The sequence below is a fragment of the Eleginops maclovinus genome, chromosome 18, assembly GCF_036324505.1.
Source record: "Eleginops maclovinus isolate JMC-PN-2008 ecotype Puerto Natales chromosome 18, JC_Emac_rtc_rv5, whole genome shotgun sequence".
Classification (NCBI taxonomy): Eukaryota; Metazoa; Chordata; class Actinopteri; order Perciformes; family Eleginopidae; genus Eleginops; species Eleginops maclovinus.
In genome coordinates, this window is record NC_086366.1 from 11,673,923 (window position 1) to 11,809,240 (window position 135,318).

General features: G+C 41.0%; 4 protein-coding genes across 12 annotated transcripts; 2 read left to right on the top strand and 2 right to left on the bottom strand.

The window, feature by feature from the left end:
- Window positions 1-526: 526 nt before the first annotated feature.
- mettl16 (methyltransferase 16, N6-methyladenosine) lies at window positions 527-21,548 on the top strand. The gene is given in 11 exon segments (XM_063906211.1): window positions 527-683; window positions 962-1,099; window positions 8,884-9,071; window positions 9,987-10,127; window positions 10,604-10,719; window positions 10,941-11,083; window positions 13,198-13,267; window positions 14,866-14,955; window positions 19,364-19,421; window positions 19,424-19,536; window positions 20,515-21,548. Coding segments are annotated over 10 exon segments (1,689 nt in total). The 5' UTR covers window positions 527-683; window positions 962-971; the 3' UTR covers window positions 21,157-21,548.
- Window positions 21,549-24,418: 2,870 nt separating this feature from the next.
- On the top strand, window positions 24,419-43,099 carry mnta (MAX network transcriptional repressor a). Of its 2 annotated transcripts, XM_063907311.1 has the most exons (6): window positions 24,419-24,666; window positions 32,813-33,371; window positions 33,684-33,725; window positions 34,016-34,127; window positions 40,096-40,288; window positions 40,463-43,099. In XM_063907311.1, exons 1-6 carry the CDS (start codon window positions 24,594-24,596, stop codon window positions 41,218-41,220), a joined length of 1,737 nt encoding a protein of 578 aa, XP_063763381.1. In that variant the 5' UTR covers window positions 24,419-24,593; the 3' UTR covers window positions 41,221-43,099. The 2 variants fall into 2 exon arrangements, with proteins under 2 accessions (XP_063763381.1, XP_063763383.1); XM_063907313.1 differs by lacking the exon at window positions 33,684-33,725.
- Window positions 43,100-43,655: 556 nt separating this feature from the next.
- septin4b (septin 4b) lies at window positions 43,656-59,148 on the bottom strand. 4 transcript variants are annotated; one of them, XM_063907183.1, is made up of 14 exons: window positions 54,448-54,530; window positions 53,102-53,230; window positions 51,791-52,114; window positions 51,351-51,447; window positions 51,155-51,241; window positions 50,915-51,038; window positions 50,596-50,730; window positions 49,687-49,804; window positions 49,414-49,515; window positions 48,432-48,528; window positions 48,114-48,276; window positions 47,772-47,816; window positions 46,810-46,906; window positions 43,656-45,383 (listed from the first exon to the last, which is right to left on the bottom strand). In XM_063907183.1, exons 2-14 carry the CDS (start codon window positions 53,198-53,200, stop codon window positions 45,315-45,317), a joined length of 1,557 nt encoding a protein of 518 aa, XP_063763253.1. In that variant the 5' UTR covers window positions 53,201-53,230; window positions 54,448-54,530; the 3' UTR covers window positions 43,656-45,314. The 4 variants fall into 4 exon arrangements, with proteins under 4 accessions (XP_063763253.1, XP_063763252.1, XP_063763254.1 ...); XM_063907182.1 differs by having other exon boundaries at window positions 54,426-54,524; XM_063907184.1 differs by lacking the exon at window positions 47,772-47,816 and having other exon boundaries at window positions 54,426-54,524.
- A 26,907-nt stretch (window positions 59,149-86,055) lies between these two features.
- limk1a (LIM domain kinase 1a) lies at window positions 86,056-131,364 on the bottom strand. 5 transcript variants are annotated; one of them, XM_063907186.1, is made up of 16 exons: window positions 131,165-131,364; window positions 128,880-128,979; window positions 107,417-107,555; window positions 94,999-95,108; window positions 93,686-93,901; window positions 93,293-93,398; window positions 92,946-93,151; window positions 92,313-92,499; window positions 91,996-92,082; window positions 90,536-90,667; window positions 90,254-90,313; window positions 89,745-89,810; window positions 89,156-89,324; window positions 88,936-88,991; window positions 87,996-88,153; window positions 86,056-87,669 (listed from the first exon to the last, which is right to left on the bottom strand). In XM_063907186.1, exons 1-16 carry the CDS (start codon window positions 131,220-131,222, stop codon window positions 87,501-87,503), a joined length of 2,019 nt encoding a protein of 672 aa, XP_063763256.1. In that variant the 5' UTR covers window positions 131,223-131,364; the 3' UTR covers window positions 86,056-87,500. The 5 variants fall into 5 exon arrangements, with proteins under 5 accessions (XP_063763256.1, XP_063763257.1, XP_063763258.1 ...); XM_063907187.1 differs by lacking the exons at window positions 128,880-128,979; window positions 131,165-131,364 and adding an exon at window positions 122,079-122,651; XM_063907188.1 differs by lacking the exons at window positions 128,880-128,979; window positions 131,165-131,364 and adding an exon at window positions 108,717-108,773.
- Between the last annotated feature and the right edge of the window lie 3,954 nt (window positions 131,365-135,318).

Genomic DNA, 135,318 nt, shown 5'->3' on the forward strand with positions numbered 1-135,318 from the left:
ATGTATATATTCAACAAACTCAGAGTTTTTATGAGTTTGAAGGTATAGTAAGTATTTTTTATGAAGTAACGTAAATAAAGAATTCCAAGTTAATCAGGAACTGGTGGTGGCGAAGTCCATAGGGGCTTGGCCTGGGAACTGGAAGGTCACCAGGGCGCCGTACATAATGGCAGCCCACTGCTCCTAACACTAGGATGGGTCAAATGCAGAGACCGCATTTCGTTGTCCTAGTACTTGTACTCTGTGCAATGACAATAAAGTTGAATCTTCATCAACTTCATTAATTGTCCCTGTACTATGGTTCACATAAACAGTAAGATCTATAGGAAAATATATTAAAACAATGACAGGATGAACTAAATAAATTAACAAAATACGTGAGGGGTCAATTTTTTAAAAGTTATTGCTAATACTTAGGTTTTATTATAATTTATTTAAATGTATGAAAGTTAAACTAAAATTGAGACTTAATGTGAAGCTGACGTATTATGGCGTCATGACGTACGGAGTTGACGTCGCAAGCATCCCGGAAGAGAGTCACAGAAAGTGAACATCGTTTGGACAACGTGAGTTTCCAGAGCTGTGAGATCTTTTTCTCTACTGTCGTTTAGTCCAACAAAGTCATCAGCAGTGAAAGTCATAACAGGCTCCATCACAACACGGATAGTACCACAATATAAAAGGTAGGCAGGCACACATTCTGGCTCCACTTTAGCTTAAAATATTAGCATGGTGCTTCAAACTAGCTCCGTTAGTTTTTACTTTAAGAGTTGTTTCCCACCTCGAAGTCCAGTCATTAGAGACACGTTTTCATTTGTTTATGTAATACCCTGTTTCAAAGTCAACCTTGACTAAAAAAAACTTCTGTTTTTTCTCTTATCGGTCTGATCTTATATTTACTTTGTGACTGTTGTGGCTGTTTAGTTCACCCTGGCTCATTTCTCTCTTTCCCTGAAATCAGAGCTCTGATCATGGCTTTGAATAAATCCATGCACCCCCGGAACCGGTACAAAGACAAACCTCCGGACTTCGCTTACCTGGCGGCCAAGTACCCAGACTTCCAGCAGCACGTACACACCAGCCTGGCAGGTCGACCTGTGTAAGTACCTGAGACCAGAGGGAGAAGTACTCAGATTCGGTACTGAAGTAAAATGTACTTTTACTGTAAATCCGTCACTGCCTGAGACGGAGGAGTTGGTGGGTTAGTATGTTTAGAAGTCTGCAGTGTCTCTTATTACAGATTATCCCTGACCTCAAATCTCTCAAAATTGTAATCAATTTAATGTATGGTGAAGGTGAACACTGTCACACAGCAGCTCTGTTTGTTCTTATAATGTAAAGTCCCTGTCCATTTACGTTAGGCCGCCTCAAATTTAAATGTGTATACCAAAGCCTACCAACATTTTATTCTACCAAATGTGCGTCAGCATGTTGGATGTGTTTTTATTCACAGACACATTTATTCAAATTAAACTTTTCTTTATTATTATTATTATAGTTTTGGATTCAAATGTTCAACAATACCGTATGGTTGTAATGCTCAGGTACTATGACTATTAGCCATCTTGTGTATTTATTGAAGCAGTGTTTCCACAGCTTTTCACCAGTATGTCAGAGTCAAGCCCTGGGGAACCCATTCAGCAAGGCTCATGCCCCATCTGACTCAGTCTTTACTGCTCATTCAGCTTTCAGTTTGCTGCCCTCTTTTTTCATTAGAAAGATGCTGCTTGTGTTTCACTTTGCACTGAAACCAGAACCTTGTGAAACCAGAATTGTGTGTGCGTGCGTGCGTGTGTGCAAGCGTGTGTGTGTGTATGTGTGTGTGCGTGTAAGTGTAAGCGTTCCCTGCCCAGCCAGATGTGATGAGGTTAGAAAGTCCAGGCAGGATGAAAAAGGAAGAAAATATCTTGTGGGATTAGATAGCTGCGTCTGTGGGAAACCAACAGGAAGTAAACCTGGTCTGGGTGGATGTAAAATCACAGGCGATAGCTGAGGCCAGAGGCAATATGATAATGTGTTGTCAGTACGTCTGTTGGTCCGCGATTTCTCCAGAACGCCTGGAGGGAGGATGAACTGATTTAGATTTTGATGGTCAAGAGTCAAAGGTCAATATGACCTCACATCCACTCTATTCTGGTGAATACCTCGAGGGACTTTCTTTACATTTGGAAAAAAATGACCTCTTGGAATTGAGGATGAACTGATTAGAATTTAGTGTTCAAATGTCAAAGTCGTGAAATATATCTTTGGCCGTTACTCAAGTAAACATGCCATTATTATGACAATTTGGCAGAGGCATAGTACCGTGAGGTGGTAATTGTAGTTCATTTTGTAAATATGTCCAACAGTTAATTGACATCTTTCTTTGCATGTTTTCTCAGGTGATACTAGCCATTTTTGATTGTGTTTAGCGCTCGAAGCACAGTTGTAAGTAAATAATGCCTGCTGCATTAAGTCCAGGTGTGTTTCCAGCCGTTGTGCTTGTTCACCTGCTTACTGTCACATTGTTAATATAATTGTTTACACCTTAGCTTTACCTGCTGTGGCAAAATGGGGTCTGCAGTTTATTACAATAACAAGTCATCAGTTTTCTTCAATTATCAGAGCTGAATTTAAAGAAGCAAATGAATGAATCACATACCCTTATGCAGAAATATACTTTGTCATCAGTTATATTTAAAGAGTTAAATAGAGATTTATTCAGGCTGGATTAATTTCTCCAGGGGAAGGGATGCAAACATTCCCAGCATTGGTCAGTGAATTTAATCCCATCCAGAGCACATATATGAATACGTTAATTAACACCTTCACCCCAATAGTAATTGCAGCTGAAATTACAAATGATTATTTTATCAAACGTGGTGATGCTCTTGTATTTTAAAATCCTGTCCAGTGAGACATTAATCTCAGTGAGGCATACTTGTATTTAAAGTACATCTCTGAGGTTATTGCACATGTGGGGTGTTTGTCCATTTCATTTATTTTTAAATCAAGTAAGTTAGAAATGGATAATAAAATGTAGGAAAAAACAAAACTTTTAGTATCAGTACTCGAATCAAACGGTACGATAACACCAGTGTTAATCGCAATTATTTGGGCAAAAACACAACAAAATAGCTTATACGGTTTAACTTGGTGAAGCTCTTTGTTTTGAGCGAGACATGTCAGCTTGTCATTTTATAAATCTGTTTTTATTTATTTTGTAATTCTTCTCAATTGAAACAAATGTCTGTGAAAACAAAGCAAACTGTTAATGAATGTAGGCGCTGACAGTTATTGTCTGCTGCTCATCTGTCGGACTCTCCTCCCTTTCAGTTTTTGTTTTATGAAACAGGTACCGCGTCTGCTCAGTGAGGAAATCACTTGTTATGGACTTTGTTATGCAGATGAATGTCGACATGATGTCACAGCAGCAAGTCTGAACATCTGTGTGTAAATGTGAACATGTTGGTGTGGGCCGATCCTTTGTGGTCGAGAGGAGGACAGTCAATCAACTTATGGCGGGCCGAGCATGTGCATGTGTGGGCACGCTGTAAACTCCACTGCATGTCTGTCTGTGACAGGTGTTAATTATCAGTCTGTCAGTCTGTTTGTCTGTTTGTTACGGACACATGACAAACAATGGGCTCTGTAAGAGCATAAAGGCAATTAGAAAGGAGTTAGGTGTGTCATTTCTTGACCAAAACATGTGCAATGAGAAAGAAATATTGCTTTAGTACAAGTACCTTGGTAGGTTGTTTGACCTACTATTAATTAGCAGTGGTCCATTTTCTCTTTTATATTAAAAATCTTTGGAGTCATTTTTTTTGGACTCACATCCATGCTAGCATCTCCGTAAATGCTAACCTGCTGATTAGCTCAGCAGGTTAGCATTTCAGCCCAATCGCTGACTTTTCCCACCAAACATTTTCAGACAATGTCATCCCCTCTATCCCCCTTCATTTTAACTCTGCATCGCCAATAAAACCACTCTCTGGCACAGAAATAATAATAATAATATCCAGATTTTCAAAGATCCTAAAGAAAACCATCCCCTGACTGTATTATACAAAACTAAACAATCATGTTTAGATGAGTGAGGCGTCATCAGCAAGCTCACCTTGCTGTTTAGCTCTTAACATTTACAGCTAAGGCTCGTGGGAATATTATTAGTTTTGCAGGTAGTTATTCATAACTAGAGTTTTTGACTTATTCAAATGATGTTATTGGTGGCACTAGATTTAAAATCAGTTGATCAGCAATGTTAGTACGCCGACATCCCTGCCGCCATGCAGATACCATCACTTGAAAAATGGTTTTTGGCAGTCCGTCAGATGCACATTTTGGCCAGCACCTGAAAATAAGTGTTGTATTCGTTTTTAACACATTTTCAGTACATTGCACGATAATCAGGCACGAGTCAGTTGCCAATTTGTATCTCCCTTCTTCTGGTACCAGCTCCGGTTAGCCGTCTGCTGAAATTTTCTTCCACATCAGCATGTCATTCCATCAGTGGAGGGATTAGTGTGGTTTTGTATTCTCCAATGAATTCATCTTCTGGATTTTTAAGTATTTAAGCGGTGAGTTGGGGATGAGAGTAATCTTGGGGAGACACTCACTCAATCCTCGGGGAGATATGTCTCCCCTAATTTAGGGATCGTCAGTGGGGCGGTCTGATAGCAGTCGGCTCAGACCAGTGGCAGCAGAAGAGGAAATATGGGGGCGGTAATTGGATTTGAAGTTAGGAAGTGATCAAATACAAATAGCTGTGGTTGTTGGTTTTAGTTTTTGGGGAGTGAAAAAGGGGGACTCAGATCAAGCAGTTAGAGAGGCGGGGGGATTAGGATGCATGAATGGGTATTAAAAATGCAACAGCCTGGGTGACATTTAATTTGGTAGGCATATTTTTATGGGCTGAGACGATCATCTGTGGGTGGATTTCCCCTTCCATTAATATTAAAGTGTTAATTTTCACACCAGATTTGTGTTCAGAGATATATTATTAATCATGTGCTTGGCAATAAAGGATAATGGATGAATAATTATGACCTCTTATGCCTCATTTTAAAATTGATAAATGTTGGCCCCGGCCGTGGCGCAACTGGCTGGGGCACCTGCACCGTATGCCGGCGACCCGGGTTCGATTCCCGACCCGTGGTCCTTTCCGGATCCCACCCCGACTCTCTCTCCCACTTTCCTGTCACTCTCCACTGTTTGGGGCGACAGTGGCTTGGGGACCGAAAGGTCGCCAGTTCACGTCCCGATCGGACCAAAAAAAATATGGAGTGAGCTGGTAGCTGGAGAGGTGCCAGTTCTCCTCCGAGGTGCCCTTGAGCAAGGCACCTAACCTCTATCTGCTCCCTTGGCTCTCTGCTCTGCCACCTCTCCTCTGCATGTGGTTGTGTGTGCATGTATTTCCTCTGTGTGTTTAATGTGTGTCAACACAACAGAGTAGAGAAAAGCAATTTCCCTGTAAGGGATTAATAAAGTATGTCTTCTTCTTCTGTCCTATCCGATTAAAGGCAAACCCCCCCCCCCCCCCCCCCAAAAAAATTTTTTATAAATGTTACCCAACAATAATCTGCAGCACTGAAAAGAGAGAGTTATAACCAGGCAGATATGTTTTAATATCTGATGGGAGGGATAGTCTGATTAGTTTTAACTGAATGTTGTGTTTTCAGTGATGCACTCATTCCTGCTCTTGTGAGGGTAAAAAAAAAAAACCTTAACATGAGAGAAGAAGTTGCTGCTAATCAGCACAAAATGTTTCCTAGCACACTCAGAGTGAAGTAGATGTACCTGAAGGTCACCTCTCTGTGGACACAGATTGAAACAGTGCGTGTTACAGTGTGTGTGTGCTTTTATGCTGATCATGTAGCGTGGAGGTGAGAGCGAGCTGTTTGTCTCAGCAATAGCTCCCCTCCGGTCTTATGATATCATCCTCTTCATCCCTCTGAAAAAGGTCTTCCTCTCAATCGGTTCACGTAAGCTGGAGACGAGTTTTGCGCTATTACTGAATCCTGATTTTGTTTAACCCTCCCTTACACACATCTTATCAAAACTGTAGTACATATTCAGTCTTATCAGAACTTCCCCATCCAGGTTTGTCCCACACGGTGTCCCGTCGGCCACGTTTGTGACGTAGGCACGCAGCGCTGCACCTACATCACAGGCGTGAATGGCGGGCACACTCACGCTCTGTCTGGCATCAGCCATTGCTCCAGCGTGGCCGGATTTGCGTTCTCCCCTCATCTGTTCAGTAGGTGGGGTTGCCATGGAGACGTGGCTTCACAGTGCTGCTGATGGAAGTGATCGGCCTGCATTGCAAACACACACCATAGCACACACTCATTCACTCACTCACTCATCGGGGGCTAAAAATAGAGGGCTGGCCTGAGCAGACTCGCTCTCTGAATATTGATCCTTATCTAATGATGCCTCAGAGGAGAAATAGAACAGGGCAGAATATCTGAGAGACGCCAGATTTCAGTTTGGGAAAGAGCGAGTGGGGAGCTAATGAGGGAGAGTTGATACATCAGCATGATTTCCCCTCATCTCTGGCCATTTTTTAAAAGTGCAAATTTCTTCCGTGGTTCTTCTTTTGAAGACGTGTGGTGCATCCTTAGAGCAGAGCCAGGTGTTTCCTCCTGGAGGTCACACTCCTCCAGCCGCTGATTAAACCGGACCATTAACTAATATGTTCATTAGTGAAGAGACACAGGGTAAGATTGATGTTAGACTCTACAGGTAAATCGCTTCTCATTTATATCCGTCTCACACCTGGAGGGTGGATTGGCTGTGTTATCGCTCCTGAATGAAGAGGCACAGTTCAGTCCTCTCAGCAACGAGGGAGTTCCTCCTCTGTTTCTCCAACCAGTGTGTTGCTGCATTCGAATTAATTTGGGCAGGTTGATGGCAAGTCAGTTAACAACAGCAGGAGAGTAAAATTAGGTGAGACCGGCAGAGAATATTGGCAACAGTATTGGTATTGCTGTCCAAAGTTCAAAGGAGCCCTTTCCTGTAGTGTGTTGTATACGTTTTTGTGCAGTGAGTGGTATTCAAAGCTTATATTCCCAAAGTCCCCTTCAGAGGGAGTTTCTCATACAGCATAGGCAGTATGAGAAAAATGAAGCACTTTTTGAACATTAAAGCATGTAAACATGTCACAGTAGAGGTACAACATTTAAATATGTACCTGAAAGTTAGCATAAGATGTCTTTATAACATATGCTTCTTTTGGGGTTCCTGTGACAGTATCCTTTCACCTTTTAATTAAAACAGGTGCAGTTTTTTGGTACAGTCTTTTTCTGTCTCACAGGTACCTGAAGCAACAGAGGACGGCAATCAGTCCATACACTTTTTCAAGTGTTATTGTTGCAGGCATACTGGTCATTAAATTGGCATAGCAAGAAAGCAGAAAAATCTAAATTGGGATGCACTTCTGTGTGTTGTGAAGTATCACCAAAGAGGTACTGAGATATTGAGAGCATAACATTTTGGCTCTTTGTGTAATTGATTTGTGAAAAGAAAGACAAACAAAAACAGAGGTTGGCTTTTTCTTTAGATCTGAGTTATATTTCCATTTCTACCAGCAGTATATGTTTCTTTTTCCCACTCACACCAAACTGGTGAGGTGCCAGACGCTGCCTTCACCAGGATGTGTCTAATTACATCTGCCAAGGTGTGAACGCGCTCAGCGAAGCTTTAATTATACCTATCTCGCCCACTCGTTCTGTCTGCCGCACTCGTGCACGCCTGTGTGACAGCTGAAATCATTAAGCATGTCGAGAGGAAACGAGTGGGACTGAGAACTGGGAGTAAGAAGTGTGAGGCCTCAGCAGTGTGAGAAATGTGAGTTTCATTGTCATTAGCAAGAGATTGTGGACGGCTGCTTATCTCCCTATTGTCCTTCATCTGCCTGCAGTGTGTATTTGTGTGTGTGTGTGCAATGTAAGTAATGGGGTTCAGTGCAGAGAGCTGCAGCAGGCTGGAGGGGCGCAGGGTTAATGAAGTGCAGTATTAAGAGCAGATTGGTAAATTACTGTCAGGCCTCTCATTGAAAAAACAAGAGGATCAGCAATCCAATAAATTAAATCATCCTTAAAGGGGAAATCGGATTCATACCACATGGGTTTTATTCGTGTTGCCTTGGTCACTGTTCTTTCAGTAAAAATAACCTTCAGGTTAATTTAAACAAGAAAACAAGGTGATCAGGTTATTTATTATTACCAAACCGGTCTTTTTTTGACCAAAACAGTATCCAATATCCAGGGTTGGAAATTGTTTCAAGCACTTTTCTCTATGTACCACCTTGCTCTGAGAAATATAAACATGGCATTTTTATTTATTTATTTGAAGGACCAAAAACCCTATCTTCGAATTGGCTGAGAAGCTGGAGGTGTGCAGCCTGTCACCTGTAACTTCTCGCTAGCTGCTCCTGACTTTTTCACGACTTACTGCATTATTTAAAACTGATCTCTGTCAAAAATGCCGTAAATTACCTCCCTGACACACCCATTGCATTTCCTCTGAGTATTTCAATGTCAACTTGTGTTTTGCCACATATAAGCCTTTATGCTGTAGAAAGTGTTCAGTTGCATTTGCAGTAATTGAAGTAAGCATTTTGGTAATATTGCTACAGACACCCAGTGGAAAATACACCCAATATGTAAATATTGAAAAATAACAGACATTTATTGTTTGGACTAGAAATGTGAACTATACTGACTAGTAGTAGGCAAGTTGTTGAAACGATCTTTTCTTTTTTGAGTGAATACAATGCTATCATGAAAAATAAATTAAGGGCTGAAACACAAAAGAAAGAAATATCCATTTGGTCAGGAAATGTTATGTTTCCTCTGTGTTACTGTGGGATTTAAATGCTCAGCCATGTTTCTCCTCTAGCGTGAATTTCAAAGAGCCGGAGGCGGTGCGAGCACTGACCTGCACCCTGCTGAAGGAGGACTTTGGTTTGACCATCGAGATTCCTCTGGAGCGCCTCATCCCCACCGTCCCCCTCCGCCTCAACTACATCCACTGGGTGGAGGACCTCATCGACGGCCAGAAGCAACCGCGCAGAGGCATCGACATCGGTACGGCACAACTCTGTGTCATTTTATTCACATCTTTCAAAGTCTACTTAAACCAACTTACAATATATTTTTCCAATTACCAAACCTACTAGCAAGTGTGCATAACTTTAATATAGGAGAATGCATTTTATTATACATTCAACATGAATTACGTTAACAGCACAAGACAAGAGGTACTGAAGAAAGTGAGGTTGCTCAGCTGTTGGGAGCAAAAAAATGCGAAAAACAACATGTTGAGACTTCCCGATAATTAGCTATGAGACCCCTGCTCTTGTTTATTCTGGATTTGGCTGACAGCAGCTCAGAGCGGCACACAAAATGTCAGTTGGTGCCTCCAGCTGGTTCACATGAGCCCACTGTTTCCAGTGTTCCCAGCACTAAGCAGCTAAAATCCCAATTCGCATGTCACAGCCTGTTTGCCGTTCTGTCTGTCAGAGAAAGAGCGGTCTGTCGCTGTGTGTGTGTGTCTCTGTGTATGTGTGTGTGTGCTCTTAAGGACCTCTGGGCACTGATTGGTGACCCTGAATCTTTCTGTAAGCAGATTGAAGCTGTCTGCTCTCTGATGGATCACCACTGGGCGTTTCCTTTACTAACTGGTGCCACTTTTATCTGAGCCTGCGCTGCCTCATGCAGCTGTGCCCTCTGGTGTCGTCTGTGGATGATTTAATAACAGCTGCTGGAACTGACTTTAATTGTCCATTATATTCCCTTTACCTTTTACTTTAAACAACTTATTTCCATATTGTTCAATGAAACTCATAACCATTTATCATCTTGATGAAGTCACACATCCTTAAGCTGCCAAAACAAGTGTGTGTGTGTGTGTGTGTGTGTGTGTGTGTGTGTGTGTGTGTGTGTGTGTGTGTGTGTGTGTGTGTGTCGTGTGTCGTGTGTGTCGTGTGTCCGTCCCCTCAGGCACTGGGGCGTCCTGTATCTACCCCTTACTGGGAGCCACCATGAACGGCTGGTACTTTCTGGCCACAGAGGTGGACGACATCTGCTTTGACTACGCTACGAAAAACGTGGAGCAGAACAGCCTGTCTGACCTCATTAAAGGTAAATGTGGTTCACTCATCCTGAAAAACGGTGCATCTTCAACTGAAGTAACACTTTATGGGATAATGTTAAATGCGAAAATGAAGAGTAACATAATAACAAGCAAAAAATAAAGAGTTATGTCAGCAATATCTATCTTAATGCTAACATTAGCCACCAAACACTACTGGTTACGACCAACCAAGGAACGCTTTGCAGCTGTCATATTTCATGACAATTTATAGACAGTGTCTTAGTGTATCTTTGTTTTGCAAAGTATTAAATCCCACAGTGTGTCTTTGTGCAATCAAAGGCCATAGTTTTAGACCCACAACCAAATATTAACCTTGTTCTATCAGCCAAAATTGTTGTGAAAAGGCCGAAAATTTGACCGTTTAGAGGCCATTATACTTTATTTGTTTTTCCAAACTGCTGTTATGATTAGCTAAAATATTACATGTTACTAACTTACCTCATCTGTGTTCACCCTTTCCTAGTTGTCAAAGTCCCTCAGAAGACTTTACTGATGGACGCCTTGAAAGAAGAGACAGAAATAGTGTACGACTTCTGCATGTGCAACCCTCCTTTTTTCGCCAATCAGCTTGAAGCAAAGGTGAGTTTACCCTACCTACAACATGGCTTAAACTGCTCTTGCAGCCCAATACCCAGGGACATTAACAACTACTGACTCAAAGATGGCTTTAGCTGGCAGTGGCATGATATTGGAAAAGCTGCTCATGACAGTAAACACTGCTCTGTGTTTGTTTACATGATGGTAACAGTCTTCTAATAGGATTTTATGTTAATCTCTGTCTTACTTGGTGCCCTCTCCAGGGGGTAAACTCCAGGAACTCACGGCGACCTCCTCCAAGTTCAGTGAACACAGGCGGGGTGACGGAGATCATGGCGGAGGGCGGGGAACTGGAGTTTGTCAAAAGGATCATTCATGACAGCCTGCAGCTAAAGAAACGCTTGCGGTGAGACAAAGAGTCGGACTATGACCTGCACAATCAGCGCTGAGACAGACCGGAGTTGCAGGTGTAATTTTTTGGTGTTAAAAAGAAAATAAATTCAAACCAGATTCATTGATCTGAATCACACCGAGAGACTGCAAGTATTCAGGGTTCCACATATCTGAAGAGGCAGATGGATGAACATGAGCACTGCAATTTGGTTCTCTTTGAAGAGCTTTGAGGGGTTTAAATGGCTGCTGAGAGCCCCAGTGAAGGGGAGACTCTTAAGAGGTGAAATGTGCAGATGGGTCTCTGCACATTAATGGAGACGTCACCCACACTTGTTTTAATGATTCTGGCACAAGCCTCCCCCTGTACTGTATCCGGGAGCCAACAGGGAACAGCTGTGTTTGGGTGGAAGAGTCTCCAGCGCCCGTCACTCTACCCTCTTCTGTAACCAGGGCTGTCACCGGGGCAGCAGAGTGAGACATGGATAGAGGGAGCTGCGGAGTGGGGCTATTAAAACTGATTAGACATGCCTCACCTGCTTTGCTTCCTACAGGGGAGTACTGCAAGTGTGTGTGTGTGTGTGTGTGTTTGCGAAATGTGTCATTGGAAACCTGAGCGGCCCTGAGAGGGAGCGCTCTTAATGGTTGCCTGCTGCTCTGCGTTAAAGTCATGTACTGAAGACAGAAAGTGGAACCTGCCATATTTAACATCTCTGCGGCTCGGGTCGAACCAACCGGAGCAGTCTGTCACTCCCATATGCATGCTGGGACACCAGAGCCACCCGGTGTCCATGGAAACACTCCCAGCTCTACCGATAGGTCCTCTGAGACGCTCTGTGTCACCCCGCCCTGATCTTCCCTCCCTCTTTTTTCCACTGTAATTACTGTCAGTTTGGGCCAAGCCACCTTAATTCCCAGTCTGAGACACTCTTCCAAAAACCCTGGTTAGAAATGAGGTAATACTCCTCATTTATCATGCCATTGATATGAAAATGACCATCTGTGCAAATAAGATTGTAATCATGCATGCTTCAACATGTGAATGGAGAACATGGATGCCGATGCAGCTGCACACTTTGGAGGAGGGATGCCGGGGCTGTTCTAGGTGTTTCCTCCCCCCCGCCCCCACCCCCCTACTGTGTCGAAAATTGGGGAACATCTGTGAATATTAGAGCTGTTCAATATTTCATTGTGTCAACCCAGGCTGACATGTTGCCCTCCCCCTCCCCTTTACCCCCTCTGGGGCATGTTCATAACCACCCTAAACTGAATACAAATCACCACCCTTTCTCTCCATCAGTCGCGGAAACTGTATTTTCATCTGCAGTCGTTGGGTGAGACTGTAGCTTTGTGAACTAAGGAATAAATATAGGACTGTTAAGGAATATGGCTGATAACAAGGCCTGAACAGACTGAAACTGACACATGGCTTGAAAGATTAGTGTGAAATGGTCGCTAATTATTTAATCAATTATTTAATCAACTAATTCTTGAAAAAAAAAACATTTACCACAAAACCATGCAGAGAAGGCTTTAGTATATTAATTTAGAGTATATTCTCAGTCTCCCGACAACCAATTTTTTATTTCAGATGAATATATGAAACAGAATGTCAGCTCATCGAAATGTTGACAGCTGGATGTCAGAGGACACGTATGGATATAATTTAGCTTTACATATTTATTCATCATACCTAAAGTGAGATTTATGTTTTTTTTCTCTAAGCTGTGGCGATTAAATAAACCCCAGATAATTAGGTTTGAATACAACCTAATGAAACCTAACAAACCCTGACATGGTTTGTGTTTCCTTTCAGTCTGACTTCCTGATGTATTTATCGCTCCTCCATCTCCCGGGTGGACTCTACTGCTTATTGATCAGACCAGCCGTCCTCTTTATTGCTCAGCAGAGATTATTGATCAGGCTTCCACCGAGGGACGACTTCAAATGAGCTTTTTCTCGACTGTGGCCCGTACACACACATACGGATATTTTTCCCGTCTCATGTTTACTTTTTGCGTTTGTGTTGCTCCCTAAAGCTCGCCTCGGCTCGTTTGATCTCTGCTTGGTAGTTCATGCCCGCTAACTCGGCGACATACAGCTGGTTAATGTGGATTCTTCTTTCTGCAGGTGGTACAGCTGCATGTTGGGGAAGAAATGTAGCTTGGCACCTTTGAAAGAAGAGCTGAGGAAACAAGGGGTGAGTATCAACGCACAAATAAATCTACATCCTGTGAAATCAATGCTCATGCAGGAAGGGGCCCCTTCTGTGCTGGTTTGATAATGGCTCGTTAAAACAATCTTTGCCTTCCCTCTCAAACCACAACACTCTTCTGGGACTTTGCATTGACGTTAGAACAAGACAGTCATCACCGTCAGAGCAACAGCAATCCAGATAAATAAAACCCATCAGCTCTTTCCAATATACTCAGTCAGCACGGTCACAAATGAACCATGAAGGAGCTGATTTCTAAGCTCTGCATGACTGAATCACACGGCTCACATGACTCCTCACTGCTGCAGGCCGCGGATCCTGTGCCAGTCACTCCCCTCACATGCAAAAAAAAAAAAAAAAAAGCTCCACCTGCCATCCCTCAAAGCTCCTCGAATGGTTCTCATCAGAGAGAGTGCAGCGCTGGCTGACGTCCAGAGAGAAGACTGACTCTTTTTTTAAGGTGTGTGTAAACAGAAACCCGGCCTAGTTAATATGCTAATGCTTTTATCACCCATTACTCGTCTTCTCTCCAGTGTCTCCACATCTATCTTGGTGTTTTTTAATTTAGCAAATGCGAATGTCTCAAATACAGAGCTATTTGACCTCTGACCTTTATCACAGCGACCTTCCTCCTTGTATCTACTGATTCAGTCCTGAGAGACAGCTAAAATGCTCTGTCAGCAGAAGGGTTTTCACACCACAAGAGTGAGTGTTTTTCCCATCATGGGTCTTTATTTTCTAACCCACTATTAGAGAAGTGGAGCTCATCAAACCGTAGTTCACGGCAGGAAGAAATGCATTTAAGGAGTGAAGAGTCAGAGTCACAATCTCTGTCTGCCCAAAATCATCTGGTTATGTAAAAAAATGTATCATCATAAACTGTATTTATCATAATCTCAAAATTCAACCAAATTATTGTCCTTTGCTGTTTTATAAATGTAATAAATTTGATATTATGTATCATTTCATAATATGGGTATTCATTTAATCTATTTGTTAATCAGTGTTTGTTTATAAGAAGCAGCACTTTAATTTTCACTGATAGAGGCATCCGTATTTCCTCCAATTACATTTTTCATGCCACTAGAACAACTTGATTTTCAAATTCACTTTTATTTTATTTTTTAATATGTTTTGGGGGCTTTTTGCCTTTAATCGGATAGGACAGTGGAGAGTGACAGGAAAGTGGGAGAGAGAGTCGGGGTGGGATCCGGAAAGGACCACGGGTCTGGAATCGAACCCGGGTCGCCGGCATACGGTGCAGGTGCCCCAGCCAGTTGCGCCACGGCCGGGGCCTCTTTTAGATTTTAAAGAACGGTTGTTGCAAGATATTTACATGGCTTAATAATACATTATTAAATAACTTGGAATACCATGACACAACCAGAAAATAACATAGCTCTATCAGAAGATACATTTTATCAGTTTGTTTGCTCTAATTTTCACAATATTCAATATTTGTCTCACTACATTGCAAACCTGCTAACAGTTGATGAGACTGTTTGTGCATTCTTAACTCATCATCATCTGCATGCAGCTGGAGTTGCAGTGCTAATCATACCGCTGTCTGCTTTTGTTCCCAGGTACCCAAAGTAACACACACAGAGTTCTGCCAGGGCCGGACGATGCGATGGGCGCTGGCCTGGAGCTTCTATGATGATGTGATTGTTCCGGTAAGTCTGAGCAGATTTTATTTTCCTGTGTGCTCTTGAAGGACTCCGGCCTCATTGCAAACTGTATACTTAACAGCTTGTTTTGTGATCATTATGGCTGGGAAATCGAATGATGATAGAACAGCCGAAAATTGCCTCTTATGTCATTTCTTACCACTTTTTGATGGGAAAACCAGAAAATGAGGTGAAGGAAGGATGTTAAGGATAAATCATAGATAGGCATGCTAAGAAAACAGTTGTGCTGCGGGGATCCGACTGTAGTTACACTAGGTTAGAGATGTTTATTAAAGCAACTTTTTAATAAGACAAATAAATTATATTCCTATTTTAAATTTAGTGCATAAATTACTCAATGTTGACCAATGGATGTAAAGAGTCCTGTACATCACACCTCCAAAAAGGGTGTTTACAATTTATCCAGTGCACAATTGAACAGCAATGTCGGATGTTATTGACGGTGAAATTTCATGCCCAGGAAATGCGGTAGGACATTGTGTCCTTCCCGTTGGTAATGTATAGTCCTGTGTCCTATCCTATAGGAGATAAGAAAGGAAATACTTAATCTCCTTTCCTGAGCATTTCGAGAATTCGACTAGCTCTAATCATGGCCGCCTTTTCCGATAACTGTTCTCAGTCAGGAACTTTCCTAAACAAAAAAACACTGTTTGCCAACAACCACAGACAGGACGTATTGTACCATGAACCATTTTCATGTTGGTAATGTTTGAATAATTCTGTGGCTTGAACTGGATATTACCAAAACCCTAAAGCCACCTCCCCAATTCTCCACCACCTCCATCCTCTTGCCCCCCAGCTTCGATCCATTAGGAGCACTTACTCCTTCCTCCTCCTCTCCGGAGATCTTTATGTGATTTTAACATGCTGTATCCAGGCAACAGTTGCCAGGGCAGGACTGTGTGCATTTCATTGTTTTGTCTGGACAGGGAGAGAGCTGGAGATGAATAGAAAGCAGGGGCAGTAAAGTAGCCACAATGGCTAAATCACTAATAATGACGTTGGTGTGACGACAGATGGAAGATAAAAGAAAGTGGAGGTGGTCAGCAGAGGCTCTGTCACGGAGACTATCTTGTTTTCTTCTTCTGGACTCCTCTCTATTTTGGCGTTTCAGCATAAAAGCAGTTAAGCAGAATAATTGGCCTACATTACCTCCTCCTCCTCCTCCTCCTCCTCCTCCTCCTCCTCCACTTTGACGCACATCCACTGTCATTTACACCGGAGGCAACTCGTCATTATCACAGCACAAACCCCTCGTGTGTGTGTGTGTGTGTGTATGACAGACGTTCTGCATGTGTAATTCCTTGCATGGTTCATCACGCTAAACCCTGCATGCGTGTGTTCCTATAGACGGCTGGTATATATGTATGTACATGGGGGTGCTCATTAATGTTACATATAGACTTTAACACATGTGACATGAATGCAGCCGTGACCTACTTCAAGCTCTTATTACCAGGTCAGGCTGCAAACTATTATCACTACAGTGACTTTATATCCATCTTATCTCCATCCCTTTCGTCTGGTTTGTTTAAACTTTATTGAAACACACAGGTTGCAAGTTGCCTTCTACAGGTGTCTTAAAGTGAAGCTCGGGCTGCAAAATGACCGATAAAACCATCTATGGTTTCCAGAGTGACTGTTACATAAAGAATGTCATTTTCAAAACATTTCTTTAGCCATTTAGCCACCTGTTAACCTCTGTTAACAGGTGTTGGCATGTACTACCGCATGTGTGAATACATTTGAGTATGGTCTTTCGTTGCTCCCGAGGGAGCTGTGTGAACTTGGAAGTGCGGGAGTTAGGATCGAAGAGTTGTTTGATATTTTTCACATTTTCAATAAAAGAGTTTGACGTGATTTGATTCAGAGCAGGAAACCTTCATGTTTGGATTACTATTGTTTTACCAGCATAAAAGATTTGAAGGTGTACGTTTTAATTTGTTAATGCTAGACCTCTGTAGCCTGCTAGATGCTACAATAGCCACTACTAGCATAACATACACAATCTTAAACAGTCTGAACTGTCAGTGGTAAATATGTTTTTGTATTTATTTAAACTAGTTCCATGACAGTGAGTATCACAGATCATGGTACAGATAACATATAATACTGTTATATTTAAAAGTAAAAACAATATAAAATAGTCATTGTGTTTTAATGAGGAAGAAGTATGTGGTTCTTCTGCTGCATCAATTGTTGATGTTTCGATTTTCCTATATTGTCCATTGTGAGTTTGACACTATTATAGGAGTTCAATGCTAAATCTATGTAATACTCTTTAATATATATGGGATAATATCAATATCCCATTATAGTTTATATGCTGGTATCTGTCTCTTATTGTATAGCCTTCCCAGTATTTTGTACAAGAAGGCATTACTAGTACTAGCTTTTTGATTTCTTGGTTGTTCAACATTGAATTCTGCTTTTTAAAGGAAGAACAATAGAATATATTCTCATTGCCAAGAGGGAAAGGTGCAGATAATGCTGATCATTTTAATTGGACAAGATGCAGATAAAGAAATCCAGCAGAAACAGACAAAGGGATGGAGAGTGTGGAGAGTGAGATTAGAGCATAAGACTGAGGCAGCCAGGCTTCATCCGAGCCCTCAGGGGTGTTGTTGCTCATACTGGCTGCAGGAAGGTCCAGAGTTCAGGAGTCCAGGCAGGGGGTTGTGGGACTTGACAAAACAGAAATTGGGATTGGGAGACAACTGGTGATCAGAGTATGTTTTACAATGTTTGCCTGAAGGTGTGTGTGTGTGTGTGTGTGTGTGTGTGTGTGTGTGTGTGTGTGTGTGTGTGTGTGTGTGTGTGTGTGTGTGTGTGTGTGTGTGTGTGTGTGTGTGTGTGTGTGTGTGTGTGTGTGTGTGTGTGTGTGTGTGTGTGTGTGTGTGTGTGTGTGTGTGTGTGTGTGTGTGTGTGTGTGTGTGTGTGTGTGTGTGTGTGTGTGTGTGTGTGTGTGTGTGTGTGTGTGTGTGTGTGTGTGTGTGTGTGCCATTATGATGAGATGAGCTCTTATTGGACTTGTAGGCTTTTACTGTGGCTAGTTTTCAGAATTAGGCCAGGCTTTTGTTGAGATGTTATTGTGAGGTCATTTATACATATCATGTGTGTGGGAGAGGGACAGCATGCAGCGAGGTGAGAGTGTGTAAGTGGGATTAATAATGGAGTGAAGGAGCCGAGTCAGTAGAGGATGTCATTCAGTGGAGAGGGGTTCATGTGAAATTGTACAAGTGTGGCTTTCCTGCTCTTTGTCTGTGAGTCTATCCTTGTATCTGTGCCCGCTATCTGGTTGTGTATGTGATTGAGTGTGTGTGTGTTTTCATATACTAATGTATTAGTGAAAGCATCTGTGTCAAGGATGCTGCGTACAAACAGAGAGGTTTGGCTTGATGGATTTTTATTGATTTTCTCTCCTTGTACAAAGAGCTGCAGGGCTTACAGAGCATGGAGGAAAAACGGGAAAGATGTGCCTTTCAGAGAGATAAGAAATGAAAGAAGCTCAAACAGCAAGACAATGCAGAGTTCATTGTCAAGCCAACAATTCATAAATGTGTCCATCTCTTTTAAACATACATCTAAACTGACTGGCATTAGAATAAGTACATCTGTACATGATCAAGATTGAAAAACCCTTAACTGGAAGGGAAGCTATGTCTTTTAAATCAAAACGCTTCAAATGAAGGAAATGTGAATTTATTTCTCTTTATTTCAGAATGTGTGATTCTATTATTCTAGTCCAAAATAAAATGACATGCTGCAAAGTCTTGTGATGCTCAAAATGAGGGAGTATTAAAAAGTTGCCGCTCAGTTGAGTGCAGCAGTGTGAAGGTCACAGTCTGCTCTTTCACCCGGCTGTTTGTAGGTCAGTCGGCCATGCTGTCTGCTCCGTCACAGTGCGGCTGCCGACCCCCCGCTGCCTCCCCACTTTAAATCAGCCTGCAGTGACTCGCAAGTACAGCGTTGAGTTATTTTACTGCAGCAGACATCAAGGGGATGTTCCCCTGCAGAGTGTCTGTTATATTCAGACACGTTTTGATAATAATGACCTCCACCGCCATCACAGCGTGACATGAGGGGATTAGAAATAAGGAATGATGTTTAATTTGTAGCAGGCTCAGGAGTGTGTGGTTTGAGCGCCCTCTAGTGGTGTGTGAGGAAAAATCCATCTTCTGTTTGACCACAGGAACAAATAACAGCTTTAATTATAAGTATCAGCTCATAAGGAGTAATGAGCTCTGTGTTTTACTTAAACAGACAGTTAACAAGGTTCTCTGTCCCTTTTGAGTAAAGACAGTAAATAATTTTAGGAGATATTTAATTTTACAGACACAAAACACTGTGTGGCTGACAGTTTCTTAACCTTCTCCTATCCCTTTTATCTCAGTCTCCTCCCAGTAAGAAGCGTAAACTGGAGAAGGCGAAGAAGCCGCTCTCGTTCACACTCCAGAGGCGGGACTGAAGGAACTGCAGGCCAAAGCCTCGGCTTTATGCGGCGCTGCCGGCGGCCCTGTGGACAGCATCACTGCTCTGCTGGAGAAAACACTCTCTGACCTGCGGGTAAGCTTTAGAGCCGCACCAACACTGAAAAGCTAAACTCTACTAAACTGAACTACAGTTAGAAAAGTTCAACCTAAAGGTTAACTTCTGTATTTTTTTAACCTGGACCACATTTTTACAGGTTTAAGTTAATAAATGATTTCATTGTGATACTTCTTCTTGAGCGAGACTTTTTTTTAGACACACTGACAAACAGCAGATCAAACAAAAGGTTAAAAATCTTGTTTTATTTTTCTATTGGCTCCTTTTCATAATGTTGTGTAACACATAAATGAATGTCCCCATTAATCACTTAGACATAAAACATGGAAAATAGGGTCCATGCTGAAAATATCAAAGCTACCATCCAGTATAAGGTTAGCTTTCACCCTTACTGAAGTTTGAGACATGATGGACTTTGCTATTGCTACCAAATATGCTCTGTAGAGTTGTATATGCTCTTTTAACTCCAGATAATGTTAAACAGATGTATTTTTTCCTTAACCACAACGCCCTTGCTTGCATTTCGCACTTGAATGCTTTTTAGTTATCCAATGAGTGGAGAACAGCAAAGGGGGCTGTAATTACACCCCAAATTTAAATGAGGGTGCAACGGGTTATAGTTAACAATATAATGTTCATTTGGTAACAAAAATGTGGGTTTTTTTAAATACAGGAAACCTGCTGAAAACAGACAATAGACTTAATTTGTATGGCTAGAAAGCATTGTTAGTTAACACCATGGAATAAAGGTTATTTCTCTTTTTTATATATATATTTAGCCTCTTTCAAACTCTCAAACCAGAGCATGTGTACAGACTAACACATTTGGTTTTAATGAGTTTAATTTAGTTTATTTGTACAAGATTCTCTGTGTAATATTAATTTTGTTCAGAGTTCAGCTGATGGGCTCACACTTAAAGCAATTGATCAGTTAAATACATTTGTGTATCTCCATTAAATGTTACCATTACTCAGATTGTCTGTGTGGCTCTGCAGGTGTTACACAAACGAGTCCCATGCAGTAAGCAGGAGCAGAGTCTCCTCCTCACAGCTGTGGAGAACACCTGGATCCACGCACGAGAGAAGAGACGTGAAGGCTCGCGCCAGCTGCGCCAGCTTCCTCGTGCTCCTCACTGCGCTGCAACCAGCTCTCAAACCCCTCTGACCACAGCTGCTCCTGCAACAAAGCCCACATTTCAAAACCAGTGCACTCAGAACAGCCCCCAGGAGGATAGTGCCCAAATCAAAACTGGGTCTGCACAAGAGCCAGAGAGGGTAGGGAATGGCTCCTCTTTAAAGGAAACAAGTCAAGATGTGAAGCAAAATCCTACTGCAGAACAGAAAGACGTCTTTGAAAACGTATCAGGTGAAGGCATGGAGTTGTCTACCTGCTCAGAAGCGGGGCAGGAAGCAGGCCCACAGGAAGCACCGGCCACAACGCAGGAACCGCCCTCCAAGCGACCCAAGAGCCCCGCCGCCCCCGAACACTTCCTGTTTAAATGTCTGCTGAACGTGATGATGGAGGAGTGCGACATGGTGATCGAGATGCACTGGGCCGAGGGTCAGAGTAAAGACCTGATGAACCAACTGTGCACGTACCTGAAGAACACCCTTTTAAGGTGTATTGGGAAGCCGTGAATTAGCAGAATTACTTTTTTTAATTGATTATTGAATTCCTTTGGTTTATTCCGGTATAGCAATCCACATCATTTTATGCTTTTTACTACAGTTTACTTTGTAAGACATACTGTATATTGGTGTGAGCTATAATATGTCTAAACATATGCAATAAATGTGACTTTTTTGTAAACAATGTTTTTTAGTTTTACTTTATAAGAACAAATGATTCCAACTTTCTCCACCCAACCATAACCCTTCCCGATGGCAAAATAGCAAAGTGTTACACTAACAAAACTAAAATAGACATAGATGGATTAAATTAAATATCAATTATTATTTTATGATGCAGTACATTTAAATGGTCAATAGAGGACAGTGTGTTTCTCTCATGATGTTTTCTGTTAATATGAGACCCTTTTAATTCCTTTTTTAGAACTTGTATTTGTGAATGGCTTTGTGGATCCCAATGTGTCTTAACATTAGGCTTTTTTTTAAATGTACACACTGCCTGTTTAACTCAGGATGTTCCTGGTGCCGCTGAGTCCTTCCTGCTCCTGGAGAACCTTTAGTATTGTGGTTCTCTATTATTACTCTGTTGTAGGCCACATACTTCCTGAACCCTTCTGAATAACAGGAAAAGGTTCCTAAATAGCGAGGGTCATATGCATGTGCACATTCACTGTGTGTTGCAAGCAAAAATCCTGTTCCTACTTAAACAACATGTCCGCAGTTATACCAGGACTTTGACTGCATCAGCTTCTGTGTGTGTGAAAGTCAGTAGTCTGGCTATTCTTGTTCCATTTCGGGCTGATGTAATACAATTCATAATATGAACAAATCAACTTGTAATTAAATGATAATTGATTCATCTTTTAAGAAATATATCAAAGTAAAAGGCCAAACATTTGCTGGCTCTCCCTCTCAGATGTTCATTTAAACGATTTACATTTTTAAATAATGGCTTATAAATACACAGTGGTGTGCAAAAGTGTTTGCCCCCTTCCTGATTTCTTATTTTCTTGCATGTTTGTCACACTTAATTGTTTCAGATCATCAAATACATTTCAATATTAGACCAAGATAACACAAGTAAACACAATGCAGTTTTTAAATGAAGGTGTTTATTATTAAGGGGGGGGAATCCAAACCTACATGGCCCTGTGTGAAAAAGTGATTTCCCCCTAAACTTTATAACTGGTTGGGCCACCATTAGCAGCAACAACTGCAATCAAGATAGAACTGGCGATGAGTCTTTTACAGCGCTGTTGAGGAATTTTGTTCCACTCAAATTTGCAGAATTGTTGTAATTCAGACACATTAGAGGGTTTTCGATCATGAACCGCCTTTTTTAAGATCATGCCACAGCATGTCAATCGGATTCAGGTCAGGACTTTGACAAGGCCACTCCAAAGTCTTCATTTTGTTTTTCTTAAGTCATTCAGAGGTTCGACTTGCTGGTGTGTTTTGGATCATTGTCCTGCTGCAGAACCCAAGTGCGCTTCAGCTTGAGGTCATGAACAGATGGCCGGACATTCTCCTTCAGGATTTTTTGGTAGACAGCAGAATTCATGACTTCATTTACCAAAGCAAGTCTTCCACGTCCTGAAGCAGAAAAACAGCACCAGACCATCACACTACCACCACCACATTTTAATGATGTTCCTTTTCTGAAATGCTGTGTTATTTTTACGCCAGATGTAACACACACCTTCCAAAAAGTTCAACTTTTGTCTCGTCAGTCCACAGAGTATTTTCCCAAAAGTCTTGGGGATCATCAAGATGTTTCCTGGCAAAACTGAGACGGCCACTCCTGGGAAGGTTCACCACTGTTCCATGTTTTCGCCATTTGTGGATAATGGCTCTCACTGTGGTTTGCTGGAGTCCCAAAGCTTTAGAAATGGCGTTATAACATTTTCCAGACTGATAGATCTCAATTACTTTGTTTCTCATTTGTTTGAATCGCAGCATGATGTCTAGCTTTTGAGGATCTTTTGTTCTACTTCACTTTGTCAGGCGGGTCCTATTTAAGTGATATCTTGATTGAGAACAGAAAACTTCAAAAATAATAATCATTTAGTTGTAGTTATAGCCTCAATATTTAGGGGTGGAGAAAGTACAAATATATGTTACTTTAGTAAAATTATCAATACCACGATGTAGATACTGTTGAAAGTGAAAATCATGCTTTCAAAAGGGAAAGGAAAACTACAAATTGTGCTTCAAAATATACCTGGGTACCAAAAGTACTTTTTATGCAGAATGCCCCATTGCAAAAGTATCTAATACACTTTTGTTGTAGATATGAGGACAAGCTGCATGTTTAAAAAAGTAATAACGTAATGCGCCATGTTTAATTGTTTTGCGAAACAGCGACAACTTGAGCTGTTTTCTTTTGTTTTTAACCTTAGCTGGGCTGGTTTGGCAGTCGTGTTCACGTATGTCCAGTCTATCATGAATTGAAGCCATGCCACAGCAGAGGCGCAGCACTTGTCTCCATGTGTGCGGACTTTGTTTTCTTAACGCTGATTGGCTGCTGAACAATTCATCAATGAGATGTGAATGTGCTGCAGTCATGGTAACTAGTAAATAACGGAGGCGGACGTCTCTTAACGGTTTAATTTACATACAAAAAAAGATGTTTTAACCCAATTGCTAACACTTTTTCTGAAGGCTGTGATAAGGAAAAATCACACTTGTATCAATCAAACTGTTTGATTATACAAGTATTTATTAACGGGAGCTGGGCAAATTCACACTTTTTAGTTGTGGTCCAAGTGTGTCAACCAACCAAACCCTATTCGGGGACAGCCGTTGGAAGTAGGCTTGCGTTTCCCGAGTAGTCAGAAAACGCAAGTAGTCATGGCAGGATTATAAACACGTTTACACAAGTACAATATTTAGTAACGTATTTTAATGATTATCTAAAAGCCCTTAGTAATAATATAAATCGTGTTTAAACGCGTATGATGTAGGTAAAGATAAAAGCTGCTTCGTTGTCGAGCAATCCGTTGCTAAGCGACATATGACAGACAGTGTAGCGCAATGCCTTTGCGACAGTTTTCTACAGTGTATAGATCAAATACAATTAAAAGTGATCAATGGATGCTTGCGACATGCTGTGTGTGAGTGGAGCTTTATAACACAGTTGTTAATCCAATCCAAACACTGTCCGTGTTTTCTCGGGTCCTGTTATGTGCAATGGGAGGGAGTGTGTCTGTGGGCGGTTACAAACGCTACGTGATTCACAAACCATATTTGTTCCTACTACTTTGAGCGCCATCTTGTTTGTAACTCTTCTACGTAAGTGGTAGAGTTTCTACCGAGGGGGTATCCGATTACCCATCTTCCAGCATTAGATTGGGATCCTCTCCCTGTAGTACTCGGGCGGATATCGCATTTGCTTTATCGCCTTTCTGTTTGAAAGATTAAGCCACAGTGTTTCTAAGTGGACAGAAATGAGCATCGAAACGCTTCTGGAAGCAGCCAAGTTTCTGGAATTGCAAGCCCAGCAACAACAGAAAGCACGTGGTAAGTTGATATATTTTTTTATAAATATAGTTAATGTTTTTACAACATGGGTTACTATGAAATATCACATCGAAATGCTTAACAGCTCAGTTGCATGTGTCTCAAAAAGATGTATTGTTTTAGTTATGGACAAACCCTATCAGCGCCATTCATGTAGTAATAACAGAATCGTCGGTTTGTAGCTTTTTTTTTATGGTAACATGATAAAATACAGAGTGCCATTATGTCTAAGTCAGCCAGTGACAATTTAGTTTTACTTTCGTTTGCAGAAGCATTGCATGACTATGTTTTCTCTTGGTGTAACAGTGTGGTTTTGTCTTAACCTAATTCATAAAGCCAAATACCTTATAAACATATGGGTTGCTGCAGTATTAGGGTTGACTGCATTGAAACCTGCTGCATAGACATAGTTTTTAAAATGCAGCCTCACTGTAAAGTTATCAGATAGTAACCTCTGATTGTCACCATATTTGTGACTGCACTGCTTCGAGACATTTGAAATTAAATCACCAAAACATGCGGGGATAAAGGGCGGTGGCGCAGGGGAGCTCGTTTTACATAATGATGACCTGACATCGTCGCCGGAGATCAAGAGGCTTAAGGCTTCCCCTTCATGCGTATTTGCTTTTTTTTAATCATTCTTGCTTCCTCACAAATGTAAACTGTTGTGGTGCTCAAACAACATGTTCATGCGTCGTTATATTTCGTTGTTTGGCTCTTAAATGAAGAAAAAAAAAAGAAACTCCGTGGCCTTTCAGTCGCTCTTGGCTTTGGGTGTCTGTCGGTGACGTGTATCAAACAACCACGCCTCCATATGTTATCAGCCCTGCCCCTTTCACCACGTGCGCGCCGGGCTACCCCTCCCAGAGATTGCTTATGAGGAGGATGAGTCACTACTAAATGCAGCCTGGAAATAAACTGACCACCTCCTCGAAGAAGATAAGTGTAAATCTGCACTAAAAAGGCAAACAGATGCTGTTGACAGTTAACTGTGAAAAGAGACCACAATGTACAGTAATACAATTAAAGAGTGTGTTGCCAAATTTTATTTTTTCAATATTTGTATAGCTAAAGTTAGAATAGCGTGAAGACTTTTTGCTACAATGACACCATTATACATTTTTTAATGGGGGGTTGGCTTGTTGTCTGCGGCGCACGGCGGCCTATTAAGCTACATAGACTGTATACAGTAATACTATCTAAATTCGCGCCGCGCGGTATCATAATAGATACATTAGGGGCAATAAGCAGCTGGCGCGCGACTGGCTGCAGGACGACTCAACCTCTACGGACATATTTAATGGTTTATCAGACAATAAATACTCAAGATCCTGATTTAGTGTAACTTCGGGACAATTAGGGCTGGATTCGGGACAACAGCTTAGATTTCGGCACTGTCCCGAATTTCTCGGGACGTCTGGTCACCCTATCCACAACAGTTTAGTCCCTTTCATTCACTACCTGCAATCTGTAAACACTGCCATTTTACTTGCCTAAATTGCTCTGTCAATTGCCATACCGTGTCGTTAGTAGCATTTCTATAACATGCTCCTACAATACATTTGAAGCTTGTGGCCCAATAATGAAAAAGTGAACTCTAAATACCACACCTATACGATGGAGATCTTTCTGTAGCTAATTTTGTATGAGGCTTGGTGGTTCAACACATAATTTATGGGACTGCTGTTGCTGCATGCTAATGAAAAGATGACAGGACAGCTCAAGCGTGTCGCAGTAAACAAACGTAGGCTTTTTCTCTGAACAGTTTAGATAAAGAATTTCCATGAAGTAGAATTATGTGTAAAAGCCAGAATTGTTATACTTTAGCAAGCAGGTTCATGCATTGTGAAAAGACCTGCTGCAGCTTTATCATTACACATGTATTGAGATATTCAGAAAAGCTCAGAGTGAGAGCTCTTCTTCATCATTCTCCCAGCTCCTCCCGCCATGCTGCATTGGGAGAGCAGAGACCCCCCCCCTCCATCTCTGCTACTGTAGAGCAGGTCACTGTGGAGAAAAGTAGGCCAGTGTTTCTCAATGTGCTGCAGTTATATAATGTCTATAGAAAATCCTCTTGTTCTTTTAAGTGCTTCATACTTGTTCCCTCTGATAAGGCTCTCCTCGTTCTAGTGAGTGTCTGCACCACAACAACACATTATCAGTCTCTCATAACGGCAGAGTCTTATGAAAATTGGCAAGCACAGTAGCCAGAACATCTTGTTCTTTTCTTCTCCCTTTTTCTTTCAAGTCAAGACTTGAAAGTTTAATGCTACATACATATGCAGCAAACAGTGAGACACTGGTTGGTTAAATATGATACAATTACATTGTACTGCAGAATGATTTCGACCTGGGAATGTATCTTTTTTTCATTCATGTGATGTAGGCTAGGACATGTTCAGGAAGCTGTCTTTACAACATTTTTCACATGCACACAAAGGAATGAATGAATATGAATCTATGTGTTGCATTTCATTTGTGGCTTTCCCTGTTATAAGTAAGTCATCCAAGGCTTGTTTGTGAAAGTAGGGCTAGAATGTTCCTGAACTTTATACGCTTAACTGCTGGACAAATACTATTTTGAAAGAATTATACTGACGGTTTGTATTTTGATCCATCTCATTCATAGCACCAAAGGTATCTGCACTTCATAAACGGGCAACTGAGTGTGTATTCTCATATAGAGGTCTAGAATAATGGGACAAACTTGACGTTTTTTTCAAGTCCGTACCATATGATGTGTAGCCCGGGGAATCTCTGTAAACCAAAATGTAAAATGTCTTTTCTGTAGCCCTGGTAATTGACGGCTTCTCGTACACTATATCGACCTCTTAATAGTGAACATCACAGCTGCCATAGCAACTGGACATACAGCCTCTTTCTCCAGCATGCATACATAATGAGGCTGTCTTCAATATGATTGGATAATAATACAAGGCGGATGAAACTCTTTGATTCCTCTCTTTTTTTTGTTATAATACTGCAATATTTCACATATTGTCAATCTTCTCACATTCTCCCATTGTTTGTCACAGTTTTTCAGTACACTCAGCTGTTGGCCCTTTCTCTTTGTTAACAACTAGTTAACACTGCAACAAGTTTATCTTTTAAGTTCTTTGATTGTATTTCCTAAACAAGGTCTAAAGTGAGCAATGTCTATTATTTTTAAGGTATCTGACTTGTGTGTCTTTATAAGTATAATTAAACCTGTGTTTCTACTACACTCTTCACAACATGGTGTTTGTAATGCCTTTTATATTGGTGACATGTTAAGGGTTCCCTCAGTGTGTTTCTTTGTTAGAGATGTAGAGCAGACACTCGCCCACCTTCCAAACACAGCGTAGTCAGCGCACTGGGATTACATTACAGCAAGATGCATCTCTGTTGGAGAAACAACCCTCCTTCAGTGAGGGAGTAAACGGAAAGCTTGCCCGGATTTAAATGTAAATACACATGCAGCTAAAGCTATGATAGGAAATGTATGTTCGAAGCATTGTTTGTCACATTTCTTGATATTCTAGTTATATCCCAACAGCAATGAATGTATCTAAAGCTCTGACTCTGAAAAAGCAAGACAATTATATTTCTTGGTTATTCCAGATATTTAAATGGGGGAAAAAATATTCCTTAAAAACAAATATGTTCCAGTCCATGCCAGTGGGTAATTTATTATTGAATCTATGCATTATTATACGCTAATCTGTGACAGCGCTGCGCTCCTCTCCTCGACGCTCTCGTTGAGTCGTCCTGCAACATTAGTTGGGCAGTTTGTTTTCATGTGATGTGAGGGAGTGACTGGAAGGCAGCCTGAAGGGAGGTGCTGAGATTTCTTAAGTCAAATACTTTCAAAATCTAGCTTACTCTTGCTGGTTGATCCAATGTTTTCTGACCCAGATTTAAGCCTGTTACAGAGATGCACCAACAAAAGGAAAAGAGCTTTGATAAAGAGAAGCCTGGCATCGTGCTACACTGGCTAATGATGTTAAACATGTTCTGTGTGGTGATCAGGGTTGGGTCAGATTACTTTAAAATGTAATCGATTACTGATTTCAAATTACATGGTAATTTTTGTAATCAGTTACGTAATCAGTTGGATTACCAAAAACATGTAACGTAATCTGATTACTTTTAGATTACTTCCACAAGTATGCACCTTTAAAAGACACCGCCACAGAATTGACCAAAGAATTTTCATTTTATTTTTCACTTGATAATTTCATTACATCTATTTTGCTCTTAGTAAAGCTGTCAGTTTGTTAATTAACTACACATTTTATTAACTAAACATATCTTAAAACAGTCAACACATGTTCAACCCATCTGCAAATGAGGGTCAGCAATGAACTGAAGAACTCCCCTTCCCACCCCCTCCCTTCCCACCCCCTCTAGAAACTTTCTGACCTCGTCAGCAACACCACTTCTGACACTGGGATGTTCTGGTCCATAACTGAAGAAATCCTCATCTGACTGCGCAGAATTCCCACTTTCGTTCGCCTCAGGAATTTCATTTGGATCTAGGCGGCTTGCTTCTGATACCAACAGCTGGCGCACATCCTCTCTCTCAGGTTCTGCCAGCCACCACAAACGGAACTGTGGCATTGTTGCTGTTGCAATTTTTGCATCCTGACTGGTGAATGTCTGTGCAAAGCGTTTGTTTTTTTTGCTCTTAGTAAAGCTGTCAGTTTGTTAATTAACTACACATTTTATTAACTAAACATATCTTAAAACAGTCAACACATTTTCAACACATCTGCATATGAATCTTTTTTTTATGAGGGTCAGCACTGAACTGAAGAACTCCCCTTCCCACCCCCTCCCTGCCCCAATCCCCCCTTCCCCAGCCCTCTTCATCCTCCCCCAACCCAAGCCCTCCCATCCCTTACCTCTCACACACAGAATAGATGGAAGAGAGAGAAAAAAAACACCTGCTCATTAATCAAAGGCCACAGAAACAAGTTTCCTATTGTATCTCATCAGTAGCACTTGTTCAAAATGTTCATCTGTCAAGCGGTTCCTCTGGGGTGTAAGGATGTTGCCGCCATGGCTGAAGAGCCGCTCCACAGGTGCACTCGAGGGTAAGATGGTGTTATATTTCAGAAACAGCCTCTTCACCTTTGGAAACTCATTAAGGCAGTCAAGGCTCTTGCTTGTTCCTTCTAGAAACTTTCTGACCTCGTCAGCAACACCACTTCTGACACTGGGATGTTCTGGTCCATAACTGAAGAAATCCTCATCTGACTGCGCAGAATTCCCACTTTCGTTCGCCTCAGGAATTTCATTTGGATCTAGGCGGCTTGCCTCTGATACCAACAGCTGGCGCACATCCTCTCTCTCAGGTTCTGCCAGCCACCACAAACGGAACTGTGGCATTGTTGCTGTTGCAATTTTTGCATCCTGATTGGTGAATGTCTGTGCAAAGCGTTTGTCGATTGCTGCCAGGATGGTGTGAATGGCAGCATTGAAAAAGCGTGTTGAAATTCTCTGTTCACGTAGCTTCTTCTTCAGAGTAAGAAGTGTGGGTATCAGCAGTCCAAAGAAACATTTATGTTCTCCTTGCAGAAGGTCAAGGGCGAAAGAGAGAGGCCTCAGGACCTCTGCATATTCTTTCAAGAAGGCAATCTCATGGGGCAATAACCTGGTAACCTCCAGGCGGTCACAAATTTCCCCTAGCTGTACCTCACTGAAAGACACAACTTTTTGCACTGCATTATATTCGGAGTTCCAGCGTGTGACACATGGAACAATGAATTTCATCTTGCCTATCTCTTCAACTGCTTCAGCAGCCAGTGATGACCTGTGGGTCTTATTCCATAATGCAGAGCATTTGGCCATTGCACTGTTGTAGACTCTACGTGTTGACCCCTGTTTCAAAGCAGTTGTGAGATCCTTTGTTGCGATTAGGTTAAGTGTGTGCGAAGCACACCTTTGATGCGGCGGAAGAAAAAGGTGTACATGCTCATCGGTTTCCTCTGACAGAATGGTGTTAACATCTTCAAAAGTGACTTCTTCTTCTTCTTTATCATCATCATCATTTGCAGAAAATTCTTTGAAGGCTTTAACGAAATTGCTTCCGTTGTCTGTCACTGTTGCTGCTACTTTATGTTCGATGTTGTATGTGGTGTGGATTTCATTTATCTTTGCAGCAATGACATCAAATGTGTGTCTGCCTTTCATTCTGACACAGGCAAGAGCTGCAGATTTCCTGTCCAGCTCACCTTCCTCGATCCAATGGCATGTCATCCCAAAAAAGCTCCTATTAGAAGCTGTCCATATATCAGCAGTTGTGCAGACTGACTGCACTTGTTGTAATTTTGTTTTAAGTTTGTCTTTCATGTTCATGTATTCACTTTGAAGTTTAGCCATCAGTGTCTTTCTGGTCATCACAGTTTTCCCCCCACTTAATCCCTCAATAAGTCCTTTAAATGCTGGTTCTTCCAGTATGCTAAAGGACTGGACATCATCCACGATGAAGGTTAACATAAGTGAGTTAACCTTGGATTGTGAAATGTTGCTCTGAAATTGTGTGAGCCTCGCCTGCTTTTCTTTAGGTGGTCCAGTCTGTTGTTGATCTGTTGTGTCCAGCTCAGGCCTCTTCTCATACTTTCCAGCATGCTTTCTCTGAAATAATCACACAAGGGAAAAAATATTACTATTCTCTATTTATTATTATTATTTTGATCACACAATTATTTTCATTCTTTCATCATGACTCATTAATGTTTGATCAACTTCTGTTTTATCTGAAATACATGTTCTAGTGTGCTGTTTACACAGGCTGTAATGCAAAAGTTGCTGATATGAAACTTGGTGAAATTAATTATGAAACTGTCCCCACCGATTGCATTGACTTCGGGTCAGCCCGCGCATCAATGCTGGCTACCACGTATACCTCAACGTTAGGTTTATAAAAATGATTCGGGACGCCTCTGCGACCATTGTCTTTCCTCGCGGCTAGCACTAACATTAACCAAAACCAGGATACAATTCAATGGCAACCCTCTGCACGCAAATTTTTTTCAGCACGGCTAAATGAATGTTCAGTTTAGCTTGCTAGTTTACTTAGATGGGTTGGAAATCAAATGAGTGGTGGTCACACAGCAAATGACTGAAAATTACACAGCATAACACTGCTATAATATTATCGTACATATCTAACTTCGATACACACTTGCTTGCGTTTCTTCACAAATGCGCCGTCTTAGTTTGAAATAAATATTAAGTGACACATAAGACACATACACGTAAGAGGGTGATAATAGTGTCGTTCCAAGCTAATAACTAGCTGCTAGTGTTAATAATAACGTTCAACTTACCTCGAGGTGTTTCTTCAGATTTGAAGTGGATGTCAACGCCGTTGACAGTACTTGTACTTTTGGTCTACACAACTTGCAAAGTACATATACATTGTTGTTCTCCACGGTCTTTAATTCAAAATTGTTCCGATATTGCCACGTATTAAACACATTTTTCCCAACGGGGGTCTGTCTACAGATGTCGACGGCTCCTCCATCTTGAGTTTTGATTTGAACCGTTTTTTTGTCAAGAAACTACATAGGCAAATGGATGATGGTGCCATCTAGTGGATAAACGAATGAACTGCTTGTCAAATTAATAGATAGTTTGGCTGTCATAAAAAGTTTCATTGTTTGCAAGATAAAATGTAATCAGGTTATCCCCAACAATGTAACTGTAATCTAATTACGCATTTTTGTATTGTAATCTGGGCTGAATACAGTTACTTGATTTTTGTAATCTGATTACGTAATCCAGATTACATGTAATCAGTTACTACCCAACCCTGGTGGTGATATCCCTAGCTTTGCATCTAAAACACTTTACTATAGCTAGGACAATCATATGGAAGGCATGGGTTTGTGTGTGTGAGTGTTTGTTGTGTTGTCTCACCATGACTTCTCAGTGGTTTGCCAAACATGTTGTCAGTTCTTATTTTCAATAGATGCCAGATGCTACTGAATTTGGCCTCATGCATTTCCTCTGACACACCGTTGTTACTTTTCTTGATTTGTTCCCTATCATTTTACAAAACGTAACATATTCAAATTCAGTGGTGTGATGCTGTGTTCATTGTCCCTAAAATGTGTATGGTGTTGTATTCTTCTGTTAACCTGCTTTGTTTCTCCCTCAGAGGATGACCTAAAGGAGAAGCAGCGTCTGGAGCAGTTTTCGCAGCAGAGGCACGCTGCTGTCCTCTTTAACTCAACCATCCACATCAACAATGTTTCTAAAGGGGTGGATCTGCGCTCTGAGGGCCGCCCGGGGCCCATCCCGCCCTCTCTGCCTCCCCCGTCTATGCCCATCGCTGTCATCCCCATCCCTGTGGTCACCCCTAACCCTGCAGGCTCACCCACTCTGCCTGTCGCCACCCTCTCCCCCCCTGCTGCTCCCCCGCCTGCCACCACGTTGCCACGCTCTCCACAACCCAAACCTGACCACTCTGTGCTGACCGCCAACCACAAGCAGCTAATACAGAACCACCACCCGCAGCTCATCGCCCAGACTAACAATGCTAAACTGCAGCAGCAGCTGGTGCAGCGATACCCTGGGTCCATCGTCTCGACCCCGCAGCAACACGCCATACTGCCTCAGTCGGGCCCCGTGCTGCAGCAGGCCCCTCTGCAGAACGGCCCCGACAGCCGGGGTAGTCCTCCTGATGACCGCCTGCTAGACAAGAAGAGACCGGGAGGGTACATAATCTAAATGGGAGAATTGCTTTTCAATAGACCAGTTGATTTTTGTTTATCAAATATATAGGTACATTTGACCTGTAGCATTAAACCAATCAAAGTCTTTTAATGATGTGAAATGCAAAAAATAATAGCTATGTATAGCAATTGTGAAGCTGTTCTATTATTGATATTTCGCCTCTAAAAGACAGAATATTATCGTCACTAAGCTTTTTGCTAGTAAGAAATATTTTTTGGTTGATTTTGATTATTCATGTCACACTGCCCTTTAAACGCCAAATTCTTACTGGGCTCTCATCTGTGCTCTTACAGGGCAGGCACAAGAGAAGTGCATAACAAGCTTGAGAAAAACAGGTGGGTTCAACCTGTCTACCATAGGTCCTTAAAGAGAGCGCGATCTGAGCTTATTTGTGTTGTTACATTTAATAATAGTTTACTAGCTACATAGTTTTTTTTCTCTGAAACTGACTGGTGCCTCTGTTTATTTGTTGCCGTTTAATTTTAATGCTAAGCTTGATAGGTTTTTAGTTTAGAAAACATTTTAAAATGTTGTTTTTGTAATCATCTGTTGCTAAATTAAAGCCAAATGTGGCTCTACCATCCCTGCTGTCTCAAATCCCCTCTCTGTGTTTTGTGTCTGTCAGACGGGCACACTTGAAGGAGTGCTTTGAGACGCTGAAAAAGAACATTCCCAACATCGACGAGAAGAAGACCTCCAATCTGAGCGTGCTGAGGAGTGCGCTGAGATACATTCAGGTAAGGCCAGTCCAGCTTGCTAATACAAAGTGCTGGTCATACATTTTTGCAAAGGCATATTGCTGATCCATTTTACTACGCCAGAGCTTCATTGTGTTAATATGAAACTGACGGCTCCATTGTAATCCGCCTCGTCTTGTGACCTGGAATCATCGGGTGTTTGTGAATTTTGCTAAAGCAGTCAAGATTTTTTCAAAGCATTGCTGACATTTAATAGAATCTTGGGTTCAAGAGCGGCGGCATTTAAAAATGTTATTAAACCATATCATAGCATCCAGTTGGTGTGCAGGTGTTGCCTTTTCTTTATTGATGTTCATACACCTATTCACAATCTTTAAAAGCGGGAATTTTTAAAAGGAACACATTTGCTTGGTATGTTCAGAGCTGAAATTGATTTATAAGGACACAAAGTACACGTTAAGTGGATGTTGGGTTGACTTATCCTAAATGTAATCTTTGTCTGTCCCAAATAAACACTTACTTCTCTCACCAAAGAAGTTTAAAACCTACTTCCTGCTGCATTCATCATCACACAGTGAATTCAAACTTATTCTGTTTTTTTTGGATCCTTCTTCACTGAGAAGTCTTTGACGCTTCCTCTTTTGCCAAATTTTATGTAATTTTTTTGTCTAGTGTCAAGAAAATGTGCCATGTCCACAAATGACTCTCACTGTGAGTATATGGTAGTAAACAGCTGGTGCAAAGGTCCACTAGTGGCCTAGTTTCACTATTTCCGACAAACTGCGCTGTGTCCTGTTTTTTAGTCTCATTTTTTCCCCTGGAGATATAGACTATAGGGCAGACCATTGTACCCATGGGCCCAAGCTGGCATAAGGTGTTTTATTTAAGTGTATTTGTGCTGTAATTGTTGTAATAACACAATCCAGGTGAATAGTGCTTATTCAGATTTCATGTACGCTAGTAGAGCGGTTGTATTGTATTTTCATTGGTCAAGCAATGGTCATGGTTTTTTATTAGGTGTACAGAATATCAGATATTTATTTGGGTATACTGAATAGTATTTGGTGTGCTCTCCTTGGTTATGAGCTATTCAAAGCACCAGCACTGCAGTGTTCATATTTCCTATTGTTGTATAACAGTGGTGCAGGTTTACTAATGTAAACTGCAGAGGACAGGGAGCTGCTGATTTGATTCTCTGATATGCAGCAGTCTGGTTGCTCCTCTCGGCGCGTGGATACTGAAGGAAAGTAGGACAGCGTGGGTGCAGAGCTCGTCACCCAACCTCCCTCCCTCTGCCCCCTCTCTGTGTGATTAAGCAACACCCTGTTACCAGTGTTGTGTTCCACTGACCTGCCTCTCTTTTCCTCCTATCAAAAGCTGCGCTGCACAACCAAGGCAAAAAAATGCCAACTGCTACAACCCCATTAGTTCTGGGTGGACGCAACTTTAATTTAGTCCCCAAAGCACGATATATTTCCGCCAAAATAAAGGTTAATTCTTGTCAGGGACAGGTCTTTCTTAACATGTTATTTCTTGTTTAGAAATATGACCCAGTGCCATAACACTAGATTGTATCTCTTGTAGGTCACAACAGTGTGCCTCTTTATCCCAAGGCAAAGGCTTTTTTTTCAGGCAGCCCCTGTCCTTGCCCTCCATTGGGCGGGCAGCCTGCACACAAAAACACCAAGCTAAGTGCCGTTTCTAGTTTTATGTTCAGCTTTCCACAGAAAACCACCGACTTGGCAAAGATCATGTCTTACTTCCGCATTCCATTTCATGTGCAACTGATTCAGCAGCTAAATAGCCAGAACCCTTACACACAAATAGATTTTGCTTTGCTGTTTCACCTTCACAGGTTTGTGTTTTTACTTTAAATGTATCTTGTTCCTGAAGACTTTCCCCAGAGACTGCTGTGGTGCTGTAAAAGCCGAGGCTGTAAAATCAACCCTGATGCTTTAGAGCTCCTCATCTCTGCTCCCCCTCCCTTCCTCCCTCCATCCTGCATATGTGAGCTTTTAAGGCCACATGAGCAGCAAGCACATGGCTAGCGTGATCCGTGTGACGTCACCCCCCCACACCCTCCCCTCGCATGGCCCCCGCCCAGCTCTGCAACAGGCAGGACTATCCGTACCGCCGAGCTCAGCAGCAGGGAGGGAGTATGGAGCGGTAAACACAGGGCTCGTTTTACTAGCTCGCGCTTCATTTCCCCTTCAAATTTCACTGAACTTGTTCCTACACTGCTTCTCCCAGAATGCCAGTTTGAAATGTGTCATGCCATCTGGTTGGGAAAATCTGAGTGTAGAGGTAGAGAATGTGCATGTGTGTTTCATTATCTGAAGAATTTCATTAGGCAAACGATGGCATATTTCCTTAGAAGCCTTAAAACAAAGCACTGATTGCTTTTACACTTGTTATGAATTCAGCCTTGAAAAATAATCTACGGCAGTCGAGGTCACTGCTGTAATATGTCAAGGTTTTTTGGCTTTGTCTTTGTGTCTTCTGTAGCAAGACTGCAGTCAAATTCAGAAGTTGTTGCATTTGCTATAGAGTGTATCCATCTCAAGGGAAATTCTAATTTTCTGGGTAAAAAAGAGAGAAATATCTCCAGCATGGTCGGGACTTTCCCCCAGCGCCAGGCCACAATGAGGTATTAACGTCAGTTTTGACCAGCAACTGACTGCACAAAAAGAGTGGTGTGCAATATTGGGCCTTTTTTTCTTTTTACCATAGACAAGCTTTTTATTGTTGAAGTCGGGCATCACGTGAAGGTCTCTGTTGCAGCTCGAGGGCACAGTGAGACGAGATTATGGATACCACTTTGTCACAAGACCTCTGATCAGTCATCCAGCAGCATGTCTGCAACGTGGCTTCCTGTGCTCCTGGCCCTTTAAGAAAAACCCAGCCTGGTGCCGTCTGCTGCAAAAGTGAGTCAGTGAGTACAGCTTGTATTGCTCTCTGTGGCCCTCCCTCTCCCATTCTCTGTGGGGCCATGTGCTCAGCACTCGCATTGCTTGTGACAGCGCTCAAGCAGTGTTTACCTTCCAACACACACTCGTATACCGCAGCATTTCCCTGTACTAATCGATATGTTCACATGGCAAACAAGGCAAAGGTGGGGCGTTGTCTCTCTTTTGAAGGAGGACGTTTGTGGCTCAGGGGCGCGGCCATGTGCAGCAAAGAGACAAAAGGAACTCTGCACATTATCAACCTGGTGACGTGATTCACAGGGGGATGAAGTCATGAGGGAGGAATCAGCCGCAGACCTGGTTTCTAAAGAGACAAACACAGTGCATTATATGAGCATTACAGAGTAAAATGTAACTGCCTGTGGTTTGGCCTTGTGATGATGGCTAAAATGTGATGACCATTTTTGTTTCACTTCGTATACCATTGTTCATATGATGAAATGAGTTGTTCTATTTTGCTTTTAGTTTTGTTTAATGTTTGTTTTGTGTGTGTGTGAGGACCCCAGGAAGAATAGCCAACGCTTATGCTAGTGCTAATGGGGATCCTAATAAAGAAAAGAAAAAGGAAAAGTGTTTGCTCTGTGCTTCATCAGCCCTGCCACAGAGAGAGTTCGGTGGGTTTTTGTGGAGTGTTTCTCACCATGACTCATAGTTTGAGGCACGCACAGTGTGGCGCGGCTCACATAAAGCTGCCTGCTAATACATGAGTAAAAGGGTGCCTCCCTTTTTTACTCTCGTTCCACGTGTCACATATTTTGTACGCTCTTCATACCCTAACAGCGCTGTGTGTGTGAGAGAATCTGCTCCCCATGCTCGTGATGATTCACTTTCACTATTCCACTCAGGTGTAAAAACAAATGCTCACACTTTTGGGGGAAAACTAAAATGTACCTTTAGCACATGAAGGTGTGCATAGTTTTTCATGTTACTGATGAAACCTTGTGAGGTTCCCATCTGTTTCCATGGCAACAACAGATGGGGGCATTTCAGTACATCATGTGCTTCCACCGAGGAAACTGTTTACGTGTTCAGACTGAAGCACTGATACCCAAAGATCTGTGGACAGAGAGTGGCCGTTGATATGTACCGGGTTACTAATTCATCTGAGTGTATGGTTTGTCCTGCTCGCCATGCTTATAACTTTACTCTTAGTGTCTGCATGACTGAGAAATGATGCAATACTTGGATTCCTGTGATATTCCAGAAGCACTCGAACACTTTCACAAGAAAAAAGTGAATCAGTGAAAACAATTCTGATTCTAATATGAAGAATTATAACTATGATAATTCTGAATCTAATTTGGACAATTATACAACTAATTTGATGTTTTTAGAAACAATTCTTTAAAGCAGATCCAGACTAGTAAATAGGCCATGTTTATATTAGTTTATTGCAGATCTAACAGTGTATGCATCACCTGAAAATTGAAGTACAGAGTCGCCAAACAAGGTTTGAGGTCATGTAGAAGTGCTATCATAACACACTGATTGAGCTGCAGAATGTGCCACTATAGTTCAAAGTGGTTTTTTATTCTTGTCATGATTATTTTCTGCCAATAAAAATGGGGACAGGACTTCCTCTGAGTTTGTACTTGTTAGTGATTGTAAACAGTCCATGCACAGGCTGCTTGGCCCGTGTGTTTTTAATCCTGGATCAGGACTAGAGACAGGTGCTGAATTACTCAAGGCCCACCTTTTGTCACCCTGTGCTATTTATGTACAAGCATATTGTACTGTACAAACCCCGCTGATAGAAACCCCTCTACATGCAGCCACAACACAACACAACACAACACAACACAACACAACACAACACAACACAACACAACACAACACAACACAACACAACACAACACAACACAACACAACACAACACAACACAACACAACACAACACAACACAACACAACACAACACAACACAACACAACACAACACAACACACGTGTAGATGCCCCTTTGTTCTCAACCTGGCCCTCTCACTCTGGATGACCTGCACATGCTCTGTACCTTCACAGATACACGGTGGCATGAACACCAACAGGAAGTCCACCCTTTGGGGAAATGGCTTTACAATCCTGAGTCATCAGGTTGCTGGTAACAGATTTCAGACAGGGTCATTTGCCCTAGCCTCTCCCTGCAAGGTAGTTTCGGGTACTTGACTGAGTAGGACATGTGATAAATGATATCAGGTGTCATATTTCCAAACCAGAATCCCCTGACAGCGTAACTCGATCCTGCCTGTATCACAAAAGCCAGCACTCCTTTAATCATTCGTTATAAGTTTATATTTTGCTTAACATTTCTTTGTACATATAAATTAGGTGCATTATCCTAACCGGTAGCCTTGTGCAGGGAGGTGCAGCTCAGTTTGTTTTGCGTTGTGTCAGCTGATGGGTTAGGGGAAATTGGGTCACAGAGAGCCACAGCCTGGCAGCACCTCCTACTTTCCACAGCCGCCTCCTCCCTCCTTCCCTCCTCCACTACGCATGCTTATTTAGCTCTGTTATTTTGCTCTGTGCAAACAGTCTCTGGTCGCAAGTTTGTTTTTAAATCTGTATTTTTTGGACATATTCCTTATTAATCAGCTGTAAAGACTGCATGGGCTTTATTGCTGGGTTTTATTGAGGTTAAATGATGCATGACTTTGTTTTGTTACAGTCCTGCTGTCCTCAAGTGGCTAAATGATCTTTGAATTGTTGATTTAAAACTAAAACTAATATAAATGTACAACATTTAGTGAAGCTAAATTATAGAGAAGCAAAGGAAAAAGGTCTGAAAGTTATTGTATTACAAATTAATTTTTAAAAATCTTCAAATACGGCTTCAAACATAAGCATGGAATTAAATGAACATCTCTTTGTTTGCACAAGAGTCAACAAAAGCAAAGCTTCAGCAAGGCGGGATTTATTTTGCTGTGGTTGTATTATATTATTGCATTACTCTGTAGTACTTGTACCCAATCAACTCATGAAGATTCTCTCCATCATTTTAAAATCCAAGGATTTGAGAGTGTGACAGTCGTCTTCTTCTCCTTTTTCAGACGTTGAAGCGGAAAGAGAAGGAGTACGAGCACGACATGGAGCGACTGGCCAGAGAGAAGATCGCCACGCAGCAGCGATTAGCGGAGCTGAAGAACGAGCTGAGTCAGTGGATGGATGTGATGGAGATCGACCGCGTCCTGCGACAGACAGTACAGCCAGAGGAGGACCAGGCCTCCACCTCCACCGCCTCAGGTAGACTGACGTTTACAACCCATACACAAACCATTCAGTAAATGTAGTCTACCTTTTCGTTGCACCAAATCACATTATATTTCTAAATATGTGTGTTAGTAAAATAAACAAGTACACTGAAATACTGCACATGAGGTATTGCTTTTGGGGATGCTAATGTTTCGTCTGTTGCAGAAGGTGAAGACATTATGGATGAGGATCTGGAAGATGAGATTGCGCCAAGAGCACAGACTGCCTTACCCACCGTGCCTCAAACCATGAAACCTGATCTGCACCGGACTGCAGCCCACACTCAGGCCCCCACCCTGGCCCCCAGCACTACGTCCTTCATCACCCAGCACATCTCTATACAGCACAAAGTCCCTCAGCTCCAGCCGCTCACAGTGACTTCTCCACAGCCGACGTCCAAACCTGCACTCCCCCATACACTCACCTCCCCCAGCACTCCCATCAGCCTCACGCAGACCCTCGTCCCCACACATACACAGATGGTGACGGCGTCCAGTCTCCACCCCACAGTCATAGCCCACGCTTCAGTGTCCCACCCCTCAGTCATACAAGCAGTGAACCACGTCATCCATGGAGGGGGTCCCAAACACATCGCCCACCAGTTAGCGCACCAACCCATCGGCCACATCACCGTGCACCCGGTGGCCCACCTGAGCCAGCACCTGCCCACTCTCTACCCCCAACAGGTGGCCGTCACACAGTCGGCCATGGTCGGTCACATCACCCACACTATAAACCATGCGCCCCCTCACATGAACGGCACTGCGACTAGCCAACCCGCTGCCACCATCATGGGCAAGCAGACAGCAGTGAGCACCCAGATGGTGACGCACCACCCTCAGCTGGTGGGTCAGACGGTGCTCAACCCTGTGACTATGGTGACCATGCCCTCCTTCCCCATCAGCACTCTGAAGCTGGCCTGAACCCCGCGTAGAGGACCACCAGGCTGGGAGAAGGGGACGCCCCTGGATATAGGGGAACTACAGGCCTCCGATCAGGCCTCTGAGGAGCCACCGTGAGGGCCGGAGAGCTGCGGGACCCTTTGCTGATCCAGAGTTTCACTATCATTCAAAAGCATTGCAGCCGATAAAAAGCCGGGAACAATCCTACAACAAAACCTCTTTAAAGAGCACTTCCCCGGTGTCCTGAAATCTTGAACCTGAATTTAGGATATGATTGAAATCATCTTGAGCAAGTGTGGCAATATATATGGTGGGCAGATGTTAAGACATCGCTCTCTGCATATAGGGAGGTCTTTTGCTGCCACTACAATGTCAATTCATTTCCCCGGGTGAAAGTCGTCTGTCGGTGACCCCCTTACCAGTCAATGTGCCTACATAGAGTTGAAAAAAGAGGAACAAAAAGTAAAATATTTGAATTAAACAGCCAAATCTGATTTCATTTAAATACATCTGATTTGGGTACAGCAAGCCTAGTGTTCCATGTCTGCTGCATGTTACTGTGTACATGGAGGTACTGGCTGGTGGTTATCACTGTGGATTAACATATATTATGTAGTGGAGAAGATACTTTGTGTTTTGAGGGCTCTGACAGACTGAGTGTAGGATTACTGCTGGACCCGCCATAACCAGCACATTGGGAATGTGATGCAGAGGAGCTCCTCCTCTCAGCAGCAGCACATGCTGCAGGGCTGGAGTCAAATCCTGGACTGAACCGGGTGAGCTGGATCATCAATCTTCAGTGATGCTGCATACAGCTATAGCCCCCCCTGCTGGCTAATTGTGCTCAATTAAATGCTAATATTCCTGTGACTATTAAGAAAACGTCTATTATAGTATAATACTGATGTGTCTCTTTCAAACACCGGCCATTTAAAGTTGGAGTACAAGCCGTTTTTTCAGGGTGTGTATTTTAATGTTGGAAACTGAAATTGTTACTTTATTTAGGATGGAGCTATGTTTTGGTCGCAGCTGCTAATATATTTTTGCCAAACAGAATCAATTCCACATACCCTCTAAAAGTCACAACACAGTGGTGTGTTTAAAAAATATACATGTTAGATCCAAACTCAGACGCTACAAGGTATGGGATTGTTTTTTAATTTTGAATGTGAATACATAAAAAAGGTCCATAAAATGTAGTTAAGTGTGTTTCTGTGCTGTCTTGAAGGGCAAATGGTAGTAGTATGGGTGTTTGCATGCTGTGAATGCATGTCATGACTGTGTGTATTTGTATTAATCTTGAAAGCGAGGAGCAGTAGAGGGACTGTCTGACTCAACATGTTGCAGTAGGAATGTTACATTTCTTTGCTCAGAGTTTTAAGTGATTTCAACACCCGACATCAATTTAACCATTGTGATTTTCAAAACTATTCTTTTCCAAAGCTAGCACTGTGAACATTTCTATTAGCCTCAATGAGCAGCAGTTTAGAGTAGCACTTGTTCTCCTTATTTATTCTGAATGTACTCGTCTGTGAAAGGATGTGGAGAAGTGCACTCATCAGAAGTTAAGCCCGTTTTTTTCTTATTCTTTTTTTTTTAAAGAAATATACTTTGTGAAAGTATCACGTGTATGTAAAGCATAACATTTAAAAATGATTTTGTATTTTAAGATGTACTGTTGCTTGTTTCATGTGGAGATAACTCCTGTTCAATGTAACATTTGATGATAAAGTTGTTTTTTTCTGGGACCATGTATAGTGCTGTTTATCGGGGGTGGCGACTACACAGACCTCTTTTCACGTTGATATCACATTCGGCCACTTTGGAAAGTATTCGCCCCGTAATTGTTTTCTATTTTGTTTTGATGCAATATGATTAAAGCAGGGACACTTAATTTTGATTTTAAGTGATTTTTTTCCTCCAAATGTTATGCAAATCATATTGTATCAAAACTAAATTTGTAAAAATGAACAGGGATTCAGATACTTGAAGAAGCAACAATATACTCGTGTGTTTTCCCTATGGAGAAAGTTTAAGTTGTATATAGCCTGTAAATGTTGGGCTGCATTTAGATCTAACTGTATTATGTAAAATGCTGGGGAAAATGTGTACAATTTAAAATTTATAAAAGCTACTTAATAAATTGTATTATGTTTACAAATGTCTTAATCTGCTTTTTCGTTGACCAATTTATCATTTTATCTTACAAAGACTGTTGAAGGGGACAGTCAGATTTTAAATAACATTTTGAATTACTATAAATTGTTCAGGAAGACTGACATATAACAGTCATATGTGTATCTTAAAAAGTATAGTTTGAAAATCCAAAAACCGTAGAAACTATGAGGAAAGCCTTCATTGCTAATGCTGCACACATTCATTAGTGTGCAGCATTAGACCTACAACAGACAGTTTGTAATGGATGGAAATATTTATAGGAATAGTTAATAAATGTGTTACAGGTTAAATTATTTATTAAAATCAAGCCATATCATTCACTTCTGCTTACATTTTCATAACACAAAAGCAAAACCCAATGTCAGATGGAGACATGAAATTATATTCATATTTTATTACAATATTAGAATTTGTACATATTGTCTTCTCCATCCTCATTTCATTTATAATTTTATTACATAAATATACTCCAAAAAGTAGAATAACAAAAGACAAATTTAATATAAAACAAATTCAGAAACAATAGCAATACCTGACTCTGGGACAGAATTTGAGGAATGTAATTTTTTTTTTTACATAAAGCTCACGCAACATGGTGGAGTTATATCAGTTCCAATAAAGGGGTCACAAAGAAACATATAACAAGAGAATCAAGTTTATCCAATAACTTTGTTCATTACTCTTGGCTTTGACAAGTCAAATTCTTCATGTCAACACAAAATTAAAATGTTGGAAAATGAAGTTGGTCATTGTTGGCTTTGGTTAAAAAGATAAACATTAGGGATAGCACACATCCAACTCATGAGTTCCCTTAAGGACAACATTATACCAAACGGAAAACCACCTCTTTTCAATATATTTTCCCCAACAACTAAGTAGCTACATCTTTTTTCATTGCCCATAAATAACCTTACGATCACTTAATTGATCTGCATCAGAGAAACCTTCACACAACACATGCAAAAATAAATACACTGCATGGCCCTTCCCTTGAACACTCACCTCATGCAAGTCTCATATTCAAAATCCGGACATCAGCTCTCATGTGAACTGGTGGTGGTTTTATCGCGAGAGGACATCACTTTGATACAACTCTTTTTTGGGAGGATTCTCCAAATAATAAAGGACCCATTTGCCATGTAAAAAGTGATATTATTTTAAACATTGATATGGCAATCAGTAAGCGTTGCAGTGCGTTAAGACTGGCCAGCATTGAGCATCCATGATGTCAGGCAGAACCTATGAAAAACATGCAGACACTTAAAACTAAATTAAAACCAAAACAATCCTTAAACCAAATGAATCATCAGGAACCTCAGCTGAAGGGAAATGTACATAAAACAATCAACCATACATACTATCAGGCAGTGAAGTCCAAATAAAACCAGGAACACAGAAGAGAGTTAAAGAAATGGAAGAACAAATCTTTATGAGTTTGATAAAGAAAATTAAATTATTAATAGTATGCATGTTGACCTATAGATAATGAGAAAAACACACTTGCACCAAATCTGAGCAGGTCACCACATGTAAACCTCAAATCAGACTTCATGTAAAAAAAAAAGTAAAATAAAACAACCCTGTGATCATGTGGCTAAAAAAATCTGATGTTTAAAAAGTCTGACCACAACATACGCTGCTATTTAACCATCCTTATCATTTACGAGTATTCTACAAACGGTAGTCAAAATTATTTTTGATAGAACAGCAGAGGGTGGAGTGTTTGGCGGCAGTGATAAGTCAGAGAGGATAAAGGAAAACGCTGATGTGAGAACATCTCACCGCCTCCTCGCAGGTCCCTGATCCGAGAGAATCGTGCCGCTGATGAGGTGGAGGCGGGTGGACAGAGAGGGATGTCAATGTTCTTGAAGAGGGACAAAAGGTTTTGTGTTTTTTTTAATCCTTTAATCCCACCAACAGAGAGACACTGTCCTGTGTTAATAGCCATCTTTCTGAGTTTGAATTTGATCCTGGATCTTCTGCAGCATTTCCTGCATCTGCCGCAACTGTTAGGAGAGAAGAGACAAGAGTTATTGCTGAGTCATCTACTGTTGCATTCATGGCAATGGGAGATCTGGGTATCCAGCCTTTTATACAGGCTCATTATGTACACATGACTGCACAGGCAACACATCAATAACAGCCGGGAAATCAGACAGCTCTTTCTAGATCACATGACCTGAACAACCGCAGTGAACCGCTGACACCTTCAAGTATTTAATAATAAAGAAGAAGCAAAACAAGACTCAGATCTGATTAACTGATCTGACCTTTTTCTGGAATCCAGTGAAACTGTGTCACAAACATAAACAGCTTTATGGTAAGATTGTTTTTTTGTAGTTGACAATGTTTCCAACACAGCACCCAACTACCAAAAATGTCACTTTTCCATTTTCCCAACACAAAGTGAGATTGCAAAGTGTCACAGTTATTTCGATTAAGTGATGCATCTTAAACTAATTGCCCATTTCATTGATACTGAAATCAATGGATTAATGCTCTGCTCAGAAAACAGTAAGAAATTAACCTTCACATTTCCTACAGCCGACACTGATGTGTTCTTATCTGAACAACCAACACATATTAATGTTAATATAATCTAAAACAAGGAAAAGCAAAAACAAAATCTCTCATTTGACGAGTTGGAAACAGGAAGTGTGTAGATTTTGTGCTTGAACAATGACTAACTTTTGAAAAAGTTTCAGATTATTTGATCAATTGTTTGTTGGGGCTCTATTGTTTTTAATGTTTTAAGCACATTTTAGTGTTTGTTGTACAAATAAAATAAAAGCAAATGAGGAAAAACTGTCTCTTTATTTGATAAAATACTGTAAATGGATTTAGTGGGAGGAGGGAAGGAACCGGAAACACAACGTGTGTATTTGATTAAAATGAAAACTAACACCATGTAGATTAATGTCTCTCTGCTCAGGTCATCTTCAGATAACGCAACAGGAAAATATAGGATGAATTTAAATATGAGGAGCCTAAAATTATATAAAAGTATATATTTTTTAACAATAGGTTTTCTAACCAAATGTCAAAAGAAACAATGTAAATCATATTTCAAGCACATTTTATTTTGCTCTTGAGGAATAAAATATGAATGATGAAATATAAGTGCCTAGTTTAACTAATATTTCCGCACTGAGGTAAAAAAGGAGAGGGGAGAAGGGGTTTGAATTTACACTAAACCATGTTTTCGAGGCTGCTCATTGTCAACCTCAGAAAACATGAGCCGAGTGTGCTTCCAATAAATCTTATAGATGAACATTATCTGCAGGCTGAGAACTCTCAGAGGGCTTCATCAGAAATATCTCTGTGCTCTGCATGTGTCTCTGCGTTCGGCTGAGGCTCTGAGTGCTCGCGGCTGTGTTCGGACTCATGCTCGTGTTGGTGTTGCGAGTCCAGTTGGTGGTCAGCATGCCGTACCTCCTCGTCTTTCTCTCGGATGAGCTTTTCTGTCTCATCGTCCACTCCGGGCACTGTGGGGATGGGGAAGTCTGTGCCGCTCTCTCTGGTGAGTTTACTGCAGAGAGAAACACGTCACAGAGAAATTCTACACTTATTGTTTCACAAAGGTGTATCTGGATCTGATATATCATTGGCTAGTTGTACTGACAGAAGGATTTAACTGCTGATCTGTGAAAGACACTGAGCCTGGAAACTGTTTGGTAACTTCATGTGATTCTGTGTAAAGTCTAGCAATCTCATGGTGCCCACAAGTCCAATTCAAAACTATCAAAGCCGACACCAGGTAGAGACCAGCTGTGGCTGATAATATAACAATCAAAATCACAAGCTTATCCAAACAGTACCTCACATGGTTTTATTTAAATCTACCTCTAGTTGCCCTCAAAATGTTGTCGACAGACCTAATTTAAACTATTCAGCAAAAATGTGTTTGTCAAAATGGTTATTACATATACTTATGGATCTTACACAGAAAATAAGGAAGTATCTGGGGAAATTGTTTTTGAATCTCAAGGATTCCAAACTAAGGAATTGTCACTATCTATCACTGAAGGGACTAACCCAATGGTGATTGGGCCTAGGGCCAGCTGATTAAAGTATTGCAGTATTGACATATTTGCAGTGTTACAAACTGGCTGGATATAGCAACATTATCAACATGTATCAACACAAACACTGTAAGTTGGGGGTAAACCAGTTTACCAAATTCATAATTATTCTGCAATTATTTTCTGTGATAATATTTTCTCACTGTTTTCACTGAGTATGTGTTTTAATTCTCTTTGACGACTACATGACTGAGGTGGGGATTCCCGATGCCCTGTTGGTGATGTGTATGTAAGCCTCTCTTTCTCTCTGGGATTAATATGTAACTTGACACAAGACTAACTTCTGATAAAATGTGAGCTGTATTTTATTACCGCTGTTGAAATGTCTGCTCAGTTCTCCTGTTCATTTCTGTTCCACTATAACAAAAAGTACAAAAATAGTGTATTAAAATAAGAGAAAGACATTTAAAGGAATCAGGATGTTAGTTACCTATATACACCTAAGGTTAAAAGGTTAAAGGTTGTGTTAAATACAGGAGCAATCAAAAACAATTAAAAAACAACTTTTACAGATTTGTTTTACAGATTATTTATTGATTTCTCCTGATATTGATCCTGAATTGTCTATTATTCTGATATTAAAATGTCTAATATTTCTTCTTCACTTGATTGCAGTATGTAAATGTGTGTGTGATTGCTTCTGTGTGAGCGTACTTGCGGTTGCGTTCCTTGACCACCATGCGGGTCATGCTCTGGATGCAGTGAGCTCTGTAGTTCTCGTAGTGAGTCTCCCGGGTCACGTCCTTCAGATCTTGCATATGCGTCCTTACAAGCATGTTTCTCAGCTTCACAAAGTCACAGTGGGCCGAGTTCTCCACTGCAAAGCACAGAGGGAGGATCAATTTAAAAAGTATTCTTAAAAAGTCTGCTGATACTGAATCATGCCAGGAATCAAACAGATTCTACAGGCAGTTATACTTTCTGTTACTACAAATCGATTTAATTTGTGGTGGAAAAGGAGAACAGGTTTACCCTCTACGATGCCCCAGGGATAGAGTCGGCCTCGCACCCTCTTTCCTTTGGCCTCCACCACCGTGTTGCTGCCGATCACTGCGAATGGGATGCTTTCCTTGTTGGGAGAACAGAGGAGGATCATGAAATTAAAACAACATTTAAAAAATATCTGTAAGGGGAGGGTGTACATGAGATAATGCTGGACCAGTGAGTGGTGCAGTGCAGAGGTTTTTTATTGTTATGTTTTCACATTTCCACATTAGCCTCCTATATGCCATCTTACATTTATTGCTTACTTCTGCTTACTCTCATTTAAAACTAAACTACATATTTATGTCAATTTAATCATGATTTCATATTCATTATTTGAACTATTTGTAATTTCTCTGCTGCAGTTTTAACACATCAGAGGCTACTCAAGGACAGAGGAAAGAGATAGACACTGCTCCGCTGCCAGCTAATGATGACGGGAGAGCAAAAAACTTGACTCATCGAGAGTGTGTATTCAGCAGTGGTCTGACTGCCAAGGTCTTTTGTTGCATGGTCTGGTTTTTATTTCATTTTGATATCATTACATGATATTAACTGATAATCTTTGAGTTGTAGTACTTGATATCCCTATTGACTGAAAAAACAGACAATATAAAGAAGTATCAAAACTTTCCCAAAGGTTTTCCCAATAAGTTGAATGGTTTTGCTCTCAACTAATAAGCTACGCAATTTTTAGACAAAGCAAACCAGGATTCTCTCGGTTTTAATCATGACAAAAAAAGGTTCTAAAAATTAAAATCCTGTAAGATAAGGACACACATGTATGATGGTTTACTTGCTATAAGTTATGTATGTCGTTTACTGACTGATCCATGTAAGCGTTCATTTTATTTATGGCAACCAAGTGCTCTGCTGACTTAAACAGCCTGTGAATCCCAAACTTTGTAAAATGCGTCGGACTGGGACAGAAAGACCAGAGAGGTAAAACATCTGGCTGCTCAGCTCTTACCTTCAGCTGATGGTCCTGCTGCTTGAAGTCTTCATCCTCATCAGAGTCACAGTCTGGGAACTGGTAAATCTTGATGCCGTATTGCTCAATCTCCTCTCGGATCTAAGGGGGAACAGTCGATGGAGAAAGGACATGTGAAAGAAGTTTCATTCATGGAATAAAATAGATCAACATTTTATCCAGATCAGATCAGATCAGAAAGATCAGATCAGATCAGATCAGAAGATCAGATCAGATCAGAAGATCAGATCACATCAGAAAGATCAGCCTTGCCTTGATTTTCTTTTTCTTGACCTCATTAGGGGTGAGTGTGTCTGCTTTTGCCAGGATGGGGACGATGTTAACCTTCTCATGTAGAGCTTTCATAAACTCCACATCCAAAGGCCGAAGGCTAAAAGAGACACGAAAGAAAGCCACAAGGAAATAAACCCCGTCAATCATCACTGATGACCCAGCAGAAGTGTCTGTCTGTACGTGCAGAGATCTGCCCTCTGCCTGGATATCACTCTCTACTGTGTGATGATCAAGTGGTGTGATCTCCTATACATCAATTCAATAATTAAATGTTTTATCCCGTCTTTAGTTGCTCACTAGAATCATAAAATGTACTGCTAGACATTAGACGATGTCTCTGGTCAATCACTGTGGTAGAGGTTTGCTCCGTATGTGACCTCTTGCTATCTGATCAGTAATGACTGAAGCTCATCAACAGATGGAGCAGTTACTCCATCACAGGGACTTTGAACACGCACTGCAGCATTACTTAGGTTTACAGAACATTTGTTCTTTAATGAGCACACTGATATGGAACAGTGCATGTGAACAGCAGCAGCAAAAAGCACCAAGTCAGCACAAAGGATTGATTAGCGCTAAAGCACTGCACTGGAGGCACTAAATCCACCTCAGTGCAGCTGAGAAGTGCTCTAACTCTGACAGGAGCACACTGCTTTTACAGGAATGGGGCTGAACGCATTGAAGTTAAATACTGGTTCTGTACGATAAATGACTCAGATGGTGTGTTCTGTTGTGTGCAGGGGAAAAAATGCTGTGTCACTGGTGTGCAAATGCTAGCACAGACATTACACACTGCAGTCGAGAGGGGTTAATGTTCCCCATTGTTCGGAGTAATATAGGAGAGAGAGGTTTGACTAATCCTAACTCCTAACTGAGGATTTGTCATACCCATGACCGAAGGGTGAGATAAAGTAGAGGCAGCAGTGTACGCGGTTGTCCTGGATGTTCTTCCGGTTGAGGCCACTCTCGTCCCTGAAGTACTGCTCAAACTGCTGGTCGATGTAGTCAGCCACGGACTTCCAGCTAGAGAATAAAACACAAAGATGTTCAATCTCGAGGCAATGCTGACTGTGCAACAGCCGAGCTACGGCACATGAGTTTTAAACACAGCAGAGTAAATATAAGGCTATCCTGCTGTGCTCTGTGGCTCTTATCCAGTTGGTCCTTTTCTTAGATATCAGATGATTCGTTAATGATTTTTAAGTACCATTCAGTGTTGTTTACAGCATCCCCAAACCCGGGTGTGTCGACGATGGTGAGCTTTAGTTTGACCCCCTTCTCTTCTATATCCACTGTGTGTTTGGTGATTTCTACTGTTTGTGTTATTCGCTCTAGGAAAAGGAGACGAAAAGACACGTTTTGTTATTATTAACCATTACACATTGTAGTGCTTATTCTTAAAAAGGAAGACAGAAAGTGAGTATATCAAAGGCTGTGATTCCATTACCTTCAGCATTGAGCAGCTTCCTATCTTTGTAAAGATCTGTGAGAAAGAGACTGTTGACCAGGGTGGACTTTCCCAGGCCAGACTCCCCTTCAAACAAAGAACAACAAAGACGAAAATAGCGAGGTTTAAGACTTTTCTTCAAACTAAAAGGTGGGTTTAAGATCAAATATCAGCTAATCTGCAAATGAGGATTTACCTGCCACCATGAGCGTGAAGTCGAATCCCTTCTTTACTGACTTACGGTGCACCTGGTTCGGCAGCGTCGCAAAGCCCACGTATTCCTTATCCTGGTCCTAAAAAATATACACACAAACAAATTGAACGACACATCAGGAAGGCCATCACCATGAAACTGTTTTCAGCGCCATTTTAACCTCTCCAAAAATATGATTGTCGGATTAAAAGGATATTTCCAACAAAAGGTGTGAGACCCAAATAAACAACAAATATAAAATCACAGGGCCAATCACAACCTGTTCCACAAGATAATAACGCACAACTCAACCTTTTTTATGACTACATGAAGCAACATTTTAGTTTCAGGCAAAGGATCAGTCAACCTGTCTTCATCAGTCTGAAGTGTTCGACACATTACAGCAAACAAACATCTCTGTGGGATTCCTGTCCTTGTGTTACCTCATTACTGTCGTACGGGTCAAATCGAGCCCAGGGACTCTTGGGTCTGGGGGGGCTGACGGGGCACGGCAAGTCAAACTCCACACTCTTGCTCTGCGGTAAACAGGGTTCTGAACCTGAATCCGACTGAGCCCTGCCTGCCACAGGGGGACGCAAATATGACGGGGTGTGGGGGCGGTCTTCGCCCTCAGCCTCCCTGCCTGCATCGTGAGGCTCATGGCCATGATGGAGGTGGTGCTTGTGGTCATGGTGGTCGTGCCCTCCTTGGTGGTGAGGGTCTTGCATAATGTTCTCCACCTCGGAGTCGTTTGAATGGCCTGAATGCTAGAGGGGTGCCACAGTTGACGGGGGAGGTTTAGGCGGTGAAGAGGAATGAGTGGAAGAAAGTAGAGGGTGGAGGCAAAGATAGGTAGAGGAAAGGTTAAGTGTCGGTGTGGAAGAGAGGAGATCAAGACGGTGGAAAATGTGTTAAACTTTAATAATAATAATAATAATAATTTAAACTTATATAGCGCCTTTCATGGTTCCCAAGGTCGCTTTAGAAAATAGGGAAAACAGATGCAATTTTTTATTGTGAGGGTAAATAATACAAATTGCAATACAGCTGGGAATCACTTTCTATAATCATTTATGAGTAAAATGTGTTAGAGGTGAAATATAATACCAGACCTCAGTGGAAATGTGTTATTTTATCACTAATATTGAATGAGCTGTTATACTTGGGGCGTACATTTAACTCCACATTCCTGAAAGAGGAGAGTGGGTTTTTCCTACATTAAGGATTATAAAACTCCTGACACATCATAACTTTTGCAGAGCTAATGTGAGGCAAGAAAAGGCCTTTTTATGGTTGTTATTAAATGAATAGGGTAATTTCAGGCATTAGGGTTTTCCTTAGATTTTCTTCATCCCTGGATTTCTTGATGTAATACACACTGAGTTTGAAGACAAAATAAGAGTAAGAGGATACACAGCTGAGGTGTAGGCTGCATATTCTGGACTCCTGTTACAGAAAACTAAAGTCTCTAAGCTAGCATAGAGATAAATAATGCAGGGGCCTTATAGAATGATGCCATTTAAATCCAGCTGAAGGCCTATACTGTGACTCTGCACTCGTGTTGTGTTTATGCACTATGCATTAGCTGAGGGGTAGGTCGAATGGGCTGCTGCAACAAGACAGGTGAAGAACATTTGGTCTGTAGAAAAACTCCCTATATTGCTTTTTATCATGGCTAAGCAGTTGACTTTATCACTCAAAGACTGCCATAAGATGTGGAATTTCATTGGCAGTTTAGGAGGTGTCACCGGTACCTGTTTGAGATCATGGTCTGGTATGCTGTGTTTAGGGGAGGCAGGGCAGGAGTTATGCTCATCTGATGAAAAGTGAGCCTCATGGTCACTGTCCTCCATCGCAACTGGAGCTAAAGTGAACTTTGCGATCTCCAACCAGAAGGGGAGCACACATGTAAAAAAGGTTTATCAGGGTCAAGAAGAGGGAGGGTCATGGCAGGAGAGGCCGGAGCAGGAAGACCGCCACCAGATGGAAATCAGGTGCATGAGGTTCAAGAGCCGGGAGCGGTATGACAAAAGGAGTAAATATGTTCAGAAAAGACAAATGAAGGAAAGACAGAGAATGGAAAAAATAGAAACAAAAAGATTAAATGAAGTCAAAGTAACGACATATGAAAGAGCACACCATTGAACAGAACAAATGGTATGATTGCAGAACAGATAAGAGTGACTACAGAGGATTTAGTGATGCAGAGCAACTTTGAGGGCTGCTGTTTCCACAGTCTTCCAACACATTGTTGGCCAAATCTGACTTCTTGCCATAAAAGCACTCCCTAATGTTGTTAGTTAATCTGATATCGCTCTATTCGGTGTTTCAGACCGAGCAGCGGACAGTGTCAGCAGAAAAGAGTCTGCAGTAACATCATGGAGTGAGCCATTTAATTGTTTCATGAACGGCAAAGTTAAACACATAAAATCACACATCGGCCCAAAGATTTCATTCAACTGTCTAAGTCACTCCAACGTCAGCATCCGCTATTTGTTTTTATGTGCTTGCAAGTTGAAAAAATGTCACATTATTTGAAGTTATATTGATATTCCTCTATCAGTTCTGAACCAGAGATTATAAAACGCTTCTCATATAATCCTTTAGGAAAAGTGTCTGTGTCAGGCAGTCATGGTTTATGCCCTCTTTCCGAGGTCTACAGTTTTAATTATTCTGGGATTTAGAGCTTTAGGGCAGAGGAGAATTGATAGTTTTACAGTTTAGGAAATCAGTGACCTGCTTTACTGTGCTACGATTAACAGAGATCAATGACCAACATGGCGGATCCTGTGACCCACATCAAGAGATGCTCAATTGCAAAGCTTTGACAACTTTGGATCAAAAATGCTAAGAAGCTTATCATTCAATTTCCTAAGTGCTTGAATTTCTTTGGTCAAAAAGCTAACAGGTTGATCGAAACAAATATTTGATACACCATTTGTAATCTCTTGCTACGATCCCAATTGCACAAACACAACATTCAAACTCAACATGCCTTCAACCCTTTAGATAAGTAGACACTAAAAGTTGCTTCATCAACTCACAAACCAGCCTCCCTGTATCTGCACACATCCTCACCTCCTCTCCCGCAGAGCCTCACCTGTGGTACCGTCTCTCAGCCTCTTAAAGCCCCGCTAAGCCTCTTCGTCCTGCCTCTGCATACACAGCTCTTCCTGCCCAATCCAGCAGGCAGTGGGAGACCAGAGCTCCAGTATTTATACGCCTCCATCCCAGAGGACGCAGCGCCCTTCATCCTATCGAGCCACTCAGCGCCACGGGGCTGATCAGCAGCATTGACTGGCTACGCATCGGTGTTCACAGGATACACACGAGTACACGCTGTATCGTTGATCTACTTACAAGTTCTAGCAGTGGAGCTTTTCATCAGACAAGACAAAACCAACAGACTATCAGACCTATGATTCTCCATGGCTTAAATTACACTCCAAAATACTTATCGATGAGGACTAAAGGCATGACATGTACAGTGAAAAGGGCAGCACACCATAGGAACTCTATATATATTTACTGGCCAAAAAAAAGGTCACACTAATATTCGTTGGACCGCCTTTAGCTTTGATTGCGGCACGCATTCAATGTGGCATCGTTTCCACAAGCTTCTGCAATGTCACAACATTTATTTCTGTCTTGCATACATTTTTCGCCAAGATCTTGTATTGGTGACGGGAGATTCAGACCACTGCGAAAAGTCTTCTCCAGCACATCCCAAAGATTCTCTATTGGGTTCTGGACTCTGTGGGGGCCAATCCATGTGTGAAAATGAGGTCTCATGCTCCCTGAACCACTCTTTCACAATTTGAGCTCGATGGATCCTGGCATCTTAGAACATACCCGTGCCATCAGGGAAGAAAAAGTCCATTGATTAATAACCTGGTCCTTCAGTATATTCAGGTAGTGAATATGACCTCACTCTTTGGGCACATAATGTTGCTGAACCTAGACCAGACCAACTGCAGCAACCCCAGATCCTAGCACTGCCTCCACAGGCTTGTGCCCTTTTTTTTGGCCGGGCAGTGTATATTTACTGGCATGGCAATGTCAACGAAAAAGACATTGTTAAAGAATGCAATATTTCCCTGAGGGATTCTTTGTAGAAAGAGAGAGAATCTGTGGAGAACTTTATTTTAATTTCCTTTCCTCATTTCTTTTTACAATTTAACAAGCAGTTTCTTCTATATGAGCAGTAAAGTGAATGTGGCAGAAAAGCAGAACTTCACTCACTTCGTCTGATCACGATGCAGCAATGAGAGCCACTTGCTGCTTAACATCACATTATAATAACAAATGATATATTAATCATAAGCTGCCATGCTAATGAGTTCACTAATTAAGATGATTAATTCATTCATTAGGGAACTATTTATATACCTGTCGTCACATAGCACATTTAGCATTAGGAGATTTCCTCATTCATATGCAAATGTAAGCAGCAAGTTGCTCTGAAAAGTAATCTGACTATCGACGCTACAGGGAGTACGAGAAACACAGCGGCATGATGACCACTGAAACAGCTAGGTTATAAGTCCATGAGGTAATTAGTCTTGATATTTAAGTCTTTGGAAAAAACACAGCTGAGAGGGTGTAATGCATTTGAGAAAGGAAGGAGTTTCATTGTGAAGAGCACCTTTCTATTGTTATACATGCCTACAGGCTAAAAAACACACATTTTCCATTTGAGCTCCATGTCTGATATCACGACATGTCAGCCGGAGGAAAAGTAAGAAAGGAGATGTGATGGGACTCAGGAGAAAGTAGATGCCCGAGATGAACAGAGAAAGCTGCACAAACAAGAAAGTGTTTGAAGAGTTATCCATGACCAGAGCTACTTGGCAAAGGATATAGGAGAATCATTACACTTCAACAAACCCTAAAACAGATTTATTCAGATTTTGCTGTGTGCACTTTTTCCACAAGAAAACATTTCCACTTGTTCAGAACCTTATTAAGCTATTTGAGTGTCTCCTGTCAGAGAAGCAGTATCACTCGATCCTTTGCTTGAACCTAATCCCACTGAATTACTCTTTTGCATCACTAACTCAACTTTAGTTTTCCACATATTCACCCCAATCCAGGTGGAAGTCAGACTGTGCAGATATGTGCTGTTTATGTTTTCATATGTGTATCGTCAAACTGAAAAATATGGCCACTACCATCACTGCCAATCTAAAAACAGATTCAGGCTGTCGTGTGTGTAGCAGATACATCAATATACTCATGTAGCATATGATTGACTGCATTACAAACATCAATCCAGATCTAGTGAGCTATAGCAATAGAGAAAAGTCCCAGTCATTATACCTATAAAAATAAAGTTTGGAAGGGTTAACCATTTCCCCAAAAACTTCAGCTCCTTTCAAGGATGTCTTTATGTAAGATAAAGACATCCTTATTCTGCAATATTAATTAGAGGATGTGCAGACAGTCTTCTATAACTAGAATAAACGTAATGGACTCACACATTTCCATCAGGGGGCCACACAGAGCCTCCCAGTGGAACGTGTCACAGCTGAGACCTGAACCAATTATAATTTCCATAACTGGCCGATCTGACATTTCAGTTCCTCTTGAGGGTGACTAAAAATAAGCAACCTTTATCAGCAGTGATGCGTGCAGGGGTGTGTTAGCGATGGAACAGAATAAATAAGCCTCAGACCAGGTGAAGCCACAGGGTGACTGGTTCACGTCCAGAGTGCCATAGAGTAGCCGAAGCGTGGAGCGAGACACATGGCTGGAACGCCTCACACAAAAACAAAGCAGCCTGTGATAAATGAGCTTTCACACAGCGAGACATAATCATGTAACTTTTTCTACCCCAATCACATTAGACATACTTAGACATTAAATAAAGGTATGTCAATGGATGCTTCTTTCAGAATTCTTGCGTGCAGCTCCTTAACAGACCCACATGCTGAACTTCATCTTAATCTATGATCTTAATGGAGATGCTGGCCAGGAATGTCCTGTTTGTCATGTGAACTGAGTAAAGTGGGGCTAAAGCAGCAATTTGACCACCGATCAGTTTATTGTATATACAGTAGCTCCATTGGTTTAATTAAATTTAATAAGCAGTCTACGGGGGAAATGGTAGGTTGCTGCACAACAGAAACAAACACATACCTACTTCAGTTAAAGCTTATCAAGGACACCATTGTAAGCCTCTTCAGCATTAAAGAGATGTGGGATAGATTTAACGATGGGACTAAAGCCCATGCAGTGCCTGAGAAACAATTGAAGGACATGAAACGCAACATAAATAAGCTGTGTGGTTGACTTCGCTGCTTTGTTAGTCTTGGATGGTGGCAGTGGACTTGGCTGCCACGGTGCTGATGGACGATGATTTGTTGCATGAAACATAGCTCTCGGGGGAAAGCCCACTTCATGTGCTCTCTGTATGACATGGTAAATGCAACCAGAAACTGCCATCAGGCATAAAGAAACAATACAGCACGCTGTTATTGACCTTTTATGATGAAAGCATATTTCAGCTCGAGATGAAACGCATTCTACAGAGTCGTTTGTAATCCAGCTACAATAATTACTATGTTATTATTCAATGAATGCTACATCATTTTAGCTTGTCGGACTCTGCCCCTGTTGGCAGGAATGCTTACTTGACTGTATGCTGGTCAAGTGTGCGAGATGCTGCAGCATACAACGGAGATGCAGATACTGATTTGTATACACGGTGGTCTGAAGCTCCTGTTACATTTTTAGACCAGTTCTAAAAAGAAACTGGAATATTAACAAAACTATTCAAAGGCTTTAAAGCACAAACAACATTGTTTCAGAAGTGAATGTTGTGGAATGCACAGGCAGAATACCAGTGAGGTTTCCCCTCGTGGTGAGGCCAGCAGCAGGTGGTGAAGTGAGCCATGTGCGCTCTGTGTGAATGCTGTGGTTGTTTGGCTGGTTATAGCAGGGCTCTGTGTGAAGTTGGCTCAGGACAGAGAGAGGGGGGGGGGGGAGATAGAGAAAGAGAAAGTAAGAGAGAGACAAACAGAAAGAGTTACAGATAGAGAGAGGGAAAGAAATAGGCCCCCTTCACCAAACACTCACAACTATAGAGCTGATGCCCAACTCCATGTGACCAAAAATCAACAGAAAACTCAATTTAGACAAACAGTTTCTCTGTTTAAAAACCTTAAGTAAAATGAATATAATAAAATGCTAGTATGTCAGCCATCATAGGCTCAGACACTCACCACACTCTCAATGCATTAAGCTGTCACAGCTGATCAATACGAATGTGCTTTAACATCTCAGAGGTGGACAGCCGGGAAAAGCTCGACTTCACTGCAGTCATGTGGAAAGCAGATACTCCTCTCAGTACTGTGGCTCAGCTGACAATTGTTTTTAATTATACATGTTCATGCTTGAGCACAATGCCTGGTCACATGCATTCATGTGAACAGTCCAGCTCATGGATGATCTATACTCTGACACACATGTCGTTTGTATGCACAGGGGAAACCTGCAGCCAGGACTATGATGCACAGCAAGAGAGGAAATACACAGAGCAAGCCACAAACACAGAGATGCACTTAACTGCAGGGTCAGCTGGAAGGAAAGCAATGAGCACATACCTCTGTGTCACTGTTTGATTCTAGAAATGCTGCCATATTGTCCCTTCAGAACTCGTAGTATTCCTTTAGTTTCACCAGACCGATGAGACAAAAAAAGTGTCACTTCTTGAGTTTCAGGGCACCCAACGATTCCCTGCCACACCAATCAGATGGCATCAAGTTTTGTTCTCCAGTTCCCCCCACCCCCACACACTTTCACTGGAAAGATCTTTTTTTAAAACAGGTACACATTCAATCTCTGCCACTCTGTCTGGAGCATCTCAATAGCTCCACCCTGCTCTGTTGTGTTGGCCAATCGGAAGCTGAAGATGCAGATGCGCAGCAGCTGAGGTGACGGCAGGTTGTGTCTGAAGAGGCACCCTGACTTCAGAGGAGGTGATGCTCTGTAGGGAGCTCCACAACATCTGCCCTGTCGCCTCGCTACAATCCTGTCGTGCCCTCAATCTTAAAGCAACACATGTTTGATCACAACACACATATGACTGCACACACACACACACACACACACACACACACACACACACACACACACACACACACACACACACACACACACACACACACACACACACACACACACACACACACACACACACACACACACACACACACACACACACACACACACACACACACACACACACACACACACAAAAGCTCTGTCACTATAACATGTGCATGTATGCAGAGTGCAAATGAGTTGAGATATGTCAGGAGCAATAAAGGTGAATGAACATGAATCAATCAAACCAGAGTTATATAAAAAAGCCCAAAACTGGAGTCCGAGCATCAGAGGATTACAAAGGCAGTGAGCACATGACTTCTTACAATGGCCGTCACATCTAACCCAGACCTCCCAGCTGGCAGAGTCAAGGCCAGAGTGGTACAAGTATGTGTATGTGTGTGTGTGTGTGTGTGTGTGTGTGTGTGTGTGTGTGTGTGTGTGTGTGTGTGTGTGTGTGTGTGTGTGTGTGTGTGTCTCTGTTTCAGTGATGTGGAAGAGAGGTGTCTTGTGGCCTATATGCTACAAATAATCTTTTTATCTAAGACACACTCTCTCTGTCTTTCTCTCTCTCACACACACACACACACACACACACACACACACACACACACACACACACACACACACACACACACACACACACACACACACACACACACACACACACACACACACACACACACACACACACACACACACACACACACACACACACACACTTATGTGGGCCACGGCACAAAGCTTTTTCATTAATCTCGAATGGATCTCTGTGCTTTGCAGGTCTTGTTATACTCACTCATTCTTAAGGAATTAGGATTTTGTGATTAAGTGATTGCTTTGGATCTTGTACAAAAGTGAATGAGCTCATTTGGTCTAAGTGATATACTGTATGGCTTGTAAAAAGAGAGGCATAAAAGTGCAACTTGTGTCTGGGACCTAATCTTCACTAATTCAGTTGAGAAAGAAAGGGAGAGAAAAAAGTGCAGGCAGAAATGAGCTGAGAGTTCATTTTCTACTTATGGGAGGAAGAACTGAACGTAACACGATCCCAATCTTAATAACTCGCCCTGCAAAGTGTGCCAACGTATACAACAGTAATAACTACCATAAGTAGCAGAAAGAGAGTAACACAAATAGTATCAGGTCAACAGACATGCCAGTCCAACAAACCACACAGTAGGCAAATCTCACTTAACCCCCCCTCTTAATGTGACACATGCACGGTACTGGCCTGGATGAGAGGGGGCTGAATGTATGCTCACAGACGGAGACGTTACTTCCTGGAAGGAAGATGTTGTCTGGGAAGAAGACTTCAGGTCTGCTGTAATCCTCTCTGGCTGCTCCTCATCATGAGGGTGATTATCATGGACTGTCTGAAAGGCTGACAGGGCCTGAGGGATGGAAGGCTTTAGATGTGCAATCTCAGGCTGCACGCAAACTCTTACATGCATTAAGTCAAACGTTGTCCTGCACACACACAAGGGTCAGACATACATGAAAGAAAAGTGCTGTCTGGTGCTTTGAGGATCACATTGCTGGTCGTAATTAAAATGTTTCTTTGTCCCTGTTTACATTGAGGGGTCGCCTGGCTCGGGTCCAACAGGGCTGGAAAGAGTTTCTTGATAGGAGCCACTGCTCACACACACACACACCAGCATTTTGAAGCCAACAAAGGCTGGTATTCAAAAAAAGAACCCAGCTCACAAACAAGAGGAGTCTGATTGACTAATTGCATCTTCACAAAGCATGACTGTCTGTTTTGTATGTGTATGGAGCTGGTAAGAACAAAATGTAATTTACTTATTGCAGAGGAGGATACCATGCCCTATGGGAGCAGACAGAGGAGGGGGGGCAGTGCCACCTGCTGCTTATGACTGGGAAAAAAACAGCAGGACTGTAGGTGTAGCTGCAGATGTTTAGAAAAGTATGTGTGTCTCATGCATGGTAATATACACTAGTGTGCTTTTCTTACTGTGACATGTCAAAATGTATTTTGCGTAGAAGTCCTAATATTCTTGACTAAGTTAACATAGACATAGAATACAGCAGCTAATGCCCTACTCTTTAGTTTTGAGTGTCCTAAAAAAGGCAGTTAAGAACAAGTGGCAAAACAAGACAACTAAACTGTGTCACGCTGAACTATAGTCTGCATTAGCTTATTGGTGGTCATTTGAAGTCATGGGATTGCGGTGTAGTCGGTTTATAAGCAAACATTAGCCTTTTACTTCTGGGACCAGTGGCTTATTTGTGAAGATTATCTAGCTGAACAAAATGTGTAAGTCTTTGTTTACCACATAGTTTATTTTCTGCAATATACCAAATCTAATGGAAAATTCCATTGGCTTTTCACGAGGAAACCAGTAAGATGCTAACTTCCAAGTTGGCCTCCGAAAATATGCCATGCCCGCAGCACTCTACACCGCTTTAAACCCCGAGCACGCAAAATCCTGTGACTTCATCTACAGCGGGGTGTTTTCTACAAGAGAATAAGGAAAATCCAGGAAAGACTGAATACTTTGTATAGTTTGAATTCAACAGGAAATATGCAGAAAATATGCAGAAACTTTGAATTGGATATACATTTTCTCCTGAGCTGTCTGAGAAACTGGATGAAACATCTTGCAGAGTGAGAGTCAGGAGAGGCTGACGCCCTCTGAAGCAAATATCCACCTTCTCTGCAGGAACATAAATATTATTCAACAATAGCGAGGAACGTTGGATCTGCTGAACTTACACTTCCTCCACTTCCTGCTCCATTCAATTAAGGCTCTTTATCTGACAGAGAGATTCCTGTTGGAAAGCAGCTCAAGTCTTTTCTCACTTTGTTTTTTTCCCCACTTACAAAGGTGGCATGGTGCAACAAAGGCTTATGTGGAGGGGCTTGTTTTCTACTGGATGACTTTAAAACAAAAAGGGGCTTTTCCAGATTACAAGTGAGGAATTCCTTTGTTCATGTTAACTCATTTTAATCCCAGCATGTAATTCAATCAACTTCCATCTGAAGGTTTACAGGTTTAGGAGGCACATAACTGCTTAACAAAGTGTATTGCTTGCCAGATTTATGCGTCATGTACTGTAATACCAGTTGGTATGTCCACTGACCCCACAGGAACCCCCTCTGCCTGCAGAGAGTGTTATTTCATGCTGGCCCAAAATCTGTCTCAAGATCATTTTAGCTACATTTTATTCTATTTTACTCATTACTCTTGAGAGAGCTACTTAATAACACAAAAATAATCAAAGGGAAAAGCAGCAGAAATTAAGGCAATTATGGTTTATCAACTTCGGAATTTTTAGGATGTTTGAAACAATCTGCTTGTGATCTTTTCCAAGAATTTGGGAAGACTGAACTGCACCATTAACAAGACGCATAGATGGTATAATGTAAACTGGCTGAAACTAAGAAGGAATTGTTTAAATACCAGATTTAGACGCTGAAATTACACTTTTAAAACAACAAGGCTACATTTAGACTGCAGGCAGAAGTGGCCAAAATCTGGATACAAAAAAAATTATTTGCGCAATTAATCCAAAACTACAGCTTGTAGTGTTACCGAGGCCAAAAGGTCTGGCACCTCGTGAACACTTTAATTCCACCATCTTTGGCAGAGAGCTAGGCATTTCATTGAGCTGCACTTTTTACTGTTTAGCCATTAATCAAAATGGGAACCAGGAATGATAAAATGTAGCGTTTTCTACTGACTTTCAGTGAGCTGAATCACAACTAGACCGCAGAACAAGCTGACCTGGATCCAGTCTAGTGAAGTGTTATTATTATAGTTAGACTGGTGAGTTGCACCCAAACAGAGCAGAGAAAAACCAACACATCGGAGACAAAAGGCGACCGCCGCAACAACAAGATCAACATCTGCAGGCTGGTGAACTCCGTTTGCCCTGGAGAAAGGAAGTCAATAACTCCCAAATTACATGAACACAAAACCACCTTGTGTGAGTTCTGGCTCATGCTGGCCTTATCACAATGCTTCTGAAGAGGGTGAAGTCTGAAGTCGGAGCCACAGATCTGCTGAAACAGTGTTGGCATTGTGTGTGAACAGATTCAATAAGAAAAATTACATCACTGTCTGGACTGGGTTTTATTTCTTGCTAAAGTGGAAACAAACAGAAAGTTTATAAACTATTCTGGGATTCATTACATTTGCAACAGTAGCTGAAAAAACCGCATCAAGTAGTCCCCAGGGCGAGCCGTGTTGGAGGTTGACTGTTCATTACATCATGTGCAATATCCATTAAAAAGTTAGACTACAGAGTAAGTTTGCACCACAGGCAAAACACATGCCTTGGAGATATCTGTGAAGTTTAACAGCGTGCAGCTTTAACACTACATTAACATTATCAGCCCTGTTTTGCCAAATTTGAGCTTGGCATCGAACTTTTTTGTTAATTGCCTCAAAATGCAAACATGTGTTTTGTTGACACAGACTTACCTTTAGTTGAGCTCAGAGCCCTGTAACAATAAAAATGTAATGTGCAACACAAACCAGCAGCTGTGTGTGCACTATTAGGGATCATTTACCATTTAACACAGCCTTATGGAAAGGTTTTCTAAGGTTTAGCATTTATTTATTTTTTATGTGCGATCTAGTGTCTTAGCCTATTCCCATTACCTAATACTGTGTTTTCTCCTACCACAGGCCTCCTGGCGGCATTATTAACAGACTTAAGTCATTTGAGAGACCAGAGCTTTTTTATAAAACAGACGTGATACAGTATGTGGATGTGTTTATTGAGCGAAGTTTGGATAGACATTGTATTTAAACTTAACTTTAACTTAGTTGAAATGTTTTCTGTTGAATCCAGTTGGATCTTATGAAACAAAAACATCTCAGGAAGGTTGAGAGAATAGTCAGAAACATCAACAGAATGAACGGTTCACAGGCCAGTTGCAGGGTGGTAATGTAATCTGTAGGTAACTCTATCTTCAAAAGTTGAGAGACGGTATCTTGAATAAAACATTTGTCCTGATCAATAGTTAATACAGTGTGTGTGCCTGACAAAAATGTCAAGTCAGCAGAGGATCACACAGCACTAAACACAAGTTCATTCTATGATGTCCTTTCCCAGGAAAACTCTCAACATCTAGAATAAAAGAGGTCGTCTTTTAAGGGCAGATTTCAATGATTGGAGGAAGCCGTTGGAAGGATTGCAAATGATGTATTTGATCATAGAGAAAAGGTAACATACTGCTACAAAAACCAGCTTCAGACTGTTACAGTAAGGAGTAATGTATATTTGAGTGAAGAGGAAAATGTCACACACAACAAGCCTTAAAGCAGATGGTCAGCGTACATGTTCAGTCCTGGTACAGCCATCACACAATAGATCTCACCAACACCATACTGCAAAAGTGTTACTTTGAGTGAGAACAAGTCCGATTTCTGAAAGTGTTAAACTTTTTTAAAGCGGAGAGTACTTGAGTGTTTGAGAGTAAAATCCTCTGTACCAGCTCCTTTCCAAAGTAAGCATCATTTTAGAAATCTATGACAAAGAAATGCGTTGGTCTGTAGGCTTACATAAATAAAGTTAGGGAGATATATAATATACAATAGTTAAACATCTCTTCCCCAAATAAAGAACATAATGATGTTTCACCTGGTTTTGGTTTGTGTCAGCTCCCTGGTGATTGAGCTTTTTATCTCGTATGTCGAAATGGTTAGGATCATCATTGATTGACAAGCACCTAAGCACCCTAACTTCAGCCGAGAGCAGCTTTTCTCAGAGGATGAAGACACCACATGAAGAATCCCTGAGTTATTAGAATATAAAATCCATTAGCATAATATTTGGGTAAGCATTTCAGAAGATCTCTCTTCACACTGAAGCTGGAAAGCTGTTCCATCTGGGCCTCACCTGCGATTGTGAAGGAGCCAACTAGAGCTGATTTCCCACCTCCATCTGGCCTCAACAGTCTCTGCTCTCATGTGGTTCAACACTTTTATTCAGTCTGAGGTGTTTGACAAGTGAACTGTCACATTTAGAGGCCTTTTTTTTTTTACATGACAAGCCCAGAATGGTTTTAATTAAACCATTTCTGCGATTCTTTTATAAGGATATAGAGACATGAGTCAACCTGTGACTTGTAGCCTTAACAGATGGCGTTATGGGCGTTATGGTGACTATTGGGCAGGTGCCTGACTGGCCTGGGCTCCAACATGAAATACACATAATTGTGCCCTTCCTTTTTTCACTTCCCATCTGTTTTCCTCCTCCCGGATGTAATCAGCTTCTTTTATCTTGATGCCCAAACACACCACAAAAAAGCTTGGAAACCTCAACACAAGTAGTACCCACACATGAATGGGATGCCATGCCAAATGACTTATATGTGATGCCAGTGACTTTAGCTGCTCCAATAAATGTTTTGCTAACCCATTTGCAAGCGGCATGCATCCTTATTATTTCGGATGCACACTCCTCTACCACTTCCTTATATATGCCAGGCGAAGTCCCACACTTGCTCACCTCAGTGACACTGCCAACAGGATGAACCATCTCAAGACATACCGAGTCTGTAGATTGAGTGCAGACAGTCTTTAGCATGTTATCAAATATACAGTTTTCCCTATGAATACTGTTAACTGTTTTGAAGGACACCGTTCTGATCAGAGCGCCAGACTGTCAAACAACTAAAGGCAGCTTCATTAAAACATGACCGATGTGCATGCCTCTTCAGATTATAAACCAGGAGAGGTAGCCATGCTTATCTCAATTTTCATCACCATGCAAACGACCCGCTGCGCGTACTATTCTGCAGATGGCCAAGATACACACACACAGAAACACGACCCAGTAGAAGAAGACAGTGACTGCGGGTTGCTCCAGGTTTTTCGTAGCTCCAGCAGAGAGCTACACAGTCTTACAGGCAGACATTAATAACGTAATGCTGCACACGGACACATGCTGCAACCCGGGCTTGACTGGCTGGTGCTCTGCTGCAAAAGCAGCAGCGATGGTGGAAAAGAAGAAAAGGGAGAGAGAGTGCTTGAGTTTGAAAGTCAGATTGATGGACAAAGAAAAAAGCTTACTGACAGACCTTAGGAAAGAGAAAAGGTGAGAGCCGCAGTATCAAACACAAGGCTCTGCTGTGACTTTACTTTCACAGAACTACAATCACCAAACTCTTAATATTAAAGTATCAAACAAAACATCATCATTTTTATAAATCTCAGAACCACAATAATCACTGTTATGGTTATGACGAGCCAAGCATAAAAAGAAAGCCCAGAACTCAAGGCAAGTTAAACCACTGTGGTGCAAAAACTGCAGAGAGGGCTGTCACCTCTGGTTTATTTAGGTAACTGCTACCTAGCCGGAGTGTTTGGGTATATCCTGTGGGGCATGCTAATATTTATTCAGGCTCTGCATAGCCTGCTACCTCACTTACACATGAACATAACAGTAGATACGGTATATTGGACAGCTTAAGGACCACAGAGTCAATGTTAGTCCTTTTAGTATAAAACTTGTCACCAGAGTATGTAAAACACTGTGATGATCAACAATCGGTTGTATTCACTGTCCCTATTTTACAATGGGCTGTCCTGTTTAATGATCTATGAACAAAATAAAAGGTATTACAAGTGCAGTTGTGAGAAAATTATTGCTGCAGATTTTTAGAGTGCTGCACGATTCCCTATCCAACTCAAACAGCATGAAATGATGTACAGCACATGGTGTGCAGTGCCAACACTTACACCTCAGGTGAAGAGGTGTTAGAAGAGCATCAAAAGAAAGTGGCACAGATTCAGAGAGACACGTGGCCTCCTGCAAGGCCTGAGACAGCATGATGAACCCAGAACCCAGCCCCAACTCAAGGAAATGAAGTAGTATTTTTGCTGTAAAATGTGAATATTAGGATATGATTATAGAGTTGATGTATGTTGCTACTATTATTCATTAGTTTTAAAGATAACATATATACTTCATGCTGAATTAAATGCTTATACAAAGATATAAGTTGTTGAACTGGCAACCCATCGAAGCTGAAATATTGTGTTTCATTGTCACTATTTTGGTTGGAAGTAAATGTACAGAGAGTTGGTTAATATTATATTGGCATTTTTGCAGATGTGCAAACACTTGAGTAAATGTCAGACAGAAGTTTGTGTGATATTATGAACTGCTTGCCTGCCAATGGTAGGTCAATAACTGTCATGGCCAGGTTTGACAGGCAGAAAACACTCAAAGTCGTCCGCATTCTTAAAGTGGGTCATTGAATCATCAGAGAGGATCTGTAGATCCAGGATTCAGTAGTGAAATAAAAGGCTAAATGTCTGGAGTGCATCTGATCTGTGCATTTTATCTAATTCCCTAAGTCGCAGGTTTTTTTTCTTTTTCTTTAAATCATTGGATGCTTTTTATTTAGCAGCCAACACAAACACTCAAAGGCTGAATCGTTTGGAGACTGAGTGAATTTCAACTTGCCAATAAATAACTTTTTTTTAAAGAGGCTATGTATAATAGCACAGACCTCTGTGAGAGATATTTTCAACTCATCTGGGACTTTAAAAAGCCTCTTTAAAAGGAGCTGCACTCAGAAACTCTCTGTGAATCAAGTTGGATGCAGTGATGAACTCAACTGTTAAAAAGCCTTGGGGTCTTCTTGGCTGCTGGGAGCAGCAGGGACTGAGCCACCCTGGCAAAATGTGACAGTGATGTGGAGAGAAGGATGTGGGTGAAGGGCAAGTTCCGAATAATTAACAACAGTGACGAAGTGAAGAGAGAGATAAAAAAATGCTATGAGCAACAAAGAGACTGATACAAAAAGATCCAGAGATCAGAGAACAGAATCAAATGACATCTCGTTACTATCCACCAGGGGTTTTATTTTTTCCTTTTGGCTCTGTTCAATCTATCCTTAGCAGGCATGACCCCAAAAGGACAAAAATGATCAGCTTGCCAATGATATTCACATTCCTTCATTTCATTCAAGTTAAATATGGCTATGATACCGTACTTTAGAAAATGCAGATGTTGCTGAAGCACTTCACTGTGGCATTCAAAAAGTAATTCCACAAGATACAAACTCTATATTGCCAAAAACAGCAGACTTATTTTACACAAAGTGACCAAAGCACAAACACTCAAAAAAAGCAGAACATTAAATCCCCAGCCATACACTCAACTCTTCTTTGGACAACCACACATACGACACACACATAATGATGTCAAAGACGTCAACTATTGTCAAACTGACACTCGTGCAGCCCCCAGTAAGTGTAGATTTTGAGTGGATGTAAGCTCTGTGTACAGACATTAATCTGGAAGGGTTATCCTGGGTTCATGCAGGCCATCTGTGACTGAGGACTGTGTTGATATTTGTTTAAATCAGTGTGTGATAGTCGGGCTAGTGAGGCTCTGAGTTAAGCTGTAAACTCCAGATGTGTGTGTTTATGTTACTGACGATCGAGTGTCTATTTATCTATTCTGTGTGCTGACAAAGCTCCCATCGTCTAGCCAGCAGCTGTGGGACGCTAGTAACAATAATCCAGGCCGCCACATCTGTAATGTAAAGAAAACCACAGCTATTTCAGGGGAGAAATAAATGAAACACCATCTAACCACTAATGTCCCCAGTGGCGTGTTTAATTGTAAAGCTGTGACGGATGATTTTTATATGTAATATTAAAAGAAATGGACATTTGCCATATTGTAAGGTAAACGTTCACAGCTGTTCTACAAAGTTGTAGTTTAACACATTGGGCTGACATTACACAGTCACAGAGTAGAAAATGAAACAACTGCACATCATTTAAAGATGTATGTTGTTCACATAATCCTACACCATGTTCCATATCATTAAAGTTTGAATAAACTATAAATTATTATATTCATCCCAACATGTTGAGTTTGCATCTGCCTACAAAAATTCACAGAGGAGTTGACTTGCACCTCCAAAATGTGCAGCTCTGTATATCAGGCAAAATGCTGAATTGTATGAGTTATATCTGACAGCAATTTGCAGTTGGGCTCAGTCTTGGTCATGCTGTCCGTCTACATGCAACAAGAAGAACAGAAATGCTCGTATCTTTTATGCAAAAAAAGCAGAAAAGTCGGTTGGGCGAGGACACAATCCCACGGCTAAAGTGATTTTTCACTCCATATAAAAAGTGAGTAAATGTAGGCAGCGGGACAAACATTTGGCACAGCAGAAGGAGTGGGTACCCCTACCTCAAATTGCACACTGCTTGCATGAGTGAAAGATTACATACGTGAAGAGAAATGTGAAAAATGCATCATTTCAGGGAGGGACTTTTCTTTCTTCTTCCCTTCCACTAGTTGGGAGCAGGAATCTGATTGCTGACCTTAGTCTGTATTCTCAGGCCAGCTCTATTAATATCTCAGACACCAAAAAGCGCAGGACTCCGAAGTCAGCAGCCAGAGCTCGCTCGCCAGACTCTACTTCCGTCTGGCTCTACATGAACCGGCTGTTGATTAGAAGGGAAAACACAGCTCCTAAATCTGCTTCTCAACTCATTCAAGGTGGACATTCAGTAGTGTATAATATCACAATGAAGCTCATACTACACAAAGATGGCAAAGATCTTACATTTCAGCAAATGCCTGTCATGCACATGCTAATCTCATCTAATATCAACATCTGTAACGACACTGGGATGAAACCGGTATCTTCTAAAGTAAAAATGGTAAACATTACAATGCACAAGACCTAAATGATCCCCTTGAATTCTAACACTGTAGAGAAGGGGGCCAGAGACACTGCCATGCCATAACTCAACAAAATCTGAAAAACAGAACGCTATATTTGAGACTTAAGTGTAAAATCCAAAAATAACAAGCCCTGACTGTAAATCAACTTTTAACTTGCCATATTCGAGCAAAAAAACAACAATGCTTGTGTATTACTGTTGAGCTTTTATAAACTGAAAACTTCTGTATGTTATAAACGTACTCTCTGTGTTTTACAGGGACAGAAATGTAACGCTAAAGCTTTTTCGTGTCACACAGGAATTCCTGCAGTTGTGTTTGCTTGAGGTTTGCTTTCTTAAAGCACTGAGGGATTGGTATACATTGTCTTGGGATGTTATGCAATGCCAGTATTTTTTTTCCTGGCCTCTAATGTAGTAGTTTTCCCAGTGAAAACAATGTCATAACTTAAGTGGCTGAGTGCAAAAGGCCACAAGTGTCATTTTAGATAAACACACTCCCAGAGTTATATCTTACTGTCCGCCTACAAAGTTTCTCCCTGTTGTCTTGAAATGAAAAAAAGGAGAAAACTATGCAATATAACTCTATGCCTAAAATAGCCCCTCTTGGCTACTACAGTCACAATGTCCTGCGACACCTCTGAGAGCCATTTTAACAGCTTTAATGAGAAGTTACACTGAGCCAAGGTCACGTATTTTAAACACCATATTCAAGAAGACCTTAGAATGTGTTTTGTAATTTGATCTAGTACATCGTCAAAAGTTAAACAACACGTCCCCCCTCCATCATGGTACTCCTAAAATATGTCACATTCCTCACAATCACAAATATCACAAACAGGCGGCACGAGAGGGCGGCTGGCAGTCTGCTGCGGCGGCGGTGGTTAACAGGTGGAGCGGAAGGGCAAGGACCTTGAGCGTTGAGGGCACTTATTTACTGCCCAGTGGGTTGCTTTGTGGTGGGACACTTGATGAGCCTGAAGAGGTCTTTCAAGATCTTTAAATTCAGGGAATTGCAAATAAAATCTAAATCAATTACTTATACATTCAAAAGCATTCTGTATGGGTGGCAAAATCGATAACACTGCATGGAAAAAAAGGATAATCTGGCCACTGGTTTTTCCAGGCTCGCGAAGGAAACACACGGTTCCAGGTCAGCTTTAAATAATACATGTGCACATAAATAGACTATGGTACACTACGATAATCACGTTATGCATCTATCCATTATAAAAGCCCCCCCCCCCCCCCCCCCCCCAGGAAGAAACCATGTGATAATGAGGAAGCGATCACACCACTTAAACATCAGTCTTTCTATTTTAGTCTGCACCAATTTACACTAATGAGGCCGCCTAAAGTCTCTGTATAACATTGACCTACATTTGCATGACTCTGGACAAAGTCAAACCAGGGGGGTCATGGCCAGCAGGTGTACATGCCCAACAGTTAGCACTATGTGAACTATTCGGGAGCTTGTTTGTGGCTGCAAAAATAGTTTACTTCCATGTGTAAACATAAGTTTGACCTTGGAAGGCTCTACATTTTGTGGGAAAATTATAAGATTAATATTGCTGGAAATAACGCAACAGATATCCCTGCGTCATACTGTGATTCTAAGAGAGAAAACTGTTTTATGGGTCTCTACAGTTTCTGTTTTTACATCATTTCCTCTGAAGTATGTCTGACCCTGTTCTTTACAGACATTTTATGAGTAGTAGAATCCTTGTCTCCTCTTTTGTTTCATTAAAGAGCTATAAAAACAAATACTAGGGGTACCCAGAGAAAGTCTGAATTATCACTTTTAGTTTATGTCAGCCCATAAAGAGTTGCCCGTGGCAACTAGTTAATGTGCTAAAACTACCGGATGTTTTTTTTGTTTCCTTTCAATACCCAAAAGTCTGAAAGAGAGGCTTGAAGAGGTTTTCCAACAATAAGGAAGTCATTAGCTCCTTATGGTGCTTAAATACTAAGACGGTTCCATAAAGCCGGCAGTAATGGCCATGAATGTTCTGTGTCATCTTAACCTTTAAGATCATACATACACAAAAACTCACACAGATACACACATACGATGAGAAAGACACCTGTAATTAAAACTACCTCACACAGAGCAGCAGTAAATGAGTATGTGGTTTCCTGCCAGTCAGAGGTTTTTGAACACTCTATAGTTTAGCAATTTTGGTTAAATCTCAAGTAATATCATTGCACATTTACTGTGTGTTCCCCTAAATTAGGAAACATAAATAGCAGAACAGGTATAAGGGATTCAAGAAGTATTTTGCTTTTTTATTTTACTATAAATAATCATGTTCATTAATCACGTTTATTGGAAACAGTTGATAACTTGATTAAACTTTTGAGCAGTAGTGGTAAAAAGGAAATGTGTATTTTATCTTATAGTCGATTAGACTGTTTTAATCACAGCTTAATTAGTGAACATTTTTAGAGCACCCGCCATTAGGAAGCAGTCACTTAGTATGTTCATAGACCACTTTTAAAAAGGTCCAATACCACAAATACAGACAAAAAGATGCATCAGTGATCATGACAGGTTCAGGATGATAACTCTTTGGAATTACAGGTTGCCTCAATACCATTTTTTTTTAAAGCATTAGGACTTTGGGACTTTCATATTCTGTGACAATCATATGTCATACTGCATGAGAAGTTCTAGAGCAGGCTTTTTCCTTCTATAATATATCTATTTCTTCCCGTTTACTTTTGTTTCAGAGACTTGGCAGAGAGGGTGGAGACAAATGGAGAGAGATGGGTATAAGGAGGGATGGCACTGTGGTTTGGCTCCTGGATTGGGAAGGTCAACATGCCACAGGTATGCGAGTGTGTTTATGTGGAGTTTAAAGAAAGAAAGCCTAAAAGCCAGAGGGAGAGAATCCTGTAAGTGAGACGGACTATTTCAGACAGATGGGGAGCTCCTTCATACAGCGGAAGACAAAAAGGGAGAACTACTTTTAAAAAGAAAGGAGCACATGAAAGGGGAGAGAGGTGAAGGGGAAAAGGGGGAGCAGCAGACTTTAGGGACCAAGGGAGGCAGGAGCCACGTGTCTTCTCTTTGATCCTTCAATGAGACACACATGTTGTAGTATTCACCCAGTTCCTATGATCCCAATTCTCACAGAAGAACATCTCAGTCTCTTCTACAGTCAATATTCAGACAAGTACCCAAACGCAGCATGAGATGATCCAAACATATGCTGGTACTCATCAATACTGGCCACATTAACTCTAGTAGGGTTAGCTGATGATTAGGAATATCAGTATCTCCGACAGTGGTTTAAATAGAATAAAGAGTCTCCATAGAAAAGCTTAACACTATCAGATTTTAAAAAGACTGACATGCCAAGAAAGATAAGAGATTTTAGCACCTAGTAACATCAGTATGCAGAAAGAGCAGCTGATTCTCAGTGGATATTATGGGCTACTCTCTCTGCAAAACGCATGTGGAGTCATCTGCAACCCAACTGGATACCAAAAATGTTTCCAGATCAAGAAAAACATCACGAAAAAGATCACAAAATAGCAGATTTGACTTATGGAACTCCAGAAAGTATCTCCATAACACTGCTCAGAGTAGTGACTATTTGCTGAATGGTGGCGTGCCTGTGCTGTGGTTATGACAGCATCTGTTTTCCAACGGGCTGCAGTGTGGAGTGATATGGATTAGGTTGCACACATGCTTACTCACTCACACAAAAAAGGTTCAGAGGAAGGAAAACTCACACACCGTGCTATGGTCAATAAAAGTGCACCTGGTCTCTGCTTTACCCACATACCATTTCCCTCACAGTTTACCCACACTGCTTCTCTGTGTGTGTTTGTTTGTGTGGTGGCCTATCTATCTGCTGCAGGTGGGTGTCTGCTGCTTTGGTTGGCCGTACGGTCAAGAGGTGTGTGATATTGAGGGAACAGCAGATTTCACTGAAAAACAACATCCATAATTAACCGATTGATTCACTAACAGTGATTTCCCCCTTTTCCCTCTCCTACCTCTTTCGCTGAATCACTTTCTCAATCCCACTTACAGTAACATTCTCTAAATATTGTGGTTTTGTCTTAAGTGTCTTGAACTCCCAGCCTCCTCTCTCCATCTATCATCGTGTCACAGCATGCTAACACATTCCTCGCTCACAGTGCTAACCAGAGTGCTCAAATCTGATACCGCCATCTGTATCTGTTTTGTCTGTGTGTCTGCTGGTTGTGTTGATACTCATGGAGTGGATAGCAGAATACAGTAGGCTTCTTCCATTTAGAATTTTAGACATGCATGATTTTCCTCCCTCCTCACACTTTCCACACATTTATTTTTGGGTCATCACACCACAGAATCTTCCATTTTCCTTTTTTTCAAGATTATCTCATAGTACCCAATATCCGTTTGTTTCTAAAAGCCAGATCCACACGATAAGGGGCTCATTTCCACTGACAAACTGCATCAAGATAGAGGATTTGTGAGGGGCGTTAACCTTCCTTTAATGCATCCCCTGTCCTCTAGAAGATCTCGACCATCTCTGCTGCTCTTCCTTTAGGCTTGCCTGGCATTTCCTCTCACTGTCCTGCAGCACGGCGGGAGCATCTGGAAGTGTTTTCTTAAGAGGAGTGGAGGGCAATGCAGCTGAGGAACACGCTGGCTCTGAACACGCATGACTGTCATCTTTATGCATTAGCGTGCGCACACACACACACACACACACACACACACACACACACACACACACACACACACACACACACACACACACACACACACACACACACACACACACACACACACACACACACACACACACACACACACACACACAGGCTTCAGCACTCATGGCTAGAAGATGTCAAACTTGTGTAATATTTAAATGTTAAGGACAAAAATAACTGAAAGGCTGTAGCCAATGTCTGCTTCTGAATATATCATGGAATAATTATAGAATTAGTTTGCAATGAATAAACATAAATGGTCTTTGGACTCATATCATGAAATGACAAACATTAACAGCCTAAAAAAAACCTAGTGTTGAATCAAAAATAAATAAATGAGAATCTTTTTCTCGTTTCACTTCATTACTCCGCAGGTGGGACAGCCATCTTTTTTTCTTTATCACATTTCAGAGACATGCTTTCCCATCAAACCATTTGTATAGAGCTGTTCTGAAACCAGTATTTCAACGATTGTCTTAATTTGTTATCGGTCTAATAAATAGCTGTGCCTTCTCGAGAGTAGCTGCAGTGAGAGTAAACTCTCTTTGTTCCCGGGAACACAAAGATTAGATCAAGACATCTTGGCTCTCAACCAAGGAGACCGTCCATCCTGAAGAACAGCAGTCTGGTTGATAAAGCGCTTGACTGTGGACCTTCACTTGAAATGTGGGGTTGTTTCAGAAAGACCAAAACTCTGCAAGACATATTAGCCCTTCTAGGGATGAGTGTTGCAAACTAGCATTTGCTATAAACACTATGATACTTGCATCGGATAGCTGTTTTCAGTCTGTCAATGTATATTGTATCTGTCCCTACCAAATAAACGATAAATTTAAAAAAAATGTATGTATTTATTCTTCATCACATTGTTTATTTAAGCAAAAGCATGACAGCAACTTTGGATAAAAAGTCTGTGAATTAAACCTGCTGTGTGTCTTGAGCATATTTTCCCTATATAGTTGGCCCTATAGTCATTCAATATCAACATGTTGCTCAATGACTGCTTAACATAAATAAGCCAAATTAAAAGCACACCACTGGATGTAAATACATTTTCAATAGGCTGATCCCAGAGGGATTAAACAAGGCTGCTCTCCAAACCACGGACAGAAAAACTGGAGGAATAGGAAAGTTGTCCCACAGGGATTAGAGCTTAGCAATGGATGCTGCAAATACTATAACTGTGCAATGTGTACATGGAATCAAAGTATGCAGAAACATTTAAAACAGCCTAGCTTGAGACGTGAATATAACAGACCATGCTGTCAGCTCCACAGCCACATCACTGATTGTCACCATTGCGGAGGACATGCAGTCCTTAGAAGGACAATTCAAGGTCTCAAATAAAAAGAACAGCTGGAGAATAACACAAATGATCTGTAGAGAGAAAGAATCCTCTACTCCCTCTAACCATGGCGGTCAAATGGTTTGATAAGCGCTGTCATGACCTCCACACCTGCCCCACTTCCGACCAGAATGCTACTCATCCCTAGATTTGTATACAGGGTGGTGTCTCCATAGCATTTCGTCTGTGCTAGCTGAGTGCAGGGACCTCGGTGGGGGCCATGGGAACTGGGCTGTGATTATTTATAGCGGGTGGGGGGGCTTGGCAGGGGCCACTTCTTCGAGCCTTTATAGGAATGTCTAAGGTTGCCCTCTGAGCAGAACCTCTGCAGTGGGCCCAGGCTGGAGGTTGGGAGGCTCGCTCAGGCTGACGTGGGACATCTGCAGAGATGAAGACACGAGCCAATTAGCTCGAGGGTCTGGTGAGCAGGCCCAGCAGGGACAGGAAGGAAGCGGTGAGCATAGGAAGTTAGGATGTCAGAGGAGGACCAAATACGGCAATTCAGAAAGGCATTTTGGTGCTTGTTGACGAAAAAAGGGGGCTAAGACTATAACAGCAGCTGATATTCCTGAGAGGTTTGCTAGGGAATGCAGAGAAGGAGAGGGGACGTATAGTTAATAGTCAAAGATCACATCCTTTCTGTAGTAAATCTACAGCTGCACAGATTTGTGTTGACTATGTTTTTAAATTTACTCCTTGTGTTGTGCAACTATCAACTATTTTTTAGAAGACGTAGTTATTGTTGTTATTTAGGGCTTTTTGACACCAGATCCAGTAGGAAATGCAGCAGGTGTTACAAATAAGGTTAACAATGCCTGTGTTCTTCGAATTAGTAAGGACAGGAAGTACGTTCTTATACTGCTTTGACACCTCAAAATGTCCTTGATCTAAAGCACTTATTAAATCGCCTTGATCATACTGTATTGTGTTTAATAATGTTACACCCACATATAGTCAAAAAGGCAACATATTATAAACTAGGAGGGCCCTCAGAAGCGCAGTCTTCAACCAAGGCAAAAATGATGCAGCAGCTCTAAAGTTTATTGAGTTAATTCTTGGAAAATGCTTTACGATTTCACCAAGTTTTATGAAAATTGGTCCTGAAGTTTTTCCACAATCCTGCTGACTAATAAACCAAACCTGGAGCAGAGACATAGTTACTATGCACCTTACTCCAAGTATTATGCTACATTATTCATAAAGACTGCAGGTACATCCTCACAATACATCTTCTCTTCCTGTGGAAAAACTGTCTCACACAAAAGAATAGAACTCCGATAGTGCCGGAGGTTCACAACAAATCTCTTTTTAAGCACTCTTCTTTCACCGTCTCTTCTTTGTTTTCCTACGGCGGCCTCGTATTCAGCAGAGTGTTGCGTGCCTGCTCCTTTACCCTGATTGTTTGCCCTCGCATCAAACTTTAAAATGCCCCGAGGGCCTGCCTGTCAAAGCCGAGCCCACAGGCCAAACCCCAGCGCTGCAGTGTCTGCGTCCGCACTCTGCCGTCAGCTCAGTGGATCTCACTACATGCTCAGAGCGTGAAGCCCACCCAGTGGTTATCCAACATGACTCAAATAGAGCGCCACTATTGCTGTTGTGTATTCACCGAGATAATGTATAGATGCCATGATCAGTGCACAGAGTGTTAACATTTGACACTGTATTGTGGTATATATTTACATGATAACAAATAAGGACATATGTAAAGGAAGAAACAATGTTTTAAAAGGAATCGATTAAAGGAGATGTTTCCGTTCATCCAGCATAACCTGTCAAACCATGACTAGTAAATGTCATCAGACCAACACCCATCATATCCCATTCCTATGGCTTTATCACTCACAATGTTTTGTTCATAATAAAATGTTCTCTATGTCAGTGCACAGACGGGCGTGGTGCAGCATTTCTCCAGATTCTGCCATTCCAGTTTGCAAATGAATGCAGCGGGAGCGAGCACAGCAGCCATGACAGCAGATGAGAAAAACAGACACAGCTACAGGAGAAGCTGAGGAGAGGGGGAAAACCGGCATCAACTGCAGGAGCTAGCAAGCTAATGGGCTAATAAAGTCCAAGTATAGCCTGCCTACACTTTGGCTGCAGCGGCAAGCAGCAATTGAAAGAACAGGAAGCTAATGGCTAGTTGAGTAAAAGCCACAGAGGAATGCACCAGGGTGAATGCATGTGTGTGTGAGAGAGTGAGAGAGTGAGAGAGAGAGAGAGAGAGAGAGAGAGAGAGAGAGAGAGAGAGAGAGAACCATCCCTTCCTCTGCTTCCCTGGCACTGCCCATGCACTATGACGTCATACTGTGTGTGTCCATGTGTGTGAGGTTTGGTGGCATTTTTAGGCTAACAAAAGGAAGCCACAGCCACCCTCTTCTTGCTCCACCACACCCCAGAGCCCTGCATGGTTTAAAGCCACGGGGTGTGGGTGAAGGGGAAAGGCACTTGAGTTATGTCAAACTGGAGTGACGGCTCTCAGAGCAGAGATACATTGTGTTTAATGACAATCGCACAACGGGTGTGGTTTGAACAGCAGGAATTAAGTTTATGTAGCCTTGAACATCTGCTGTTTCAATACCCAGAGAGAGAGAGAGGGGTGGCAAACCCTCCTGAGAGTAAAAAGTGAATGGCGTCGGCAGTAGCAGCAGCCCCTGGGCTGGGGACAGATGTTGAAAGCTTCCTCACAAGGTGTTTTCTCTGTCAGCACACACTACATCTTTGTCACATAGGCTAGGAATGTTGCTGAGGAAGGAACCAGGGTTTGTCACACCCATACAGATCCACTCCTCTCCACCCGTCTGTGAGCTGTATGGGATTGAAAACAAACATACACCCACCCCCCTTTCATCCCTACTCAGCATGGCCAAACACAGCTGCGAGGCGCTGGGATGTAGACAGGGACATGGAGGAGTAGAGTAGAGGGATGGGGGCAGTTTTGACACCGAGGTGGCAAGTCATTGGCTACTGTACAGGCCATGACTGATGATCACATTCACCCTGACTCTGTGATACACTTCAGAAGAGCTGCTGAATCACCAACAAAGCACACCGCAGATTGACACTGCCAGACACAAAACAAGAAAATCTGGGCTTTGAGAACACACCTATTCTCAAGTTGCTAGCCCTCTTTGGTGTCAAATGAAACCCTGAAGCACATAAACTCAGAGAAGTCACTCGAGCTCACAACATAAATCCCATGCTCTGTTTGAACGCTTTGTGAATAGGAACTGCAGGCCTGCACTTCAGCATTGCTTAAAAATATAAAAAAGTCCTACGACTATTCCACTTTAAAACATCAACAAACAGCACAGAACCCGCCAGAAGAATAGCGTTTATCAGGGGTAAAATGGGCTGACATGTCCATGATATACTTATTTAATCAAGATAATCTTCCTTCACCAGTGACCTACTTTGTCTTCTACAGCAGATTTGAGGAAAACTTTGGTTTCTTACCTCATCGTCTGGTTAGAGGAGGAAGATTTATTCCCAGGAGAAATTATTTCGAAATCCACAGCAGGCGATACACATAGGAGAGGAACAGAAACACAATCCTGTCAACACGTTGAAAATACATCATCTGAAAACAACAGTTTTGGTTAACATTCATTATAACATGCTGAGGTAACATATGGGATAGCATTGGACCTTTTTGTGATCATCACATAGTATTGACACCCGGATCATCCAGTTTCACTACCTTCCTGACATTTATTCTTCAGAAAAAGGCAGATCTTCAACTTGTTTGGACATGTCACATGTAACAAGTCATGGGACGGATAGATCTTCACTTTAGTTAGAAATATGATGCAAAAAACAAACCATGTATGCTTTATCAATATATCAGCCAAGAAATGTATTTTAAAGCTAACTTGTGATGAAGATTGACTTGAGTATATGTCTTTCTTGATGAATAGAAGTTCAATAGTTAGAAAACCTACCAATAAATTGAACTTTCGCACATCTCTAGACCCTTAAACTGGAATATTTTACTCATAAAATGACCATTTGTATATTATTACTCACCCGGGGTTTTGATTATTGAAGAAATCTTTTCACTATTTTCCAATCACCGCCTGAACCTTTAGAACACTCCTGCATAATCCTGTCTGTGTGCATTCAGAGTTTTTTACCTCAATCTTTTGATTCTTTGATCACTGCGGAGGCATGAGAGAAAAAACAAGTTTTCTTCAAGACTTCACGGCAACATGGGCTGAGTAATTGATGTACAAAAGGGTCGCTTTGGGGGTGAAGAGGGGTATCATATGTCAGCAATAAAGCTTGAGTGATGATGTCGCAAAAATATTTAAATATAAATCATTCAAAGACAGCATGACATTTCGTTCTCAAAGGCCAAGGAAGCTAGTGTTTCTTGGCCTTTGACAGGGGGCTGAGGCTGCTGGTAGGGTGCAAAGACCTGGGATGTTATTTATTACCTGAACATACATTTGGAAAAGTTTGTTCACACCTTCCTGGTAAAGGTCATGTGTTTTACTTCAGGAAACAAAGCAGGAGTGTGGCATGTTCAGTAATGAAACTGGCACTTATCTCAGAGTCCTTTCAGATCGGTTTCAGTAATTTGTCTGAGGCAGACGCCGCCCAAATTATTCATGATGTTTCCTGATTTTTTCAGTTCTTAAGAGGCAAATTAAATTCCTTTACTTCAGAGATGTCTGTACCAGGACACTTCCTGGCAGTATTACAAATATTGGTGGACTCCTTTAAACTGAATACATTCACTGTCTGTCATCTCACAGAGGAAACGGAGACAAGGGTCAGGGGACTGTAACATCATCATAACCTCTGCCTCCGTTTCCACCACTTCAGGAGCAGCTCAAAGGTTACAGCGGACAGGCAGTGCTTCAGTAGTCCTTGCATATGGACAATATATAATGTATGAACTGCATATTCCGACTGCTGCTGCTCTCTAAAACATACTTAACATCAGTATGCATCACTCCAGATGCACTTTGAGTGATTTTACTTTGAAAGGACGACTCGCAAATAAGGCTCCTGCGCACTGTTGAAAAAGCAATCAGATAAACCACAAGTGCAACTCTCAAAAAAATGGCTGCAAACTTAGAGCTGAAAACATATAGGGTTGCAGAACGTGGGGTTGATGTTGACTTCCTCTGCTGTAATGGCTACTTGCTTGACTTGCTAATTTTTACTTGTGGTTGGTGTCCTGACCTACATGCTGAGGTCCTCCACCAGTGACGCTGTCCGCGCAGCCACAGACAGCGGCTGGGATGGCAGCATCTCTCCACAGGGCTTTTCCTGAGGAATGTTAGCTACTGCTGACTGTGCCTCCCATGATCCACACAGCTCCATATCTTACTGGGTGCCTTTCAAAAACTTCTTCTTTAGGGAGTCTGGGCTCTTGCAGGAAAGGAAAATACTGCTTCGTTTCTTAAATGGGTTATGGGCTCTATATAAAGCAGGCCTAGATTGTAAATCGACCTTCAGTTCATCTAAAGAAAAAGTGGTTAAATGAGAAATGGATGCCTTGTTCCTAGGTTTTTAATTCCATGATTGACATGTCAAAGAAATATCAATGAAGAAATTATGATAGGATTTTCCAGAGAGACACATGAAAGTCAGACATGGAAAAACTAATGTTTGAACTTATCACCAAGATGTCAGATCTGCTAAAGGTGCTAAAGGTGCTAAAGGTGAATTTCAGGGCGTACACTTTTATTTTCTGTGACCAAACAAGTTAACATTGGGAAGCATCTCTCAATAGGGATTTAAAAGGTGTAATAGAAGTAGTAGTTTCATGGTTCCTGGTTAAAACCAATGCAGTAATAAAACAGATTAAGTTGTTTTCATGTATTTCAGTCATGTTTATGAACACAGGACTAGTGTGTGAGCAATTGGACACATACATGGACAAATTGAAAGCGTTTACCTCTCATTTTTAAACATTCAGACTCTCTCTCAGCTTTGCTTTATGTGATAAAACACAATCATCACATCTGACGTGCAACATGATCAACACATGCAAATAAAAGCACATGAGAATCAGCACTACGTCGTTCACTATTTTCAAAGTGAGAGCTGTCATCACCTCCCACCATGTCCTCTCCTCCTTTGTCTCCAACAGAGCAGCAGTATACCGCTGGTCAACAGTTTCAACAAGCCAGATGCTCCAGTGTTCTCCATATCATGACAGTGATGGTCCTGAAAATAAACTGCGTACTTTGAACAGAGAGCTCATGAGATGGGGACAGGCTGGGAGTTTAGACATTGAAGCGATCCGTGTATGACTTAACAGGAAACTTAACTTATTTGACGTCACAAAGACAGGCGTTATAGAGACTTGATACAGATGACATCAGTGTATTGCAGATAGAGGCTGATAAAGAAATGTGCTAAATTGTCCACCAGAATCACTGGCAGCTCATGTTGTGGTTACAACAAACAAACATTGTATGGGTGTGTAAAGATCTGCAACGATTATTTGACTTATTATTTAGTCAATAAACTGAGAAAATGATCCTCAACATGGGGGAAATTGGTCAACATCTTACTTAGGTATAGTAGTTGAGTACATTTTCTTAGTTACTTTCCAGCACTGTGCATAAAACAACAGCAACAGTGTGGTGATGGGGCGAGTCTTTCATGCAGCCCTTGGTTTGTCAGTATGCTATCCAGCTCACATTATTTCTTTGTGGTCCAGAAATAGTTTATGGTGGTGAGTCTTAGTGCCACTCTTGCATAACTGCAGAATTACAGTGTGCTGCTGCCGTGTCCCATGGAGGCTGTTCAGGGATTTTCGTTTAGCAGAACGAAGTGTACCCTCTGCTCCAGTGAGTGTTACCATCTCTCAGCACACATAACGCTAAACATACTCTCATCATCGGCTTGAAAACCATGGATAGCTTTCAGTTGTAGCTCGGATATTAGGACAGTGACGAGTTGATGCGTTTTAACGGTGCATGCTAGCTCCGTGTGCCAAAAACACGATTTTAATGAAAGGTGCAGGATAAATTGTCGGTCAGTGAAATTTACGAAGGTAGAGGAGTATCACCGGAGTGATAACACATTCCCCCATGCAGTGTCAGATGTTAGGAAACTCACCGTGATTGAAGATTGTGGACCGAAACCGGTTGTTGGTGGACGGATTTTCCATCTTTAAAAGTTTTAGTTGGCGCTAAAGGCTGCGACCGTCGTCTTATGTTTCCTCTTTCTCTGTCTCCTTCTTCGGTATTTCCTTAAATTCCACTCTCAATCCCAACACAACTGCGGTGAAATGACAGCCCGTGCGTTGTGTTTGACCGTCCCACTTGAGTTAGTCAGGGTGGTGTGTTTGGTAGCAGCACACACACATTCACACACAGTGGTTCAACCAGCCAGCCAGACCGCTGACGTCACGAGCCTTTGCAGCAGCGGCAGTGTCGGAATGAAAACAATCGCACGTGGATGCGATGGGAGAAGCGTCACATGTACCTGCAGGAAAAAAGGAAAAATATTGAACCGTTCATATCTTTGTAAAAATGAACAATGGCGGTTGCGGTTGTGAAGTCATTGTTAGCTTAGATTTATTTATTAGATTTAGTAATCATATAGTTTACCTATGTGTAAAAGAAGCACTAATCCGCAGTATAAAAAATACTCCACCACAGGCCAGAATCTAGTAAAATAACAACATAATTAGCATCATACTATACCCAAGGTGCCCTTATTTTAAAACATTACATTTTATAATAATCATGCTGAATTAATGTGCAAGTCACATAAATGGTGCAACTATTTTACAGAGCCTTAACATAGCTTCAAAAACCTAGATTTACAAAACTGACATTTTCTGGCCTTTTACTTTTTATATTTGAAGTTAATTTTGCTGGCCATACGTCTGTTCTTTTACTTAAAATAAAACGTATTTTGAGTGCAATACTTTCACTAAGGAATATTGTATGTACATAGTGCCACCAGAGATAAGTAGCTCTATTTAAATTGTATTATACTATTGTACCTGTATTTTTATCCTTAAATCTCACTATACATAAACAAGAAGATAAATAGTGACATCTAGTGGACTATTTGTTACATCATGTCCAAATAATTCATTATTTTGGATAAATAAGAGCAGTTTTTTTTACCACTTTTATTATGTATTGAATAAATGTACTAATGATAATACAGTGATCTTCTCGTGAACTGACTTTGTACACATTATCGGAGCCTCCGACTTTGTTCTCTGTGTTTGCGTCAGTAGTACGTACACATGTAAGGAAGGCTAATGATAGAGTGAACATGAAGAGAATAAAAGTGTGTGAGAAACATCGTCATTAATCAACACGTTGAGACTTTGGCTTGGTTTAGAAGCAACAGTTTTATTTTCAGCTGTGACGAAAGAAAAAAAACCAAAAAAAAACAGTCGCCTCCTCAGAGTCTAAATGTTCAGGTTCAGGATTAAAGTGCAGAATTGTTTTCACAGCTTGTGTAAAAAAAATTAAATAAAGACAAAAAAAGAAATATAATATTAAAATATCAAAACTAACAATGAAGATCTGGAAAATATAAATATGATACACCACAAGATGAAATCTCATACAACATTATCAGCAATGATATTCAATCCACTTGAATCAGGCTTGCACTTAATGATACATATAAAAGGAAATCAGTTCACGTTTTCGAGTCGTTGGCAAGGCTAGCTTACAACAAAGGCACAGCAATGTTCAGAGGTAACGATCCTTTGCAAAGAAGTGCTGCGGCGACATTCTCATTGACCCTAACACGTCCTCACTGACACACCTGACATGCTCGACATGGCTCGGACATGAACGGAGACAGAAACATGGAAAAGCCACTCATGTGCAGCAACATGCCCATGGTTTTGCAGAAGCACGTTTTATGTTATCAGCCTACACATTGAAATAGGATACATGCTATTTAAGTCTCGCTGGTGCTGTTGAATTCTGCTTTTCTACTAAGCTGCTGAATTAACAGAGTTGTGAAGAGAGCTTGAGGAAAAGTACGGCCCTGAGCCAAAAGAGTGTGATGAGGAGGTGAGAGGTGAGAAAGGCCAGCTTAAGTGCTCTATTATCAGAAAGACCAGCAGTGGTTGCAGCCTCTGTGGGCATCACATACGAAACCAAGCAGTCAGAAACAACACAAAACATCATTCACAAAGGACTAGTCTGTAGGCAGCAGGCAGATCTGGGACATCCTCTTGGTAGCAAAGACTTTTAAAAAGGCTTGCAAATTAAAAAATAGTTATAGATATATGACTTTAGCTCACAGAGGGGTCCAGCAGGCTCCTGCCAAAGCCGTATTTAAGAGTCAATCAAAATGCATGCATCTAAATAACTGAGAACTGTTTGCTATCAAGAGGATGAATTTCCCAGATACCATTTTTACAGGTGAAAGGCTCCATCAGTGTCTTGCATTCATATATCAACCTGAACCGAGATAATGTATTTCCTTATCACAAGTAGCCCAAGAGAGGAAATTAACAAACATGGCTTCATCCAGCCATTTGGTAATATAGTGCAAATTAAAGTACTCAACTCTATACAAAAAGATATCAGTGGTTATATATAAAAACAGATTCTTTCCCCATTTCATTTTTAGCTTGTCTTTCTCTGTTAACTTTTTTTTTTCATCCTTCATTCTTTGTTTTCTTATTTAAAATTACAGCATTAGCAAGCTGAACAAACTGAACAGACCTAGCTTGAACATCATGCAGCTTGTGAAAACAACACCAGGAAATAAAACAACATAACAAAGTTCTGATCAGAAACAGAAAACTTGTGTCAGAAGGTGCCAGAGAGAAATCTGACAGTGGAAGAGATTATTTCTGAGAAGTGAGCCTATTTATGCAATGCACGCAGACAGATGCAAGGACAGACGTATATATATATATAGTGATATTTACAGTTTGCTTTTACATGTAAACAAACAGAACAGGAGGAGAGACAAACATGTGGACAGACAGCTGACACGCCGAGGCAGTACCTGGTGATATTATCCCCACACCTGAACTAATGTACAGTACATGATGAGACAAGAGTGAGTAATTAATAGATTGATTGCCTTTAAAGATGTCCAAAGTACATATCATTTTTTTATCATAAAATGCAGATTTAGTTAAGCAACTTTGATGTGATTAGATAATCCAGTGTTACAGTGAAATGTACTGCAGCGCATTAAAAAGATGACCGATCAAATGTTAAGAAACACTTTTTTGATGGAGGGAAACGACAGAATGTAACATACACTGAGCTTGAACTGAGGGTAGGGGATATTTTGTGATAAGATTCTTCTTGTTTCAAAAGCTAAAAACGTCTTACCTGCCACAGGGGTGACAATGTAGATAAAACAAACCATACAACTTTCAGCTGTGCCCTTTTGACTGCAGTCAAACTTTAACTCTCCCTAATTCTCAACTGGTCGGCCAATAAAAATATGGCGATGTAGCGTACGTATATAAAATATGTCTTTACATTTACAATATTTAAAACATTTACAATGTCGGCAGCTATGTACACTTTTATGTGTTTGAATGTGTAAGATGCCATTTGAATGTGGATGAGATACGCTAACAGCTCTTAAAATTAGGGGACAACGTACCTAATGTATGCAAAAGATGTGTACCTCAATGTTAAATCAGTGCTACACATTAAATGATGGAAAGGGGCCGCAGACACATGTAGGTCTCGATGTGTCTTGGGTCATAGGGAAACGATGAAATATGACCTGACAGCATTATTTACACCCATGCACTCTTCAGTGAACTATTTAAAGCTATTGTCTGACTTTTACAAGTTTGACAGCAAGTTGACTTTTGTGTCTTAAGCGACAGAGGCATTTGCGTTTTCCAGAAGCTCAGTTGGAAAAGCAAAATCAAAGTCACACAGAAACCTGGAAACAAAAACCGCACAATGTAGAGGAAGTTTGCCTTTGTCTACCGTAATACATACACTACAGTAAGTCATTTTGAATGTAATGACACCTCATGATTAGATAAACGGATTCAAGATTTGAGTCATGAGTTGAAAGTTGGGTCTGATTGCATATGACATGTTCCACTTTAGCATCAGGTGCAGCAAAATGAAGCTGTCGTAGTAAATGTCTCTTGATTTGAGTTTGAATGTGTGTGTTTGTGCGTCTTGCACAGGTGGCTTTTCAGATCCACCTTTTCCCCGAGTCTACTTGTTCTGCCAGCCTGAGCCAGGCTACGCCCGCAGCTGTAAACAGGGAGGAGTATTTACACCTCCAGCCACTGCTACACCCGAGGCAGGTGATCGCTGCCTGTGTGGAGTTTAATCTTATTTCCCACCCCTCTGGTCGGTTAAAGGACTACTCCGGCTGTTCGGGGTGGGTGTGCAGGCCGTTTTCAGGACGGGGTATGCTGTGGTTCTCCCAGAAGGCCTTGTGCATCTGATCCACTTTAGACACCAGTGGTAGACCAATGTCCAAGTGCATCTTTAGGTTCTCCAGCCACTCCTCCAGTTTAGAGAAAGCGGGCCTAAAGATCAAGAAAGCAGATCTCAGTTTAAAACATATTCTTCATTTGTTTTAAGGCAAGAATTCTAGATATTCATCCTGACAGATTCAGGATGAGTTGCTAAAGATCATAGTTGTATAGCACACAAAACAATGGAGGGCATAATGCTGCTCAGAACCATTAAAAAATACACTTACAATGACTGTTTATAAAATGTTTGGAATGTTTTGAAGAGCTGACACTTATAATTTGTAAGATTGCACCTGAGTTTAAAATGTGCCACTAAATATACTATGTTAGGCAGATTTACATCACAAACAAATGTGAATCTATTGAAGATGTCTGACCGTTTGTCTGCATCAAGGTCACAGCACACAGCAGCTATGGGAAAGAAGGCGGGGGGACAATCCGGGGGACAGAAGTGCTCCAGGAAGCCAGACACGTTCAGTCCGAAGTCCATCGCCCTGGGGAGGTAGTCTGGGTCTGCGTTCACCCTGCCAATTATCTGGAGAGGCCAAGAAAAAACAATAGGAGAGAACAAGAGTAAGACAAGTTAAACTTGGATCCTCCTGTGCTGATCTGCTGAAAACAAGTAAAAACCTGCAAACTGAAGCTGATCGTTACCAGCAGACCACAACCACCGTCTGCCGGCCTCTCAGAAACCACATGAAGACAACTTTGATGTTCTGCTCCCTCTAATCCCTTTAGTATTCCCTGGTTAATGGTGCCCATCTGGGGAAGTCATACTCTGGGGATCTGAGCCGCTGAATTAAACTTTTGAGCCTAAATTATGTGGATGTTGTGTGGCCAGGACAAAGGCTTACCACGCTTTAGGGCTGGATTTTTATTTGGAAAGAAAATATAAGCAAAACATTTCCATCATAAAATGAAATGTTTTATAAATAATTGAGGTCAGATCACTGTCAAAATATGTGAAGTATAAAGTAAGTAGAATTTTGACGAATAAGTGAAATCGAGTGAAGAGCAGTTGTGCATAAATTAAAATGAGTCTTATGGCTGAATGACTGCTGGCAAATTCTAACAAAAAAATGTTTTGTAGGCGCTGAACTTCGGCCAAACTAAATTAGATGTTTTGAAACTGTCAAGAGGATTTAATTTTAAAATTACAAGGAAACCAAATGTAAAAATGACCTGTAAGCAGAATGTGATGCCTTTGGGAAAAAGCTATTTAGGAATTTTAATTTTGCTAATCAAACATTACCTCTTCTAAAAACACCCAAAACCTGGTTTGGCTTTTATTACCACCAACATTGAAAGGTCCCTCACCTCGCAGAGCATGATACCAAAGGAGAAGATGTCCACTCTCTCGTCGTAGCTCTTCCCTGGGAAGAGAAAAGTATCAAATTAGGCTGTTAGCAGGAATGCCACCTTACACAACAAATGTACTGCATTGATTTTAGTTCTCTCTATCTGAGGAAGGTGTGAATGGGTTTAAATGAATAAATAAGTATTCATGTTATTTAAAGAGATTATTCAGAGGTCATACCATGGATCATCTCAGGAGCCATCCAGTAAGGGTTTCCCACCACCGTGTATCTCTTCCTGCGGTCGGGCTTCTTCAGGCCGGGCAGTTTACCCTGCGTCAATTTCTCCTCATGCTTGTCGACGACCATGAGGCGAGACAGCCCGAAGTCTGCCACCACCACCGTGTTGTCCTACACCAAGAAAATTAAACATGTCATTAAATGTTCTAGTTATGCTCTAAGCATAGACACTGCCTGACAGAGGGATGAAAGAGATACAAGCTTCAATGTGGCAGTGTGCAACTAGGTTCAATCTCATTCACAAGCTTAAAATTCAACTCTAAGCTAATTTAACTTTGTGTGGATTTTTCCAGTCATGAGCTTTACGATAGTGACACATGTACCGTCTCTGTTTGGGCAGGGTAAGCTTGAAGTTTCCGCTACCAAGTTACTTCGGAGGAAGGCTTAGTCTGTTAAAGCCACTGCTAACAAAACTCTGCTTTGTTTTTAAATTGACAAGTGACCTGTATTAAATCCTCAAAGAAAACATTGTGCACATACATAGGTATGTCCACGCACACGCACACACACACACGCACACACACGTCTTACCTCTCGAACTAGACAGTTGTGTGAGTTCAGGTCCCGATGGATTATGTTCATGGAATGCAGATATGTCTGAATGACAGATAGATGGACAGATAGGAGAGGACAGAAAGTCAGAAAAAATAAAGGGATAGAGGCTTTTAGTGGTAATCTAAAACCCATGCCAAGAGGAACAATCCTGCCTTGTTTCCTCTCAAGCTCATGTTGAAAATACAATAATCCAGTCATGCATGACAGTCAACATTGTCCCATATCAGGGAAAAACTGACTGTCTAATCCTGCAGGAATTCTTTGAGATCATTTCCATAGAGGGGGATGGAAACTAAAGTGCCCATTATTAACAGAAGGGTTGCAGTTCACTAACAAGACCACTAGAGGGAAGCAGCAGGGAAAATAACAAGAAGCAATACACATCAATGTACTGCTGCATATCAGGGAATATTACTGTCTGTGGTGACTTCACAGAAGTACAGTAGCTATTAAAACCAAAGACACTTTTGGGCCCTTGAACTCACCATTCCAGCAGCTATGTCCTTGGCAAAACTGACCCGCTGGTTCCAGGGATAGTTTATGTCCTGTGAGCAAAAAAGTACAACTAAATGTTATTTTCTTCAGTCACAGATGCTGAGTAATCATGACATAAAACCATCTAAGCACAGAACCATCTGCAAAGGCTTCACCTGAGGCAATATACACAAATAAAATGATCTTCACTATTACTAAGCGGTCTACTGAATGCATTTTGAATACCGAATAGGACGTAGACACATAAGCACGCACACACAGTACCCTCTCACCATTTTCTTGATGAGTTCCCTCAAGGTGCCTCCCTTTATGTACTCTGCGATGAAGTTCAGTCTTTTGTCCTTGTAGAGGACTCCGATGAACTTGAGTACATTTGGATGATCCAGGCAACGCATGACCTTCACCTGATGAAACAACGACACAGTTTTACACACTGAATGCTGCTCGAGGACACAGTACTTGCTTTCATGCCATTGGAAAGTAAAGGCTGATTCCACTCTCATGGACAAATAAATACGAAGCTACAGCCAGCAGCTCGTTAGCGTATCTTGACACGAAACAGCCTCCCTGGTTGTGTCTGAAGGGTTTTGTTCTGGACTATTTCTGGGCCAGGAGCTACTTTGTTCTAAGAAGGGTGATGAGACGTCTGGAAAAATCTGAGACAGTCTTGAATAATGAGCTCTATCCTCTCCGGTTTGTCAGATTTATACTTAGATTTTTTAAAATGCAACAGAGCAACATCCGGCATAGTTAAATGAACTCAGAGTGTACAGTAAGTGTGCGCAGCATGACTGCAGTATGTCTGCAGTATAACACTGCATAAACATTCCCCTCTCCAAGGGTTGAGGTGAGGAGGAAGAGGAGTCAGGCCACTATTACACACACCGATAACCCTGAAATATTATCCTAAAAATGTCTAACATGCCTGGTGCATTCCTTTCTTAAACAAGATCACAAGAGACTCAGTAATGTGAGACCTGGGCCACCTACAAACAAACAACCAGTGGGAGTAATCATCAGGTTTCATTGTGGTCGGGTTTCTTTTATAGCCGTTATACCAATTACAAAGCAAGGACTCTGTGATATCGTAACCTAAAAATAAACTCAATAGTCCACACAGACGGGAACAATTATCAAGAACTTCAAACATCCCAATAGAAGGATTTTAATTGGATGAATGACTCTACAATACTGAACATTAAACAGGAACAGAAGCAATTCAGATCACTCCAGGGGGTCTAAACAGGAGTCTAAACTTCTGAGTCTGAGTCATCCTCTGTTATCTTTTCAGATGAATGGAAGGAGGAAGATGATGCTTTGTGTGGGGGGCAAACTAAGTTTTGCTCATCCATAATTTTTGGGAGAAAGAACTGTTAACACTTTCTTTGATGTCTTTTTTCAGCTGTGATTTCTGTTATTTGGTCGAGAAGACTGATAAAAAAACATTTTAGTTTTACTTCCTCAGCACAGATTTTCCCAGCTAGTCCAGGAATTAAACACCTTCAACAAACTGATTATACTAACTTTAAAAGTTACTGACTGCTCTCAGTTCGGAATAAAACATGGTAGGCTATTCAAGGAAATATTTATTAAAATGTGTTTTTCTATGATCTCAGGTCAGCACCTATTGAGATGTCTGTTGACAGAGTTGATTCAACCTCTGAAAAGATAACTTGAGTAAACCTCACACTCCCTAATGACGTCACATCTGGGATTGTCTGTCTCCACTCACCTCTTTAAGGAATGTTCTCTGTGTCTCGTCATCAAAGCGAATCAACTCCTTCATCACCATCACCTCCCCTGTCTCCTTGTGGGTCACCTATAACATAAACAATGATACAAAAAATTAAGCTGAGCTGGCAGATTGAGGGGAGAGTCTGTCAGCATGGGAGACACATTTTTTTCCAGTATGTCCTCCTGCCTCTCAACACTTCTCTTACTTATCTCAATGCTGCCCCCCTCTGGATAATGTTTGTATGACTACAGTTGTTCTTTAAAACACAACATGTGTTTTACATACAGCTATATGGGTCTCTGCCACAAATCTACCTTGATGGCCTGTCCAAAGCAGCCCTTCCCCAGCACCTCTCCATGAATGAGGTCAGATGGGCGAAAGATGCGGTGCGTCTGATTGGACACGACGCGCAGCGACTCTGATCGATTGATGTCCTTCCTCTGCGAGATGGGGGATGCTGCGTTGCTGGAGCCGGGTGACTTATCAATGCTGCAGCTCCTCCTGGAGGGGTGGACAGGAAGAGGAGAAGAAAGGCATATAAGGATGGAACAGAGGGGAGCAGAGTATTTGATTTGTGTGTGCTGCTGCTTTTTATCATTATTTAGTTGAGGGTTTTTCAGGACATTTATTGACAGTACAACACACTGACCATACAGTGGTAGGCTCATGCCTGAGATTATTGTGCCCACCCCATATACTTGACAAAGCATGACACTAACTCTACCCGCAATATGACATGATTAATCAGAAACAGAGAAAAAAAACAGCCGTTGGTTGCTTTAAATAAACAGATAACATTTCTGCTTTTTATTTTTGTGTTCCTCACTCTTTAACACAGTATGGTATGAAACTACACGTAAGCAATACAGTCTTTTTTGGCCATTAAATATTTAATGGTACAAAGTAGAGCAAATCTGCAATTAGCATAATTAAAATCAGTGTCTTACGTGATGATGCGGGATCTTAGGCTGTCTGGGATGGGGGGCTGTGTGATTGGCCGGATGGGGCTGGGTTCCTCTGACAGAGGGGTGGTCAGGGGGCCGTTCACTTGATCTTCAGCCTCCCAAGAGCCTCCCTCCTGTCCTGGACTGTGAGGGTCGTGCTCGATGGTGAGCTGCAGCAGACGGCTCGTCTCCTGGATCAGCAGGTCGATCTGGAGAGGACGAGTTCAGATTAGAGCCGCTGAGATTGCTTTAAAGCTAGAGAGATGCTCTCATGGAAGAAGTCTGGTGAAATGCTTTATGTAGTGCTACAATGAGATCATTTGCATATTTACAGTGAGGTGAAATCTTACCTCATCCAGAGGGACATTGTGAATGGGTGTCCCGTTGATTTCCAGGATCTTATCTCCAACATGAATGGAGTTTTTCACATCTGGACTGATGCACTCTGTGTCCACCCTGGATGAAGAAGAACAAGCAGAAGAAAAAATCTTAATTCAAGCACCTTCCTGCACACAGACCTGAGATCTGATAAAGTCTCAGCTCATTTGAATTACAGTGACTCATATGTTCTGCTCATTTCCTTTTCCTTCCACTCTATCGTATCATTTAAATGAATCTATCACACTGTCTGGTTTTTTCATCCTGTCTCCTCCAACGTACTGACCTCTCCTTCAGTTAGTTTCTCTTCTCTTCACACAATGACAATCCTCAACAAACACACAGACACAGATGGACAGACTCACTGGGAGACTCTGATGGTGGGTCCATGGTCAGGACTGTAGCCGCTGGTCGGGCTGAGCGGCTGGTCGATGGACACGGAGAAACCTCGCCCTCTGCGTCCGTTGTTTCCCTCAGCGGAGGCTGGGATGGACAGGAGTGTGACCGTGTGAGGGATCCGCGAGCATGGCGTGTCCGGCAAAGACACCGGTGTGACGATGGTCTGGTAGTAACAGTGACCACTGGAGCAAGAGAAGCATTGAAGAAGAGTGAGGGTGTTAGAAAATATTGAGAATTCTGGCACGGCATACATGGCATGGATTTTTAATTACCAGTTTAAATACAAAGATCTGTGGCAGAAAGTGGATCACATTACACAAAAAGTACAGTATGGATGGTGGATGTTGTTGTGGATACCCAGCCCTAATGGGAAGTTATGAGAAAGAGGCAGCTAGAAACCAGAACATGTGAGTGAGGTTTCTCTCTCTTAAGGGTCGATGCGATCATAAGGAAACATTAGGTTCTCATTACAGCATCATATGTTGATGACAAAATGTTTGAGAAAACACTGAGCTCACTATTATACCCCATGAGTAACGCTCAGACTAATAAAATAGCTATGAAAGAATGAAAAACGATTACACCAGAGCTGCAATAATTTACAGAGCACACGTTGACTCAATTTGGTAAACCTCTCAATAAATGTAATGATCACATAGTCATCATCCACTTCCACTTTCTCCCAGAAGAGGACAAAGGCTGTTTTGTTCTTATGTATTTCTGTAAAGTGCAGCTTGTTGCACACTGAACCCTGACTCTCACACTGACACAACCCCGGAGCTACACAAGAAAAGAACAACCTGAACCTGAATCCCAAAAGAAACAGGAGACTTTTTGATTGATTTTCCAAGGTTTATGATTAGAGCCGTCTAAACTGGGACTGTTAGCTGTGCTTGCTGTGAGTTTCCACCATGCATTGACTCATTTATCACCACAGTTGGTCGTTATGTCTCCAAAAAAGCCCTTTGAAGCCCAAAATAAGCTGCATACAGTTAAGATTGTGTCAATCAACTGCAGCTTTGGAAGCGTTGTTGTGGCTATACTGCACTTCAAAGGGATTTAGTGGGTTAGTTTGTTTCAGAAGAGAGAATATTAAAACTAAAAAAAGAAAATAACCGTTTGGTAAATTACGGAGAGACAGAGCTAACATACCACAAACTGAAAAGAGCTTCGATTTATGAGACTGTAGACAAATAAAGTTTCCATCTCAGTCTGAATTGAATCTTGACACTGATATTCTTGTGCTTGCATGTCTTTTGATGTTGTGCTTGTGGCTCACCAGTAGAGTTTGGATCTCTCCACCAAAGCGTAAGTGTCTCCATCACCGATGAACGTCCTGCAGTTCAGACAGGTGAAGCATTCTGGGTGATATTTCTGTTCCCCTGCGACCTGTTGAGAGACAAGACACAGTTAATAGGACATTCTGCTGTGTATTTGAAAAAAGATGTAATTGAATGTCAAAATTATATTTTTCTGATCTCGAGTGGAAAGCACTGTGGGGGGGAATCCACTACAGCGTTTGTGATGTTACTGTAGGCAACAGGCAACATGAGGCTTTAACAGCTGGTGGAAGTAGGGCGAGGCCTGGTCGTTGAGGGTAATACTGAGAGCTGGGAGATTGAATTTGCTGCTTCCAGACCCCCGTCTGAGCTTAGGGCAGTTTTACAAACAAGAGAGGGAATTGAGTTATGGCCAAAAAGCAGAGCAGGCCAAGAGCAGATTAATCACAGTGGCAGATCAGGGGACGATGCTGCCGCTGGAGCTTTCAGATCTAGAAGTTCTACAGACCAACGGGGGGAAACCAAAATGATCAAATAAATCACAAAAAATTAAAACATCAAATCCAGCCATTTCTGTGTGATATCGAGAAAATCATATATAAAGATCTTTCTGATCCAATACTTCAATATCCATATTGAACATTGTAGAGTTGACCTTTGGTGATTTCACACACAAATTACACAATGCAAATGTTGCTAAATATCTACATTATCAGCTAAATATTTCAGAATATTAAATCCATTTACTGTTGTACAGTGTTTAAAACCATCATAAGACTTCAGCGTGTAACAACCTTTGTTTTTTTTGGCTGCTCTTTAAATCTTTTTGTCCTTGCTTGTTACGACTCTGATCGACTGAGACATCGATTAGATGGCCCACACAATCTCATATATCAATATCGACCGCTTTTAACTCCTTCAGGTAATTTTGCGCCGTTCCATGCAAATGACCAACCCACTCAAATGCCTAATGACTTCTATGATTAAACATGAGCAGAGATGTTAAGCACCAAAGGTCGAGTCCGCCAGAGATGTTCGCTCCCTAGAGGCTGCGTTCGTGGTCCAATTTTTTGCTTTGAGTGGCAGAAAAATGGAGTGGGCCCTCTGACAGCACTTCTCAGCTGCGATGATCTGCAATGCTAATTTACCCCACTAAGAGTGGGGGGGGGGGGGGCATTTTACCGAAAGGATGCTGAACAAAGAACAATTAATTAAATGCAAACCATAAAAATCTAATATATTTTGGCATTTCTTTAGGCAAAGTTTAAATATATTACAACACAGAAAATACCTAAATCATAGAAGTTTCACAGTTTTGTATTTTCTGTAAATATCCAACCAACATTACCAAAAAGCTAAATATCAGTTCATGGACAAAGCCATAATTCTGTGCAGCAGCCTTAAAAGTAACTGCAGAACTAACAATCCACCAGAGTACGAAATGCTACTTCTAAACGGTCCATTATGTGGAAACAAAATGGTGTAACAGAGAAAAGGGCAGAAAATGTGAAGATCAAAGAATCAATCAAATCAATTTATAGAGCCATATGTCTGCTGTCCCACCCTCCTTGCAGAGCAGCAGTGAAACCCCGAGCACACAACGACAGATACACACATGCTGACGGCCTTCAGGCTGCAGAAAGGAAGACGCTGTACAAGCAGATTCATTAACTGCTTTTTAAGTAATTAATCAGAGCAGTACCTTCCAGCTAGATATCAGGAGAACATGCCACCACTTGGCTTCACACACAGACAACATCCCGATTTACTGTGATTTCTGAATCAATGGTTTTCCAGCTTCAATGTTCCTGCCTTTGGAGTGAGAACTATGTAGAATGACTGTGCAAAATAAAGGACACAGAACAGGCAACTTGCACTGGAGGGTTATCCTCAAGCTGACAACACAACATCGTAGCAGAGAGCGCCAGAGGAGGAAACAGATGTAATCACGTTGTAATGGACAAGGAAGGAAAACAGCTGCATGGCGTATTGACAGACTTAATTTCTTTATTCCTTCCTCCAAACAGCCTCATAAAATGGATTCATAAACAATTACTGTCGGACATCGCCAGGGAGAATAAACACAATGCATTAGAAAAAACGAAAGAATGAAAGAGAGAGGAGTAAAGACTAAAAGATATCTGAGGATTTAACCAAAGTAAGGAATATTGTGTGTGGAAAGATGATTTAAAAGCAGTACAACAAGTTCAATGTTGTATTCGAGCTGTTAGTAAGAAGCTGCAAATGTGTATATGTTTTCCCTCTGTGAGTTCCTCAGGGGCCGGCCTGCAAATGGTTACGACAGGAAGAGAGGACAGCTGGACGTTGATGAAAAGGATGTGTGGCTCTGCATAACCTGACACTGTGGCTGCCATTTGCTGGCAAGGCAGGCAGGCAGGCATGACACACACATACCCAACCATGTCTCTAAAAACCCATTTGACAGGCGACAGCTGCTGTTTTTAGGACCTGCTTCCTCTCCAAAGTTAAGGTATAAAAACTGACAGGTAATACATGTGATAATAAAGCATGTGATTGCTTGACAGCTTGATTAAATAAACATCACATGTACTAACACAGCGCCTTCAGGCCTCAGAGAGTATTCCCTGATTTGTGTATTAGCAGGAAGAGAGGACAGCATCCTACTCACGAGTGTGTGACTGTGTTTTAGCTGGTCATGTAGCCTCCTTTTCTAGTGACAACAAACCAGACTGTGTACACATGTCTCCCGGGGAAAGGGAAGCAGGTCGGCGGTGTGTTGGTTTATTTTGGTGAAAGGTCATTTCAAATACCCCAGTTTTTATTCAAGGATCAGGACAGCCATGTCTATATTTCATATTATCTCTTTTATCTTTCGCTCTAAATTTGCACGTAGTAGTTTTACCTGGCAACATCGGAGATGTAAAAAAAAATTGTGGTGCAAACTTGAACTTTTGAACTGGAAGATCTAGTACAACCAGCCCTCAAACAAAGAAAAATATATAGTATTTTCCAGAAAAACATAAGAGAAAAGTAAAATAATATATGACTAAACTCTCAGGTGATTGTTTTATGACCCTTTTATTTTCCTCTTTTACCCCCTATGGATTCCTGACTTCCAGTTAAGAAGATAATCTTTTATTTTTTGCCCTCTTTATTTGGTGATCACTCCCAGTGAAGAAAACTAAAGGCGCTGGCTGGGAAGCTTGGCGTGTCAGGGCCCTTAAGCTTTATTTCTTTTAAATGATATATGTGTGACCTTTAGTTAGCTGTGGAATGTGAAAAACCCCTTTTAAGTGATTTAAAGGACTTGATGTCAGTGCTAATGCTCTCAGCGACACTAAACAGCTCAGAAACATGTTGGTAGAAAGTCAGGGATGCTTGACAACTCATTGAGGCCATCAGTCACACGTGTTGACTTTTCCTGAGCTCAGGTCTGCCTAATCACTTCTCTGGATATTTTAATGAGTTAACACGTCTGAGTAAGTGTTAGGATTTGAGGTGATAACTTAAAAGTGATAAGGTCTAAGTAAACAAGTAACACTCGATACCAAGTAAATACATCTTTTTACTTTTCGTTAAGTAAAAAATCTCTCAATCTCTCTGCTATTTTTTTTAGTCACCCTTCATATTTTTCATGTCTCAAACTGAATCATTCAGTTCCTTATTGCCTCATGATGTAATGTTCTACACATTTCAGATTTTCCCCGAGACATTTTTCCTTTTACTCATATAATTTCCCTTGTTTTCAAGAGGCGTGAAACATAAGAAGAGCAGCAATAGATGCCAACTTTTAAATGACAGTAAGAAAAGTTACTTGAAAATGAAGGAGAGGATAAATTCAGTGATTGAGTGAATCAGGGAGCTGAAACATCTGAGACATGTAGGAGTTTACACAGACTGTAGTAGATGTAAATATTTGTCAGACATGATTATTACCCACTGATGCATCGATATCTGGTTTGATAAAAGTATCATAGTCCAGACATTTTAGTCCAATTATCATAAAAGGAAATTGGAAATGCTTAGTTTTTACGTTTTAAATATTTTCACCTCCAGTTTAACTTCTTTAATAATTAAATCATGTGTTAAGTTGACTTTTGACTCGTCAGACATCCTGTTACTGGGCTTATAATGCTCAGGGACTCGTTAGAAAAACATCACTCGGTTGATCTTAAACAATTATTTGATTAACCAATTATTTTAATATGTTAAATTGAAAATGTGATTAAAAAAGTCAACTACTTCCAGTCTCTTTAACATCAATATTTATTGGCGTTTACCTTGCCATCTATGATTTTAAACTACATATCCTTTGTTTTGGACAATTAAGTTACACTTCATAGCCAAATATTGTTCCTTTCAACCAGATTAATAAGCTTCTGTTGAACACAAAGCTTAGAAGTGATAAGGAACAAAATATATCTGACATGACTTATACACATGCTCTATACACGTGTGCAATGTGTTTTTCCTCAGCAGGATCTCATCAGGGATGAGGTCTCCTAACCTCAACAAGTCCCACATAAACATCGGCTTCACCCTCTGACTTCACCTCGCTCCGGCTAAATGTGGAATGATGAGCTCATAACATCACTGCTGAAGGTGCTTCTGAATGGCCTGGCTGAATTATGGGAGATCTGGCTCTGCTTAACCTCATGTTTGATGTAATAAACTTCACCTGAAAAGCCTCCTTCCTTGGCTAAACTCAAAAACACATGTGACTAAGCTCCAGAATCAACACGCAGCTTAGAATTGTGTTTAAAGAAATGACCTCATGTTTCAAAGAAAAAAAGTCAAACACAGCATGTGCAATAGGTACCCGACACTCCCCACAGAGAGCACTACAACTGGGTCAAATCCCAAAAGTGTGTCAAAAGGAATTCCTAAAGCACAAATACACTGATTGAAACAGTAGAAATAAAGTCAAAGAAAGACATAATCCTGGTTCCCTCTTAGGCTTTCTACAGTCACATCATTTCAGCAAATACAATTACAGTGAAGGCCTAAGAGAGAAGACAGTGGGTCACATTGATGCTGTCTGAATGGAATCCCCCCACATACAAACAGTACAGTATCACAGTATACAGCTTCAGAAATGCTCTAATGTATTCAGCTTCTTCTCTGGAAGTCTCACATGCCCTGTGGTTTACAGCGTGGCCTGAATGTAGGTGGTAAATAAAAATACAACTGCCCAGCAACACAGTTATAAGACAAGACAACTGTGGTCCGTCTCTGAATGTGTACACACTTTAAATCCTACTTTTATCTGAGGAAGAATGCTCTCTAAAAATAGCATGCCTGCTCATCAGTTTTTCATGACATGAAAAAAGAGAAAGCTTGTGCGCCACAGAAAAAAGGGACAAATCTGTAATTACTAAGCACTACACAGACCCAGTTGGAAATGGCATACAAACATAAATTCAGTATCATACTTTAGCTACACATTAAAAATGAAAGCGATGGAAAGAGTATCTGCAAGAGCAACCGGCGCACAATTTGCCACTTCAGCAGACTGCCTTCCTGCCGGCTCGTGTACATCACCCATCACAGTCCCGTAACCCAGAGCAGCAGCAGCCTCACCTTCTTATCTCTCTTCCACAGCCTGAGACAGCAGAAGCTCCAGAAAAACAAGTCTCCCACCATGTCAGCAAGAGCTGGTGACTCTCCCTGCTGTTCTACTTCATTCTAGTGAGGCAGGCGATTCACCCAATGTCACAACAAAACACCGGCAGCAGCCAAACCGGCCGGAGAGACGGAGCAGCCGGGGGAGGGAGGAGAGAGAGAGAGAGAGAAGCCCACGCCTTTGCAGCTGAGCTCATCTCTGAATCCATGTCACTCCTCCCGGCTCTCCCCCTTCCCTCCCTCTTCTCTCTCGCTGTTGCTATGACCTCATCGTTTCCGGTTAAGCCTCGCCCACTATTGCACACGCGCCGACCGGCTGCTTCAACCACACAAATGCAATCAGACGCCCACCCTCTACCCCCTGGTGTCTTCGGTAAATTCCTCACTCCCCCTCTTCTTCCATGCTGCCCCCCATTCCTGCAATCACATTTCAACACCAGTGAAACCAGCAGCGTGACAGTAACAGGCTTGACTTATGGGACACCATGTAGGAGAATTATCATCTTCATTAGCTAATAAATCTTTTGAATATATTTGTATATTGTATTCATTATGCTATAGGGAATCTAAGGCATATCTGCATTGCTAAAGGCATGCAGATGGTAAACATATAAGGGCTGAACCTTGTAGAAAATATCTGAACTTACAGTAGGTGCTTGTTATTATGTTCTTTTCAACACTATACCATGTCCTTATTACAGGTGCAGAAATTATAAATGATTGCTATGTCCATCATTCTTTTAATTAACTGTTCAATTGTTAAATAAAAAACAATTACAAATATTGTGAGCCTATGGTGATATCTTACATATCTTGTTTTGACTGCATGACATTTAAAACCCCAACTAACTATTATATTCAACTCAGGAAAGCAGCAAATATTTGAATTTGATAGGATGAAACAAGAAAATGTGTGAGACTATTACTTATTATAATAGTACTTAAACCACTGAATTGATTACTAAAAATGGATTCATTTAAAATTGTGTAGCTGACCAACAAGTCCTTTTTTTGTCAGTAGATCAGCTCTTTATCCTGTTCCACATTTTTCAGATGACGACATTAGGGTTTTACCACATAAAAAATGAAACTAAGAAACTGCCATGAATCCCAGCTTCAACAGAGACAGCCTCTCGTCACATGTAGAATGATAAGGTATTTGTGTTTTATTCAATGTAGAGAAAAGATCACAATTTCAAAGCATTGATATCAAATGAAGACATGCTTAATGCCTGTGTGATCTTTTTTAGTGACATTTAGCTGACTTATCATCACCATCCTTTTGCTCTTTTTTTTTTTCTCCTCTACCTCCTTGTTTAATCTCTCTTCACAGGTTTATCTTGGCTGCTGCGTCACTATGTTTTCCACCCTCCTCTCTCCGCCTCTGTGTCTCACTTTGTTCCTGTCCCTAACATGTCCTGCATGCCATGTGTCAATCATTCAGAGGCCCATCTGAGTGGGCTGATATATATAGACTCCTCTTTTCTGCCTGTTGTTCCTATGTGAAAGCAGTGGAGACAAACCTCAGAGAGATGTCTGCTACAGAAGAACTGATTAGGTTAGAGTGGGTGGAAGTTGCAATAGTAACAGCTCCAGAGAAATCCACACATCCAGTTTTTCTTTCAGTTTGGCAATGGCAGGAACACAATACTATAGGCTTCACAACGGCAGCCCACAAAACAATTCCTCATGTAAGAGTGATTACGTACAATCCAATCTTACATCCACTTTCATCTAGATTTGACTTTTTATTATATCATTAAAATAATGTCTGCTGTTTGTATGCTGAAAAACAGATCACGTCAAAAGTAAAGATCATAAAAATAAGAACAAGTGTCTGTGGTGCCTTTTCCTCAGAACCAACATACAGCATCTGTGATCAACTGGGAGAATCAGCAGTAAAGAGGCTGAATACAGCTATATTGAGGCAGGCAGTATGACAGCATGTACAAATGTTACAGTAATATCTGAAAAGGTGTTACATACGTGACCTTTAATGAATCTTTGGGAACTGAACCATTTCATTTCAATAACTGATCTTTTGACTATGTGGGGGCAGCAAAACAGCCTGAACAACACTGACACATTGTCATCGTTGGTAGCAGCAGTGAAATGTTTTACCAGTTACATTTTCATTTGTTGTGGTGGAGTTAATTCAAACCTGCTGGCAGTCAGCTCAGAAGTGAAACCCTGCAGCCCACAGTCAATCCACGGTGGGGATTTCAACCCCCAGAAGTGGCTGCTTTCTTCAGAGTTTCCACTCTGGAAAGAGGAAATGCTAAACAAGTTTCACTTTAGTTAAGGTCATTGTTCAGGTTATTGTCTCTCTAAAACTCAGTGTTGATACTGATTAAGTTAGAAAAACACAATGGCAGCCTTGAGCCATCCAGCTGACGTTCCCTTAAGCAAGACACTGAGCCTGAACTCTGACCTGCCTTAGGAGACCTAATGCACAACTCTTACCTAATATTATGCAAAACAAGTTACTACACTACATTTGTGTTGGGTTAAAAGCCACCGGTGAAACAAATAGCCGATCCTGTTGTGAGTCACAACCTGAGCAGCAACAACATCTTAAGAAATATCATTTCCAGAAACCTTATTACACAGTTGTCTGTTTTCACTTAAAGGCAAAACAATGATTAGTTTAGAAAGTACTGCAGATTTCCACTCAACCACAGAGTTACCTCACACCAGTGGGACCTCATACTCTGAACATTTGGGACTTTCCATTGGGTTGGTGGCCAACTCCCCTAAAGATAACTCCATTTCTCAAAATGGACCCCATATGAAGGAAAAGATTGGAACACCACTGATAATGTCAGAAGAAATTCAAGGCACTGAACCAAATGCTCCTGTCTTGCAATACTCTGTTTAACCTGGTTTAATCTACAACTGAAAATTTTACTATTGAGTAATATAATAATTTAGCACATTTAACATTAATGAAAACACTCAAACTTGTTCTCACTTATTAATTCATACCGTGAAAGGTGTTTTTTAGACATTGATGACTATGACTTATTCATTATTTTCCTTTGTTGTTCTTATTTTTAAACCATGTAAGAAACAATCCAAATGTAGTTTTAAGATTGAGACAAAAAACAAACCCTGACATTTAGATGGGTTGAGGGAAGTGGTACAGCACATGACGTAACTTTGAGAACATGTGATTTGGAGTTGGGTGCATGTAATGTCAAAAAGTCCAAAAGAATAATAAGCACTTGTGATGTCAGAGAAACATCTTGGGTTTAACCTTCAGCTGTTTCATTACTTCATGCGATTTTAGAAACAAAGAAAGAGAAACAAGAAACAAAGAAATTCCCAAACATTTATTTAAAATACCCAGTAAGGCCAAAAAAGCAACCACTGACCTGATAGGGGCTTTTCTATATTCATGTGGACATAATGTACTCAAATAGAACACATTATACATTAGGCCCAATTATAAAACCACAATGTCTGCAAGAAACACATATGGCTTGTCCCTGCAGTGTTTCAGCGCCAGGCATTGGCAAACTTTATGCACCAATGTTACAGTTCATGATGTGTTATTGCTTAGTGCCATGCTGGTCAACATTAAAGTCCACTCTAAAGACCTTCAGGCGTTTGGAGAGCAGGCTGATTACAGAGTGCTGTGTCAAAGATAACGCAGTGAGGGTGAGAAACCGTGAGACCAGATTCTTCTGTCGAACTGCTGAAGTGTAACAGGCCCAGGTCGATGTCTGGCCCCGCGCCCATGGGTTGGCTCTCAGCCCTGAGTTGTTTGCAGAAAGGCTGACTGCTCTAAACTTATATGGAGCTGGCTGGGATCACTGCACATCATCCATAATAACAGGTGTGATAGACAGATAGAATGAAGGAGGGTTGAGGGTTGAGAGGAGAGAAATTCAATGACATAAGTTACCTAGTATTCAGCACATGCATCAGAATCAGCAGGGCAGTAAATAACTGAGCAACCTCATCTGCCTGAATTACTACAAGCTAACTCAAGGTTGTAGGTGCTGACAGGAGCAGAAGTGGCAGATGAAGCTGCACACACGCACACTTGCTTACACCTAAACACACACACCAGCTAGCTCATACTATAAAACACACACAGTGCCCTTAATAAAATATAACTTCTAAGTGATTGTATTCAATTAGGACACAGCCCCATCCACAGGACAGTCGTGGTCACTGACACAACATGTCAAAACAAATTAAATAAATTCCCACTTAATTTTTTAGCCTGGAAACAGTCGACAAAAAAGAAAACTGCACTCAAAAACGGCTTGAACAAAAAATGGATGAGAAGTTCTAAAAGTTGAAATGTTGGTTTTGAAAATACAACCCCCCACATTTCCAAAGACAGACGTGTGTCTGGGGGACGGAGTTTCATATGCTGTTAGATCATTTGAAGTCTTTCAATCTTAACCACAGCAAAAAGTACACTTGTTTTATGGCCTTCAAATCAACACTTTATCAAACCATTGGAAGCAAAAGTCTAACCCCCATGTTGAGAGAACAAACGCTGTTACAAAAGTGCAGTGTAATTGATCGGCCCAGTAGAGAGGGACTTGAATACCAGGGACTTGAGGAGTTTGAGAGGTTTCACAGAAGTGTAGTTTTGAGCAAACAATTAGAAAAACATTCCCAAATGGTAGGTCTAAGAGCAAAGCTTGTTTGTTTGACATCACTGTGGTAAGAGTGATGAAGTACTCTACACTAATCATTGTTTCTGTCTGGCTGACCACAAGGTCCAATTTTCTGACTCTGGCTTTAACTGAAGCTTGAAGTGTTTTCTCTTACTGTGACAGAAGCCTTTTCAAGTGCGGTTGCATTAGTGAATTTTAAAATAGGACTGTGTTCCCTGCTTATCTGCACAGATGTCCGTGACGGTGCAGGACTGACGCAGTAGACTTCTTCTTTTGGGTGTGGCACAGGCGTAGGGAGTTGTCCTTCATATCTACGCAGTAATACAATTGGTCGGGCAATATTGGCAACGTGTGTAACTGCAGAGATGGTCAATCAGTGTTTTTGCACCGTAAGAGGAGCAATAAACCAACGACGAAGTAAGAAGAGGAGAGTCGGTGCTGCAAAATCTCCACCTCATTCACTTTAGAGTCTCCTACATGTTTCATTACTGAGATTGAACTCCAAAGGGCAAGCTGTCTCGAGAAAGAATAAATACTCACTCACACTCACACTCACACTCACACTCACACTCACACTCACACTCACACTCACACTCACACTCACACTCACACTCACACACTCACACTCACACACACACACACACACACACACACACACACACACACACACACACACACACACACAAGAAAGGCCAAGCCATGAATGATTTGTGCTCATCGTGACCATGACACATGACCTGCCAGAAGCATCTTGCTGCTGTATCCGCCCAGGAGGCAAATGTGTCAAACAAGATGCCTTACGTGCAATGAATGAACTCGGCTTTTTATTTTAACCATCTTCTCCTATCAAAGACCACCTACAGTTAGTAAATTATTGATCGAGTCAGTAGTCTGGAATTTGAGAGCCTAAACTTGCCACGAAAACATATTCTAACAGTCACATTTTCTTTTAAAAATGATCTAAAAAGGAAATGAAATAACACATTTAGCAGTATTGATAATTTTTTTAAAGAAAATGTACAAAAGGTAATACTCATACATGCGTTATATTTTACTAGAAACTAAGATCATTCAGCTCAAATCCCACTTCAGAAAGTACTCAAACATTTTCTTTGATGAAAAAAAAGGAAATAATAAGTTAGCATTTTTGTCATAAAAGCGTCATGCAGACAGGCGGCGTTTTCCAGAATATGAGTCTAGAATATTTCCACATAGAGCTGACATTTTTCAGATCATTAGCTGCCATGGCTGCTAAATCAGAATCTACCTCTATGGGTGGTGTGAGAACAACAAGGATTACCAAAAACAACTCTGCAAAGTGATGAATGAGCGGGGAGGAATATGTTCCTCTTGCAGCATGCTGTTCCTGAACATTATTAAAATGTACTGACATTTCCAAATACACCCACCAGTTTAAGTGAAACCTTAATTTATCAGTGAACACGTGTATAAAGCCAGAATAATGTAATGTCAGACAAACTGAAAAGTTGGCAGAGATATGTCAAAGACATTATAAGAAAGAAGATTTGTAAATAGGGATTCTTTTCCTGCTTACAGAATCTGAATATGCTCTGTATTAAACAATTCATCATTTTGTCTTTGAAATAGGAAAATGAAAATCATAAATAACTCAAAACAAATCGACTTCTTGAGATATCTTGTTTTAAACAAAACATTACCATAGCCTCAGCTGCTCCTCTCCTACTGCCTCAGCTGGGGAGTCTTCATTGATCAGTTCCTTTAAGCTTTGAATTTGTGTGATTCCATCACTAATCAACACATAGACACAACTCTCCTTTGATGCTGGTATCTTGTCTTTTCTATAATGCAGCAGGGCTTATCAGCAAGGCCCACTCTATTGTTTATCGGCTTTCCGGTGCTGTGACCACATCTATTCTGCACATGAACCACCCTGCTCTCATGTGTCACAACAACAGCTCCCACTTTCACAGGTGGTCTGTAAGACAATCTGACAAAGCAGTCTAAGGCATCAGGGTCAGTTACAGGTCTGGCACCGATCCTACAAGCATGTCTATATGTAGGCACACACCAGTCAGTGAGGCTGTAGATGTATGGATTCATGTGTGTGTCTGCCAGCTGTAACCTGAGGTTGATCAGCAGACAAAGAACCAGGGGGGTTGATGAGAGAGGAGAGTCAGTGGGTGGATCCTCTTACCATGATGAGGCCGGTGGAGATCGGGTCGTTGCAGCCATGGCACAGCTCCCCGAATTTGGCCCAGTAGTCGTTCTTGCAAAAGAGCCGTCCATCTTTTTCATAATACCAGTGTGACAGCGAGGCACTGCACTCACAACACCTGATGGAAGAAAAGACAGAAAAAGAAGCATCAGAAGTTAAGCAACAAAAAACCCCAACAAAAGCTGGACCAAGGTGCAATATCAACTTTACAATAATTCTACATAAGCTGAGCCAGCTAATGTCCAATTGTCCAACATCATCGTATAAGACCTCAAGGACACTGAGGGAAGTTGTTATTGAGTTGATAAATATTATGTTGAACTGCCATCTTTAAATCACACTTTAACACTTGTAATGACACCTTGCAGGGCCCCAAATTATAGCTCTCATTGTGATAACAATAAGTCCCTTTGTAGGTGCATCACACACCAGCACTGCTGAGGTGGAGACCAATGAGATCACACCAAAAACACACAATTTGTGACTCTTCTTCGAAACATAGTACATCATAGAGGTAAGACCACAGAGACAAAATAACTCATGTCATTGCAGTCAATTACAACATGATTTTCAGTGCAGTCTGTCCCGTATTAAAACATCATCAACCAACATAAATCAGTATCAGAAGTCAAGTCAGAAATCAGTTTAGTATCCAGGGTGTTTTGACCTAACATTTAACTAAAGAGTGCTTTTACCCAAATGGAAATGTCAGTTGTTTATTAGATTATTTTACATAGGCTAATAATAGGCTAACAAGTGTTGCTAGAAACAGAAATTTGGTGAAGAATTTTTCACATAACTTACCTTCTAAACTTTATTAGTATTTGTATTGTATCTTCTTCACCTTTCTCAATATAATGGTAGCACTATGTTTGGTTACAAAAATCGAAGCAAGTAGAAAACCCTCACTCAGGTCACAGAATTGATTTCGAACACAGATTTTTGAAGTGATTGAGTAAAGTATGAAAAAACACATCAACTAATAGTTCTACTAGAAATTATATATTGTGTGTAAAAGCTGTTCAATGACTCAGCAGGTGTTGAACTTCAGTAAAAAAAAGCGATGTCCAACGGCAGCGCTCACTAACGTTAGCTTTCTGAACGTGGGCTGATTAGCCTAGCTTGCTAGCTTTACTTTCGGGATGTCAAACACATTTAACAGCATGACGAGCCCTACCATATGACAACGGATGATTTGTTGAATATGTACGATTTGTAAGCATCGCATAACCTATCTTGTATCTCCAGTCTAATGGAAAAGTTTGACAGTGCGGCTTACAATTCCTCCGATGGGAAACGCCCGCCGGTGGGCCGGAAGCCTCCCATTCTAGTGATCAGGGTTCGATTACCGGGCAGTGAATGCTTCACTCTATTTTGTTACATCTCCTTCCGGCAATACAAATCTGGTTTAAGTTAATCATGTACCCGAACAGCTCCATCCATGTATTCAAATAACAGTGCAACTTAATTAAAAACAAAACAAGAAATTACATTTGAAGAGGTGGGCTACTGCACATACGAACATGTTTTTAAGTTACCTGACATTACTGTACTGTGAAGAACAACATCACATGGGGTCAATATGGACATTACCTTCTTAATTAATAATAAAAAAAATCTCCCTTTCATCATATGAAAATGGCTCACAATGCCACCTACTCTTCCTGTACTTTGCTAGGCTTGCAATGCTGTCATATTGTGCACAGGTTGTATCACAGTAAAAGTTTGCAGTGGGTGGAGTTAGATTTAAACCTTTATAAAGAAGTTATACTTTAAAAAAACATGTAGGCCTTTATTTCTTCAGGAACAATCCGCAGCATTAATGTTTGCATTTTTAAAAAAAGGAAGCTGTTTTGGTAAGACTGTGTTTTCAATCTTCATTTCGTACAGACAATCTGATACTAGACACCATTAGATATGCATCTGTAGAGATCTGTCCGGTCTGTCACTAGGGTTAAAATGCAAGCTGCTGAAGTCCAGAGTGACGTCAGCCTGATAGACATCAGATGCTGGCAGACTGAAGGGCGGATGACAGAGAGTTAGAGACCGACCGAGAAGGATAATCTGGTGATAAAGAGCCTTAAGGGAGGATATGACACATTTTAAGTTCACTAACAATGCAAATAAGCAGACAAAATCTTCTGCAGCAACTGGTTTGATATTCAAAATACTCACGTAAAAACAGACAAGTAAAGGTTATTTTCTGGGATGTTATAAAAGATGATAATTTTTATCGAAACCAAAAGGATTTTACAATATAATTTAACTCATTATTATTTATGTAACAGATCATTTTTTATTCATCCATCCATCTCCATCCATCCATCCATCCATCTTCTCCCACTTTTCCGTCAGGGTCGCGGAGGTAACAGCTCCAGCAGAGAGCCCCAAACTTTCCTTTCCCTGGCAACCAGCTCTGACTGGGAGATTCCAAGGCGCTCCCAGGCCAGCGAAGAGATATAATCCCTCCACCTGGTCCTAGGTCTACCCCTCGGTCTCTTCCCAGCTGGACGTGCCTGGAACACCTCCCTAGGGAGGCACCCAGGTGGCATCCTCACTAGGTGCCCGAACCACCTCAACTGGCTCCTTTCAACGCGAAGGAGCAGCGGTTCTACTACGAGTCCCTCCCGGATGACTAAACTTCTCACCTTATCCCTAAGGGAGATGCCAGCCACCCTGCGGAGAAATCCCATTTCGGCCGCTTGTATCCGTTCTTTCGGTCATGCCCCATCCTTCATGACCATAGGTGAGGGTAGGAACGAAGATGGCCCGGTAGACAGAGAGCTTTGCCTTCTGGCTCAGCTCTCTTTTCGTCACAACGGTGCGGTAAAGCGACTGCAGTACCGCTCCCGCTGCTCCGATTCTCCGGCTAATTTTTTATTCATTATGACTTATTTGCAGACATATCTTTATGACTTGGCTAAGTGGGTGCATTTTCTCTGCATGTGGCCATGAATCAAAATGTGTGCTAATCCCTTTGCTTATATTAAAAAACATTTCTGTATCTGTGCGTTGGTGCGCATACATCTGCGTGCTTACAGGCTTGTATGTGCTTTTTTGCAATCTGTATTAAATCCGTCTGTGTCTAACAGCCATGTCTAAGTGAGTGTTTCCACTTCTTCCCAGTGGAGCTTCCCTCCATCAGCCAGCCGTCTGGCCTCGTCCCAGCACAGGGCAGCTTAAAACCCAGGGCTTTTTGCTCTGAAAATATCAAGAGTGTGCATGATTTCAAAGGATGGAGCACAATAATTTACTTTGTCCCTGGTCTCATTTCAATGTCCTGCTGTTTACATATGAGTCACATTTAGTCCTTGAAATTGTTGATTTCATAGTGTCTAGCTCTGATGTGACAATAATAAATGTGCTGGTTGATTTCCAAAAACATAGTTCATACATTGCTCAAGCCAGGTTTAAATTTCATGAAATATTTAGTTTTTAAATAATGCTTTTAACATTAAAACTACTTGAACACTTTGTCCTTGCTGTTGAACAGGTCAACTAGTGAAGCACTCAAACATATATTCAGCAGAAGCAGCAACTCTATGACATTGCCCAAGGTGTTGCAGCTACCGTAAGCCTACACACACACACACACACACACACACACACACACACACACACACACACACACACACACACACACACACACACACACACACACACACACACACACACACACACACACACACACACACACACACACACACACACACACACACACAGCAGCACACACACACACACACACACAACCTTGCAGCACATGCAGACAAACACATAGTGCACACCGTCTGCATGCAGAGCTTCACTGCAGCTCAGCAGATTGTGGCAGAGCTGCTTCCCTATGCAGCATGTTTGGGTGGGCATGGGGGGGAGGAGGAGACTTGGAAGTGGGTCAAGGCTTCCAGAAGAAGTCTGCAGCCAGGAGCCAGGAGCTACTCAGCTGTCATGGCTTTCTGCCTCGTAATAACTGATTTTTACTGCACACACTCGCATCCTGCAAACCCCTGCTGAGGCAAAGTCATACCTGGGGAGGATGATACACATACTGTATGTGTCCAAAGATGGGTTTGCACACACACAGACACAGACACAGACACAGACAGACACAGACACAGACACAGACACACACACACACACACACACACACACACACACACACACACACACACCGCAAAAAGGAGGGATCTCAATGCTCTAAGATGCAGTTTCTACATAAAACCTCCTGGAGCAGATCTGGGAGTGGCAGCAGAGTATTAAAGATATGAGTGAATACATTAAGACTCCCGAATGGAGATGCCACATTTCTGCCTTCAGGACAAGAATCTTATCTCAGAGGTGAAGAAGCCAGGAAAGCACAGTTAAAACTCAACATTTACATGAATTTATTAAAAAAGCAACAACACCTAAATAACAAATCTATGCTTTTTCCAGTTAGCACGTGTGTTTGTGCTCAAAATGTTTTGTGTGTGACTGTGTTAGTGTGTGCATCGGCATGGATGCTTAAGAGGATTATCAGCCTGACAGACTCAAGAGTCTTTGCCCACTCTGCTATGATCCTCCAAAAATCTAGCAGAATATGAAGCTTAGCAGCCCCTCACTTGCCTGCTATGTGTTCAAACCTCGCTGTGCAAAAATTAAAATGAAACATTCCTTCAGCAAAGCAATCCATAATAGTTAACAAAAGAAAAACAAAAGACAGGATGCTCAGACATAAATTACTCCCATACAGAAGTGAGAGGGAGCTGATCTGAGACACCATGAAATGCTGCTGGATCCCTGAGGTAAAGCTAACAACCAATGACAGCGAGGATGAGAACGAGAGAGTGGGGATAGTAAATCTGCAACTGTCCCCCTTCCTGCTCAAATCCCTGATGGAATTAGCTAAAAGTGTCTGGGGGGGTAATAAATGCCTTTTTTCAGGTCAAAAGGAGAGAGCCTCTTCCCTGGCCTCTCACCTTCCCCCCTCTGTGTTCAGTAACATTTGACTCCAGCAGAGTGCTGTCACAATCACTTACTCTATCTGTAGCCTCTATAACCTCAAAAGCTTATTTTTATAAACTTTTGTCTGCCAGGTCAGTGGTTCACAACCTGAGGGGCAGGACCCCTCCAAGAGTAAATAAGATATTGTTAACTTGAAGGTTTTTGAGAAAACAAACCAGAAGTAAAAGTCTCTGTATCATCATGGCAAAATGCAAATATTGCATTTCAATATTGAGAATTTCTTGAAGTTTTTGCGCCCACTCAAAGTGTTTTTACAACCAAATTCTGCATCCACCAGTTCACAAACAAATTCATACAGAAGCATTTTGTTTTTTAACGTTTATAATCTTCACTTTTTCTTGTAAGTTAGTAGAACATTTTTGCCAAATTCTTTTAAAAAGTTCTCAAATGCAAATATCTGACAAGAGAAAATCTCTCTCTCGACAAACTGCGTGTAATGTAGATAGTAGATAAGTAAGTAGATATTTCTTTTTTATTTTAGAGTTCAAAAGGCAATAGGATTTGTGCTGAATCTTAATGTGTGAAAGAAACAACTTAAAGATAGTTTTAGTTTAGAACATACACAGAAAATTGTGTGTGTTTGTGTGTGGTTTAAATTATCTAACTAAAATAAAATGAGTATTTTTGTCCGTTCTTTGAGTTTCTTGACAACTGTCCATCTGATAAAGTTCACACTTGGGGCACGATTTTGTAAAGACCTACGGTAAAGTTTGCTGTATAAGCGGTTCTCGATAAGCGACATTACCACAGGATGCATTCAACCAAACAAACTCTGTCTTATAAAATGATGGTATGCCAGATTCATTTCCCATGTGCTGGTTTTATAAGGCTGCTAAAAACATTTGTGACTCCCAGTGATATGGTCTCATTGGACAGTTTCATGATGTAATATGTTTTGAATGACTGTGCATACTATTTATCAAGCTGGCAGCCTGACCCGGGTCAATGGTTGACATGATTAATTAGTCCTAGTTTATATTCATGACCTCAGGAAAATAATCAGGCCTGAGTGAATGAAGGAAATTATATTCCCCGAGGGACTGAGGTGCTACCATGAAGAGGATGAACATGTCAATCATTAAATATTAAGGACTTGCCTCAACTAATTAGAAATATGCCTCATAAGCATTACCATACTGTATGTCACCATTCATGTTCAGCAGATACATACAATTATAGCTTTTGCTGTCTATGGGGTTAAACTAAAGCAATTGATTAATAGCCTCAGTTAAAACAGAAGACAATGTGCAGATAAATCAATAACAGTTGACTGCTTTTAAAACGAATTAGGTTAAGGTCACACAGAAACACAGGATATGGGCAGATATGCAGATGGACAATTCATTATTAATAAGATCTAAATGCTTCCATTAGTTCAGTGCCTGCTGCTAAACATGCAGAAATATGTTGTTTAACATTGTAGCTCAAACACGAGTCTGCCCTGCAGCTGCTCCAATAAAATGTTACTAAGGTCAAGTTTTAGTTTTGTACAGGTTTTAACAGAACAGAATTTTCATTCATTAACAAATTATCTTGCAATAGTTACCTCCACCAAAGAGGTTATGTCTGTAGTTTAGTTTGGCTGTTTGTCAGCAGGAATCAGGACTATTGAATAAATCTACTATCCCTATTTTATGGTACTCAGTGAAAAGGTGAAGCATGGGCATAAACAATCTAATAAACTTTGATGCAGATACTGATTTCTCCGTATTGATGGAAGTCTGCGCTCTCTGAGTGGCCATTAAGCTTCCTCAATTAATTGATTGACTGTTAGTGAATAAAATGTTAAAAATGTATTGAGAAAGATGCCAAAGCCCAAAGTCAGATCTATGCTGTAGACTTATTTTGTTCACCAACAGTCTTAGAACCAAGTATGTCCAGCAAGAAGCTTGAAATGAATACTTCAAATGTATTCACTATTTTAGCACTATTAATCGATAAATAGGTGCAGCTTTTAAAAGCTCGTATATGAAAACATGCAGCTCCGATATTTTATTTATAAAATAAATAAGTGTGACTTGTTTCAAGATGAGTCGTTAATGCCTTGCAGTAAAATGGGACCAAACCAGACACTCACACACAAACCTTGCTGACCATCCAGTTGTGGTCAGCATTTTATGTGTGTGTGTGTGTGTGTGTGTGGCCACGGGTCATTAAATGAGGTGTGGGCTGACACTGCTGCAGGAAGCAGAAGGAGTCAAAAGGAAACGGTGTGTGTGTTCTGGTGGAGGTGTGAGCAGGTTCACTATCAACGGACAGATGCAAGGCTGAAAGATTTACGAGGAGCCACACCTCTCAAACACCCCACCCCCCCCCAGCACACACATGTGTACATCTTCATTAATTATTAAATCTTCCATCATCTGCGCCAAGCTCAGAAGGACATCCGTCTCCTTTCTATCTGCGAAGACAGCAGAAATGCTTTTGAGTACTTCTGATCGATAAGCCAATACACTGTTGTACTTCTGCCTTCCAGAAAAGACAATAACCGTTGAGCGTATCGAATCTGATGGAAACAAATGTGTCTACTGCATGAAAAAGTGCTCAGTTGATGTTAGTGTCTCTGCAGGATAAGCTGAAATCCTCACGGACAAAGAGAAATACAACCTCTGGGAAAGAAACAAGGGGTTTGAGGGATAGAGGGATGAACACAAACACACACACACACACACACACACACACACAAACGGGTGAAAGTCAAGCAGAGGAAATGGGAGGCTGTCTGGGGGAGACCCCTCTCTTTTCCTCTCAGCGGAGACATAAATAGATGCAGATTAGGGGTGGGCGATATGAGGTAAAATTCATATCACGATATTTTTCACTGTCCAGACGATATCGATATTATATCACGATATATATGAGGGGAAAAAAATCTGAATCACATTTGAATAGCCCTTCTTAGTTAAATGACATTAGTTGAGGCAAAATATGTATTTTAACATCATAAATCGACTTGGCTTACTTCGCCGTAAACTCTCTCCCGGCTCGGGATCTCGTACCTTGGGTCCAGAGTTTGAAGTAACCCACTTTCTCCACAGTTTGGATGGGTACCATGTCCTTCGCAATGTGATGGGTTATAGCCTCCGTGATGTCTCTCCATTTCTTGCTTGTCCGCTCAAAGCGAGTACCAGCAGCGAATGATGTCTGTAGTGATTGCTGAAGCGATTGAGTGGAAGTCTGGCTTGTCTTTGGTCGAGCTCCTGGGCTGATTGCTTCTCGCATTTTGATGCAATCTGCATATTCTCGTACATGCATCGTTTTAAGGTGATTTAATAAATTGGTGGCGTTTCCACCTTTCGCTAAAACAGCACGGCGACACAATTTACAGAAGATATTTTTTTGTTCGAGGTCGGAGATCTTAAAACCGAACCAGTTCCACACGACAGAGGTGCCCCCTTTCTTTTTCACCAATTCGTCATCCTGCACCTGGGTATTCTTTTCTGCCTGTTGACTCATCTTTAATTTTCAATGTCTTCTTCGTCGTCGTCGTCTTTTCTTCTTCTTCTTCTTCTTCTTGTTTTGGATCCACTATTGCTAGCTCTACTTCCGCGCAGCAAAAAATGCTTGCAACGTCCGCTCATAAAAATAGGTCTACACCGTAAATCCTCAAATTGTGGCCGAGTGCTTTTATTTACTTAGGCTGCACATCGCACTGGCCTTTATTTGGGGCAGGCTTGTATATGGACCAGGCCTTTATTTCTTGCTTACCTTCTGTTGAATTGTATTACTTAAATCAAATAATGGGCATAATTACAATATCATTCACTGCATATGCATTTAGGGTTGTGCGTCTCCTCACTGAAAAACCATTCCACTCAAGCCAGCCCCTGCTTGCTAGAAGTTACGAAATCAGTCACGGGGGAAAAGATTTCCAAAACTTTGTTCAAAACACGCTATTATGCTTATCACGGACTAAAAAAATTCCGTTTCACATCTACATTCATGATTCTACTAGACATCGTGATGTCCTAAATAATGTCATGATTTTGATCGTCGCGTGGAGTCTGGATTGTTCGCACGTCTTGCATGCCCTTATAAGGAGCTCGTGGAGCGTTTTTGTATGGAAATTAGGTGCACGAGAACTCTGTGCACAGCTGTTTTAGGAACAGACAGGCTGTTTAGGAACACGTCCAGGCATTCATTAATCCAGCGGAGATCTGTTGTTAGGTTAATCTTCCGAAGCCCGTTTGAATATACTTCAGAAGACAAAGAATTTTCGATAATGCGACCCAACATGAACGCCAATTTATGAATTTCTGAATACCGCGGTATCAACGATATCTCAAAATTCATATCATGGCGCAGCACAATACCGGTTTTTACTATCATACCGGTATATCGCCCACCCCTAATGCAGATTCCTGGTCCAGTGCCGAGATTTACAACCGTTTCTGTTAAAGGATTAACATACAGTACCTGTGTGCTTATTTGTGTTACACTTATAGATTAGTCAGCTATTAAATTATCCTCAAACTATTTTGATAATGAATTAATCTATTTGACTAATTTTTCTTTTTTAATCGATTTGACTTCTTTTTTCTGGATTCTTTACTTCTCTGTGTATATAATTGAGTTGTTGACAAAATGAAAACATTGATGACATCACCTTTGGCATACGGAAATACTGATCAAATGTTGTACCACTTTCTGGTGATTAATCAAGAAAACATGTTTCAAATTAATGAACAATGAAAGTAATGGTTAGTTTCCCTCTTGTGACTGGAATCTCTCTCTCAAACACACACAGTCACGTGCACACACACACACACACTCTCAAGGACATTTATTCTTGTTCCCACGAGGCCCTGTTTTTGTCCCGTTGTTGTATCCTCCCCTCCTCCTACTTCTCCATGGCAACACAGAATGCCAGAGCGATGATGTCACCCTCTCATGAAAAGGATTACCTCATCACCTCACGCAAACCCCCACACCTCTTTCTGTTCGAAGGGTTCGAAAATCAGGCATCAGTCTCTTTCCCTTGACCTTGGCAAACACAAGCTCAGCATCATTAACCCGTCAGGATCATTTTGCTACAGTTAAATGACTAAACCACAGAAGAAGAGAGCAGGTTGTGCATTTTAAACAGTAGCTAAAGCTGCTCCCCTCTGTAGATTTGGCTCTGCCCTGGCTGTGGGAGGCAATCTCTTTATTAGTGGCCGGGTGGTCCATTTAGCGGGTAAACAGGAGCGCTGGCAGACTCTGGGTAAACGATGTGCTCGGCAGCAGTTTCCTTTGTGAGCGCTAAGCCGCCCTGACTGACGGACTGTCAGGACAGAGGGGTCCTGGCCATTTCACTTGTTTCTCTGAGAGGAAATGATAAAAAGGTTTCAGCGAGCTCTGGGAACCATGATGAGTGTTGTTCAGCAGAGACAGCAGATTTCCTGTTCATTATCAGGTCCCTTTCACAAAACAGTTTAGAGAGTTGTCTCCAACAGCTGAGCCCCAAACAGAGGATACTGATACACGAAGGAACCCCGGAGGGTGACATCAACCCAGTGAGTCAGTTCAGGTAGCTGAGTCCCAGTCCCATGTAGGGCTGAAATAACTAAATAAAATGACTGTGATATGAATGAAGTATCAAACAGGCTATACAAATCAATATCAGTCAATATTTTCATCTACCAATATTTAACATCAATTTCTTACTATTTATAACACCAACCTCTGAACATTTATTAAGGTGTACCTCTCATTATAATAGTGCCTTTAGTTGATATGCTGCTATTAATGTTTTCATTACTGCTTTCATTTATTCCATTTTCAAGCCTTGTAAAATGTCATTGTACTGAAGTATAACAACAGTTAAGATGTTTTATATTCTTCTTTTATTGACCTGTCAGGCAATTCATTTTGTGTTGCTTAGAGAATGAAATAAAAATGTTCATAGACTGGAACCGTCACATATTATATGCATCATAGTTTGACTGATAAAAATAGATTTCTCTTCAATTAAACCAAACATTAAAAGTCTCTATAAGATGTCATGAAGTTGATCCAACATCTGAACCAATCAGCACTGGACCCGGATCTAGGAGCTGGAGTTTTGAAATCAGAGTAGAGAAACTGTGGTTCCAAAAACTGCAACCGTGTTGCTGCGAGAGGTTTTTCGGTGCCTTCGTTGACATGGGGACAGAAAAGTCTTGAATACGGCAGACACAAATCTGACAACGGCTTGTCTCAAACAAGTCTATTAAACTACAGTCAAGGTAGTCCAGGAGTAACAGATTAATGTGTTTATAGTCTTATCAGACCCTATAGCACAGCACGATGGTTTGTAATGCTCACAGTTATTGTTAAGGCAACTGTTCCATTATTCATCACAACGACGCTGAGGTAAAGGTAGAATACAGAAATCGATATAACAAATGATCTTTCAGCATCTTAAGCTTTCTATGATTGATCACCGCAGCACATTGCGGGATGACTTCACTATGTGTCGCAGCAAAAGGTGAGCCTCGTGCAATTCAAGAACGACCTTTAATGTTTGACTCTCAAGCCAACACAGAAGTCCTAGAAGTGCTATAACTGTCAACAGATTTATCTTCATGACACCAGCACAAGCTCTTGAGTTTTTGCAAATTGAACTTTATCTGTAGAGTACTGATTACAATCGAAAAAGACTAACAGGTGAAACAGAAATCAAAATCATCAAGTTCAATGTGATCTGATATACTGTGCTGAAAGTCAAGTGACATATACATTCAATGGTCTGATCCAGAACACAGCTTGTTTACAATTGCTGGTTTCCAAAGTGAAGCAAAGTGTCATGTTTGTCCAACAACGATTAAATTATTTAAAAAACTATCCATAAAGTGCTTGAGTAATTTAATCATCGTTTTTATTCAGAGTTCATGCTTTTATTGTATGATAAAGTATGTTACATTTTCTGAATACTCACAAAGCTCGTTTCTGCTTACTTTTAGTATAATGATCAAGGTCAAATGTAAAAAGGGACAGGACTCACAAAGTATAGAGAAAATTAGAGCGTTAATCTTTTTTTCCATAAGCACACGCAGGGTTTAACTCTGGAGTTTATCTAGTGCAAACCGGGACAAAATTGAATTTCTAACATGTGATTAAAGTATTGTAGCGAGAGCCAAAGGTTGGCTCTCGGGAACAGGTGATTAATCAAAACAGAGGACAACTCCTTTTTCCTCTCTGCAAATGTTATCAGCAGGTTTGAACCCTGGTGACATACGGGCGAGGAAGAAGAGGAGTTCTTGGAGCAGACGCAGAGCAAAATGTCACCGGATGAGTGTAAAGAAGAATACCAATCAAAAGGTCAGGCTTAAATAAAAAAAATCAAACAGCTTTTAGTGCAACAATGACAGGCTGCATTAGATACAAATATTGAATATATCACACTCCTTTATATGATGGAATAGAGGTCAAACAACAGATCAGGATTTTTTCTCTGATACAAGAGGAACCTATATTCATGTAGCTTATAACAACATACTACATGTCGTGTATAATTTACAGCCCAGATATTATTACATAAGAGCTTAGTTTTGTAACAATATTCTATATCCATATAAAAGCTGGGAAGCTTGTACTTTATCTTTACTTTACATTTAAGGCTGTGGCAAGGTGCATTTTTGATCTTTCATTTAGAAGGACAGGCCATGAAATAAGACTATAAACGTTTTCATAAGATGCATCTCTCTCTGCAGTTGGATCAGTAAATGGATCTTAATAACAAATGCAATTTCAGAAAGAAAAAAAAAGAGAAATGCAGAAATGCAAGTATGGAGGGCCAAATGTCCTTGATATACAATTTTACAGACCTATAAAGACAAACAAACACAGTGTATTTCGAGGTTCTTTGGAGTAAAATAACCTAGAAATAAATGAGTTTTCTTCTTTGCCAGCCTGGCTGTGCTGGATATTTTACTTATCGTTTATTTGGTAGGGACAGACACAATATACATTGGCAGACTGAAAACAGCTATCCGATGCAAGTATCATAGTGTTTATAGCGAATGCTAGTTTGCAACACTCGTCCCTAGAAGGGCTTTTATGGAACTAGGAAATTAAAACAGTGAGGTAAAATAGAGTTAAACAGAATACAGCAAGATACAATAATGCATACATTAAAAACGTTAAAACTAGACATGGGTCCATGTTTGTTGTTGGATTACCCAGGATTCGGTTGCTCATACAATATGAATATCTGCTGTAAAGTGCGCACACACGCACACACACACACGGCTTCCTGTCTGATAGACAAAAAAACTATTTTAAAGCCAAAACCAGCATCCTCTCTCTGCAGAGTCATCCTAGAGTATTTTTACTCACATAAAGACACATATAAGATAGCTAACAACGATGATATATAATAACATGAGGAAAACCTTCAATGATAACGCGTCCCCAACACACACACTAACACACAGTGTAATTCAGATGCAGGACAGCGGGGTTTGGATCACTGTCTTTCTATTACCAACGAGATACAAACAAATACAAATGTTTCGAAGCAGAGAGACAAGAGTGTGACTGTCGTGTGCAGAGGTTAGGGGAGGGAGGGACAGCGTAAAGAGAAATGAGTAAAATCATGCGAACCACAGAGAAACTCTACATCCTTCTTACAGTCGCACATTATGAGGCCCTGTAGATTTGAAAGTGTAATTTAAACAATGAATGATGACGTTTTTGTGCTTTACATGCATGTCACTTTAAGAGCTTCAAGGTGAAAACATGAGGGGAAGTGAAACAGACTGTCAGCTGATCCACTTGACCGATCACACAACAACACAGCTGATTATCAGTGTTAGTATTAAGAATTGTGTTTACAAAAGTCAGGTTTTGGACATTATAGACCAAATGATTAATAAGTAATCAAGACAATTGCCATATTAATACATACAGATCTTTAGCAGGAAGTTGTAAACATGTGATAGGAAATAAGTAAATACCTTAAACTGTTAACATTCCTTTATTGGGTAAGCTTGCTTTTCTTGGTTTAATCTTACAAAAATGATGCAAATCAAAATAAAATCTTCAATACAATCTCAATTTGTATCTGTATATCCTGTAGTATGTATATCCTTCTTGTATTATTGTTTGTGTGTAGTAAATCAAATAAATGAGTTAATATTATTTCTGTTTTTTGCTATTTTAAATCAGTTAACTATACAAGGTTATAATAAACATAAATACTTTCATTTAAAACAGATACGTAGTGGAATATATCATTATAAGCTAATGCTAGAATAAACATAAAATACATCTAAATAAAGCAACGGAAACATACCAGAGGGGAAGATAAATAAATACTTTTGGACTTCTAGTTAGAAAAACAAGACATTTGATGACATTGTGTTTCTTAATGAAGGATAAAGGACTTGTGTAGCCTCATTCTACAAAACTATTATTATAAACGAGACAAAACGTCCTCAAATGTATCAGTTTAATGTAAAGTACACATGTCTAAAGCCTCTAAACAAACTCCATCTACTGAAGAGGACCATGTGGTATAGCAAAAGCCCCAGAAAAAGTGATTACATTTGACTTACGTTAAAATTGTTTTGTATAAATGTAACTTGATAAGGCCTGATCCTTATCCTGTAAACTCAACACACACTCAGCCTGTAACCTCAACACACACTCAGCCTCGTTCTGTCAGTGCTTTACTTACTTTCTGAGTCCCTTCTTGCTGCGTTGGTCCTTTGCTGACATGTCGCCCGTGGGAGTAATGTCGCTCTTGTTTTGACGGACAGAAGAGAGACTCATGTCAGCAGCTCTGATGTTCAACTCGACCAGCCTCACTGTCACAACCATCAGTCTCTCTCCCTCTCTCTATCTGTCTCTCCCTCTACTTCCTCTCAGTGCAGCTGCACAGAGGGGTCACACTTCTTCAGCAACTATTTCCTGTCCTCTGCCCCTCCCACGTCACGGCTGTCTATTTCTTATTATTAAAAGCATTTAAGACGCACGCCCCTGTAATGTGAACTCCCCGTTTCCTGCACTTCTCAATACACTCAAAGATTCTGGAAACACAAATCAAATTATCCATCATGCATTAAACCCTTCCACCTCCTCTCAACTCATTTAATTCACCGACCTCCTCACAGGGCCTTGAGGTGATCTGTTTACCGAGGAAGAGAGGAGGCAGAGTGTCTCACCTTCGATAACACAACATAGATCCCATATAAGGTGATATGTGGAGGATCACCTCACTTAAAAGTCACAGATACCTAAATAAGTCTCGACATGTCTGTTCATGCTGCTAAAACCAACCAGCAGATATTGTCTTCACTTCTTTCAGCACCATGAACGAACTCCTCCGATTGATCTAAACATCCTTAAATGTCTTGACACAGGAAAGTCCTGCTTACAAATGCAGTTTAATAGCAGATATTAGCTCATGAAAGACATACAAAATATATATATATATACACACATTTGTGCTTTATGTTAGTAAATAAATAACCATCACATAGGTTGTCCATAATGAACACTGAAAAGTGTATTCAAAACCAGAAAACTTGGTTGGGCTTTTACACATTTTCCCCAAGAAACACATGGTAAGGACACTGGGCAGAGGAACACGACAATCTGTCTCACGCCGTATTGTCAGAATATAGTGACAGTTTAAAGAAAAGTCATTATTAAGTTACCAACTTCTGCTTTAAAACAAAAGTCTGAAACCCCGTCAAAACACAGTCTTTAACGTAGTTTCTAATTGTACCGTTGATAAACAGATGTATTCTTTTTTGCAGCTAATCATCACTCGAAACACCTAACTCCTTACTTGTGATTATTTGTAACACCTCTCTGTAAATTAGCATCTATTCAATATGTGACTATTAATGATATTTTTGCCTTTTGTTTTCTCTGTCTCTTCGCTGTGGGAACAATTGTGGATTTCTGATACTGGTATTCTGACTGTCTCCAGTCTCACCTTATTAACGTTTCTGAACCGTCAACATTGTTGGAGTTCAGTGTTGAGGTTCTGCTTTGAGATTTATTTCTATTCACTCAGCTCAGTAAAGAATTAGACCCAGAGGAGTTGTGAATCCTCATCGTGTCCTGCAGCTGCTGTCGCCGGGCAGAGTTCACCTGCAGGTAGAAACAGCTGAGTCACTGCAGCCCTTCATGCTGTCTGTTTCTGAGCCAAACCTCATTGTTTCAGAGCTGTGAGGAAAGATGTGGTGCAGAGGAGGCTTCGCTGCATGAATATGATTGTAATTATTTTGTGATCTTTATCTCTTATTTAGACAGTGGCAGTAATGTTGCTCGCACATATGTGCATCACGGTGTTGACGGACAGAATTGTGCCGTACAGCACACAGAGGCAGGGGAGGAGCTGCAGGCTGTGTGTCAGCTCGTCCTTGAAAGAGGGCAGCCTTGTCTGAACAGTTTCAAAGAACAATTTCATAATAGCACAAATGAAGAATCTACCATCTATGCTAGAAAATGATGCGTATGATCAGTACATGTATACTGGATGCAAAAACAGCTTGTTAACAAAAGTGCTAACGAAGCACAAGCCTCTGTAGCTCGTCGGGCTGTGACGTGCAGCAGAAGTAGTTTTATTTGGAGCAGGACGGTGCTGCACTGTACTGCAGAGAGACTGCAGCTAGAGTCAAAAACAAGCACATCTATAGGATGATGTTTCTCAGTTTTGCACCCCTCGTTAAATGCACATTTATAAAGGGTGTTTTATTACTAATATAGCAACAGAAAAGAGGCATATTTACAAAAAATCTGATGATTCTTAACCATATAATTTCAATAATGACTGCAAATAACAGGACAACAATAAAAATGTTCCAAAGAAACCAAACAGATCACAGAGCTAATAAGCGTAAGAATAGAAATCTCTTATTGTTGCTTCCCGTGAGGCAACATGAGGTTATAACCGTCTCTAGAGTCCTCTCGTGATGATGCTTCACACACCTTCTTACTGCAGCTGGTATTTTTCCTCAAATGTCAAGAGCTACTTTAACTTAATCCCCTCAAATCCACAGTGAGGAAATATAATTTTACCAGCAGTTTCTGCAAGAGAGCTCTTATTCAGAAAGACCACGCAGCCTGTCAGAATAAGGTTATTAACACAAAGATATGTTGGTGTACAGCTGAGCTTAGAGACAAACAGAAGTCAGACATCACAAAAACATTTTCCCATAAAGGCTTCTGTTTGTATGCTGCTGTTTCTCTACCCACGGGACCCAACATACTGCAGACTACACTCTTAATTTTGCATTCCCCTCTTCTCTTATTATCTCCACTTCCTTTTCACTGCAGTAATGCTCCATGGCAGCACCGGGCTCTGCAGTTGGACACGTTTTGTTTGGGTTTAAGCTCCGTTCCCCCAGTCCCCCTGCTCAATTTTCCAAGGAAATCTTGTCTGACTAGCGGAGCGGTCTTAAATCCTTCTCTGCTATGACAATCCTGCTCTTCCCTGAGGATTTGGATCTGGGTCATTAAAAGGTTTCCTGAAATATAGATATGGTGAGGAACGCAGGAAGAAACCAGGAAGATTTCAAGGAGGATGCACCCCTTTCAAGTAGACTACAAGTCTCTTTTTTTTTTTACAGACTTAGCTGCTCTCATGGCTCCTTTTAATCACCATACAACAGTGGTAGTGAATGTGGTGTCACTACATGGAGATGTGCTTAAAGCTGCAGGCTGAGATCTGACACCTCAAAAAGAGAGTGAGGGAGTCGGTACAATAAATAGGTCTGCATAATGATGCTGCAGTTTTATAGAGAAATGCTAAGTATAGCTTTTATTTTCCTTCAAAGTACAAAGTCTATGAATGTGCAAAAAAAAACTAAAGGTGTAAACACACAAATAAGCAGACTCCAAAGAGAGAAAGGCAAACACAGCCTGCTGAGACAAATTACAATTCTTCTCTCACGCTGAGGCAGCAAGACGCAACGCCCTATCTGTACCCTCTCATCTCTCTCTCACACACACACACACACACACACACACACACACACACACACACACACTGCACACAACCATTGGGAATCTGCCCTGTGAGCAGATACCCTCCTCAGATGTCCCATTCAGACATCCGGCCAGGGGAAATCATTAATGACACACTGAGCGGTGAGATTTCCACAATCTGCCGAGCAGCTCAGATTCACAGAGTGAAAGCAGGAGCACCTCAAAGGAAGCAAACAAGAAGAAACAAAATCTTGATTTTTTTCAAAATGATTTAAAATGTTATGCCGTGTTTCAACTGCAGTCTTCACAAATGTTTGAGGGTCACAAAATGCAATGCCTTTCAGCTTACTAACTTGAAATCTGATCAAAATCACAATTTCCACAACCCATGCAGCAACACCCGTTCTAAATGAAGGATTGTGATGCTGCTGAGCTTCTTACATTTGACTGATAAATTGACGTTACTTTATTTAGTGTCCATTTGAAGAAGACTACAAGTTTGACAATGAAATTCTGCTGAAAATAAAGTCAGAGAGACGGCATTTTGCCAGACGTCTGTGGCCTCTGTGTTATGCTAGCAGCCCAGAATGAACAGTTTGTGGTCGAGTTGCATTTTGGGTAATGTAGGCACCAGGTTTAGGCAAAACAGTTATGGTTTGGAAGACAGGCACTGAGGGTCCTGCCAATATATTAGTGTATTTGTGCAAAGTTTATAAAATATTACTGATTGCTGCCTAAATCACACATTAATAATTTTAGGAAGTATGAATATGGACCGTGTGTAGTTCTGAATGTTGTAAAGCAAACTATAAAAAGCTAAATATTTCAATCAGAATTCCAAAACAAGAAGCAGTTTGATCTCCTGCTTGTAAGAACAAGTCAGATCCGAGATTTGAGAGACAGAGGAAGAGAAGGATGTTACATAAGATCATCAGTAACAAAAGCTGTAGCAACAACAACAACAACAACAACAACAACAACTGTGTCTTATTAATAATAAATACAGCAACCTTAAAAGAAAATACCCCACTTTAAACTAAATAACTCCTCCTGAATGAGATTACTCACACTAATGGGAATTGTCAGACAGCTTGCAAATGTTTTGACTGCAGCGTCATGGTACAGTATGTACACAAAAATAAAACACAAACTGAAACGCATGATGCTAAAAAGGAGCGGTTGCTGTGAGGGAAAATGTGTCTTAAAACAAAAACATGTTAGTAACCATTTCTTTACTGTTAAGTGAATTCCTGTTGGTCTGTAGGCAACATCGTATGATAATAAAAATGTTTTAGTAAGAGGAATCTCATCAGTTCACTGTGTTTTATAAGTATGAGAATCTAAAATGTCAGAAAAAGTGTCTGATTGCAGTTCAGTGTACTAGGGTAATCGATCAGTGTGTCTCATCTCATCTCATCACCATCTGTGGATCTCTTTATATTCATGTTCTTAATACGACCCCAGAGCGACGATTGATCTGAAGATTTGGTGACTTACACATTAGCTTTTATTTTTAAAGGAGGCCTTATTAGGCTTTTCCCTTCCCTGTAGCGGTTATATTGGTTTTGTGTGCAAGTAAATGGCCTACAAAGGCTAAAATCCCAGTTCATGAGGCCAGAGGGAGTTTCTCTCTCCCTTTGTTTACTGTAATATGTATAATATCAAACACAATCAAAAAATGCAAAACCGTTATTAATTGGACCTTGATGTGAGAATTTCTTGTCATAAAAAGGCATGCTTGTAAGGCAGGAGTTGTTTAACAGCAGTGTATACAAACTACATAATAATATAATACTGTATGTACTTATGGTTTTGGAGGGTTTTAGCATTTCAATCACCCAAAGGTTTTTGTTTTCTATTATCAGACGAGTTTAACAGACTGGATTTGTGCTCAGTATCAATAATCAACATTGTGCTTAATATCCAAACAATGCGAGTATGTTTCTTTCACACAAAGAGACACATGAAGTCTCATTGCCCATACTCTCAAAGGTGCTGCAGAACAAGATCCAAAAATCCAACCAAGAGGAAACATAAAGACGTTTTACAAACAGTCTTCTTATTCACAGCCACTCTGCAAATAAGCGTTACGATCAAATGAAGTTAGTCATAGTGTAGTTCCAATCGTGGCAACTCATGTTAAGAGAAACCTGCCAGAGACTGAAACTCTAACCTGCCTATTCTTCTGCCCCAAACAAAGCCTTCGGAAAGTAAAACCAAACACCCTCCTGCTGTGGAAATGTTAATTATAGCAGTCGATACAGGTCTCACAACAGAATCTATATCTGTTGATCAGGAGGAAGCGATGGTCAGTCTTTTGGTATTGGTTATTTATACATTTTTTTAAACATAAAACAGGTTTCCAGGCTGTTCATGTATGAGAAAAAGCTCAATAATGATGTCTAAATGAGCATCTGTTACTGAGGCTGTGAGGACTCCATAGCAACAGAAATTATATTCGTCATATTACAGATTTGTTATTGTCTCTAAGGGGAAATTTAGCTGGGGCAATGCTGAACACGGCTGCAAACAGCTTAGAATAATATCTAGCCAAGTCAATGGTTCACTGATCAAATACACAGTGAAAAACACCCGATAATATACACGAATATGTATGCATTATCACATCAGGAGAGCATAATACACCATACATATGATGCTGAAGGGGAGTTATTGTTTACAATCCAGTGTGATGTTTCTGGTGTTTGATGATGTAATAAAAGGTGAGTCACAGGAGTAGATAATGAGATAATGCGCCAAGTTTACTACCTGTCATTTGCCTGATACAATAACAGTCTGAAAAATAATGGTTCTGAACCCGAGTTCAACTCAAAGACAAGAACGCCGACAAGAGAAAAATCGGGAAATCTCCTGAAAACACTGACCACAAAAAAGGGAAAGACTTGTGCAGAAAAGAGGCTATAAAATTGGATTTTCTCACAAAAAAATACAAGAAGGTGGCAGAGCATATGATCCTCCTACAAGTACAGGTGAAGGTCGACTGACAGAAGGAGGTTTAAACAGGGAAGAAGGTGTGAATATGAGAATAAGTGCACAACAAAAACATTGCCAACAGCACAGACGTGCCGATGACATGCAGGAGAAAAAAAAGGGTTGGATCAAGCAAATCCAGATCCAAGAAAATACGATAATTTGCTTTATTGATTCTTTGGCTGACTTTTACCATGATTAATGATCTAATCAACTGAAAATAGGTTTTCTAATTCATTTTATTTATCCACAAAACAATTAAAAATCAAACGCTATTTGCCGTTCATATGCTGCTCATATTTGAGAAGCTGAACCCAGAAATTCTGATTATTATAAAAAATATTTTTCTATTTTGTTCATTTTCCTGCCTGTGTTGAACAGTGGAAAGTCGGCAGAGAAGAGAGGAGAGATGAGGGGATCAGACATAGAGCTGATACATTTTCTCTCCAGCGACTTATCCATTGATCTCTGCACTTATACGACGCTGCCCTTTAAGATGAGAAGCTGCTTATGTTTCATGTTGGAGGGCGGAAAGTTTGTGCTGTACCTGAAGCAGACGGTGTGCCAGTCGGAGCTGAGCGCCTGCAGATACTGCTCATCGTAGATTCTCTGTTTGCATCCCGCGCAGACGGGCAAACTTCCTCCAGCTGAAACAGAGGCGCAGGTCACAGCATGAACTGATACCCAGCAGTTATTACTTTATTATGCATAATACCAACAACAGCTCTTTGATGGAATGTACAAATTGCTGTTCTGTGTTTGCATGGGGCTGTTATCTCTGTGATTATCTGGACTTCAATGCAAAACCTTACTGAAGCTACAGATCAAACAAACCTTATTTCCCTCTCCCGGTCCACAGATGTCTGACAGACAACTTTAATGAGTGTGTTAGTCAGCAGGGGTTTTATTTCTCTTTAATTCAAAACATTTTGTGAAATAATGGAATCTTCTGACTCCAATTTCGGAATTGTATTCATAGAGGCCTTGCTGTTTTACACCATTGTACTTTACTTAATAAATGTAATGCATTTTAAGCTAACTGCTCATAAATTACATCAAAATCAAGAAAGATATATCGTTTCACATTTCATTACATTGCAGAGAGCTGATGCTTTATTATGTATAATAAAAGTTAAGATTAAAGTCCAACAGCTTGAAACCTTAAACATGAGACATGATCTGAAGTGTGGGAATCATCTACATTACTTCCAATACATTCCAATGTAGGCAATAAAACATGTTGCTGCTGCAGCTCAACAGTAACACTACAACATTGTATTGACTACATTAACTGCATTATTGGGTGCTTTTAGTGTCATATTGTATAGGCATCTAAAACAAAAACATGTGTGATGAAGTTCTTCCGGACACCCACAGCTAAATGTAGCTGCACGCCATCTATCAAATGCAAAACAGCTTTAAATAAAATGGTGAGCTCCGATCAGTTCAGAGACACATCTGCTTCCTGCGACAACGTCATAGATTCTATATGATATACAATATAGAAATATATCAGTGTATTGTTGTAGGATCACAGGAGAGGGTATGGTTGCAGCTTATCTTATTCATCCATCCCTTGAATTTCAAAACTGTGCTGTCAGAGGTTTTGAGCGTTTAGCTTGTAAGTTTAATGCTTGAGTGAGCCTCCCTGCTGTAGTAGTTTTATTGATCATATCGACTCTCAGGCAGTCTGATTTGTGCTAATGCCTTTTCTCTCCTCTCCCTTCACTTCACCTCTTTACTAATTAATATGTTTTTTTTATCTCATCTCTTTATTACGGAGCACTTTTCTCCATGATAAATGTGTCCTCTTGACATCTGCAGTCTGCAAAGGACTCAGTGTAGGTACACAAACACACTGACACTGTAACCTGTGCAGGTGCAGCACTGGTTGTCCCAACTTACTCATTACTCACTCAGTTCCTCCTGTCAAGTGAGTCATCACATAAAAGCTCCATTGTCAGGAGTTGGCAGTACAAGTTGCTGTACTTCTAAATGAGTAGTGATGTCACATATCAAAGCCTTCATTCAGCAAGTAATCACAGAGATGCACACAAAATACCTAATCTTGTTTTCCACTATTCATTTAAAACAAAACATTGTCTACTTCCAGTGTCATTCCTGGAATGCAGGAAAGGTAAATAAAGTAATGTATAAGAAAAAGAGCAAAGGTTAGAGGTAAATCTAAAAACTATAATGATTTCATTGTTCACTCTTCAGATAAGCAACTCATGAGACCTACATTTTAAGAGTGATTGTTTTCAGTTGTGTTTTTGTTTTTTCAAAAAATCAAACTAAGGTAGGATGTTATCATACTGACACCAGAATACCTCATAAATACCAGTTACACAAGGAGATAAAAAGAAAGGTAGGGGAATTTTCATTTTAAGGCTATTAGTATATGTGCAGCTACATATCAAATAATATGTTGTTAATCTTTTTAAGATCTTCAGATGCCATATCCAAAGTAGCAACTTATTAAAAATCTGTAACCTTGCATAAAGCACCCAGTGGAGTCCTCTTTTTAATGCATACTTGTAACAACCTGTTTACGAGCAGAGCATTTTTGGCTATCCTTGAGTGTGCATGGCCTGAGGGTGCACACTGCATCCAAACATGACGGGTGCATCAACTCCGGGGAAACATGGCTTCAGTTTCAGTATACAGCCTGAAGCTGCCTGGAGACACACTGCTGTCTGTGTGTGACTGACAATAAAAATTGTGGACAACATAATGTTCACATCGACTTTTGCTGGAGCATCCTCTGTGTTTCGTTCCGCTGCCTCTGCATCTCCCGCCCTGCCGCATGCATTTCCTCTCCCGGATGCTTACCTTCCTCCTCTCCCATACGTTCGTCCTTCCAGGTGCAGCACAGCAGCATCAACCTCATTCACTCACACACCGAGCTCCGGGACAGAGCCAGCCACCTCTCGTCGACAGATAACCGGTGTCCGACCACCACCGTAGCCCATCCGCCGGTCGTTTTGCTGTGTCGCGGTTCCTCCCTGCGGCTGCTTCCTCCTGGCTGCACGTTTCTGCGGTGCTTCATTCAAGAGTGCGGCCAACCAATGAGCTACTGAGCCGGGGAGAGGAAGACTCAGCCGGCCAATCAGAGAGCTCCCTGCTTAATTCATGTAAATCTTCTGGGGAGAGGAGCAGGGGCACAGTGCAGTGCAGTAAAATCCACAGGGGGTTAACAGTTAGAGAATAACTACCTATTAGTTTAACTCCCATATATTATACAGGTGTTTGTTTACATGTATACCATGTTTTATTCTTTGGAGGAATTCAATAGTATAACACATTTTGTTTCCTTTTGATTGTGTTAAGTAAATGTAGCAATACATTTCACAAGAGTAGTATTAATCTGTTACTAGTACAACGGCATTATTTATCCTTTTCAAGTAAATGTAACGACCAAGAGTACTTATGCAGAATGACCGCTTTCAAAATTGTATGTACTGTATTATATTAGTGAATTTTAACTATAGTTTAACATTATTGTCTTCATGTTGCAGCTCTTAAAGCTAGGGCTCATTTAAATTACTTTATATACTGCTGGGTAGGTTAACCTATAGTAAAAAATATAATGTAACAGTAAAGTATAAGTATTAATAATAGGTGGTCAAATGCAGAACTGCAAAGCCTCAAAATGTAGTTAAGTAAAACTACGAAGTAGAAATTTACTTCAAAATTGTACTTCAATTAATGCACGGAATTCCTGAAACATTTTTCCCCAATTACTTGTTACAAGTTAGTTTCTTGTTGCATTATACTGCAGTGCCATACTGACACTGGGATTAGACTTCTGCTGATGGAAAAAGTTTTAGATCACAGGTCAGTGGTTCTCCAAGGAGATCTTTGGCAACATGAGTTCATTATTTCCTGCTGATACAACAAGAACAACATTTATAGTCACCACTGAGGAGACTGCCAACCCAATCACATATCAGACTTTAAAATACACTTAATCTGATGTTTCCTGATTCATTATGCCAAGTGTGATAAATTAAAGATCTGACGGAACTGAGAAACAATACGACGTGAACCTGAGATGTTATCCCTGTGTGGTATGTGAGGGATTACACCGGACCCCTTCGGCCAGGTGGTTTTCATCAGCATTCTGACAAACCACTGCTGCTGAGGAATGTGCTCATACAGAAAAGAATAATATAAACAAATAGGAAAACACAAGATCTTTTAACACATTTTATTATGTTAAGCAAATTAAATGCTGGATTCCGGGAATAAGTCACGCGTGTGTCGTGGAAATATAAAAAGTGCAAAACCACACTGTTCCTCCTTATAAAAACAGTTTTAAATAAAGATGAAGAGTATCCCCTGGCACATAAGACGAAGTCTGACCCAGCGAGGCTCAAAGACAGTTCTTACACAGCACCGAGTGAACGAACCCATGCCAGCACATTTCAGATTAGTATAAAATACAGTACATGATTACAGAAAGAGATGGAGTCACTGGGCAACGGCGCTCATGAACCTTTGGTCAGTAAGCCTTTTTTAAAGCAGCTCAAGTAAATGAAGAACAATGAGAGCTTAAACATCACAAAAACACTTTGGCTCTTCTGTTAAACAAAGTCGTATTCTGTATTACAATTCAAAACAGTGAATACGTGTGTTTTATGTCCGCATAAAATAAAGCTATGAGCCAAAGCATGGTGCAAACATATCTTGAATTTATATAAATGTAAATAAATGCTGCATGAGTCAAACATGTAAAGCAGACTAAAGATTACTGACTCATGATGAAACATTCACACATACATAATGTACATGTCAGAGCAGTCTCTGGGTTCTAATCTATAGGAACTAAAAGGCCTCGCTGCTTTCCCCACGCTAAACATCCTGTAATGGATTGTTTGATTCTCATTGGCATGTCGCTCCTCAGAGCACCAACTGCTCTTCATACATCACAAGTTTGGCAACATAAAAAATGCTGAGAAAACTGAACTGCGTAGCAACTAGAATCAGCAAAGTTACAGAACAGATGGGCTGGCTGGAGCCCCAGTTCCCGCTGCTCGACACCCAGCAGCCTAAAAATAGCAGGCGAGAGGACGGGGAGCCAGAGACGACACTGAGATTGGCCAGATTTCATCAATTTTTTGTTAAGACCAACCCGACCCATCTGACATGTCAGAGAGGCAACGCAGCGAGGCGGGACAGTGTGACTGTAACACTGAGGACAGTTCACCTTGCTTCAGGATTAAAACTGTAATCATTCATAGGTCAAAATGGCAGCCGATAGTTCAGTCACTCTTTCACACAACAGTACAAACCACAAACACATTCATGCACAACAACAACACATGGTGACACAAACACACTCTTTGTATTTTAAGTAGGGTGCTTCAGCACAGGGGGTTAAAGCTGATTACCTTGGTCACACTATTGATTCAAGGCACTATCAATAACAAGCGTCACATCAGAGCGTGTACAAAATTCTGGGTCGGTGGGTTTTGTAACAAGTAAAACACAAAACAAAAAAACATCTTTACATGTTTTCTTAATGGGGATTCTTTGCATATAAAATGTACATTCTAGATCATGCAGTAGCACCGTGGTTTGTTGAGGTCACACTGGTGAGCTCTACTTCCTCCTCCCACAGAATTTGCCCTGGCATCCCGCAACGCCACCTGCAGCAAACAACATCAGGATTATACTTTAATCTTTTCGAAGAATACTCCGGAGACATTCACACGCACACACACACATCTGCTTTTTCATGTAGCAGGCTTCTGCATCTGTCGTTGAAGACAATGTATGAGGGCCACTGTAGTTAAACAAATGTTTTTGAATTACAGAGCGGTTGGAGATTTACCCAATAAAAAAAACATTTGATATTTTCTGATTAAGTCATACATTTGGTAGGAAAACATCAACCTAAACTCACCACCTCATTTCTAATTTGTGACCTTATAAATGTGTCCTTATATAATCTCAATGAATGAGCAACTTCTTTTTCTGGTAATTTGGGAGAATGCCTTGCCATTATTATTATTATTACTTTTAACTTTAATATCTGTGGTTGTAGTTGTTAAATTGACTGGAATTAGTAAAAGTGTTTACCTCTGTAAACTCCTCCACCTCCTCCTCCTACGCCTCCTCCTGCACCACCAAGGAAGCCCTGCAATGGGCCGTACTTAGCTGCTTTGGCTGAAAAAGAAAGGACAACCAAATTACTAATTTACTTTGAATAAAAATGCTAAACAAATGTTTAGTGCTTTCTCATGTCCCACAAAAGGTCTTGTTTCTTTGCTGTTATGGTTGAGTGAGGTTAGGTCAGGTGGACGTGTGACCACAGCAACCATGCAGCTACTATTCTGTGCCTATCAATCAGGAAGAGGAAAACACCGGCCATTTCTAAAATTTGTATTCAGAGTGATGTGGATGGGATGTAAAGTGAAGGTCTGCCCTAAGATATAAGATTCTTTGTGATTTATAATCTGTACAACAAACCAGATTGTAAACATCGCTGGCCTACAGAACAAAAACATCAGTGTTAACTCAGTGTTGACATAGCGACGCAGGCATCATCCCTGTGACATCTATAATTACACAGATCATTATAACATAATGTCTTACATTTATATAATGATATCCTTTATTCATGTGGCAACAGGATTGCTTAACTGTGTATGAGCATACTGTATGCTTGATATACAATTCCAATGATTGGATTTATTGGTAATAAAGCTATAAACATCGTGTTTATTTATATGATCAATAACAAAATGGCAATGACATACAACCTGCCAGTGAGTTTTGAATGTGTGTGTATGGACTGGATAAAGCTGCAGATGAACTGCCCTTCCTTGGATATATACAGTAGAGTTGTCTGATTATAAATCTGAGAGTGAGTGTAAATCACTGGAGGCTGTTATTTATATGCTGGAATAAAGCGTGTAATGTAATCCTATGTAGGACCCATTTATCCATCCATTAGTGATACCCACTCATCCTGGAGAAGG

What these genes read in the sequence shown, in the direction of transcription:
- limk1a (XM_063907186.1), bottom strand. Translation starts at nt 131,222, where the DNA reads ATGAGGTTGATGCTGCTGTGCTGCACCTGGAAGGACGAACGTATGGGA. An exon ending in ACGTATGGGAGAGGAGGAAG is followed by an intron (nt 128,980 to 131,164) that starts GTAAGCATCCGG and finishes CCTCTGTTTCAG; the next exon opens with CTGGAGGAAGTTTGCCCGTC. An exon ending in TCTCCACCGGCCTCATCATG is followed by an intron (nt 95,109 to 107,416) that starts GTAAGAGGATCC and finishes GTCTCTCAACAG; the next exon opens with GTCGCAGGGGAACAGAAATA.
- septin4b (XM_063907183.1), bottom strand. Translation starts at nt 53,200, where the DNA reads ATGGAGGACAGTGACCATGAGGCTCACTTTTCATCAGATGAGCATAAC. An exon ending in GAAGCTGCTCAATGCTGAAG is followed by an intron (nt 51,039 to 51,154) that starts GTAATGGAATCA and finishes TCCTTTTCCTAG; the next exon opens with AGCGAATAACACAAACAGTA. An exon ending in GTCAAGGAACGCAACCGCAA is followed by an intron (nt 47,817 to 48,113) that starts GTACGCTCACAC and finishes TTTTTGTTATAG; the next exon opens with TGGAACAGAAATGAACAGGA.
- mnta (XM_063907311.1), top strand. Translation starts at nt 24,594, where the DNA reads ATGAGCATCGAAACGCTTCTGGAAGCAGCCAAGTTTCTGGAATTGCAA. An exon ending in GCAACAACAGAAAGCACGTG is followed by an intron (nt 24,667 to 32,812) that starts GTAAGTTGATAT and finishes TTTCTCCCTCAG; the next exon opens with AGGATGACCTAAAGGAGAAG. An exon ending in GACAAGAAGAGACCGGGAGG is followed by an intron (nt 33,372 to 33,683) that starts GTACATAATCTA and finishes GTGCTCTTACAG; the next exon opens with GGCAGGCACAAGAGAAGTGC.